The sequence below is a fragment of the Artemia sp. Qi Xiang Cuo genome, chromosome 19 (genome assembly GCF_049724085.1).
Source record: "Artemia sp. Qi Xiang Cuo chromosome 19, ASM4972408v1, whole genome shotgun sequence".
Lineage (NCBI taxonomy): Eukaryota > Metazoa > Arthropoda > Branchiopoda > Anostraca > Artemiidae > Artemia > Artemia sp. Qi Xiang Cuo.
In genome coordinates this window covers 39162607-39306785 of record NC_142812.1, presented here as the reverse complement: position 1 = coordinate 39306785, position 144179 = coordinate 39162607, and the positions used below count along the sequence as shown (strand labels likewise).

General features: G+C 36.3%; 3 protein-coding genes and 1 long non-coding RNA gene across 8 annotated transcripts in view; 1 reads left to right on the top strand and 3 right to left on the bottom strand.

Annotated features, from left to right (window-relative positions):
* Window positions 1-27911, bottom strand: part of wcd (U3 small nucleolar RNA-associated protein 18 homolog wicked) — an 81698-nt gene extending 53787 nt beyond the window's left edge. The window contains exons 1-2 of one of the 3 annotated variants that reach the window (XM_089105365.1): window positions 27783-27911; window positions 6131-6370 (exon numbers count right to left, since the gene is read on the bottom strand). In XM_089105365.1, the coding sequence (XP_088961491.1) occupies window positions 6131-6357 (227 nt within the window). In that variant the 5' untranslated portion in view covers window positions 6358-6370; window positions 27783-27911. Of the gene's footprint in view, window positions 1-6130; window positions 6371-27591; window positions 27727-27782 lie in introns of those variants that run through there. The other 2 variants (XM_089105364.1, XM_089105366.1) reach the window with 2 other exon arrangements.
* On the top strand, window positions 27721-46551 carry IntS10 (integrator complex subunit 10). Of its 3 annotated transcripts, none has more exons than XM_089105359.1 (2): window positions 27721-27754; window positions 44303-46551. In XM_089105359.1, exons 1-2 carry the CDS (start codon window positions 27750-27752, stop codon window positions 46266-46268), a joined length of 1971 nt encoding a protein of 656 aa, XP_088961485.1. In that variant the 5' UTR covers window positions 27721-27749; the 3' UTR covers window positions 46269-46551. The 3 variants fall into 3 exon arrangements, with proteins under 3 accessions (XP_088961485.1, XP_088961488.1, XP_088961486.1); XM_089105362.1 differs by lacking the exon at window positions 27721-27754 and adding an exon at window positions 28387-28552; XM_089105360.1 differs by lacking the exon at window positions 27721-27754 and adding an exon at window positions 28548-28627.
* Window positions 46552-48250: 1699 nt separating this feature from the next.
* On the bottom strand, window positions 48251-112883 carry LOC148940828 (uncharacterized). Its single transcript, XM_089105367.1, has 4 exons — window positions 112739-112883; window positions 104962-105152; window positions 50398-50520; window positions 48251-48718 (listed from the first exon to the last, which is right to left on the bottom strand). The coding sequence occupies exons 1-4, from the start codon at window positions 112881-112883 to the stop codon at window positions 48320-48322; spliced, it is 858 nt and encodes a 285-aa protein (XP_088961493.1). The 3' UTR covers window positions 48251-48319.
* Window positions 112884-134138: 21255 nt separating this feature from the next.
* LOC148940827 (uncharacterized) lies at window positions 134139-140376 on the bottom strand. Its single transcript, XR_016143381.1, has 2 exons — window positions 140290-140376; window positions 134139-134454 (listed from the first exon to the last, which is right to left on the bottom strand). It is a non-coding gene; the product is annotated as an uncharacterized LOC148940827 (long non-coding RNA).
* Between the last annotated feature and the right edge of the window lie 3803 nt (window positions 140377-144179).

Here is a 144179-nt window from a genome sequence, read left to right as displayed (position 1 = left end):
ATATCCCAGTTTTGTATTGATGTGTTTGGGGAAATGGTGGGCGTGATAGGGGGGTTAGTTGCCCTTGAATTACTTTCGACTATTAAAAGGGCACTAGCCCCTTAGATTTCCAATTGAATGAGCCCTTTTTGATGCTTTTACAACATCGCTTTCTATAAAAAGACCTTACATGCCCCCAGGACATAACTTACAACCCTTACTCTGAGGGTTATGGGGGGAGGGGTTGTCATCCTTATAAACCTAATTTCCAAAACTTTCAACTACGTTTAATAAAATGGCTATCAAAAAATTTTGATTGGATGTGTTTGGGGAAAAGGTGGCCGTGAGAGGGGGGTTAGTTGCCCTCAAATCACTTTCGACTATTAAAAAGGGCACTAGCCCTTTGAATTTCAAATCGAAAGAGCTCTTTTCCAAGTTTCTACGACAAAGATTTCAATAAAAACTTATATGCCCCCAGGGCATAACTTATAACCCTTGCCCTGAGGACTGTGGTGAGATTGTGCTGCTCATAGATATAATTTCATGAACTTTAAACTACGTGAAACCAAAATGGCTATCTAAAAATTTTGATTGGATTTGTTTGGGAAAAGGTGGGCGTGAGAGGGGGGTTAGTTGCCCTCAAAGCACTTTCGACTATTAAAAAGGGCGTGAGAGGGGGGTTAGTTCCCCCCAAATCACTTTCGACTATTAAAAAGGGCACTAGCCCTTTGAATTTCCAATCGAATGAACCATTTTCAAGTTTCTACGACAATGATTTCAATAAAAAACATATATGCCCCCAAGGCATAACTTATAACCCTTGCCCTGAAGACTGTGGGGGGAGTGTATAATTTCCTGAACTTTTAACTGCGTGGAACAAAATGGCTATCTCAAAAATTTGATTGGATATGTTTGGGGAAATGGTGGGCATGGAAGGGGTGTTAGTTCCCTTCCAATTACTTTCGACTATTAAAAATGGGACTAGCCATTTCAATTTCCAATCGAATGAGCCCTTTTTGAAGTTTCTACGACAACGCGTTCTATAAAAACCTTATATGCCCCAGGGCATAACTTACAACCCTTGCCCTGAGGGATGTGGGGGAGTTCCCTCCTCAAAAATATAATTTCTATCTGGAAATCAACTACACTGAACAAAATGGCTATCTAAAAATATTGATTGGATGTGTTTGGGAGAATGATGGGCGTGGGGGGGGCTAGTTGCCTTCCAATTACTTTCGACTGTTAAAAAGGGCACTAGCCACTCTGATTTCTAATCTAATCAGCCTTTTTTGAAGTGCTTACGACTACTTTTTCGATACTATATGTCTTCGTGTAAGGGAAAAAATAATAACAAATAATAATTTGTGCCAACATCGCTCTTATATGCCCTCAGGGCATAACTTGAAACCCTTGCCAAAAGGATTTTGAGGGAGTGTCCTCCTCAAAAACATAATTTATATCTGGAAATCAACTACACTGAACAAAATGGCTCTCATAAAATGTTGATTGGATGTGTTGGGGGGAATGCTGGGCGGGGGGGCTAGTTGCCCTCCAATCACTTTCGACTATTAAAAAGGGCACAAGCCACTCCGATTACCAATTGAATGAGCCCTTTTCGAAGTTTCTACAACAACTTCTTCGGTACGAAGTACCTTACCGTAAAGGACATTAGAAATAAATAATACAATGTGTAAACATCGTTCTTATATGCCCTCAGGGCATAACTCAAAACCCTGGCCCAAAGGGTTCTGGAGGAGCTTCCTACTCAAAAACATATTTTCTATCTAGAAATAAACTACACTGAACAAAATGGCTATCTCAAAATTTTGATTGGATGTGTTTGGGGAAATGATGGGCGTGGGGGCTTAATGTTGCTCCTTACTTTCAGTTGAAAAAACTTAATTTTATTTAATTCCTGGTCGTTTTTTAAATAATCCCAGGAAATCTGGCCCCACCTACACGGAGAAACCACTTCCCCACGGAAATATCCTCTAGACAATTCAATCCCGGTGAAAATTTACCCCGGACAATTACTCTTAACCACTCTGCGCATAAAATTGAGAAGGAAAAGAGAAAGCAATATGTATAAAAAGAACTTTGTTTAAGAATTCTAGCAAATTCCCGGAGTGTAAAATTTCCCCTGGCAAGTTCACTCCCTTGAAACTTTCCTCCCCATGGATAATTCCCCGTCTAAAAACCCCCAGCAGACAATTTGTCCCCCTCCGTCCAAAAATGTATGCATGCACCCCAATAACAAATACTATGCGTAAACAGTGGGCAAATTTTATAACTTAAAAGCCCTTTCCCCTGAGGCAGTGGGGGGTTATGTTATACCCAAAGACATAGCTATTGGCCCTTTCAACTATGATGAACAAAATGGCTATCTAAAAATTTTGATCGGTGAACTTTGGGAAAAAAAGGGCAGGGGCCTAGTTGCCCTCCAATTTTCTTGGTCACTTAAAAGGGGCACTAGAACTTTTCATTTCCGTTCGAATGAGCCCTCTCCCGATGTTCTTGGACCACTGGGTCGATACGACCATTCCTGGAAAAAAAAACAAATAAACACGCATCCGTGATCTTTCTTCTGGCAAAAAATACAAAATTCCACTTTTTTGCAAATAGGAGCTTGAAACCTAAGCAGTAGATTTCTCTGATACGCTGAATCTGATGGTGTGATTTTCATTAAGATCCCTTGACTTTTAGGGGGTGTTTCCCCCTTTTTTCGAAAATCAGGAAAATATTCTCATGCTTGTAACCTTCGATAGGTAAGACTAAACTTAATGATATTTATACATTTGAAATCAGCATAAAAAGTCAATTCTTTTGATATATCTATTGGTATCAAATTTCCGTTTTTTAGAGTTTCGGCTACTACTGAACTGGGTCGCCCCTTACTTACAGTTCGTTACCACGAACTGTTTGATTACAAATATATAAAATACATTAAGTTTAATGTTACCTTTCAAAAGCTACGAGCCTGAGAAAATTTGGATGATTTTCCAAAAAGGGAGGAACCCCCTACGCCCAAAAAAAAGACAAAAAAAAACAAAAAGTTAAGGAATCTTCATGTGGAGGTTATAAGCTCCCATCTACAAAAATTTAGAATTTTGTATTTTTTGCCAGAAGAAAGATCATTGATGCCTGTGTGTTGGTTGTTTTTTTTTTTACCAGGGGAATCGTATCGAACCAATGATCCTAGAATATCGGTAGAGGGCTCATTCAAAAGGAAATTCAAAGTTCTAGTGCCCTTTTTAAGTAACTACAAATACTGGAAGTTCCATTTCGTTCAGCATAGTTGAAAGGTCTAACAGCCATGCCCCTAGGAATGACATAACCCCCACAGCCTCTGGGAAAGGGCTGTAAGTTATGAAATTTTCCGCAAGGATTGAGCTGGCGGGGGGGCGGGGGGCTTTCCGGGGGAAAAACTTGCCGCGGAGAAATTTATCATGGGGTGACTTCCCCCGAAGGGGAGGCACACTTGAAATAAAAAACAAGTTTTTTCAACTGAAAGTATAGAGTAACATTAAAATTTGAAATGAACAGAAATCATTCGGTACATGAGAGGGAGGCGGGCTGTCCTTTCCTCAAATCTCGCTCTTTACGCTAAAGTCTTAAAGTTCTTTAATAAATACTTCTCATTCAAATTCAACGGTCCCTTGTGTTTGACCACTATTTTTTCAAGAATTGTGTCAAAAAGTCAAACTTTGGCGTAAAGAGCGAGGATTGAGGAAGGGGAAGCCCCCCTCGTATATAGAATAATTTCTGTTCGATTTAGTTTTAATGATGATCCTTACTTTTAGTTGAAAAATTTTTTTTTATATATTTAATTTCGGAAAAAAAAGTCTGCAGATCCTCGAAAATAGCATTAGACCGAAACAAAAAGTATACCATTTAAACCGCAATGGTCGATAACCCAATTCCAAAGTCTTACAGTCACTTGTCTCGAAACCCAAAGAAAACCGTATTTTAGCACAGGCAGCTCTGATGTGTCCCCAGGGGCAGATCCAGGATTTTTTTAGGGGGGGCGCAAAATAGGTTGATCAGATAAACTTGCGTTAGGAGCAAATTTAATTAAAACAAACTTGCGTTAATTAAGTAAACTACACTACTTTAGACTACGTTAGGTGGGGGGGGCCTCACCCCCCTCTACCCTCTAGATCCGCCACTGTGTGTCCCTTTTTCTCACCGGAGCCAAGAGACTACTGATGGTTGTAGAAAGTTGATTAAGGGCCCATCAAAATTTTATGTTTTTCTCTACATGTGTATAGTATTTTGAAAGCGCTAATGGCGGATTAAAATACCATAAGCCAGGAACTATTTATGGTGTCTTTACTGCTTTAAACTTTTCTTCACAGCCAATCTCTTGATTATAAATCTATGGCACTTTTCTTGCCTCTATACATGCAACAAAAGGAAGTTCAGACAGAAGACGCAAAATTATTGTCTTAATAAAAAGCAACTGATCCATATTACCTGCTAGCCTATTAACTCCAGAGGCAAAGGGGTCCAGGCAGTAATGCTGTAGCTTATAAAAAAAAATCTTTTGTCTGACACAAGCAAAAATAAATTCCAAGAATCAAAATTTAGGACAAAATATAGAAAAAAACCGCCCCAACCTTTAAGCTGAAGGAAAAAAATGAGACCTTAGGGACCTGAAGTCAATTTTAAGACCAACAGGGGCCTTCAATGAATTTTAGACACTTTGTTGAAGCCCTGGACTCACTAGCAGTGACTTTACAGATGAATAAATTGTTGGACCACTATTTCTTCAAGAATTGTGGCAAAAAGTCAAACTTTGGCGCAAATATAGATAAAACCGCCCCAACCTTTAAGCTGAAGGAAAAAAAATGAGACCTTAGGGACCTGAAGTCATCAATTTTAAGACCAACAGGGGCCTTCAATGGATTTTAGACACTTTGTTGTAGCCCTGGACTCACTAGCAGTGACTTTACAGATGAATAAATTGTAGAATAAATTGTTGGGCTGAAAAAAAATAAAGCAAGATTAGAAATCTACAAACATACAAATAACTGATAACAAATTCAAAATTTTGGGGTTGGCTTTCTTCTGGGCATTATGTTTAAATTCTCGGGTTTTCTGTCCTTTTTACTATCACCTGATACTTCTTTCAATACCTTTGGGTTCTAATATAATTAGTGAATTGATTTGACTGTTGGGTCACCCAAGTCTTTAATGGTTTTTATTTGGTTAATAAAAAATACTGTGGAAGTTGTGAAGATGTTTACAATTTTTTAACTCAGAATAAGGATCAATTTTGTTCAAAATTTTGACAGAACTCATGAGCAATTTGCTCAAAAAAATTCAAAATAACCACAAATTTATTCATACCTAGAACAAGTAAAGGACAGGGGGGGATTAAGATTTTCCAAAGAGTAAGATTTTGATTAAGAGTTTTAGGCCATTTCTAGAAGACCCTTTGATCAATGATATGGGAAGAGGAAAAGGCATCCCATACCATAAATGTGTAGATTTACCATATAGGTATGGTTAAACATAAGTTTGACCCTTGAAGGTAAATACACTCTAAGGCCCCACTGGCTACACATGACGTATGAAACAAGGAAAAGAAAGGATATAATAAATGAAAAATCAAATCAAATAGGTGAGAAAAATGAGGATTTTGTCAGCCAGTAGAAAAATATGAAAACAAAAAAAAAAGCAAATATTTCGACAAGGACCTCCGCCAAGTCATCCTCAGTGCTCAGTAAAAACAAAACAAAAAAAAATCTAACCTTTTGAAGTAAACTCTATAAGAAGAGAAAAGATACTAAAAAAAACGAGAAAGAGAAAGCGAAAGGAGGTATCTTTTCTACACGAATTAAAAATCTTTTCTTAGTCTACAAGATTCATATTTTGCTACTGGCTGACAAAATCCTCGTTTTTCTTACCTATTTTATTTTATTTTTCATCTATTATATTCTTTTTTTTTCCTTGTTTCATACCCTTGAAGGTAGGGATAAAATATTTTTCTCGAGAGGTGGGAAGTCAAGACAGCAGTTGAGTGCACTTTTTCTAAGTGTTTTTCTAATTTTCCAGAGGATATGTGCACTTTGGACTGATATTAGCTGGGAGAGGAGGGTCTATGTGCAGCATATTTAAAAACATGCATCAGCTTTGAAAAACATATTACTTAATATCTATGTCATCCTCATCAATCCAAACTGGTTTTCTCTTCAGAGGTTTCTTCTCTACTGTTTCAACAGATTCTTCTTTTTCAACTATCTCTGATTCTATTTGGTCTTCTTCATTTTGAAAATGGATTGTTCCAAATAGTTGTTGAGTGAGTTTCCTTTCTTCAGACTCAAAATTCTTTGAATTTATTCCTGATAAAATTGGAAGCTTTCTCCGATCTGCCATTTTATTCTGTTTCCTGAAATAAAATCGTAACTTAAATTTTTAATTGACAGAAATGTATTAGGTAAACAATAAAGAAAATTGAAGGCTCTTTTCGAAATCTAGGCATATTAAAAGAGGTACTGCAGGTTGGACCCAAAAAAATGAACACATTTTCACAGAGGTAAACACAAGGTTGTTTACGGCAGGCATGACGCAATAACATGGCAGCCAACTTTGGCTGAAATTTCTTACTTTATGCTTTCACGCAGACACACTTAAAGATTTACTTGTGGTTGACCAAATAAAATGTTCGAGTTAGATTACTAGCTACAATGTACTGTAATCCTATTTTACAATAAATACACTTTAGATTATATCGTGTATTGTAAACTACGTAAATCAAATTGAATTATCATTCTGTCATGATATCCTGAGCTTGGAGATTATCCTAGTTGGAAAGTAAAAGTCCCTTAAAAAACACAGAAAACCAGTGCACCTGAAATTCCACAAAAATCAAAGCATCCTAGGGAGAGCCCCCTGAAAAATATTCATAGATGCCTGTTCTGCAGGGAAGACTGAAAAGCATCACTTTGTGATGGATATGGGTCATGAATGTGTTTGACTATTTGAAAGTATCTTACTCAAAGAACAACCTTCTTGGAAAAATGAATAAATTTCATTGTCTCAAATAGTGTAAATCCACTCATAGGTTTATTACTTAACTCCATCATGTAGCAATTATCTATGCTATAATGTCAGTGATGACATAAGCAGTAGGAAGCCTTCAGACTACTCTGTCAAATACAGCTGTGCAAACTGAGAGTACAATTTGATCTGAGCTAGATTCTACCACCAGATTCAGCATGCCTTGGGCTGTTTTTCAGCCTGTTCCTACCTTGTTCCTGTTCACTGCTATACATCCAGATGTGGAAAAAATATTCCCTTTACATTACAGAAAAAATTTACAAAATATCCTGCTAGTTTCTCTCTTTCTATAACTTGCACAGGTTTTGCCCAAGTTTTGTATATGGGTGCTCGTTTTCCTTCCTTTCTCTGTTTTTAATGGCCCTTTTAACTTTTTATATGTAGCCTACATTTTATTGAGTTTTACTAGTTTTTAGTCTTTTGCCACATTATGGCCCATTTCTAGGCAATGTTTACATGGTTCTAAACAAATGAGATAGCCATTTTTTTCAGCGTAGTTGATTTCCAGATATAATTTTTGTTTTTGAGGAGGACACTCCCCCACAGCCCTCAGGGCAAGGGCTTTAAATTATGCCCTGGGGGCACACAAGAACGATGTTGGCACAATGTTAATATTTTTTTTTCCTTTAGACCAGGGCACTTTGTATTGAAGAAGTTGTCGTAGAAACTTCGAAAAGGGCTCATTCAATTGGAAATTGGAGTGGCTTGTGCCCTTTTTAATAGTTGAAAGTCATCAAAAGGCAACTAACACCCCTTCCTCGTCCACCATTTCCCAAAACACATCCAATCAAAATTTGAGATAGCCATTTATTCAGCGTAGTTGATTTCCAGATAGAAATTATGTTTTTGAGGAGGACACTCCCCCACACTCCTCAGGGCAAGGGTTGTAAGTTATACCGTGGGGGCATAAAAGGTTCTTATAGAAAGCATTGTCGTAGAAACTTCCAAAAGGGCTCATTCGATTGGAAATTGAAATGGCTAGTGCCCTTTTTAATAGTCGAAAGTGATTGGAAGGCAACTAACACCCTTCCTTGCCCACCATTTCCCCAAACACATCCAATCAAAATTTTGAGATAGCCATTTTGTTCAAGATAGTTGAAAGTTCTGGAAATTATATCTTTGAGCAGGACACTCCCCCCTCAGTCTTCAGGGCAAGGGTTATAAGTTATGCCCTTGGGGCATATAAGGTTTTTATTGAAAGCTTTGTCATACAAACTTGAAAAAGGGCTCATTCGATTGGCAATTCAAAGGGCTAGTGCCATTTTTCATAGTCAAAAGTGATTGGAGGGCAACAAAATCCCCTCTCACACTCACTATTTATCCAAACACATCCAACCAAAATTTTGAGATAGCCATTTTGTTCAATGTAGTTGTAAGTTCTGGAAATTAGGTCTTTGAGGATAACAACCCCTCCCCCTCAGAGCTCTCGGGGCAAGGGTGAAAAATTAAGCCCTGGGGGCATATAAGGTTTTTACTGAAAGCTTTGTCGTAGAAACTTGAAAAAGGGTGCATTCGATTGGAAATTCAAAGGGCTAGTGCCCTTTTTGATAGTCGAAAGTGATTGGAGGACAACTAGCCCCCCACTCACGCCCACCTTTTCCCCAAACACATCCAATAAAAATTTTTAGAATGCCATTTTGTTCAATGTAGTTAAAAGATCTTCAAGCTATGTGTTTAAGGATGACAACCCCCCGCAGCCCTTAGATAAAGGGTTGCAGGGTATACTCTCAGAGCGTATAAGGTTTTCAGACAAAGCATTGTAATAGAAACTTCAAAAAGGGCTTATTCGATTGGAAGTTGAAATGGCTAGTGCCCTTTTGAATAGTCAAAAGTAATTGAAGGGTAACTAAACCCCCCCTCTCACGCCCACCATTTCCCCAAACACATACAATCAAAATTTTGAGATAGCAATTTTTTCTATATTGTTAAAAGTTCTGGAAATTATGTCTTTGCAGATGACAATCCCCCCCCCCCAAGCCCTCAAGGCAAGGGTTGTAAGTTATGCCCTGGGGGCATATGAGATTTTTCTAGAAATATTTGTCGTAGAAGCTTTGAAAGGAGTTCATTTGATTTGAATTTGAAAGGGCTTGAGCTCTTTATAATAGTCAAAAGTGTTTGAAAAGCAACTAACCCCCCTCTCACGGCAACTATTTTCCCAAACACATCCAATCAAGATTTTGAGATATTCATTTTGTTCGACGAAGTTGAAAGTTCTGGAAATTATTTTTTTGTGGATGACAAACCTCCCCCCCTCCCCTCCACAATCCTCAGGGAAAGGGTTGTAAGTTATGCCCGGGGGGGTATATAAGGTTTTTATAGAAAGTTTTGTCGTAGAAACTTCAAAAGCGCTCATTTGATTGGAAATTGAAAGGGCCAGTGCCCTTTTTAATAGTCAAAAGTGATTGAAGGGTAACTAAGCCTCCTCTCACACCCACCATTTCCCCAAACACATCCAATCAAAATTTTGATATTTTGAGCCGTTTTGTTTAACGTAGTTAAAAATTCTGGAAATTGAGTCTTTGAGGATGACAACCCCCTCACAGCCCTCAGGGCAAGGGCTGTAAGTTAAGCCCTGGCGGCATATATGGCGTTTATAGATAGCGTTGTCATAGAAACTCAAAAAGGGCTCATTCAATTGGAAATTGAAAGCGCTAGTGCCCTTTTTAATTGTCGAAAGTGATTGGAAGGCTTGATATTTTTATAGTTAAGATTGATCTGGGTACAATGTATTATTTTTTTTTTTTTTTTTTTTTTTTTTTAATACTAGGGCAATTCGTATTGAAGGAGTTGTTGTAGGAACTTCGAAAAGGGCTCACTCGATTGAAAATAGAAAGGACTAATGCCATTTTTAATAGTCGTAAGTGATTTAAGGGCAACTAGTCCCCCTCCAACGCCTACCCTCCCATTGGCCAATTATGTTTAAGAACTAAATGTTGCCTTAAGATTAAATCAAAATGCACTGGGTCAATGCTAATTCGCAATAAGGCATCTCAGCAGTATCCCAAGAACGACTGAAAGTATTATGTTCAAACTTTCGGGACTATTTCTGCTCTTAAAATTTAACCAAATCAAAATAGCATAAGTGTAGTCAAGCTACCAAAGAAAGTAAACAGATTTTTTTTCAAATGGTATCAAGTTTTCTATTTCAGGTGGTTTAGGGGAGGTATTAAACTAAATTATACATTACTAATTATATTAAGATTTTTAAAAGGGTGTACGTTGCTAAAAACTAATAATAAGTGTTCTCCAGCATATAAAAACAAGACCAAACCACAAAATCTTAAAAAAAGAAAAAATTTAAAGAATTATTTTTTTTTCCCCTGAAAAGACTATGTCAATATAAAACGAACAGAAATTAATTAAAAAACTTTTTCCACAAAACAAGTTTTTCAAAGAAAAGTGAAGAACTCCATTAAACCAAAAATGAGCAAATAATCAAATCAAATAATCTAGCAAGCATGAAACTACCACATATCAGCATCAAAAAATAAATGAAACCTAAAACGAACAGAAATTACAATAAATAACCAAATCAAACTCAAAACGAGCAGAAACTAACATGAGTAGGGCTCAAAACCCCTATGCCTTCCCAAGGCCAGAACATAGTTTGCACTTTACTGAAAAAAATACAAATGTATGTGAATTGACAGTTTAATATACATATACTGATATTTAGTAATCAAAATCTTAATATTATTTGATTTATCAAAGTTATGAAAGTAAAAACATTTATATTTTTTCAGTAAAGTGCAAATTATGTTCTGGCCTTGGGAAGGCCATTGCTGATATTGCTGATAAGCATTGCTTATCAGCATTGCTCATTGCTGATAACTACAAGCTGTTTTGACCTGCAAATCAATGAAGTCTGCCTTTATAAAATCCAAACATGGGCTACTTGAATTCAATGTATTAAGGCAGTGTTCTTCATTTTGGAAGCAACAATCCCCTTAACCCATAGTCTAAATCATGTCTGGTCTCAATTTAAGGTCATATTCAGTACTAAAGAAAAATCCAAAAAAAAAAAGAGATCTAGGAGTACAGATAAATGAACAAATTATGTTCCACAGCAATTTACAACAAGCAATTTCAAGCCTTGGTGTTCTCAAATGCACCATGACTAGCTACTCCTATATAGTTTTCTTGAGGCTCTATTCGGCTAGTCAGAGCTATTTTGAATTTTGTGACATATTTCAATTCACCTCCCTGTATGGATGAAATTAGCCTAATTGAAGGAGTTCAAAGGTATGCCACAAATTGTTTAGCAGGCCTACACATTCTCCCATGCAATAAGAGACTGGACCTCTTGTAGCTTTTAATGCTTGTCTCCAAATTCCATTCTGGGGACATGATGCTGATTTACAAGTATACATACAGCCAAATAGCCTGGTTTTTACTAAACATTCAAGTATGCAAAGTACAAAAGGTCACTCACAAAAGTTGTAAAAATGTCCATGTTAATACACAAATGCAGAAAGTTGTCAAGAACTTGTGTATTTTCAGAGCATGTTGTCAAGAACTAGAATAGGCTTCAAGTTGAAATAGTAACTACACCTACAACTACATCTTTCAAGTCTAGACTTGACAAGTCATGGAGACATGAATAAGACTGTCCATACCATTCAACTATCCACTGATGCAGACTGAATCACATAAGTGTCCTTCTAGGAGGTCAATACTGCTTGTTATACCTACCACTCTTGCATACTCTATTCAAAGTTAGTGTTATGTGGGGGAATCAGTATTTTTACCACTGAAGAATGGTCATTATAGAATTGGTGTCAATTTGGGGGGAGGGGGTGAATTTTGAAAAAAGATCAGTCTGGATTTTAATATTTCGTTTTGTGCTGAAGAAGAGAAGAGTTGTCCTCTTGAAATATTTGCTTTGTTTGTTTATTCAGTATTCTTATTTGGCCTTAAAAACCCCATTTTTGATCGTTTCCTTTTCTTATAGTCTGGATATTTTTTTGGTATCTTTATCGAAATAAAAATTTAAACAGTTTAAATGTCCTCCTAGATCATGAAAGATCACAAAAAAACATAGGTCATGAAAAATATACTTTTGCCTATTCCCCTTAATTTCAGTGAACTCCCATCACTGCTCTATGGGCCATGCCTACCTTGCAGTTACTGTTACAAATTGGGCAAACAAATTGTTACAAAATAGCAAACCTCCTTGTTATGGTATGTCACTGGATAAAAACACAGTGACAAAAATTCACTATCATTATCATAGTTGTAGTGGTAGTAGCAGTAATAGGGTACTATTATTAGTAGTAGTAACAGCAGCAGCAGCAGTACTAAAAGCAGTAGTAGCAGGGACATTTTGCCTTTTGGTCTACTGAAAATCCCACTCTTGATGCTCCAGCAGTTTCCTTTTGATACAATAAGCCATCTCAAAAATATTGCTGGTAGGCCTGTATCAGCAATCTGTATATACATAGTATTTTTTTATTTAGTTTAAATTTCTCGTCAATGTTTCCTTTTATGTTTATTTCAATATCCTCGGCCTTAGTAGTACTTGCTACAGAAGAAGTAGTTTCAATGATACTAGTGGCAGTAGTTGTGATAGCATTAGAAGCAGTGGTAGCTGTAATAGTAGTAGCATGCAAATATTGCCTTATTGGTCCATCTCCCTTGCCATTCCTGAAAGTTCCAAATTAATATATTCAGTCATCCTGAGTTACACCCTTTTGACAACCCATATGCACATGACATGTTTTGATTTAGTTCAGCATTCCCTGAAAGACTCATCTTAATGCCCTTCATATTTTGGGAAAGTAGAAGCCAAACATGCATACCTTATCTCAATGACACATACTACATGTGAACAATGAGCAAATTGCCAAATTTACAGCCCTTGCCCTGAGGCCTTGGGTGGGGGTTGACATCCTCTAATGCATAATTACTGAAATTTTCAACGAAACTGAAAAAATAGGTGTCTTAAAATTTTATTTGGATACTTGTTTTGGGAAATGATGGGTGTGGGGGGGGGTCTTATGGCTCTCATATCACTTTGAATTTTAAGAAGGACACTATAACTTCAAATTTCAAATCCAATGAACCCCATCTGAATTTTATATGGCCACCAATTCCATTAAAAACTTATGTGCCCCAGGGTATAATTTACAGCCCTTGCTTCAGGGCTCTGTGTCAACCCTGGATGCATTGTTATATGTTCTTTGGACTATTTTGAACAAAATGGCTAACTCACAATTTAAATCAGAAAAGTTTGGTAAAAAGATGGGTAGTTGGGAAGGGGGTTAGTTGACCTTCATCACTTTTGACTTTTGAAAGGAAACTAGAACTTCCAATTTACAACGAAATGAAAGTTTATACAAGTTTATACAACTTCTAAAGTTTATACAACCATCCCTTCCATCCCCTGAGCCCCATCACAAGTTTATATAACCAGCCATTCCATAAAAACCATAGACACCCACAGGGCACAACTTACAACCCTTGCCCCCATGCTCTGACGGTTTGTACCAACCCCAAGAGCCTTGTTAAATGATCTTTGGACTATTTTGAATAAAATGGCTATCTAAAAATGTCTATTTGATACATTTTGAGAAAACATGATGTGTGTGTGTGGGGGGGGGGCTGCAACCAAATGAGCCAGCTCTCAAGTTTATACAACCATCCCTTCCATAAAAACCATAAATACCCCCAGGGCACAACTTACAACCCTTGCCCTCATGCTCTGGTGGTTTGTATCAACCCCAAAAGCCTTGTTACATGATCTTTGGACTATTTTGAGTAAAACGGCTATCTCAAAATGTCTATTTGATATATTTTGAGAAAACATGACGTGGGAGGGGCTACCCTCTGATCAGTTTGACTGTTAAAAAGAGCACTAGAACTTCTGATTACCGTACCAATCAAATGAGCCAATTCCAAAGTATATACAACCGCCCTTTCTATAAAAATCTTATATTCACCCAGGGTATAACTTACAACCTTTGCCCCCATACTCTGGCGGTTTGTATCAGCCTCAAAAGCCTTGTTACATGGTCTTTGGACTATTTTGAATAATATGGCTATCTCAAAATGTCTATTTGATACATTTTGAGAAAACATGATGTGGAGAGGGGGAGCTGCGCTCTGATCAGTTTGACTCTTAAAAAGAGCACTAGAACTTCTGATTACCAATCAAATGAGCCAATTCCAAAGTATATACAACCACCCTTTCTATAAAAATCTTATATTCCCCCAGGGTATAACTTATAACCCTTGCCCTGAGGGCTGTGTATGTGTGTGTGGGGGGGGGGTCCTACTCAAAGACATAGTTTCCAGATCCTCCACACAGACACACACACACACACCTGAACAAATTAGCTATCTCAAAATTTTGATTGAGCGTGTTTGGAGAAATGATGGGCATGGAGGGAGGGGGGCAGTTGCTCTCAAATAACTTTTGACTCTTAAAAGGGGCACTATAATTTACAATTTCAAATCAAATGAACCCCATCTGAAGTTTATACAACCACCCATTCCATAAAAACCTTATATGCCCCAAGGGCACAATTTACAACCCTTGCCCCCATTCTCTGGTGATTTGTACCAACCCCAAAAGCCTTGTTACATGATCTTCGGACTATTTTGAACAAAATGGCTATCTCAAAATGTCTATTTGATACATTTTCAGAAAACATGACATGGGGGCGCTGCCCTCTGAACAGTTTGACTCTTAAAAAGAGCACTAGAACTACTGATTACCAATCAAATGAGCCAATTCCAAAGTATATACAACCACGCTTTCTATAAAAATCTTATATTCCCCCAGGATATAACTTAGCTATCTCAAAATTTATATTGAGTGTGTTTGGGGAAATGATGGGCATGGAGGGAGGAGGGCAGTTGCTCTCAAATCACTTTGGATTCTTAAAAAAGGCACTGTAACTTCCAATTTCAAATCAAATGAGCCCCATCTGAAGTTTATATAGCCACCCATTCCACAAAAGCCTTATATGTCCCCAGGGCACAACTTACAATCCTTGCCCCAGGGCTCTAAGTGGCTGTGTCAACACTGAAGGCATTATTCTATGTTCTTTAGACTATTTTGAACAAAATGGCTATGTCACAATTCCAAACAGATGTGTTTGGTGAAAAGAGGGGTAGTTAGGGGGGATGGGCTAGGGGCCCTCCAACACTTTTGACTCTTAGTCTACAACTACTACTTCTATCAACTCACCACAGCACCAAGCCGCCTAAGGCCAAAACAGCTATGCATGCTCCTCCTCCATTCCAATCTACTCAAAGCCTCCCTTTTTATACCCTCCCAGGAACTTCCAATTTCCTTTAAATCTTTCTTTATGACATCCTCCCATCCCAGACAAGGACAACTTGCTCTCCATTTAGCCCTAAATGAGTGGCCAAAAAGGACAATCTGTCATCCTCCATCTGCACAATGTGCCCTAGACATCTCAACCTTTCTTTGCTTATAGCTCTAGAAAGCAAGATTGAACCACATTTTTTGTACAGTCTACTGTTTTAAATACAGTCAGTCACCCAGGTACCCAGAACAATCTGTAGGCAATTTCTCTGGAAAACATCTGGCAAATCTTCATCTGCTTTTCAGAGCACCCATGCTTCAGAGCCATATTTGACCACTGTCATCACTGTAGCTTCTAAGATTCTTCTTCTTTCTCTTCTATTTAACAGCAGGTGGGATTTTCAGTAAAACTATTTAGCCCTTTTCCTTTTGCTTCACTCTGTGGGCTACAGAGCTACTGGCTTGATTGCCTCATATTTATTAGATATATTCAGATATCTTTCAGCAGATCTTTCGACTCTAGGAGTTCAAATATAAGATGATAGATGTCGATTTCTATACTCTGTGTGCAGGTATAGTTGGCTAGGCTCTTGGCTGATAGTGGGATTTTGTGGTGTTTGAAGTATTTTAACAGTTTAGAAAGCAAGGTATGTTGTGCAGACGTCAGCATATTACATTCAAATAGGCAATGGTCAATTGTTTCATTATTCATATTACAATGCCTGCAAAGAGGGGACAGGGGAATTGAACCACTTGAATTAGAAAGCTTATATGAGAATGCAAGGAAATTTAGTCCATTTGTTCCAGAACGAATTCTATGATAAATTTTAGAAAGATACTTATTGGGAAAGGGGGAAATGATAGGATTAATCTTATTAAAATTAATATCTGATAGCCTCCATCGGTAAATATCTCTAATTGGGATTGGTCTCCCACTTGTCTGGTCAATATTTATATCATTTTTTTCTATTTAATAAACCTGATTATTAAAACTTATGCCAGAGTGTATATGAATGTACTGAAAGTAAGTTTTTATGACACTTGAAGCAAGATTATCACTAATACTGAGACAATGATAAGTGTCAATGTCCAACTTATATTGAGGAGCTGAGGCCAGCAACTCAAGGCTTGATAAAGACTCGGAATAGATGATAATATTATTCGAATTTTCAATCAAAGATTGGTTTTGCTTAAGGTGTTCTAATGCCATGATTATGGCATTTAACTCAGCAGACATTATAGATAAATTATTAAATAATCTCTCGCCCATTGCAATTTTCAGGTGAGGAAGGAAAACACCACTTTCAACCTTCTCATTCATTTTTGACCCATCAACAAATATTTGGAAGTGATTTTTATAGGTAATTGTATTAAGTTCTGCAAATTTTTTCTGAACAAAAGCAATGGGGGTTAAATCTTTATTCCATTTTGAAAATTCAGTATTTATTTTGGGAAATGACCAATTCCATGGAGGGGATTGGGGGAAAGTAGGTGCAATAGACTTTGCTGGTACAGGGAACTTCTTTTGAATATTGGCATACTCATCTGCAATACCTCTATACATGGCTGGATTTCTTAACCAATTATGTAATGTGTGTGAGCTATTTGATTCAATTTTTGTAAGATGTTTTATCAAGAGTAAGCTACGTCTCTCCCTTATTGTTGTTAATCCACTCTCCATAAGCAGAAACTTGGTGCTTGTGGGTTTCCTAAGACCAAATATGAGACGTATTATATCATTTTGTGTTGTTTCAATTTTTTGCATCTGGGTCTTTGCACATGCACCATAGACAATGAGCCCATAGTCAATATGGGGTCTTATATGTGATTTATAAAACTGGAGTAAGGTTTTCTCCTTACAACCCCAGGGTGTGGAAAGAAGTCTTTTTAGTATATTTGCTTTTCTATAACATATTTTTAGTGTGTTTGAAATGTGGAGGTGGAAATTAAGTTTTTGGTCAAGCATGAGACCAAGGTAATTAATATTATTATCTTCTGGAATAGTTGTTTTATTTAGAGTTAGTTTTGCATTAACATGGTTTCGCTTCCTGTGAAATTGGATTATTTTTGACTTGGTGGGTGCAATGGGTAAATCTGAATGTTGAGAGAATTTTTCAAACTGGAAAAGTGACTTTTGCAGATTTGACTGTGCTATCTGAAAGGTGTTGCCAGATGACCATAGCACCAGATCATCAGCATATTGTAGATTCGTGTGGGGTAGGTTCATGTCCCAGAGATATAGGGCAAATAGGAGGCAACTGAGGACTGCTCCCTGAGGTAGGCCTTTGGATATTGTCTTTTGGGGTGAAGAGGCTGAACCAACACAAACAATGAAACTTCGCACTTCTATGAAGGATTTAATAAAGGATACTAGCTTGGGAGGTACTCCAAGGTTTGCAAGTTTATTTAAAAGGATTTGGTGGTTCACATTGTCATATGCTCCTTCAAAATCAAGGAAAGCTGCCACTAGGATATTATTTTTTGAGAAAGATTAATTTATTGCATTTGTTAGCAAAATGAAAGCATCTGTTGAGGAGTGGTATTTCCTGAATCCAGTTTGAGTGTGTGGGATCATGTTATTTTTCTCAACAAACCAGAGGAGTCTGTGATAAATCATTTTCTCCATTATTTTCCCCATCACAGGTGTAATCATTATGGGCCTATAAGACTCAGGGTTATCTTTTGGTTTATTTTTCTTTAGGATTGGTAGGAGGGACGAACATTTCCATATATTGGGGAACCTAGAGGATGCCCAAGCGTGATTATAACAATTTAGCAGTTCTTGTTTGTATGAAGGTGTGAGATTCTTTATCCATGTAGGGTGTATATTGTCATAGCTGCTGCTAGTTTTGGACCTAATATGATGTATTGCATTATTCAATTCCTGGATTGAAAATGGATTAGTTATGTACTCGGATCCTGGGCGTGGTTGGTAACTAGGGTTCATAGGAATTGTGGACAGATTGCTTTGATTGTTTGATGTTAGCTTATTAACAAAAAGAGTTGCAAATAGGTTAGCCTTTTCAATATCATTGTCATAATGGGTATTATTATGTATAAGCTCATACAGGAGTGGGTTGGGAGAAGTCTTTTTCCCACATATGTGGCTTATGACTTTATGTATAATTGGCTCATGCATTTCTCTGGAGAGATTATTTGCAAAATTATTCCAGTATTTATATTTAGCATCTATTATAGTCCTTTTTAGATTAGATTCTGCTTGTAATTTTTTTAAATATGTAGTAGGTGTTGGTTTTTTTATGAATTCTGTCCTAGCTGCCTTTTTTATCTTCCATTTATTTAGGCACTCATTTGTCCACCATGCTTTAGGAATTTGTTTAGGGAATGTTTTCTTAGGTGTTGTCCTGGGGATAGCATGATTAGCTGTATTTATTAGTAAAGATGTCAAGGCTTTAGCATGTGTGTCAACTGTTGTGTTAGAAATGCATGAACTTTGGGTGAAACTTGTAATTTCATCATTTAGCTTATTTTGGAAAATAGACCAATTTGCTTTAGTATTGATATATTTGGAAGTATGAGAAGAAGTTTCAGCAGGTTCATTTAGGGAGCAAACTATAGCAAAGTGGTCTGTACACAGACTATCAATTTTATTTATGTAAATTTTGTTCAAAAAATTTAAAGACACAATTTGTAGGTCAATTGTGGAGAATTTGGCACTGTTGGGGTTAAAATATGTATTTAGGTTTGGAGGGGTAGCAACAGCTAATTCATTATTATTTGAAATCATATGCTCAATAAATTTACCAGCTTTATTTGCTGGTTTATTCCCCCACAAAAGGCTGTGGGCATTGAAATCACCACAAATAATGATGTTTTTTAAGATATTAGAATTATTTATATAATTTAAGAAATCCTTGGCATCTGAAGTTTGGCCATTAGGGTTATAAAAGCTTATTATGTAGGTTTTTAAATTATTCAGCCAAACACTTATACCAATTACATCAACATCATTTTCAAAATCTGGAAAATTGATGCCACAAAATTTTATATTATTATTAACTAATAAAGCTACACCACCTCCTTTTCTCTCTGAAGATCTATCCTTTCTCAGGATAGTGTATCCCAGAGACTTAATTTGTTGATTTTGGGTTAAATGAGTTTCCTGGAGGCAAGCAATATTAATGGCATTATTATTCATAAATGATATTAGTTCATTTAGCTTATTGTCTGTGAGTGATCTTACATTCCATTGGAGTATTGATAAATGTTGTGTTGTTGATTTATTCTTCATATGACTGTGTATCAATGTTCAGCTTTGTTAAAAGTAAAGCAAGATCTTTTTTTGCTTGAATGAGCATATCATCTGGGATGTAGATTTTTGCCAATTCTGCAATAATTTTTGTTTTCTGTAGTTGATGTATGTTCATGGCCTGAACTGCATTACAGTTTAGAATGAATAAGCATATATTTGGGGATTGCATTTTTGGTAGTGCATCCTGTTTGTTGGTTAAGGGATTGATTCCAGGTAGTGTTTCTGGTTTGTTTCTTCTTGGGAGGGAGGACCAGGCTGGCCTCATCTCACCGGAAAACAAGGCTTGCTGGCTTGGTGATTCCTTCTGATAGGGATTTGAGCTAGGGGGCTTAGAAGATGTTGTTTTATATGGGGTGCTTGATGCATTTGGGGCATTTGACTTTGGGGTATTGGTTGGTTTCATTACAGGCTTTATTTGGTATTGTTGGGCAGCATGTGCTTCCATTGCTGCAAAGGGGTATGGGATGGCCTTCTCTGTTGATATTTGGAGTGTTAGAGCTCTTTTCTTGTATGCAGGGCATAATGATTTATTTGTAGATTCATGTGGACCTTTGCAATTGATGCATGTAGGCTGGGTGTTTTTGCAAGTTGTCAGCTCTTTAGGATGGAAAGATTTACAATTACTACACTCTTGGAGAATTTCATTGCATTTGATTGTCATGTGTCCCAGTTTGAAACACTTCTGACACTGAATAGGCTTAGGTTTGTATTCTTTGTGTGGTTTGATTTGCCCAAATAGGAATAATTTTTCTGGGATATCAATTTTATCCTTTAGTGTGAATAAGAAGGATCTACTAGTTTTTAGGCCAGTAGAGTTAGGTTTTCCAAGTTGGGTAACATCCTCAACTGGGATTGTGTTTCCAGCCCTATCTGAGAGGCCTTCTTTTAACTCCTGAGTAGATATCTCTGGGGGAACATTATAAACTACAATTTTTGTTGGTGATTGTTTTGGGTTCCAATTAGATGCAATAATTGGGATATTCAGAAGGGATTTAAGGTTAATTATTGTATCTGCTGATTTCTGATCTTCTACAGCTATAAGCAGAGATCCATCACGGTTAATGTTAAGAGAGAACATTGATTTTAGCAATTTAAAAATTGCAACTCTTATTGCAGTGATCATTTTTATTTCAAAGGGGGTACTGGGAGTAATTTTAAGGTAAATTCGTAAGTTTTTGGAGGAAGGATCTTGGGCAGGGAGAGGGGAAATGCTTTTAATTGGGGAGATTTTTTTCCTTTTTTTAGAGCTTCTAGAGAGGACCTCTTGAAACCCATTATCATCATTTATGGTTGCATTAGGACCTACAGTTATCATTGTCCTATTCTCCGAATCGGAGCCATCATTAGAACTTTCAGATAATGTGCTTGACCAGCCAGGATGGGTATCTTTCACTATGGAATTTGATTTGGGATCTGGGGGGACGTTTTTTTTGGAGGACTTCTGAACATTGCCTATTGGAAAAAGCTTTAAACACAAATATAAAACTAAAATAAGAAGGGAAAATAGATGATATCAAACCGTCTGCACTATACTATGGGAAGGATAAACACCACAGTATAGCCCTGAGGATGACTTGAGCAGGATAGGTTTGGTACAACTACTGATTAGACGCGATAATAATCAAGAAAATATATTTCGATTTTCTTGTACGGTTGCTGTTGTTGTTGATTCTAATCTTGGTTTACAGACTTATCTTCCTATTCTTCCAAAAAAAAATTTTACTGTGAAAAAAAAAACCCAAGCCTTGGCTATTCCACTTTTAACATCTTCACTGCTCCCACTGTCTTTGGGCTACTAATAATGCTACCAAGGTAAGTACAACTGCCCACCTGATCAATCTTTTTGCTAGTCAGCATCAACTTTTCATCTTTACCTATTCCTAGCCTTAGTGACTTAGTCTTCTGAACATTAATTTTCAAGCTTATTTGAGCACCCTGAACTTGCAAAACCTCAAAAAGTCCATTCATTTTGCTCACACTTTCAACTAGGATGCTTAAATCATCAGCGTAATCTAAGTCCATGCAGCAGTGTTATTTTTGTACATAGCACTAATCATTAATGTATTTGTGTGGTATACCATACAAGGACAAGACCTTTGCTAAAAACTCTTCTATCAACAGAATCAAAATCTTGCTCATAATCTTATAAAGCTGAGGACCAAAGGTGTTTGACAACTTACGCACTTCCTTATTATTAACCTAAGAGTGAAAATTTGGTCAACATATTCTCTATCTTTTCTAAAACTGCACTGTTCTTCTCTTAAAACTTTGTCTACAGAATCTCTCAGTCTATCACATTACTAAGTAATCTGCTACCTACAGAGACCAGACTAATGCCTCAATAATTACCACACTCACTCTTACCATCTTTCTTATACAGTGGTTTAATTAGGATTTTCCTAAAATTGTTAGGTACTTCCCCTTTTTCAAAAAAATCATACTCATAATTTTCAGTAACTTATTATTAACCTCACAGCCACCATATTCAAGAAACACATTTATCACACTATCAGCACCTGGAGCCTTATTATTTTTTAATCCTTTTAGTGCTGTTGTTAATTATTCCTCACAAAACAAATCTTCCTTCATATCCAAGGTATCACAAACTTTTTCAGTTTCCTCTATATCTTTTCCTGCAACTCTATCTTGGTTTAGCAAATTCTCAAAATATTCTGCCCATCCCTCTTTAACTCTTTCCTTATCACTAATTGTGACCCTATTCCTATCTTTAATTGGGACAAGTCCAGATTAACTGCTCTTTCTCAATTTATTGATGTGCCAGTACAATATTTTACTATTATGCCATCTGCCTGCATCTTCCAGATTATTGGCAATTTTATCCATGGTCTCCACTTCACACCTCCTTACCTTAGTTCATATTTCAATGGTTTCTCCACTTTCTTTATATTCCTTTTGTTTTCACATGATCTACCACTCAGATAATTATTGTACAAGCCCCTTCTCCTCTCTATTAACTATAAAGCTTTTTGACTTTTAAAAGATAACTAGAACTTTTAATAAGGGCACTACAACTTCCAATTTCAAATTAAATGAGCCCCATCTGAAGTCTGTATGACCGCCCATTCTATAAAAACCCTATATGCCCCTGGGGTATAACTTACAAACCTTGCCCCAAGACTCTGGGGGGCTGTGTCAAAACTGAAGACATGGTTATATGGTCTTTAGACCATTATGAGCAAAATGGCTATCTCACAATTTCAATCAAATGTGTTTGGTCAAAAGAGGAGTAGTTGGGGGGGAGCTAGTTGCCCTCCATCACTTTTACTCAGAACTAAAACTTCCAATTTTTAACCAAATAAGCCTCCTCTAAAGTTTATACAACCACCCCTTCCATAAAAACCTTAAATGCCCCAGGGCACAAATTACAATCCCTGCTCCCAGGCTCTCAGGTTTGTTTCAACCCCAAAAGTCTTGTTATATGATTTTTGGACCACTTTGAATAAAATGGCTATCTCAAAATTTATCTGGGATGAATTTTGGGAAAATATAATATGTGGGGGGGGGGAATACTACCCCCCAATCACTTTGAATTATAAAAAGGGCACTAATACTTCTGATTAACAATCCAATAAGGCCCCTCCAAAGCTTATAAGACCACTCTTTCTATAAAAATGTTATATGTCACCAGGGCATAACTTAAAACCCTTGTCCTGAGGGCTGTGGGGGGGGGTCATCCTCAAAGATATAAATTCCAGAATTTCAAGTATGTTGAACAAAATGGCTGTCTCAAATTTTGACTTGATGTGTTTGGGGAAATGATGGGCATGGGAAGGGAGGGGGGGTTGGATGCCCTACAATTACTTTCAATTATTAAAAAGGGCACTATCCCCTTCAATTTCCAATTGAATGAGTCCTTTTTGAAGTTTCTACAACAACTCCTTCTATACAAAGTGCCCTGGTCTAAAAAAAAAAAAATAAATAATACTCTGTGCCAAATTAGGCAGTGCTGTCCCATAAAATATGGGACAATAAATCCTGTCCCAAGTTTGGCGCCTTGGTAGCTGCAACAATTGTGCACAGAAGACAGCCATTGCTGGCGGATGATGATGTAGTCAAGCATCTTCTTTGTTGATCCATCATTGCTATACCAGGTGTACTTGGCTATATTGGGTCTCTGAAACCATCTGTTTGTAATGGTAAGATTGTGGGCGAGACAGCAGTTCAACATTCTCTCTTTGTTGTCGTTTAGGCTATTTATTGTTACAGGTCCAACAGTGAAAGCCCACAGGCCAGACTCATTTGAAATGCTAGCATTCATATCTCCTGCAAGGACAAGGTAGTCATGGGGAGGTACTGACAAGAGCTCAGAACTTAAAAGGGTATATAAAAGGGTATATATGCATGTATTTGCATATATATATATATATATATATATATATATATATATATATATATATATATATATATATATATATATATATATATATATATATATATATACACCACAGTTTATTGGCATCAAAGATTGTGATGGTGTTGTTCTTGTACCATAATATTTTTATTTGTCTGCACATTCCTTTTTGACTTGTTCTGATCCTTGCTTACATCTAACTGCACAGTTCTTTGTCATTCACTGTCATTTTTTACTTTTTCTGATACATGCTTTAGCATATCTGCTAACCCTGCAATTCTTTGTTCTTCACTTTCATTTTTGACATGTTCTGATTCCTACTGTTGCTTGTAATTCTTGCTCCTGATTATCTTCTAACTACATATTTCTTTGTTCTCATTCTCATATATCTTCAAACCTTCTCTGTTCTTAATTTTTATTGTTATTTGTTCTGATGCTCATTGTTGCAGATCTGTAGCTGCATTTTTGTTTGTTCTTCACATTAGTTTTTAATTGTTGTGGTTCTTGCTGTCACTTATCTTTTAATTAAATATTCCTATGCTCTTCAATTTTGTTTTTGAATTATTCTAATCCTCAGTTTGGCTAATGTTCTAACTACATATTTCTTTGGTCTTTAGTTTTGTTTAAGTGCCTTGTGCCTCAGCTACTTGGATTTTTCTTGTCCCATTTGATGGTCTTGGTTTCAGTAATACCCATACATTTACACTTCTCAGGTCATTTTATTGATGTTGTCTCATTTGATGGTCCAGTTTGTTCAGTTTAAGCTTGCATTTTTGTTCCTTTTTGTACTCATTTTGTGATTATGTTAGTTTAGGTTTGTGTCTCATAGATATTATAAAACTGCTGAAATTACCTTTTGAAGTTTACATCACCAAACATAAGCACCTGAATTTACATATTTGTAAATTTTGCTCTGAAAATTCTTCTAAAATGGTTTTAAAATCTACTTTCCCTTTGTCTTCACTTTCATTCAACATAATTGCAAAACAATTTAGTCTATCCTGATTTATTGTTGATATCCAATCCTTTTTTTTTATTGGTTTTAGCCTGGAAAATGATCTCTCTCCAGAAACATTGCTTACTGGAATTGTTAAGAACATTTTAAAATTTCTAAAATTAATTGTCCATTTTGATGGCAGTGTGACAAGCACATGAATTTACATATTTGTAAATTTTATTCTGAAAATTCTTCTAAAATGGTTTTAAAATCTATTTTCCTTGTGTCTTCACTTTCATTCAACATAATTGCTAAACAATTTAGTATATCCTGATTTATTGTTGATATCAGATAGTTTTTTTTCATTGGGTTAGCCAGTGCTGTTGCACTGCCTATGATTTAGCTGTTGAAATGGTGCTTTTTTTTCTAACTTACCCTATATAATAAACAAAAAGAAGATACTAGAAATGCTTAGGCCTATTTCATTATATGTAGGATGTTTCTATTCATCAGATTAGCATGCTTCTTTCCATTGTTATTCACTTTTTAAATCATTTTAAATTATATACATTTAATTTTCTTAGGAAAGGCTAAATTTCAATAGATTGAGACTTAACAAATCCATTTGAACAGAGGATCTATGACATATCATGATACTCAATTAATGGAAAGACTGGCCATTATTAGAGCTACATCTGGGACCATCAGCAAGGGAGTGCCTTATTAGAAAAGGTTCCACTATATTTGAAAACAGCATAAAATAAGGAAATCTAATGTTATTAGTAGTAGGCTATTTGTTTAGCTTATTAGGCTATTATCAGAAGTGGGAACCTATTAAGATATATTTAGACAAACCTTTAAGTCAGGCCTGGCTTAAGCCAGGAACTTGGGGCCTAGGGATTATGAGGGTAAATTTTTGGCTCATATCATTGACTTACAAATAAAGTAAACATACCACTCAATGACTTTTTTTATGCTCATTATAAATATAATAATCATTTTTGTCAGAAATGAATTTTACCCCCACCCCTATATATACCAATTCAGGGTATAAAATTGGGTAAATTTTTACCAAATCATATTATTGACTTACAAATAAAGTGAATATACCATTTGATGCCTTTTTATGCTCTTTCCAAATATAATAATCATTTTTGTCAGAAAAGAATTTTACCCCCACCCCTATATACCAATTCATAGGGGTGGGTGTAAAATTCATTTCCAACAAAAATGAATATTATATTTGGAAAGAACATGAAAAAAGGCATCAAGTGGTATATTCATTTATTTGTAAGTCAATAATATGATTTGGTAAAAATGTGCCTATATTTGTGCATTAGAGGGGTGGGGGTAAAATTTAAACTTACCCCTCATTTGCATGAGAAATAAAATTACCCCTACCCCCCTAATGTGCAAATATATACCCTGAATTGATATATATAGGGGTGGGGGTAAAATTCATTTCTGACAAAAATGATTATTAAATTCAGAATGAGCATAAAAAAGGCACTGACTGGTATGTTTACTTTATTTGTAAGTCAATAATAGAAATGCGGTAAAATTCTACTTTAGCTACTTTTGGCTATCTTGGGAAGGGGTTAGGTTAGGAAAATGAGACTTTCAGGGATGAGTCTACAGGCTAAAGTATTTCCCGGGAAGGTATTTTGAAGTACCTACCTCTACTCCTTCTCCCTCTAGAGGGTCATGAAATTTGCCTACATGACAAGTCTATACCCATTGAAATTTTGACAAAACAACATTTTACCTTAATTTTCAGTTATCAGTTTCTTTTTCTCTGGCTTTAGCTCTGAAAATGCAATTTCAGTTATTTGAGCAGAATTTTAAGACATGTAAATAGTTTATTTCCAAAATTCAGGAAATGTATTTGCATATCTTAAAAACCTTATAAATGGGATTGAGCAAAGTTGTGAAGCTGAAAATAATTCTGTTGTACTTTGGTTAAGCAGAAGATCTATTTTGCAAAGTTTCAATTCTATAACTCACAGATTTGTAAAGGTCATCAAAGGTCAGAACCCTCTAGTGGGAGAATTAGTAGAGGTAGGTACTTCAAAATATCTTCCCAGGATATACTTTAACCTGTAGTCCCATCCCTGAAAGTTTCATTTTCTTAACCTAACCCCTTTCCAAGATAGTCAAAAGTAGCTAAAGTAGAATTTTACCTGAAATGCTATACATTTACCATTATGAACTAGGGTATGGTGATAGGTAGCATGGTAAATTTTCAGCAGTTCATATTATTGACTTGTGAATAAAGTAAACATACTACTTGATGCCCTTTTTTATGCTCTTTCCAAATATAACAATCACTTTTGTTGGAAATGAATTTTACCCCCACCCCTAGGCTATATATACCAATTCAGGGCATATAGCCTAGGCCTATTTGCACATTAGGGGGTTGGGGTAAAGTTTCTTTCTGATGCAAATGAGAGGTAAGTTTAAACTTTATCCCCAACCTCCTAATGTGCAAATAGGGGTGGGGGTAAAATTAATTTCCAACAAAAAGGATGATTCTATTCATAGGCTAAAGAGCATAAAAAAGGCATCAAGTAGGCTAGTATGTTCACTTTTTTCATAAGTGAATAATATGAACTGCCAAAAATTTACCAATAGCACATCAATAAGATAATAATAAAACAGTGGGTCCACCAGTAGAAGGTAGCCTGCATCAACCTAACCTATTTCCCTCTTCAGGAGCAGATGAAATACCAACTGAAGGCCTAACTGCTCATATACGTGCGATCCTCTACTAAATCTTGGGCTCTAATTAGAGCCACGTCACTTTGAATGCCAGACAAATATATCTGGCACAGGCCACGTCAGCACTTAAAACATCATGGGGTGAGTTCTCTATTTTATAAAAAAAAACCTTGCTTAGAATTTTTCAAATATTCGGCCATGTACTTTATAACTAAAATGACTGAAACCTAACCACTTAAAGAACTGAAGAGCTCTGAATCTGTCTTCAAACTAATGATTTTATTGAATGATTTAAAATCTTTAGAAGACCTCAGTAATCATAAAAGCAAAAATTTAAAAAGAAGAATTTTTTTAACCAATCTTTGTTTGGCTTCCCACCCCATTAGGGAAAATTTCCCCATTAGGGAAAATTTCGATAAGACGAAGAATAAGATTAATCCTATCCTTTCCCAATAACTATCTTTCTAAAATTTATCATAGAATTCGTTCTGGAACAAATGGACTAAATTTCCTTGCATTCTCATATAAGATTTCTAATTCAAGTGGCTCAATTCCCCTGTCCCCTCTTTGCAGGCACTGTAATACCTATGAATAATGAAACAATTGACCATTGCCTATTTGAATGTAATATGCTGACGTCTGCACAACATACCTTGCTTTGTAAACTGTTAAAATACTTCAAACACCACAAAATCCCACTATCAGCCAAGAGCCTAGCCAGCTATACCTGCACACAGAGTATAGAAATCGACATCTATCATCTTATATTTGAACTCCTAGAGTCGAAAGATCTGCTGAAAGATATCTGAATATAGGCCTATCTAATAAATATGAGGCAATCAAGCCAGTAGCTCTGTAGCCCACAGAGTGAAGCAAAAGGAAAAGGGCCTTATTAGGAAAAGGGCCTAAAACCACCTTATTAGATATATTAGTGATCAAGTATAACAAGTATTCTTTATATTCAAGTTTTATAGAGGTCAAAAATCTTTCTCTAGGCCTTGACAACTTTAAAAGGTAGGAGACTGGGCACAGGTAGCCTATTTGGTATGATTTTTTCTTTTCAAAGGGAAATTGTCTTGTTATTACCTTAAATCTCATCATCCGGTGAATAAGGTATTATTCTGTAAATGCTGGCTAGTGAATATGTTGAGCCAACACATCAGCTGCATCCTATTCTTAAAGCCATGGTTTGGATGACCAATCTTTGTCTAAGCTCCCTTGAAGGCCTCCACACTAGGGCTGAGACTGCGTCTTTCCTTAGGCTGTTTTGATTGAAATGTGAGCATTCTACCTGATATCCCTTGTAATTGTAACCTGTAGGAGTAGACTACCACCTTAGGGGACAGAAGTTTTATCTTACAGGATTTAGTAGCCTAGTCTGATTGAGATTAGTTTTTCCCTATTAATTTGAGTAAATTTTTACCAAGTCATATTGCTGACTTATGAATAAAATGAATGCTCTTGATGCCTATTTTAATGCTCTTTCCAAATATAATAATCATTTTTATTGGAAATGAATTTTACCCCCACCCCTATATACCAGTTCAGGGTATATATTTGCACATTAGGGGAGGGGGCAAATTTTATTTCTGATGTAAATGGGAGGTAAGTTTAAACTTTACCCCTACCCCCCTAATGTGCAAATACATACCCTGAATTGGTATTTAGGGGTGGGAGTAAAATTCATTTCTGAAAAAAATGATTATTATATTTGGAAAGAGCATAAAAAAAGTCATCAAGTGGTATATTCACATTATTTGTAAGTCAATAATATGATTTGGTAAAAAATTATTGTAATTTGTCCCTATTCAGAGTTATTTGACCTATTAAACTACTTTCTAGGATTTCACTAACTCTGGCAAATAATTATGAAAAATTAATTTTATGTTTAGCCACTTAGAGCTGATGCCTGACAAAAAAAAACATAAATAAACTAAGGGAGTTTGGGTGGAAATACATATGTAAGTTATCAGTTAGGCCTAATATAGGCCTATTGCAGGGAACTAAATTAAAAGCTTTCCTAAATTCAGTTCAGACTAGCCTAATACCCAAGCTTAATCAGAGAATAAAATTCTAGTTTAGCTGCTTTTTGTGCTTTCTTGGGAAGGGGTTAGGTTAGGAAAAATGAAACTTTCAGGGATTGACCTACAGACTTAACACTTGAAAAGGACAGAGCAAAATATAAGAAAAAAAAGAAAAGAAAACAATAGTACAAGACAAATATCAACAAAACCAATAAGATCAAATACGAATGTCAATTATAAATAAATCAAGGATATATATATATATATATATTTATTTATTTATTAATACCAAGATACGGTAAGCTTTAACAAGCTTGTCGCACAAAACAATTATAAAAAAGTCTATAACAATATCAATGACATAACAAAAACACACAGTAACTGAAAAACATTGGAAAAACAATATTACTGAAACATACAATAACATACCAAATTAACTGAAACATATCTGTTAATAATTGAAACCTACGAAAAAGTAAGCCTACAAAATAACTGTCACACTGTCACAAATCAGGTAATACAAAAGTAAAAATAATCTCAAAATCGATTGTGATAGGACCCAGTATATAAATCTGTAGAGGCTAAACTACCTTTGAAAGAATGGACTGTGGTACTTGCAACTATTTCTGATGGAAGTGAATTCCAAGTCTTCCACACTTGGCTAGTCAAAGAGTTTTGGCCTAATATTTTCTTTGAACATGGTGGGTAAATTTTGTGTTGGTGTTGATGGGTACTACTGTATTCTGTAAAAGTGAAAAAGTGAGTTGGGGTGATATTATCAATATTCCTAACAATGCGAAATGTATTTATTACGTTGGCTCTATCACGTCTGAACTGGAGAGAAGGCAACTGTAGTCTTTGCATTCTCTGGTGGTAAGGTAGATGACTCAGGTATGGTATGAGTTTGGTGGCCCTATGTTGCACTCTCTCAACCCTCTCTCTATCTCTCTTATTAAGGGGATACCATACTGATGAGCAATACTCAAGTACTGGACGTACAGTGGATACATAAAGTGTAATCAGTGAATGAAGATTAAACTTAGAAAAAGTACGCCTTAGACGTAATAATTGGTAATTAGCCTTATGGGTGATATCTGATACATGTTTATTAAATTTGAGACTTGAATCAAAACAAATCCCAAGGTCACAAACATACTCCACACTTGAAATTAATTTACCAACAACAAAGTAATGGTAATGTTGAGGGAGTCTACGCAAATAGTGCACAGCATTGCACTTGGTTTCATTAATGAACATAGAGTTTGCAGTACACCACTGGCCAAGAGCAACAAAATCCTCTTGAAGTAAAGAAATCTCATGTTCACTCATGACTGGCCTGTATATATATATATATATATATATATATATATATATATATATATATATATATATATATATATATATATCAGGCCCTGTACCTAGTCAATCCACATACAACATCAACATATTCATACATAATTATGTATATAAAAAAAAATAAGAAAAAAACAACAACAGACAAAGTTATTGCATTAGAAGTGGACCTAGCTCATGACCAGTTACTTTTCTATTATGTTTTCCAATCCAACTCAAGAGATAGCTATTTCTGGGTTTGCAATTTTGTATATTTTAACTGTAGGTGAATTTCTGTGCCAAGGTGGTAGACATAGTAAACATTTTACAAAACAGAAAAACACCAAATGGATTTTTGACTTTTCAGATTTTGTAAATATTTTCCAAAATGGGGCAATGTACAATATATAGGGGAGGGCTACTGCATTGAACAGGCTAGCTAAGAGATGATGATTGAAAAAGAACTTGCAAGTGACAGTAGAGGTATAAGATGCTGAAATTTGATGGTTAAGATGCTCAATGAGAAGAGATCTAGTGTGACATAAAGAGGACCCAATGGGGAGGCCTAAGTATACTATATGATCAGCAGGCTGAACTGTTGAGCTCCCAAGTGCTATTGAAGGGGGAGTAGGACTCTTCCAGTTGAAAAGAATTATTTCAGACTTTGCCAAATTGAACTGAAGCCCAACCTTGAGGTATTCATCTTGAAAGATAGCAAAAATTTCACTGATTTGCAGTAGTGTATGACTGAGATTGAGAATATCATCTGCATAGCACACAAACGACAGATTAGTAGATGCCAAAATTAAAGAGCAGGGGCATTGGTCTTGAGCCTCAAGGATGTAATTATTGAAGAAATTAAGGGAAGAAACCAATTTATATATATATATATATATATATATATATATATATATATATATATATATATATATACATGTATATGACTTATTTGACTTAACTTTGACTTAAAGCTCTTGCTCGGCAGCATAGAGGGAACCAGACGTGAGTGCTATCAGTTGTCTCCAGAGGGTAGAAGCGTCACTCGGGTCAATGCCCCATGTCGTGAGTCAATTGTGGATGATATCCGCTCATCTCATATGTGGTCTACCTTTGGGGTGTTTCCAGCCGTTTGCAGTTGGATTGAAGTCAAATATAACTCAGGCAAGTGTTTCAGTGGGTAGGTGAAGTAGATGGCCGTACCAACACAGCAAGCGGGACTCAAGCTGTTTGGACAGGGGTGGTAATTTAAAGCACAAGAGGATATCCATGTTCTGTACCCTGTTGAGCCACCTAACGTGTTCAATTTTGCAGAGGTGTTTTGTCTGGACAGCATCTACCTTCATGATCTGCAACTGCATTAAAGGCCAAGTCTCTGACGAGTACAACACGACACTTGCTACTGAGGCAGAGTAGATGCGAGCTTTCATGATATGGCTGATCTGGGGTTTGTGAAATATTGTTCTCAGTAAGCAGCCAAAAACGGCGTTTGCCTTTGCCACCCTTGCTGATATCTCTGCATCTAGATTTCCGTTTGAGCATACAATTGAACCAAGGTAGGTGAACTGCTTGACTATCTCAACATCTTGGCCAAATACTTCTATAGTTGTCAGGGGGCTGCATGGTGTCTTGTCCACAGGTAATATGTTGGTCTTGGTTTAATTTACATTTAAACCAAGTTTTCCTGCAACAGATGCAAGCGTTTCCAGTGCAGTTTTGATGTCAGTGAGATTTTTGCATACCAATGCAACATTGTCAGCAAAGTCGGCATCTACCAGAATTCTTCCAGCAAAATTGATGCCAAACAGATGCGCCAGCAGTGTTTTGTTGAGAACATGGTCCATGACACAGTTGAAGAGTTTGGGAGGAGCAGCGCAGCCTTGCCAAACACCATTTCTAATTTGAAAATGTGATGATAGCTGGCCATTTACAAGAACAGCACTTTCAGTCTTATTGTGTAGTTCTTTGAACAGATTGACAATTTCCTTAGGTACACCAGCAGATTGAAGGATCAACCACAGTGACTGTCTGTCGACAGTGTCAAAAGCAGATCGAAAATCGACGAAGGCAATGTATGCTTTCCTTTTATAATCTAGAGTTTTCTCTATCAGTTGTCTAATTGTATGGATTTGCTCAGTAGTGGACCTACCCAGCATGAATCCAGCTTGCTGATGGCGACAAAGGGGATGGAGGTACTTTGTTGCCTGCTTGAGGAGCAGTGTGGTGAAGAGTTTGCCGGGTACCAAGAGCAGAGTTATTCCACAATGGTTATTACATTCTGCTTTACTTCCTTTCCTCTTGTAGACTGGCACAAGTAAACCAGTCTTCCAGTCTGATGGTATTATTTCAGAGCGCCACACAGTATTAAACAGCGTTTGTAGCCAGAGGGTCATGGATGAATTGCCATTTTAAAGGAGTTCTGATGTCAGTCCACATATTCCAGGCAGTTTGTTGTTCTTCAGCTTTTGTGCTGCTGCTTTAATATCTTCTGCTGTAAATTCAGTGCCATTGGGGGCAGGTGTAGCATTCTCAGCTGCAGCAGTAATCTCATTGTCAATTTGGTCTGGTGGGTCTGAGTTCAGTAGCTTCTTGAAGTGTTGCTCCCACTGGCGAAGGCACTGTGATTTGTCGTAAATATTTTTGCCACTGGCGTTACGGAGATACGATGTAGTTTGAGTGTATTGACCTGAGAGCTCATGGAGGATCTTCTATGTGGCTCCGATGTCCTTTTTTTGGTGGCCTCTTGGAGCTCGCGTGCTTTTTTGTCAATAAAGGTTTTACGGTCTTTGTGCAGCATGATGTTACGCTCCTTATTTAATTGCCTATACGCTGTCATGTCCCCATGAAGGCGGGCTTCCCGTCTGCAATCAATAATGGCGAGGGACTTGTTGCTGATCCAGTCTTTTTTCTTACACTGTTTCATTCCAGCAACCCTAGTTGCAGCTGCAAGAGCATTCTCTTTGAAGACCATCCACACACCTTCACTATCATCGCATTGCGTAAGAACCTCAAATCTGTTGAATATTTCAACCTGATACTGCTTAGCCAAAGTGGGGTCTTGCTGGATATGGTAGGTATCAATTTTCCGAGGTTTCTGGCTGGCTTTTGTTGCTTTCAGGCAAAGCTGGATTTTGGCTGCAACAAGATGATGGTCGGTGTTCCCAAGTTCGGCACCTCGGTAGGTGCAACAATTCTGCACAGAAGACAGCCATTGCTGGCGGATGATGATGTAGTCAAGCATCTTCTTTGTTGATCCATCATTGCTATACCAGGTGTACTTGGCTATATTGGGTCTCTGAAACCATCTGTTTGCAATGGTAAGATTGTGGGCGAGACAGCAGTTCAGCATTCTCTCTCTGTTGTTGTTTAGGCTATCTATTGTTATGGATCTGACAGCAAAATCTCACAGGCCAGACTCATTTGAAATGCTAGCATTCATATCTTCTAGAAGGACGAGGTAGTCATGGGGAGGTACTGACGAGAGTTCAGAACTTAAAAGGGTATATATGCATGTATATGCATATATATATATATACACCACAGTTTGTTGGCATCAAAGATTGTGATGGTGTCGTTCTTATAACATAATATTTTTATTTGTCTGCACATTCCTTTTTGACTTGTTCTGATCCTTGCTTACATCTAACTGCACAGTTCTTTGTCATTCACTGTCATTTTTTACTTTTTCTGATACATGCTTAAGCATGTCTGCTAACCGTACAATTCTTTGTTCTTCACTTTCATTTTTGACATGTTCTGATTCCTACTGTTGCTTGTAATTCTTGCTCCTGATTATCTTCTAACTACAATGAGCTCTTTTTGAAGTTTCTACAACAACACTTTCTATAAAAAACCTTATATGCCCCCAGGGCATAACTTAAAATCCTTGCCCTGAGGATTGTGGGGGACTGTTCTCCTCAAAAACATATTTTCTATTTGGAAATCAACTACGCTGAACAAAATGGCTATCTCAAAATTTTGATTGGATGTGTTTGGGGGAATGATGGGCGTCGGGGGCGGGGCTAGTTGCCCTCAAATCCCTTTCAACTATTAAAAAGGGCACTAGCCCTTTGAATTTCCAATCGAATGAGCCTTTTTGGGTTTTTACAACAACGCCTTCTATAAAAACCTTATATGCCCCCAGGGCATAACTTAAAACCCTTGCCCTGAGGGTTGTGGGGGAGTGTCCCCCTCAAAAACACATTTTCTATCTGGAAATCAACTAGCCTACACTGAACAAAATTGCTATCTCAAAATTTTTATTGGATGTGTTTGAGGGAATGATGGGCGTGGGGGGGGCTAGGTTCCCTTCAATCACTTTAAACCATTAAAAAGGGCACTAGACCTTTGAATTTCCAACCGAATGAGCCAGTTTTGAAGCTTCTATGACTACGTCTTCTATAAAAACCTTATATGCCCCCAGGGCATAACTTAAAACCCTTGCCCTGAGGGTTGTGGGGGAGTGTCATCCTCAAAAACATATTTTCTCTCTGGAAATCATTTATGCTGAACAAAATGGCTATCTCATAATTTAGATTGGATGTGTTGGGGAAGTGATGGGTGTGGGGGGGGGGGGGGCTAGTTGCCCTCCAATCACTTTCGACTATTAAAAAGGGCACTAGCCCTTTGAATTTCCAGTCAAATGAGCCCCTTTTGAAGTTTCTACAACAACGCCTTCTATAAAAACCTTATATGCCCCCAGGGCATAACTTAAAATTCTTGCCCTGAGGGCTGTGGGGGAGTATCCTCCTCAAAAACATATTTTCTATCTGGAAATCAACTATGCTTAAAAAAAGGGCTATCTCAAAATTTTTATTGGACGTGTTTGGGGGAATGATGGGCGTGGGGGGTGCTAGTGGCCTTTCAGTAAAAACTTTATATGCCTCCAGGGCATAACTTACAACCCTTCCACTTTGGGCTGTGGGGGGAGGGGTTGTCATCCTTCTTAAAGACCTAGTTTCAGAAAAATGGCTATCTAAAAATTTTGATTGGATGTGTTTGGGGAAAAGGTGAGCGTGAGAGGGGGGTTAGTTACCCTCAAATAACTTTCGACTATTAAAAAGGGTACTAGCCCTTTGAATTTCAAATCGAATTAGCCCTTTTTCAAGTTTCTACGACTAAGATTTCAATAAAAAACCTTATATGCCCCCAGGGCATAAGTTATAATCCTTGCCCTGAGGGTTGTGGGGGAGTGTCCTCCTCAATATATATTTTCTATCTGAAAATCAACTTTGCTGAACAAAATGTCTGTCTCAAAATTTTTATTGGGTGTGTTTGGGGGAATGATGGGCGTGGGGGGGGGTTAAATGCCCTCCAATCACTTTCGACTATTAAAAAGGGCACTAGCTCTTTGAATTTCCAATCGAATGAGCTTTTTTTTGAACGTATCTACGATAACGCCTTCTTTAAAAACCTTATATGCCCCCAGGGCATGACTTAAAACCCTTGCCCTGAGGGCTCTGGGGGAATGTCCTCCTCGAAAGCATATTTTCTATCTGGAAATCAACTATGTTGAACAAAATGGCTATCTCAAAATTTTGATTGGATGTGTTTGGTGAAATGATGGACGTTGGGGGGGGGGCTAGTTGCCCTCTAATCACTTTTGACTATTAAAAAGGGCACTAGTCCTTTGAATTTACAATCAAATGAGCCTTTTTTGAAGTTTCTGCAACAACGCCTTCTATAAAAACCTTATATGCCCCCAGTTCATAACTTAAAACCCTTGCCCTGAGGGCTTTGGGGGAGTATCCTCCTCAAAAACATATTTTCTATCAGGAAATCAACTACGCTTATCAAAATGAATATCTCAAAATTTTTATTGGATGTGTTTGGGGGAATGATGGGTGTGGGGGGGCTAGTTGCCCTCCAATTACTTTCGACTATTAAAAAGCGCACTGGCCCTTTGAATTTCCTATTGAATGAGCTTTTTTTGAAGTTTCTACAACAACACTTTCTATAAAAACCTTATATGCCCCCAGGTCATAACTTAAAACCCTTGCCCTGAGGATTTTGGCAGTGTTCTCCTCAAAAACATATTTTCTATCTGGAAATCAACTATACTGAATAAAATGGCTATCTCAAAATTTTGATTGGATGTGTTTGGGGGAATGATGGGCGGGGGGGGGGGTGCTAGTTGCCCTCCAATCACTTTCGACTATTAAAAAGGGCACGAGCCCTTTGAATTTACAATCGAATGAGCCTTTTTTGGAGTTTCTACAAAAACGCCTTCTATAAAAACCTTATATGCCCCCAGGGCATAACTTAAAACCCTTGCCCTGAGGGTTGTGGGGGAGTGTCCTCCTCAAAAACACATTTTCTATCTGGAAATCAACTAGTCTACGCTGAACAAAATGGCTATATCAAAATTTTGATTGGATGTGTTTGGGGAAACTAGGGCGTGGGGGGGGAAGGGGCTAGGTGCCCTTCAATCTTTTTCGACTATTAAAAAGGGCACTAGCCCTTTGAATTTCCAATCGAATGAGCCTGTTTTGAAGTTTCTACGACAGCACCTTCTATAAAAACCTTATTCGCCCCCAGGGCGTAACTTAAAACCCTTGCCCTAAGGGTTTTTGGAGAGTGTCCTCCTCAAAAACATATTTTCTCTCTGGAAATCATTTATGCTGAACAAAATGGCTATCTCATAATTTAGATTGGATGTGTTTGGGGAAGTGATGGGTGCAAGGGGGGGGTTAGTGGCCTTTCATTTAAAACTTTATATGCCCCGGGGCATAACTTACAACCCTTGCCCTGAGGGCTGTGGGGGGAGGGGTTGTCATCCTTAAAAACCCAATTTTAAAAACTTTCAACTACGTTGGACAAAATGGCTATCTAAAAATTTTGATTGGATGTGTTTGGAGAAAAGGTGGACGAGAGAGGGGGGTTAATTACTCTCCACTCATTTTCGACTATTAAAAAGGGAAATTTCAATTTCCAAACAAATGAGCCGTTTTTGAAATTTTTACAACAACTTTCTATATAAACCTTATATTCCCCCAGTTCATAACTTACAACCCTTGCACTGAGGGCCCTGAGGGGGTTATCATCCTAAAAGACCTAATTTCCAAAACTTTCGACTACGTGTAACAAAATGGATACCTCAAAATTTTGATTGAATGTGTTTGGGGAAATGTTGGGCGTGAGAGGGGGGTTAGTTACCCTTCAATCACTTTCAACTATTAAAAGGGCACTAGCCCTTTCAATTTTCAATTGAATGAGCCCTTTTTCATGTTTTTACAGCATCGCTTTCTATGTAAACCTTACATGCTCCCAGGGCATAACTTACAACCCTTTCCCTGAGGGATTTGGGGGTGGGGGGTTTGTCATCCTTAAAGACCTAATTTCCAAAACTTTCAACTACATTGAATAAAATGGCTATCTAAAAATTTTGATTGGATGTGTTTGGGGAAAAGGTGGGCGTGAGAGGGGGGTTAGTTACCCTTCAATCACTTTTGACTATTAAAAGGGCACTAGCCCTTTCAATTTTCAATTGAAAGAGCCCTTTTTCATGTTTTTACAGCATCGCTTTCTATGTAAACCTTACATGCTCCCAGGGCATAACTTACAACCCTTGCCCTGAGGGTTGTGGGGGGGGGGGTTGTCATCCTTAAAGACCTGATTTCCAAAACTTTAAACTACGTTGAACAAAATGGCTATCTAAAAAGTCAGATTGGATGTGTTTGGGGAAAAGGTGGGCGAGAGAAGGGGATTAGTTGCCTTCAAATCACTTTCAACTATTAGAAAGGGCACTAGCCCTTTGAATTTCCAATCGAATGAGCCCTTTTTCAAGTTTCTACGACAAAGATTTCAATGAGAAACTTATATGCCCCCAGGGCATAACTTATAACCCTTGCCCTGAAGACAGTGGGAGGAGTGTTCTGCTCAAAGGTATAATTTTCTGAACTTTAAACTACGTGGAACAAAATGACTATCTCAAAATTTTGATTGGATGTTTGGGAAAATGGTAGGCGTGGAAGGGGTGTTAGTTGCCTTCCAATCACTTTCGACTATTAAAAGTGCACTAGCCATTTCAATTTCCAATCGAATGAGCCCTTTTTGAAGTTTCTACGACAACACCTTCTATAAAAACCTTATGTACCCCAGGGCATAACTTACAACCCTTGCCCTGAGGGGTGTGGGGGAGTGTCCTCCTCAAAAACATAATTTCTATCTGGAAATCAACAGTGCTGAACAAAATGGCTATCTCAAAATGTTGATTGGATGTGTTTGGGGGAAAGGTGGGCCTTAGAGGCGGGTTATTTGCCCTCAAATCACTTTGGACTATTAAAAAGGGCACTAGACCTTTGAATTTCCAATTGAATGAGCCCTTTTTCAAGTTACTACAACAAAGATTTCAATAAAAACTTATATGCTCCCAGGGTATAACTTATAACCCTTGCCCTAAAGACTGTGGGGGGAGTGTCCTGCTCAAAGGTACAATGTCCAGAATTTTAAACTGCGTAGAACAAAATGTCTAGCTCAAAATTTTGATTGGATGTGTTTGGGGAAAAGGTGGCGTGAGAGGGGGGTTAGTTGCCCTCAAATCATTTTCGACTATTAAAAAGGGTACTAGCCCTTTGAATTTCAAATCGAATTAGCCCTTTTTCAAGTTTCTACGACTAAGATTTCAATAAAAAACCTTATATGCCCCCAGGGCATAACTTATAACCCTTGCCCTGAGGGTTGTGGGGGAGTGTCCTCCTCAAAAATATATTTTCTATCTAGAAAACAACTGCCCTGAACAAACTGGTTATCTCAAAATTTTTATTGGATGTGTTTGGGGGAATGATGGGCGTGGGGGGGGGCTAGTTGCCCTCCAATCACTTTCGACTATTAAAAAGGGCACTAGCTCTTTGAATTTCCAATCGAATGAGCTTTTTTTGAACGTTTCTATGATAACGCATTCTTTAAAAACCTTATATGCCCCCAGGGCATGACTTAAAACCCTTGCCCTGAGGGCTCTGGGGGAGTGTCCTCCTCGAAAACATATTTTTTTCTGGAAATCAACTACGTCGAACAAAATGGCTATCTCAAAATTTTGATTGGATGTGTTTGGGGAAATGATGGACGTTGGGGGGGGGGTGCTAGTTGCCCTTCAATCACTTTTGTCTATTAAAAGGGCACTAGTCCTTTGAATTTCCAATCGAATGAGCCTGTTTTGAAGTTTCTTCGACAGCGCCTTCTATAAAAAACCTTATATGCCGCCAGGGCATAACTTTAAACCCTTGCCCTGAGGGTTGTGGGGGAGTGTCCTCCTCAAAAACATAATTTCTATTTGGAAATCAATTATGCTGAACAAAATGGCTATCTCAAAATTTTGATTGGATGTGTTTGGAGGGATGATGGGCGTGGGGAAGCTAGTTGCCCTCCAATCACTTTTGACTATTAAAAAGGGCACTAGCCACTCCAATTTCCAATCGAATGAGCCCTTTTTGAAATTTCTACAACAACTCCTTTGATACAAAGTGCCCGGGTATGGAGAAAAAAAACACACACATTGTGTCCACATCGTTCTTTACTTAGGCAGCACTAGCGCGCTGCCTATGATGTATTCAAAGTTCTTGATCATACCAGCATGCTTTTGTTTATATTTATATTTGGAAAGAGCATAAAAAGGACACATCGAGTTTTAATAGAACTTTGAGTTCTAGGTTATATTTCTGTCATAAATTAGTAAATTTATCAGAACATCATTTTTCAATAATACATGTTAAATAATACTGTATACAAACTGATGGTCAGTTCCATCAGTTGAAAAGGAACTGACTTCTGGAGCAGCTCCAGTTTGATTTTTATCTTCGTGTGACAATTATCAACGAACTGCTGGTAAAAGGGTATATCAACTTTATTCCATTCTACTATAGTATGCTAGTCGTATTCTTGAATTACCCATGCAAGTTTAAGAACTAAAAGACAATGGCAAAATCACTAAGCAAGTTTATGCTTGCTGCACCTCTCACAGTACTACTGTAAACAAGAACTTGCTCAAGGTTAGGCAGTGATCCCATGGGTCTTATATTTTTAAAATAAGCAGACTTAGGTACAAGAGTACTTTCATTTGGAATAAGGCTGAGAAGCAGAGCTGCATATTGACTGTCCCTTTTTGTCATGTCACAGTTAAAGCCCCCAGCAAAACTCAATCAAGGTGCAAGGCTCTAAATTTACATACAGAATTTCTTAACTCTGCATGCTAGAACAAACCTGGTTTCAACACTTTCAGTCTCTATAGTATATCTCCAGGTATATATTAACAATGACAGTATCACTCACTTTAATTGCAAGGAGATGGTCAGAATTTGCAATCAGTTCAAAGTTAAATATATCTACTTATCATTTTAGCTAGTCCATCGAAGGGGCGCCCCCGTTTTTTGGACTTTTTAGCCGATAAACAGTGGAGCACATTGATAAGAAAGTGTTCCCGTTTACGTATGATTTCTTCAGCTAGGTAAAGTTGTTCTACCATGGCGATTTTGGCACCCAGATTACTATTTAAATTCCATAAAACCTAGCATTTTCTGATATAATGTTCAACCATTCTGATCATATTGCCTTGTTGACTTCATTTTTTTTGTTTTTTTCCACTTTTACGCTGAGTCGCCGTGTGGCCAATTCTACGATAATTGTGGATTCTCAAGTATTAAAAATATTTTGAGCGCTATTTTGTGGTAATATCAAGGGTATATATCCTTGGAAAATACAGCTTGAAAGCTGTATTGAATATGTGTGTGATAGTTAGAATATTGTATATGTATAATTAATTAAAGGGAACAACAAAGTCATCTAGTTTCTAATAAATATTTAAAAACTATCTTGGTTACAGCGCCAGATGCAACTTTAATAAAGAACAAGCTCTAGTCCATAGTAACCGAAGATTTAAAGACGTACACTTGACTCTCGCCATCTCGAAATTGCGGGACTATTATTTTTTTTTCGGGTTACGTGTAGTTCGACTTACGTATAGTTCGAGCTATAGAGGTCATTCTTCATAAAACTTGACTTATAATGGTAACTAGTTATAGACAGAAGCCAAATGAAAACTTTAGTTACAAAGGTACAAAATCGCAGAATCTACTTCCTACAAGCCACTACAAAATTAAGAATAACTTTATTAGTGTATTATAGACTTGACATATCAAGACTTTACTTTCAAATGTCAAGACTTGAACTTCAAATGTCAATAATAAATTTAGTTTGCTAGGAAATAGACACCTTAACCTTAACAGAATCTGATACAAAAATGTTAAAGAAGATTAATATATATATGCAAGTTTACACGTTGCAACCTGCATACCAAGGTTTTGACTAACATAGATCCATTGGAAAAACCTCGAGACACAGAGGTAAACTGTGACTTGTGGAGGAAAAGTGAATATTAAATGACGACTTATCTACTGAATTTCGAGTTAGAGGTAATTTTCGGGTCACTTTGACTTGCAGAGGTAAAATATAACCGCAAAATTGTTTCGAGGTTGTATGGTTTTTATCTTCGACTTTGAGGTATCAAGAGTCGACAGTATCTAAAAAAATAACTGTCAAGTGAGAAAGAATCGCCATTTGAAGCTGATCGAGGAATGGAAACTGTTATGTTTATTAATCTTAGTGGTAAATATTTATTGTGAAAAATGAATTTATGGGAATGTCAAAAAGTCCAAGAAAATTGTATCAGATAGAAATGAAAATTACACCATTAAAATCACCATTGCCGAAAACCCTATTAAGCAGAATTACCGTGCGAAAGAGAAAATTACCCATGAGAAAGAGGAATGTGTCTCCATGTTTTATTTTCCTTTTTTGTCGCCGCTTGTGAAGCACTGAAACATCCTACATAGATGTTTAAGGGATCATTTAAAAGTAATTTGCTATATCTAGAGTTTTCAGTATTCAGCAAAAAATATTATTAAACAAAGATAATTTCTTAAACCACATTGGCCTGACATCACATAAAGAAAGAAAAACGAGCAAAAATGGGGTTTAAAATCCGAAATCAAATGACATAGTTTTCCAACTTATTTAATTACTGGTTCGTTTTGTTTTTTCGAGTGAATGAATTGATTCCTTTCATTTGTCAGTTGCTCGCTAGTATCCGTCGATGGCAGTTCATATTTTTTTGGATTTTGTGCAAATCGCGGATATTGGCGAATAACTCGCTTTTATGGTTGTTAGGTAGTTGGTTTTAACTCTTTTCATTTTTGGCTTTTATTGTTATATCGTTTCGTTTCGCGCTGAAGAAGAGAGGCGTTTGTCCTCTCGAAATATTCGCTTTGTTTTTTCAGTATCGTCATTTGGCCTATAAAAACCCCATTTTTGCTCGTTTTTCTTTCTTTATATTATTAAACAAAAAACAGTTTTGACAAAACTACATCTTCATATACAAGGTGATATAATGCACGTATCTTTTGATAAGAGATAACATAACGGTTATAAGTTGATTCCTTGAAAGTCTTCCCGCTCCCCAAAAATTCATCCACAGTAGACAGTTCCTCCCCCTGTGGACAATTTCCCTCCACAGATAATATCTCCTCAGAAAATCCCCTCTCCCACACACACACACGTGTAAAATTGAGAAGCCAAAGGAAAGTATGGCAAATAAAAAGATTGAAGAGAAGAAAGGGTTTTGAAGTATTCTACCTATATTCCAAAATATAAGTATAATATCTTACAGTATTTATTTTATATTTGTATTAATTTTAATTATTTTTTGTGCTTTGTGGGGGTTGAGTTATCATAGCAGAATAAGATAAAGCTTAGAGAAACTAATTGGTAAATATGAAATTAGTGGCAATTGTGGAAGGGCTGCCTTGTGATGGAAGTACTCAAAGATACAGACTGGGACTAAGAAGTACGCTTAATTGCTTCCCATGGACTTGGTCTGGCACTGACATCTGTAGTAAATGCTACCAGTTCAAATCTTGTAATCGAGAACACCTGCACTTGGTGTACGTCAAAAGAAAAAAGAGAAAAATTGTTGGAAGGAAATTGAGAGAAATAAGAACATAAAAATAAATACAACAGGATTTTCTGAACCATACATTCTACATTTATTTTGGAATATTCATGGAATTATCCAAAATTCCTTCTTTTCTTTATTCTTTTTATTTGTCTTACTTTCCCTTTGGCTGCTTAATGTGACATGTGCGGGAATTTTGTGGGGGGGGGGGATATTTTTCAGGGGAGAGAGGAATCAGCTGGACACCAGTGTAACACACATATCTTTTTAAAAATTGATTTCCTAGAATATGATCGGTCCTAAAATGACTTTAAGTCTAAACGTTGTCTTCTCATGTTACCTATCACATACAATGTTACGTTTTATATCTTTTTAAATTTTTCTCTTTCTTAGGAGAATGTTGAAAGCAGAAGATGACGAGCATTACCTAATTGAAAAGTCGAAACCTGGACTGTCAGTAAACGATGCAGAGGCTCGAGCATGGGCTTTAACAGCCAAATCTCTCATCCCTAGGAATTTTTCCCTTTTACACGAGGCATACTGGGCCGAGAAAACATCAAAGAATGCCAAAGAAAGTGCGAAAATTTTTTCAAGAATATATATGGAATTTCCAAACGAGCCACAATTCTGGAATGAAGCGAGAATTGTTTTCTGTGATCTTGATAACCATTTGAATACCTCGACTTCCAAATTTCATGCTGAATTAATTTCGCACTTGCATGCCGATGTTCAGCAGCAAGTTTTACTACAACTTATTCAAACAATTGAAAACCCAGTCACTCAGGGTAAACTAACAATAACTCTTTTTGAAAAATTCCCTCAAACGGTTAGTGGGTTGTGGCAAAAAGCTGTAGAACGACTAACTAAGTCTGAATTGAATGCACATGTATCTCCCTGTAACGCCTATAGGAAGATACTAATCCACGACTTGCTTCCTTTAATACTTAAAGTGAAAGGTGCAGAGATACCACAAACTCTGCTTTTAACACTTCTTCAAAAAGCGATCGAATTTTATGTATCTTATCTAGCAAAAAATGACTTAGTAATAAAAGACCTTGCCGAAACAGAATCAAAATTAGAGAATCCTATGCAAAAATTGACGTCGTTATTATCATTAGTTAGTGGCAAAGTTGGCTGGAAGCTTGGTACAGAAGCTTTTAACATTGAAAATAAAGCACAGTTGTGTCAGATACTTTGGTCAGTATGTAATCCTGGAACTGTCGCAACTACTGACAAGAAAGAAAATAGGTTTGTTGAACTGTATTATTATACAGTTTTTACGTTATTCAAATCATTATTTGAGTACCTTGATTTAGTTGGACCAACAAAGAAAAGAGATCTGTGGTCTGAAATGCCACAAGTGCTGCTAGTTCACAATCTTTTTGTAGTTCCGGATTTAAATTCAGCATCAAAGAGGGAAAGTCCAGGTAATCCAATATTGCTAACTACACCTAAATTGAAAAACCTCAGTAGGCGAGTTACTGAAAATTTTGCTGCAGCGATAAGTTGTTGGGAGCTATTGCACAACTTTGATGAGCTGCGCCACCAGTTTGCAGGGCTATATGAAAGCCTGCGAATTACTTCATGGCCCTGGTTTCAGACATTTATGGTAGATGTCTTATTATATCGATCGTTATACGATGAAGCAGCAGTAAGCCTGAATCATCTTCTTGCTGTAGCAACAGGAAATAATAAGATGTGCCTAAATTTGAAGCTTGCCAGTGTTCTTTACATATCAGGGAAAAAAGTTGAAGCTATAACCAATGTGCTGCAGCTTATTCTTCTTCTTCCATCAACTGATCAAATACCTTTAGATTACTTTGAACTTAGTATGACCACTGATGGCTACTCCCAGCGTGTTTTGACTTTTATGAACACAACTTCAACAGAAATTTTGAGATTTGTTGTGCATATGATATTATCTACTTATTGTGATATAGGTTTAACCAGCTGCTCAGATACAGTGCTAGGAATCTCTCTTATTCTTCTCCAGTTTGACTGGCCAAGAAATTCAGACCTTGCAGAGGTCATTGTTGATAGAATAAGAAGCAAGGGTAGTTTTAAATATCCATTATTGCCAAAATATTTTATTAATATTGATGTTCTTGAAGAGTTTATGCTTATGGCGAGTGATCATGGGGGAAATATTCTTCTTGATATCTTCCCCAGTGTCTCATCTCAAGCAAAAGTGTCCACTAGAGGTGGAAGTAAAGAATCAAAAGAGGATTTTAAACAGGCCATGTTTTCTCTCGTTGCACAATGTGGGAGGCCTTTATACAATCTATTAACATGTTTTTTACAAGATGAAAAAGAAACAATTATTCAGTCATTGATAAAGTCTGAGACATTGAAATATTGATGTTCTTGAAGAGTTTATCCTTATGTCATGTGATCATGGAGGAAATCTTCTTCTTGATATCTTCCACAGTGTCTCATTTCGAGCAAAAGTTTCCACTAGAGCTGGAAGTAAAGAATCGAAAGAGGATTTTAAACAGGCAATGTTTTCTCTTGTTGCACAACGTGGAAGGCCTTTATATAATCTGTTAACAAGTTTTTTTCAAGACGAAAAAGAAATAATTTGGTAAAATTCTACTTTAGCTACTTTTGGCTATGTTGGAAGGGGGCTAGGTTAGGAAAATGAAACTTTCAGGGATGGGTCTACAGGCTAAAGCATGTCCCGGGAAGGCATTTCGAAGTACCTAATTCCACTCCTTCTCCCTCTAGACGGTCCTGATCTTTGATGACGTTTAAAAATATGTGTGTTATAAAAGTGACACCTTGCAGAATAGATCTTCTGCTTAAATGAAGTACAAGAAAATCGTTTTCCGTTTCACAACTTTGCTCAATCCCAATTTATAAGGTTTTAAAGGTATACAAATACATTTCCCAAACTTTGAAAAAAAAAAACATTGATATGGCTTAAAAATCCACTAAAATCACAGGAATTGCATTTACAGAACCAAAACCAGAGAAAAAGAAACTGATAACTGAAAATTAAGGTAAAATGTTGTTTTGTCAAAATTTCAATAGGTAGACTTGTCATGTAGGCAAATTTCAGGGGCCTTAAGAGGGAGAAGGAGTGAAGGTAGGTACTTCAAAATACCTTCCCTGGACATACTTTAGCCTGTAGACCCTTGCCTGAAAGTTTCATTTTCCTAACCTAACCAATTTCCAAGATAGCCAAAAGTAGCTAAAGTAGAATTTCACCGTATTCTTTGTAATTTCAGATTTTCTTAAGAACATGAGCATTATCTTTTTAGCTTCTTGTGCCCAATTTGACTTGGGACTTCAGATCATTTCACCTTTAAGGAAGAAGGCAAAGAATGATAAATATCCATCCATTAAAATTCAGTGAAACTACAATGTGTAATAAGGTTGCATTTTGCGTCTAGAATCCTTTTTCAATAGAAAACAGAAAGAGATAAATTTTAAGTAAAAGAAAAGAATTAAAAAATAAAAACATACACTAATCTAAATAAACGTTTTTAATTGGAAGTAATGAAAGTGTTGCTAAAAGTTTAGAGTTTTATAGTTAGGACCTTTTTAGACACGCCTTTTTAAATGGTTGTAATAATAGCACACTAGAGTTACAACCTCCTTTCACTTTGAAAACATTCAGTGACTTGGCACATAGACAAAGTCAGACCAATGTTCAGTTTGTAAAGCATTTATGAAAAAGATGTTTATGTGAGTTATTCTCTAGCTTACCATTTCGTATATGATATACTGAGTTCATTTTACTCTCCACAGCAAGAGGTATCCTTTTTTATATTAACGTTTCAGAAGTAAACTTAATTTATCCCTTAAAATGAACAGTGCAGAAAATTCCAAAAAGAAGATGCATTTATTTCTAGTTCTAGTTTTAACATACCAATCATGGGGTGAAAAATATTCAGGATTCTTTAATACCGTATGTGTTTAAGTTTAATGGTGTGTTTACATTTCAAGTCTGACTACACAAAAAAAGAAATTCGTTTTCTGTTGGTTGTTGCCCCTGGTCACTTTTTTAAAGGACATCTGGAGGTACAGACTAAAAGTTTTTTTATGCTAAACTTAAAAACGTAAAAGATAGACTGATCATTTTTGCTTCTGAGCGGCTCATTTTCCTAATTTTGGACTGAGAATTAGCGATGCTTTGATCTCTACTAATATTGAGTAACTCCATGTTGGACGCAGGCACGTGTGCTGGGTTGGGGGGAGGGGGGATTTAGGCCCGAGCTCTCCTTTCAAAATATCAAGAGCTTACAACCTTTCCAATCTCCTATAGTTCAGATGATTCATCTGTTTCTTCTTTTTCGTGTATCTGCCTGACTAAAAATTACTATAAAATACAAAAAAATACACAGTATAAACTTTTATTTATAAAATTAAATCTAATAAATAACATAATTTAAAGCATTTGATCTATAGTCACCTAAGTTGAACTTGTCTTTCCTTTCGTAGTTCTTCCATCAAAAATTCTGGCATCATGGGTATTGGTGGCATCTCTATTTTCAATGGTTTTCTCCGCATCCTAAAGGAGCCGACAGGTAGTCCGTCAAATGTAAATTTATCATTGTCAATTACTGTTTCTTTCTCCTCACTAGTCAATGAATCTGCGTATAATGTATTGTCTTCAACTGAATCTATTTTTTGATTATCAGTATTATGATAGTGTTGTATTGTTTCTCGAATGATTTCAACTGTGTTGTTGTCATCTTTGTGGTCTAGACTTTCTGTAAAAATTTGAAATAGCTCCATTGGGTCATTGATGGTGCCGTATGTTTCAGATGAAAAGATGAATGTGTGTCCATTTATCACCATTGTAACCTAAAGAATAAGAACTGCTTATTCGTTTTGAAGACTCCTTAGGCTAAGGCTGCGTTCGAATAGACACTTATCATTAATGATAATTCATAGTTTGTTATTTTGCATTCCAAAATACCACATTATACTGAAATGTGTTTTTTCTGTATTATAAGTGCTTTGTGCCCAGACCTCCTCCCCCCCCCCCCTCCCTCACCAAAAAATGAGTTAAGCCCCTAAAAAATAATTTATGTGACACGCCCAATGAGTCCAGAGAAATTCTCTGGATTGAAAGTGTGAATTATTGTAGTTATTGATGGCAAACATGACTATTTTATTAAGGCAATGTGGTAGCTTAATAATCGCCCTATCTCGCTCATTTTAAACTTATTTAGTTTGTGTGGCCAAACTATTGAGAATTGATTTCGGTTGTTTATCCGAATAAACGACAGAAAAATAAGTTGTTTCATCCAAAATTAAAGAACGATACTAAATCTTAAAACAAACGCAAGTTACCACAAAAGAATGGTGATAATGCCACACATTCAAATCTTCCTAAAGCCTGCATTGTCATTTTTTGCTTTACTGAAAACTAAATAGATTGCTTAAGTTGAAAATTGTATTTTGACTATAGATTTTACACATATTGGAATGAAGTGAACTGAAAAGGAAGAAAGCAGTGACGAAAAAAATCAGCGTCATATTAAAATGTTCAAGCTAAATTTATTTCAAGAGATATACTGAAAAACTACGGAGATTACTGGTCGATTGATATCCATGCTTTTTGAAAGGAATGGACTTAAAGAAAGAAAACATTGATGAAAATTACGGCCATATTACACTAGTAAAACAAGGTAATATGTAACAAATATATTAATATCAAAAAAAATTTTTGGAAGTTTGAGTTATTTCTGATTGTTCATATATTTTTTATGTTACAGGCTACATAAAAAAAAAGAAGAAAACTATTCAAAATACAATTCGTTTTCAGTAAAGTTCTGTAAGGGAGATTGGAAAGAGAAGGTTTAAAAAAAATTGACTAAATCAAAACAAAGTACCATATCCATCCCCTCAAATGCAATACACCAACTACTTAAAAAGTCAGAAAAGAAAAAAGATTAACTCGGGTTATCTGTACCTTCACGCTTTAGGGAACCTTGTTATTATAACTCCATTGGAGCTTCCAGTTTTAACACGAAAATTAATTTAAGTTTTATTTTTGTTAATATTGTGAAATGACCCATGATAGATATTGCTTTTATGTTCCAAACGTAATATTTATAATTATCAAACTTATTTAATTTTTTTTTTTTTTTTTTTTTTTTTTTTTGGAAACTTAATGTTTAATTTTTTGTGAATATGAAGCAGGCATTTAAGTCAAATTTGATTATTTTTCATAACTAGTTTATGCTCCTGTAGCTAAATAGAGGATACCACATCGTCGACGTTCAAGTTCTTTTTTAATCAATAAAAATGTTTTGACAAAACTATCAAATTAATGACCCACAGTGAGAATAACTCGTGTGTGGGTTTATATACACTCAACAATAAATAAATAATACTATCTCCAGATACTGGAATAAAAAGATTGCTCTTCAACTCTCCGTATGGTAACAACAAACAAAATCCGAATAAAAATGTTGCTAAACGTTGTTAAGCTTTTTCAGTTTTTTAGAAAAATGTATCTTATCATGGCTACTCACCATATTAGAATCGTCTATTTCTTCTAGTTGAGTTGGGGCAAGGTCTAAAGGACCGTCTATCAGTGGAGGTAGATTCCATGTTCCATTTCCTTGGTCACCCCAAGTTAGTGAATTATTGTATTCCTGCAAAAGTAACCTAGATTATAAAACGACACCCATCAGTTGTCCAATAACGTAGGCTATCTTACTTGAGAAAAATGGCGGTACAGGGGTATCGTTTATATAGAAGTCTGTGCCTCCATCTTGAGACTTATCGTTGTATTTTATGTGAACATGGAGGCTCTGACAGCAAGCGAGTTTCGCTTCAGCAGCCAGTTTTCCTGTCGAATAAGCAAAAGTACTCTCTTTGTGGCGACTATTCGGTTCACATTGATGTTCCATCTGGCAAAGTTTGGTTTTAAATAAATAAAAGCTTCTTATTTGAAAGGCGAATGGGTGACTAAAAATCGGAAGAATATACTTTTGGTGGTATTCCTTAACTCGTTCTGACGATTGTGGTTACTCTGCGAAACCCTCCTTTTTTTATTTTAATTTTCAAACTTTGGAAAGGTTGGGGTAAGAAACAACTGCATAGACGTACTAGTTATAGTGCTACCTAATGGCAAAATTTATTTGCAGAGCTCTATCATCAGCTTTTTGCCAATTTCGTACGAAAAGTCAATATTTTTGTTAGAAATTTGTTCCAAACTGAAACATTTTTGGCGATTTTTTATGGTAGTAGAACTCTTAGTTTTTATTTTATTTCTATAGATTATATCTGATAAATTGTCTTATTTTTGGGTCAGTCCTTCTTGATTCAATGTGTAAAATAATGGTCGTTCTTCAGCAAAACAACTATAACAAACGTGCAAAAAAGAAAAAGAATCATGCAATACATTGCCTAATAAAATTTTTGTCTTCAGAATGGAACGATCAAAGAGAATACTTTTACTCAGCGCAAATACTTTTAGTATTCGAGGAGTCGCCCCCCAATCAAGATTTCAGAAGACATATTTTAAGAGTAAGAAGACACTGGTCCTTCTGTTCCATGCAAAGTAAAGACCCAAGTTGACTTCTTTCTTCTATTGTTTGATAACGAGATACTGGAACCACGCGTAGTTCAAAATCCTCTATGCTTCCCAAAAAGAGGCAAGAAACGAAACAGCTTTCACGGCGACTGATCTTCTAGAGACGAAATCTTTCCTAGCTACGGCTGTCATTGTGCATGAATGCAGCCTTCAAACTCCAACTTTTGATTAAACCATTCAGATTTTAGGGAAAATTATATTGCATGTCTAGTTAATTTATTTTGATTCAGTTGGGCCGTATTTATATCAACGATAATTCGCAACTCAAGAAGAGAGGAGATCCAGGGCGCAAGCTAAGACCACTTAAGAACCGTCAAATTTCAAGCAGTGCTATTGCCGTGCAACCTAACAAGCTATCAAAGAAATCATAGTGAAATTCAAGAAAGAATCATATTCAAGCAATATAATCCCAAGGAAATCTATCAAGAGAGGGTAAATAATCTGGGTATAAGCAATAACCATGAATACACCTGTGATGTCCATATTTACGCCGGACAAGAATCAAATTGAATAGAGTTTGGCTTAGAAGAAAGAGCAGTGCTCAATCTGACAAACACTTCAGAACAACAACATAGACGACCTCTTCAGTTCTTTGCGGAGTCGCTGGCGACCAGACAATTGACGTTCGACAGCAGAACTGTATCAACTCCATTTCTCAAGCTGCTTCTGATTCAGAAAGCTAATAAGATGTAAGAATTCACAATTCAGATATCTAAGAAGTGCCAGAAAACCCTCTGCCACCACTTTTCACTCGCAGCCTACTTTTTAGAATGATTTTAGCTTATCCGCTTTGTCTACACTTCCCGTTAATTCGATATATTCAAGGATGGTTTTTAAGCAGGGCACTCACAACATTTCGATCATTTTCCTTTCTACTGATCTCAACAGCGCCTTTGTGGATAGTTGACCGAAGCATTACAGGAGCTGCGATTTTTCTAAGCGGCCCTCCCCCTGAAAATTCTCCCAAACGCAAAATTGAGCAACCAAAGAGAAAGTACGAAATAGGTACCTCAAAATGTTGATCAGCGACCCACTCAAAGGTACAAGCCTGAGGAAAGTTTCCTGATTTTCAAAAAATCCTAAAGAAGCAAGATTTAGTCCCAAAGAGAACTGAGTTGCTATCAATTGAAAATTCTGAGAATGCCAATCGATTTAAAAATATTAAAAAAATATTTATATTGAGCTTCCAGCTGCAGAGGAAGTAATGCCACATGGTGGCGCAATCGTGAGTGAAAAGTCACGTAGTCCACACAAGACAATTTTTCATTAAATTATGTTTAGCGATGTGTAATTGCGCATGAGGTACTATAAAGGAGGGGCGGTGCGTCATTGTGTAGGCTGGGGGTGCCAGAAGTCCAAAAGAGCACATTTCAATGCCCAAATTGTCTAATTCTCCATGAGCCTTCAGGTAAATATAGAAAAGGGTCTAAGGGGGGATAGGAGTTAATCTATCATCTTCCTTCATTTAGACTAAGCCTGGATAAGGGCGCTGCAGGGAGATGCCTCTCTTTTTATTACACAAAACGTTTCTTATATTTACTTTAAAGCTTCATTTAACTAAACTAATTTGCCTCTTACTTCTTAAAAATTATATGAAGCGATGTGTACGTGCACATCAGCTATATGAAAGAGTGGCGAGAGGCAGGTGCCTCAAAGAGTACATTTTAATGCACAAATGTTAAAAGTTTCATTGAACCTTCATATTGATATAGAATGGTTTTGGGGAAGGATGAGGGGATAGAAATTGATATCTAATCCCTCTTGATTCCTGGGAATGTTTTTGGTCTACACCTTTATTATTCATGTTTGGCGATGGAGTAATAGTATCAATCTCATTGCTACAATTTGTTTTCTATGATATATAAATGTTGCATTCACATGTCTATCAGAACAGAGGGAAAAAAGGCGAGACAGGGCATCATGGATCTTGCCATAAAATTCTTGGGGGATGGGGGGGGTGACAAGTACTACCAGGAGCTTTGTTTTCACCAATTTTAAATGGTAATTATCCTGTTTTCCTATATAAAATGTTTAAATGTATTTAAACATGCATACAATGTATTTCAACATCAGAGAACACTATTGTGGAGGTTGTGATGGCTTCAGCCACGTAGAAGATCAAGTGTCGCAGAACTTCCATCCACACGAACAAAATACCCATCTCAGTTCACTCGAAATTCTTTAGTAAAATTATTATTCAGAACTTATTCAACAAAACTATTGTTCATCGAAATTATGACTAAATAATCAAATCTTGTCCAAAATCCAATATTTGAATTCTCAAGCAGAAAACTGAAAAAGGGCAAGCTACCAACCAATTTACAATTAGTGGTGCATACAATTTAATAGAAATAAATAATTTGTTTAATTGGCTGGTAGCCTACATCATATAGCGTGGTTAAGCCTGGGCATGATTTGAAAAACAATCGGAAATTAAATTTAAAAACTACTTTTTTTTACTGAAAGTAAAGACCAACAGAAATGATTCCGTATATGAGGTGTCCACCCCCTCCTCAAAACCTCACTCTGCATGCTAAAGTTGGACTTTTTGTCACAATTCTTTAAAAAGGACTGCTGAAACACAAGGGTAGTGAAACTGGAATAAGAAACTTTTAAAAAACTGTAATCGGTAACAACTCATCCGATAGCAACTAGTTGAAAAGCAGGCTAAAACTTCAAAGGGACACTGGAACTTTCGATTTCCAATTGAATGAGCCCCCTTCAATGATTATTCGACCACCCTTCCCATAAAAATCTTATGTCTTAAAGTACCAATGACACCTAAAATGAAAACTAATTCATTAAATTTGTAAAGTGCAAACTTACACAGCCATATATGTATTAAATTAGTGTGAAAAACCAATAATTCATTTTTTAGGGAGGAAGATAGCCTGTTTACATAATGTATTCCAATACGAAAGTGCGTGGCCAATTTCAAAAATAAAGAATATGTACTGTTAAACAGCAGAAAATGACCAAAAAATGAATAAATCAACATATAGCCTTAGAAAGTGTTGTTTTCTTGTATGTTCTGGTAAAACAGAAATCGGAACCTAGTTCAGAAAAGCTCTTTTCTTTGAAAAATACTTTTAAGGAATGCTTCTTGAAAAGAGCTTGGCTAGACTAGGCCTAGTCTTGATGTTACTAGGTTTTTGGCATTCCAGGATCTTTTAACCATGAAGCAGTGTAAAGGTAAACATTAATGATTCTAAAAGAAAGTATCAATATATAGGCTACCCTATTGGTAGTTTTGCAGACCTAATGACTTCCACTGATAGCCTACCTTATGTAGGCTAAGGTAAGACACCTAGTAGGCTGTGTGATTTGCTTTAATATTTTGATATAAATCTACCTCATAGTTACTATATAATAGTAGCATATAACTTTTATGCTTTTTTTATATTAGAAATACAAATTACTTGGGTGAGCACTGTTTGACTAGCACCTAGGCCTATTAAAGTCATTGGTTCTTTATAATCTAAGCAACAAATATTGTCATTTACTCTTATATACAAAGCACTATAAAATCAAAACAATAGGCAATATCGTGTTTCCTTTAAACATGGAGAATGATATAAAGTCTTCTGTATGACTTTTTAAACATCTAATTATTATAGAGAAACATGAATAAAGTTATACAGAATACTTTTTGGTTTTCTTATTTAATACATGATCCATTAAAATGTCATACAAAAGAAATTACATTACCCCAGTGATACATAGAGAAAACAACAAAGTCATACAGATGGCTTTTCATAGTTTGAATTGCAGTTCAGGCAACTTGGTGGTCACATATCAATCCTAAAACTTAGTCAACCTACCTGAGAATTTATGTGGCCAGGAAAATTAGGCTTAGGATGCTTCTTCATCAGCAAGTTCCATAGACATTGTCTGTTGTGAGTCAGCCCAAAAGTCTTAGTCATCTCTATTGTAATTCAAGTAGACTTTCCAAGTAGGCCTGTCCGCCTAGAGTCTAAGGCATTTTGACCAAGTTTTAGGATTAACATGACCACTAAGTCATGTGGACTTGCAGTCCTCAGTCAGAAAACCCAATCTATAAGCCAAGACAGTTACACTAAAACAGAATTAATTGAAAATTGGTGAAAAATTGACTAAAAATTTGCCTGGCCTTGTGTGCAAACAAGTGGCATAGGGTCCACCCGAATAATGTCTGAGACATGCAGCCCAGTTTATAAGCTCAGAAATTTACACTAACTCAAACTTTACTCAAAATTAGTTGATTCAAAAGTTTTGCTGCATTTCAGGTGAACAGGTCACGTGAGTTTTGCCTTCATCTGGTTTGATACACGCACATCTGAGTTTTAGGACTAACATATGAACATCAAATTGCCTGGACTCACAGGCAAACCAGCAACAATAATAATAATCGATTGAATTTTCAGAACATATATCCTATTGGCCTTCAAAAAATTAAGGGTATTTATTAGTGAAAAGGATGTCACACTGTTATACTAAAGCAATGCAGGAAAAAAAGTTACTGTTCTAATACCTGGGGAACATGCAACAAGTGAAGTTTGGTTAATGCTAGTAAAGTAAAACACAATAGGATAAAAGTATAATAGTTTAGACACTAATTTTGGATATATATTTGCACATTAGGAGGGTGGAGGTAAAGCATAGCATATAATAAATACATAACCTAAACTAACCTAGGTACCTTTTTTCCTCCTAAACCCCAAAAAGTAAAGCTTGAATATAGTTCCTGGAGTGAGAAACCCCTTGTTTATAGAGCATAAGATAGGAAATTACTGGTTAATGTTATCTGTTCTTGGCTTTTCTCAAGCTGCATTCTTGCATGTTTCCCATATATTAGAGGAGTACCCAAAAACATTTTGTGGAACAAAACAGGAATTATATTAAGAACAAAATTAGAGAGTCATAACGTCTCTGAATGACAAATGTTGATTAAATTAACCAATACTGTTAGATCATTATCTGTCATTATTATTATGTAATAAATATTTTGAATCGTATACAATATATTATTGTATTCTTTGTAATTGCCATTGTACACTGTGTATTTCAATTCAGCATTAGGTCACATAATTTTGGGGTGCCAATTATGTGAGGGGGGAGCAGTTGCCTCAGTTAGAATTTGAAAAATACCTTCATATTTCTATTTTGTTACTTTTTATTTTATCATGGCTTACTGGTTATTTTTGCCCCATTTACATTTTGAGGATTGGAATCACTGACATAATTACCAGATACAAATCATCAGCACAACTGGGTTATATTTTGTTTAGTGATGAGCCTGAATAAAAGAATCTTACTTAGTTACTTCATAATATATAAATTATTATAGTTATTGGACTTTGAAGTTGATACCACTAGCCTATGCTTTACTCCCCACCCCCCTAATATGGAAATATATAGCCTCAGTCAGCTTCAATCATTAGTCAGCTACATATGACCTATTTTTTCCTTAGCCAGTTATTTAAAGAAGCTAATTTTTGAGCATAGGGTTACTAGGTTTCTATGGGCTGTTCTGAACCTTCTAGCCCCTTCATGGCTCAAAATTAATAGTCCCTGTAAGGTGATTATTTAATTATAAAAGAGCATGAAAAATACTCATTGTTTTGAATTGTGCTGAAACGCTAAATTTTGTTGAAAACTGCAGTCTAGGCTATATACCAAAAATATGGTGGTGATTTATAATTCAGGGTATATTTTTCACCATTATGGAGGGAGGGAGGGGGGGGGTTGAGTCTTGATAAATTTAGCTATATATGGATTTGCAATGGAGTTCTGACTATACGTGTGTCTTATTTTTTAGGCCAGACCATCTTAATATTCAATTAGGCTAATCAGAAAACTTTGAATATAGCTTTGAACTTAGAAGCTTAATTTTTTTACAATGCCCTTGGCCTATCAAATTTAAAACAGTTTAATTTGGTGAATTTGATATTGATTGTTTTTTGTTTTTTTTTGCTCTTTTGGACTATTAAAGATGTATTTCATTAAAAAAAGGTACTATCAATGTACTATAAATTAAATATACTATCTCCCTATGCCCCCCCCCTCTGGATACTGTCTTGATAGGATACCGTCTGTGCTTTAAATAACAAAAATATTTAACTTATTGGCACCCCTTCTTTAAAAAAAATCGAGGTATTATGATTTAAATATTATAGCTCACTACTCCCCCCCTCTCTGGATACCACCTTGATAAAATACCATCTCTGCTTTAAATTAGAAAAGAAAATGGGGGATCCCTGCTTTCAATAAAAAAAATTTCGAGATATTATTATTTAAATGTAATACTTCCCTCCCCCCCCCTCTGGATACCACATTGATAGGCTACTGTCTCAGCTTTCATTAGAAAAATAAGTTACTTAATAATTAACTAGGTCACTATATGGTTCAAACAAACACGCAAAATAACGTTAAAAAGCTTAGTGTTCCTTGAAAAAAATTTAGTGTATGAGTAAGGGGGTACAAAGACAAAAACAAAAATTTTGAAATTAATCATATATACCTCAAATTATTAGAAAACTGAGTCATAAATTTACCGTGGCATTCAATAAGATCCAAAGAATATACTTAAAAGGGAGCACACACAAAAGGCAAATTACGCCAGTAGCCTATGAGAAGTCGCAAAATACCCAAGACAATGAACAAGTCCTAATAGGGGGCCTTGGGTCTATCAAAATATTTCAATGGTTTCCTAGGGAATTTGATATCATTTTCTTCTGTCTCCACTTTAAATGAAAAAAATAATTAACCTTTTAGCGTCCCCGCTTTCAATAAAAAAAAGAGGTATTATCATTTTAAAATGATAGCCCCCTATCCCCCCTCCTATAGGCAATAATTTACAATCTATTTTTGAATCATATTTTTTAGGTAACTTCCATTTCAATCTTTAATTCCCAAACCTTGTACATAGCTTAGTCTATAGCTAAATTTGTCACAATAGAAGGTTTTTTTTTTCAGATTCAACTTGAAAATAAAATTCTTGACTACAAACGATGTAAGAAATAGCGATTGGGAAACTGCATTTGAAATGATTTGAACTCATTTCACATAAGACGATCCTGTTTTTTGTCAACATATGAAGAACTGTGTATATTGCAATATTTGCAATTGCATCTGTCTTTTTTATGCAAAGTAACAAAAGAGACGAAAATTAATGAACAAGAGAGTAGTGAAGAATTATGGTATGCCAAGTAATATTTGGCAGGGAAAGTCACTGGTGATAAATCGCTAGGGGTGGCACCGTGATTGCATGGTTTTCGGAGATTCGGGGAAGCAAAATTTTTTTCGGGGTGACGCATAGATTTTCGGAGGAAAACCTGAAAATTCGAGAATGGTACTAGCCCTTCTTGATTTCTAATCAGGAAAATAAACCCCAAAAGAAGGAAAAGCCCCGATTTTTTGGTTGACGCACTAAGGACTTGCCGCAAAATTGATTTAAAATCGATCGAACGCCGCCGCCTCTGTGGGTAGTGGCGTGCTTGAGGTGCGCCCGCGGCGTTACGACACTTCGGCGGCGCTAGGCCTCTTGTTGGCGGCATTTGGTCGATCCGCCGGCGTGGCGTCGGGGTCTAGCTGGAGCAAGTATCCTGAAATGGTATCTTGCATACCATCTAGCGCTTCGTCATTATCAAAATATTTTCAGACACATCAGAATACTCACTTTCTGAACTTGAGGTCATAATTTTTCACAAAATGTGGTTTCACTAATATATATATAGCAATCAACAGATTTTGTAAATTTGAATTTTCACAAATGAAAAACAGTGTCGGATTCGTAGAAAATAGTTTTCGCTTATATTATTCAGCTCCGAAGTTTATCGTTGTTTTATTATTGACAACACTGTTTTGCGAATTTATTCAAACTAAAAATGCTAATAGCAGCTAAGCAAAAACTCGTAGGAAACCCGGATTTTCAGGTATGAATAGACCTAAAATAGATTAAGAGGGCTAAATGTGTTTTCATTTTGGTGTCCTTGGTACTTTAAGGCCTTATACCGCTTACAGCGGTTGTCCCGGGGGCTGGAAGGGGGATTGTCAAACCAGGAGGCAAGGTATATAACCTTTGGAATATTTTGAACAAAATGGCTATCTCAAAATTCTGATCGGATCCGTTTGGGGAAAAAGCGGTGTGAGGGCGGCTTGTTGCCCTCAATCACTCTTAAAAAGGGCACTAGAGCTTTAAAATCGCAATCGAATGAGCGCCCTCCGAAGTTTATACGACCACTCCTTCCACATATAGTGCCTCTGGGAAAAAAATAAACAAATATTAAGATAATGAACCCTTATCGCTCTTTTATGGCAACGCTATAGCATTATGAGTGACTTAAACTGGTGATTAGAATTTTCAATTTCCCTTCTAATGAACATCCTGAATTATCTAGTTAGAGATTCCCCGGGGGGACGCCAAGACCCAAGCATTACGCCAGGCTTGTCTTTCCAATGTGAGAAGTATTATAACAGCGATTTTTTTTAAGTTCGATAAGTAATATGTTGTAGTTGTAGCGGTTAACATGGATAACCACATTTCGTGTCATTCGATATCTGATTTGTTTTTCTTCTTCCTTTTTTTTAGATAAGTTTTCGCTTTAAGGCCCTGGAAAGATGTATATACATACAATTTCATGGTTTTATTCCAAGTTTTTCATATTTCGTGAGGAAAGGGTCAAATAGGTGTTCAAGTTTTTTTTTCTTCTAGAAACTTTCTGGGACGGTGACGTTGCTTGGTCATTTCTGTTTGACAAAATGTATCACCATGAATTGTACAAGATGTCCCATGATTAGCTCGTAAGGGTAGAGGCGCAGCTAATGGGGGATGTGGGTGATTCCCCCTCCAAATTTCCAAGGTGTCGACACGCAGTGCTGACGCGTTGAAATTTTGGACATCTTTGGCGTTTTAATTTAGCTTATGTTCCTGCATTTATGGACAAACTGGACGATTTTGTCGGCATATTCTTTATATCCCCCTCCAAACTCAAAAACCTAGATTCGCCCCTGCCTAAGGGTGACACCTTTTTGCAAAAAATTGCAAGCTCCAACTTGGAAACAAAGTTCCCTTATATGCCTTACATTTTGTAGAAAACTGGGTATCAAAATATAATTTTCTTTTTAAAATCTACATATTCTCTTTTAACATTTTGAAGCCATCTAAATTTGACCCAAATTTGAAATACAAAAGATCACCAATCCCAGTTTTGGAGAAAAATATTTTGTATCTCCGTCTGAAATTTGTCTACCCCTTCAGAGCCAAATTGAGGTTTCATCTTCTTCTATTTAAGTCAAATACCCAAGCTGCATTATAGTCACGCTTGTCGATAAAAAAAAACAAACGGATTTATGATTTATATGTGACTTTCCTTGACTTGAACGACACACTTGTGCACAGAAGTGGAAAACTGAAATGTCAAGAAATTGGTTTGAAAAGATTGTGGCAACATTAATTTATTCTCAACTATTGCCACCAACACTTTGTATTGTATCTTTGGCCAGATCCATCTTACAGATTGGAATTCTGCCACACGAAAGCAATGTGTAACGTGGCTAATTAGAGGAAGTATAGTACAGCATGCTTTAAGTAGATGTTATTAACATGATAAAAAAATACCGTGTCAAAAATGAAGCTTCCAGAACCTCCGTACTGCTACTACTACTTACAAATCATTGTAGTGCCTGAGGCCAACACAGCTGCGCACACTCATCCTCCACCTCAATCTATTCAAAGCTTCACTCTTTACCCCATCTCATGAGGTTTCAGTTTCCTTCAAATCATTCCTTGTGTTCTCTTTCCGCCGCATTCTAGGACGACCTGTTTTTTTTTCCACAGCTGGATAGCCACAAAGAACAATCTTTGGCAATCCTTCATTTGTAAAACATATCCTATCCACCTCAATATTTCGTTCTTATAGCCTTAGGAAGTGGGATAGAATATCATTTTTCGTGCAGCTTGTTGTTTCATATGGTCAGTCAAACGGATCCCTCGAACTATCCGTTGATACTTCCTTTCGAAAAATTTACCAAATTTTCCTCTGTCTTTCGAAGCGATCACGTTTGAGAACCATACTTGACCTCTGTCATTATCGTGGCTTCCAATATTCTAATCTTTGTTGGCAGACTTGTCTTCCTATTCTTCCAAACTTTTTTTTAACTGTGAAAAAACACCCTGGGCCTTGGCTAGTATACCTTTTATATCTTCACTACACCCACTATATTTCCTAATAACATAATAATAATACTAATTTATAAAATTTACTTGCAATAATGCTATCCAAGTACGTGGAGCAATCCACCTGATTGATCTTCTTGTTAGTCAATATCCCCTCTTCATCTTCATTGACTCCTAGTCTAGACGATCTATTCCTAGTCTCAGACCGTTACCAAACAAAATACCTGCTCAAGTTTAACGGTCACGACGAGAAGTAAAAGAAAAAAGCTTGTCCAGTTCTCTGAATGTCCCGTTTTTTGAAAAATTATTTCCTGGTTTCAGAAATTTTCATGATTTCAAGTTAATAATTTGTTTTAGTCTTGATTTTTTTTTTTCAGCTGACCTTCAGCGGTATTCGTGGTTGGTTAATAATAGCGGTTTTTATGGTTAGTTTATTCATCATACAGGATGTTTCATAAACTGATAGTTACACTAAAGGCATTTTTATTTAGTGGGAGAATTTCATGTTCAGAAAAGGGAAATATTTAGAAGGAGTCATGTATTTAATCAGAGCCGTTCCAAGCGGGGACAACCGGGTCAGCTGCTTCTGGCGCTGCAGCTGGTGATCCTCCAGTCTCACAGATTTACTCAAACCGTTATAACATGTTCGACTTTGTGCTAAAAAGTTGGACGGGTATATGGCCTAATCTGGTATTCAATTCATACTAATTAAAAATCCTTTTTTTGATCTGGCTCTAACAAGGGTGAACATGCCTACCCTTCTCTTAGAAATTTGGCTGTGGGTCCGGTGTGTACCACATGAAAGGAATTGTCACCCCCTCAATATTTTGAAAATGAAGTATCTCATAAACTAACTTTGTACAAGAAAAAACTGATGTAAAGTACATTCATCACCTCTTCAAGGAACGACTAGAGTTAAAAAAGAAATTGTACCTCTCTTGGTTCAAAAGTTTTTTTTTCTTGCCATGGGCCGACTTTCCAACTTCACTACTAAGATAGGACTAATGGGAATCTTCAATTTTTTGCAATGAGAGAACTATTAAAGTTTAGGAAGTGCATGTAGTGTGATACTGTTTCTCTACCTCAGCCCCAAACACAGGAAATAAAGTCACAAACTACAAAAATCAAACAGTTCGTGGTAACAAACTGTAAGTAAGGAGCGACCCGGCTCAATAGTAACCGAAACTCTAAAAAACGGAATTTTGATACCAATAGATGCATCAAAAGAATTATATTTTAATACTGATTTCAAATATATAAGTTTCATTAAGTTTAATCGAACCCATCAAAAGTTACGTGCCTGAGAAAATTTGGCTGATTTTCGAAAAAAGGGGGAAAGGCCCCCTAAAAGTTATAGAACCTTAATGAAAATCACACCATAATACTGAGCGTATCAGAGAACCCTACTGTAGAGATTTTAAGCTCCTATCTACAAAAATGTGGAATTTTCCATTTTTTGCCAGAAGAAAGATCACGGATGCGTATTTATTTGTTTGTTTGTTTTTTTTTTTGTTTTTTTTTTGTACCCAGGGGTGATCGTATCGACACAGTGGTCCTAGAATATTGTGGGAGGAGTCATTGGAACGGAAATTAAAAGTTCTAGTGCCCTTTTTAAGTGACCAAAAAAATGGAGGGCAACTAGGCCCCCTCCCACGCTCAAATTTTTTCCCAAAGTCACCCGATCAAAATTTCGAGATAGCAATTTTGTTAAGCATGGTCGAAAATATGATAAAAATGTCTTTTAGGATGACTTGATCCCCCAAAGTCCCCAGGGGGAGGGCTGAAAGTTATGAAATTTACTCAATGTTAACATATAGTATTGGTTATTGGGAAGTATACAGACTTTTTCAGAGGAGATTTTTTCTGGTAGGTGGGGGAAGGAGAGGGTCGGGGGCTATATGGAAGGATCTTTCCATGAAGGAAGTTTTCATGGGGGAAGGGACATTGCTATGAAGGGGGCGCCGGATTTCCCAGCATTATTAAAGAAAAAGATCAGGAATTAAATAAAAAAAAACAAGTTTTTCAACTGATCAACTGATTGTGATTAAGAGGTCATTTTTAAAGAACTGGAAAAAATTCGAACATAGTTTAAAGAGCAGGGTATTGACTAGGGGGCGAACCCTCTAATATACGTGTTAAAAATTTATGAATATAGAAGGTCGTTACGTAAGTTAATTCTAAGTTACGTATATTTATTACTAATAAAAACGTTCGTAAATAAATTTAAACAAGTTTCGAGAAAGCCATTTAACCAAATATAATACGCAAATTTTGTTTTAATTATTCATGTACGGTGAGCCAAAATCAAAACCTGCATTAATTCAAAAACGTTCAAAAATTAAATAAAAAAACAAGTTTTTTTAACTGAAAGTAAGGAACGACGTTAAAACTTAAAACGAACAGAAATTATTCCGTATATGAAGGGGGCTGTCCCCCTCCTCAACGCCTCGCTCTTTACGCTAAAGTTTGACTTTCTCACAACTCTATTTTTTTAAACAATAAAAAAACTTTAGCGTAAAGAGCAAGGCGTTGAGGAGGGGGACAGCCCCCTTCATCTACGGAATAATTTCTGTTCGTTTTAAGTTTTAACGTCGTTCCTTACTTTCAGTTAAAAAAACTTGTTTTTTTTATTTAAATCACAAGCAGAAATGGCCAGTAAAAGTAGGTAGCTGCACTGTTGAACCTGACCTACGAAAAAATGCTTCTTTTCTGGATCTGTATTTTCTTCTTTTCTTTAATTATTATTCTAGGAAAATGTTTCGGCGACGGGGCTAGGCAGTAGAACTTTTAGACTTGCACTTTAGACTAGCACTTTTAGTCTAGCTCGTGGGGTTGTACACTTTCTGTCTACCACCTCGTATCGCTTGACACAGTTCTGCCACTATTAACACACTTTTGCCGTGCGCCACCTGATGTACGTAATTTCAAAGAAGTCGATGACCCCTCGGTCTAGCTTAGATTTGAAAATATTACCAGCTTGTTCGTCTTCTTAAACAGGGCTTTCGACTTGAAAGCAAATGTAGGCCTCGAAGAAACGAAAACTCGGCTGAACAACTTCAGATAGTCTTCTTGCCACTTTCTCGTGTTAAGCAGAAGTCGCTGACACGGGGAAAGATTAGCATGAAGTATTGCTCCTGCAACACAATTTAGGTATTTGGCAGCATTTACAGAAACAGAATATGGTATAAAGGTCACCTGTTTAAAAAAAAACTGTGTTTTCATGAATAGAAGACTCATTGAAAGAACCCAAAGAGAAAGCTTTGAATGAATTTTAATCTTTTTCATCTGTTTCGTGCATCAAGATACAAATAATTTTTTACCTTGTTTTTTTTTCGTGTTTTCTTTTTTAGGAATAACCAATATTAATTCTCATTTTCACAATTATGACACCTAAAGACATGCACTTTTCTTTAGATTAATTAAAAAAGCTTTCCAAAAAAGAAGTTTTTGAAAGTAAAGGCCATTTTAAACTTAAGATCAGCAGATACAAATACCTGTTAAAATTCAAACTCAAAACGACCATAATACTACTAAAGAATAAATGAAACCCAAGACGAACAGAAATTAAATAAACGATCATACCAAAAAAAAACATACAACAAGTAATAATATAAATGAATAAATACATATTAAAGCGACTAATGCTTAAATTGAATATGCAAATCAAGCTTTAAACGAAAAAAAAAATGTTTTGCTATTGAAGTATAAGTGAAACTCAAAACGAACAGAAATTAAATAAAGAATCAATGCAAACAAACATACAATAGATACTAATGTAAACGAATAAATACATCTTAAAACGAGTGAAACTTAAAATGAATATGCAAATCAAGCTTGAAACGAAAAAAATCACTACAAACAAGAGTTTGGGTATAACCTCCTCTCACTGTAAAAGTCTAAAATCTACTGCGTTATGGCGCTTTACTGAAAACGAATTGTATTACAAATATTTTCTTTTGTACTTAATATTGAAAATAACATTAAAATTACAGTAAAATTTTAAACTGATGAGCTTTCAGCAATTAATATCATTATACATCAAATATTCAGTATAATTTATTAGTTCTTTCTAAAATTGTTCAAGACCCCTAAAATTGTCCCCTTCCTTAACTGTGAAAACCTAAAGACTACTGCGTCATTGGCGCTTCACTGAAAACGAATTATATTCCAGATATTTTCTTTTCCAGTTCTTACGGCATTGAAAATGAAAAGAAAATTACAGTGCAATAAAATTTCGAACTGATGGATCTTTAAACAAATAATATCATTATATATCAAATATTCAATTTGATTTTGTTTATACTTTCCAAGACTGCTCAAGATACATAAAGTTTTCAGTAAAGTGCCATGACGCAATAGGATTTAGACTTTTACAGTGAGAGAAAAAGGCGATACCCAAACTCTTGTTTGTAGTGATTTTTTTTTTTTTCAAGCTAAATTTGCATAATTTAAGTTTCACTCGTTTTAAGATTTATTTATTCATTTACATTAGTATCTATTGTATTTTTTTTTGAATTGATTCTTTATTTAATTTCTGTTCGTTTTGAGCTTCATTTAAGATTTAAGATTTATTTATTCATTTATATTATTACTTGTTGCATGTTTTTTTGCTTTGATTGTTTATTTAATTTCTGTCGTTTTGGATTTCATTTATTCTTTAATAGTAATTTTTGATCGTTTTGAATTTGGATTTTAACAGGCATTTGTATCTGCTGCTCTTAAGTTTAAAATGGCCTTTAATTTTCTTTGAAAAACTTCTTTTTCGGAAAGTTTTTTTTTTAATTAATTTTTGTTCATTTTTGATTGCAAAAAGTTTCAAGTTTTTCAAAATCAACTGTTCATCAAAGTATCAAAACTACGATAATATCTCGTATTATCAAAGTAACAATATCAAAGTAAAAAAATGGGTTTGTGTCCACCTCGGAGTTTTTATTAGCTGATGTTTGAACTATTCTTAACAAAACGGCTATCTAAAAACTTTTATCGGATAGGTTAGGAGAAAAAAGGAACGGGGGGGGGGGCTAATTGCCCTTCGATCTCTTCTGACTCTTTAATTGTGAACTAGAACTTTCTATTTTCGATCAAATGAGCCCTCTCTCAAGTTTATACGAGTATCCCTTCTATAAGAACCATATATGCACCCAGGGCATAACTTACAGCGCCTATCTCCGGGTCCTGGTGGGTTTTGTCGACCCCGGTGTTTTCATATCTGATGTTTGAAACTATTTTTAACAAATGGCCGCCTCAAAATTTTTATTGGATGGGTTTGGGGAAGAAAAAGGCATGGAGGGGGGGGGCTAGTTGCCCTCCGATCTCTTTTGACTCGGAGAAAATATACTAGAAATTTCAATTTCCAATAAAATGAACACTGTCTCAATTTAATAAGAGTTTGTCTATCACAAGATCTATATACGACCCCAGTGCATAGACTACAACGCCTACCACCCGGGCCCTGTGGAACTTTATCAGAACCAGAGATTTGGTTACTTTACATTTTACCTATTTTCAAAAAAATGGCTATCTCAAAAATTTTTTCGGATGTGTTTACGGAAAAAAGGGCGTGGTGTGGGGCTAGCCGCCCTCCGATCTCTTTTGACTCTTAAAAATTGAACTAGAACTTTCAATTTCCATTCAAATGAATCCTCTCTGAAGTTTATAGGAGCATCCCTTCCATAAGAACCATATATACCACCAGGGCATAACTGGCAGCACCTGCCCCCCCTGGCCCGGGGGGTTGTGTCGACACCGGAGTTTTTTTCATCTGACCTTAGAAATATTTTTGACAAAATGGCTACAAAATTTTTATCGGATGCATTTGGGAGAAAAGAGGTGTGAGGGAATTGCCCTCTGATCTCTTTTGACTCTTAAAAACTGAGCTAGAACTTCCAATTTCCAATCAAATGAGCCCTCTCTGAAGTTTATACGAACATTCCATCCATAACAGCTATGTATGCCCGCCGGGCATAACTTACAACGCCTACCCCGGGCCCTGAAGGACTCTGTCGACCCCGGAGTTTTCGTTATATGATAGTTGAACCATTTTCAAAAAATAGCTCTCTCAAAGTTCTTATCGGATGGGTTTGAAGAAAATAGGGTGTGGAGGGGGTGGGGCTAGTTGCCCTCGGATATCTTTTTACTCTTAAAAAGTGAACTAGAACTTTTAATTTCCAATCAAATGAGCCCTCTCTTTAGTATATACGAGCATCTCTTTCATAAGAGATTTTTTTTTATGTAATTTTTAAACTATCTTTTTTAAAATGGCTATATCGAAAGTTGTAGTGGATGTGTTTGGGGGAAAAAGGGCGTGGGGGGCTAGTTGCCCTTAAATCTCTGGACTAGAACTTTCAATTTCCAGTCAAATGAGCCTTCTATGATGTTTATACGAGCATCCCTTTTATAAGAACCATACTTGTCTTCAGGGCATAACTTAGAACGCCTTCCCCCGGGCACTGGGGTGTTGTTTTGACACCGGAGGTTTCCTTATCTGACCTTTGAACTATTTTTAACAAACTATCTATCTCAAAATTTTCATCAGATGGGTTTGGAAAAAGAAGGCGGGAGGGCTAGTTGCCCTCGAATTTCTTTTGACTCTTAAAAAGTGAACTAGAAATTTCAATTTCCCAATCCAATGAGCCCAAATGAAAGGGGTTTGTATCGAAACCGGAATTTTTGTTATCAGATATTTGAACTGTTTTAAAAAAATGGCTATCTCAAAGTTTTTAATGGATGGGTTTTTGGAAATAAGGACGCGGAGGGGGGGGCTACCTGCCCTCCGATCAAATGACTCTTAAAAAATGAATTAGAACTTTCAATTTCCAATCATATGAGCACTCTCTGAAGTTTATACGAGTATCCTTTCCATAAGAACCATACATACCTCCAGGGCATAACTAAAACGCCTGTCCCCGGGCCCTGGGGGTTTGTGTCGAGCCCGGAGTTTTTGTTATCAGATGTTTGAACTCCTTTTAAAAAATGGTTTATCTCAAATTTTTGACTCTTTTGAAAAAATGTTTTGACTCTTAAAAAGGGCACTATATGAAATGCCTCTGGGAAAAAAAATAATAATAAATAACAATAAAACAACGGAGTCGTATGGCCTTTACTATAAGCAACGCTACAGGGTTGCCTATAGTAGTCAACGCTAAAGCTGACCACAAAATTTAGAATTTGGCTCTAATTTTTTTTTCTATCTCTATGGTTGCAGCACTGTAAGGATTAAGTGACACAGAAAATAGGAGGGAATAAAACAAAGGAAATAGTAGCAATTGTCCTGAATTCAAAAGTGATAGCCAAAATTTTATTGCTAATTGACTGCAACTTTGTGGCCCAGAGCGTCAAAATGGATTGTAGAAGAAGTGACAAGGTGTCAAGTTTTGTCTACATGGCCCTTTTTACAAATTAAAATTTTCAAATATCCGGGACATAATATTTTTATCGCTGTGTTTTGACTTGATGTACTACTACTACTACTAACAACTCACTGCAGCACCTAGCCGCATGAGGCCAACACAGTTACGCACGCTCCTCCTCCTCCATCCCAATCTATTCAAAGCCTCCCTTTTTACACCCGCCCACGAAGTTCCCATTTCCTTTAAATCTTTCTTTATGACGTCCTCCCACCCCAGACGAGGACGACCTGCTTTCCGTTTAGCTCTAGACGGTTGGCCGAAAAGAACAATCTCCGGCAATCTGTCATCCTTCATCCACACAACGTGCCCTAGCCACCTGAATCTTTCTTTCATTATAGCCCTAGAGAGCGGTATCGAACCACATTTTTCGTATAGCCTATTGTTTGAAATACAGTCAGTCAGCCGGATACCCAGAACAATCCTTAAGTAATTTCTCTGGAAAACATCTAGAAAATCTTCATCCGCTTTTCGGAGCGCCCATGCTTCAGATCCATATTTGACCACTGTCATCACTGTAGCTTCTAATATTCTAATCTTGGTTTGCAGACTTATCTTCCTATTCTTCCAAACTTTTTTTAACTGTGATGTATTTCACTATTCATTTAAACTTTTTTTTTGACTTGATGTATTTGGCACTTTTTTCACATCTCATTTTCTCTTTGTATCTTCCTTGCGAAAAAGTTCTTTTTTAAATCTAAATTTTTAATGTAACTTTTAGAAACATTTGTTTATCATGACAGCTTCCGGGTTTTGCTGATTCACTGACCATTCTCTTGCTTTATTCATTCAAATACAAATAGCTTCAACAAGAACATTCTTATTTAATGAGCAAAGGTTACATTGTGAATATGTAGTATATCATATAATGCAACTATATTCACTAGAATAATATATAAGTGAAATGATAACTACATACTGCGAGCCTTTTTATCAGGGTAGCCTTTGGGAAAGGATCCCCAGAGGTTTGTCAGTGGTGACGAGTTTTATTATCGAGTTTAGAGTTTATAAAAGTAGTGCAGAGCTTATAAAAAAGAATTGGTCTATTATTCCTTGTAAATTACCTCAAATGCTGAAAATTAGGAAAAAAAGAAGGAAAAGCAGAACCTGTCCAAATTTTAGGAGGTTTCACGTTTTAAAACCAATACTTTGTTTTGAAATCTGAGGTTTTAGCTGACCTTCTGTAGCATTTGTGGTCAATTATTCATGCTGGTTTTCGTGGTTTGTTGATCCATTAATCACGATATTTTTGTAAACTGACTGTTACGCTTATGACTTTTTTAACAGCCGAGTTTCTCGTTCTTGAGGTTTACATCCTCTGTGTAATTTTTAGTTTGTTACTTTTCTGCTCTCCTGTGGTTGAAGTACGAAAGACTGCAATTTTGACATCATTCCGTAGCTGTGAGGTCAGTAGATCCTTCCTAAGAAAGACTACAAGTAATATCATAACTCTGGCTCAGCAAATGGGTAGATCTGAGACTAATGAATCCAATGATATAAGTATTTTGTCCATTTGCTGCAAGTTACAGGTGCAGCTGGAGGTCTGTCGCAAAATTGATTGTTTTAGAGTTAACATTTGCCTTAAAATGAAATATTTAGGAAGTCAAGAATTCGAACAAGTTTACTGCAGATATACTTAAAAACAGTGGCACCAGTTGGGGCGCACTTGCTCTCTAGATTCCTCCCCCCCGCCCGAGACCTTTTTTTGGTTTTTTCATTGAAAAATAGAGCTTTTTTATTGTTTTTTTTTTCATTGAACACGATAACAAAATTACCCCCCTTTGATCTTGAAAATACATTTTACTGAACTGAGAGATCAGCTCAATACATCTGCCAAATTACATTTTTGAAATTTGATGTACATAGTACATAGTTGATGTACAACTTACAGCTGCAGGTCTGTCGCAAAATTGATTGTTTCAGAGACAATAGCAAAATTACCTCCCTTTGATTTTGAAGATACATTTTGCACCCTCAACCTGAGTAGAAATGGGGGTACCAGCCCGATGTGGCACCCCTGCTGCCACCTATAACTTTTTTGCACCCCAAATAAGGGCATAGCCTCCCCAGGGAGAATGATTGCGTAATGGGGTCAATGACCTCTTTTTCCAAGGTCGAGTTATTTGATGTTTCTATGTGTAATAACTCCGGAACGAAGGTTGCACATGTGCATTGAATTCTAACGGGAACAATGTTATTGATCTAGAACTCGAGGGGGAAGTGAATTTCCTAGAACTTGATTGCGTAATCAAAGTGTGTCAACAACAACAACATCGACCTTGACATTCGCTGAGAGCGTGCACTTACAACAACAACAACATCGACCTTGGAACACCTGTGCTGTCGACCACAATTCACCTATCGTGAATCAATAATTCCCCTTATAAACAACAAATTAATTCCCCTTTCTTGACAGATCAATCAACCAACGACATCATCTGTCAGACTTTAAAAATTTTCGTCTAGAAACGATTCTCCAGGAATAGATCCAAGTCATTAATGTCTTTGCCTCGGAAACAACTCTTTTGATCGAACTCCAAAGGATATTAATAGCCAAAGGCCATGGAAACAATTCTCCAAGAAACATCTTAGCGATGACTTGTTTTAGCGCGGGAATCAGGTTTCTTATTAATTTGAAATACATTAGCGCAGAGATGCCAAAAACAAAAGTAACACGCTGAAATTACGTTTAGGGATTATTTGGGCGAAACTGTTTTAGACAGGTTATGGAACTATTTCGGCGAAACAGTTAGAGACATTTTAAAAGATGATTTTTGAAGAGATTTTAGAAGAGAATTTAATGGTGAAACTCTGTGGTCGTTATAATACACAAGTTTCATTTGAACAGTGTTGTGAGGTCCTCTAACCCAACCCCAAAGGGTTCCAATCCTCCTACCCCAACCCCGAAGGAAGCCCCCGGTTCTCAAAGGCCCCCCAAGCTCACAAAGGGCCACCGGCGCCCCCAAAGGCCCACCCAGACCCTCAACGGCCATCCCTGGGCCCCCCAAAGGCCCATCGAGCTCCCAAAGGACCAACGGGGTCCCAAAGGCCCTCCACCGGTCCCCAAATGTCCCCCAGGCCCCCAACTGCCCCCCGGACCCCCAAAGGCCCTCCCTGTGCCCCAAAGGCCATCCCCGGGCCACCCAAAGGTCCATCGAGCTCCCAAAGGACCAACGGGGTCCCAAAGGCCCTCCACCGGTCCCCAAATGTCCCCCAGGCCCCCAACAGCCCTCCTCAGACCCTCAAAGGCCCTCCTCTGGTCCTCAAAGGGCCCCCGGATCCCCAAAGGCCATCCCCCGGTCCCCAAAGGTCCCCCCCCGGTCCCCATACATGCACACAAAAACTTACACATGCACACGAAAACTTACATGCACACAAAAACTCATACACACACACACTAAAACTTACACACACACGTAAAAACTTACACACACAAAATCTTAGACACACAAAAAATTACACACACACACAAACAAAAAAATACACCCATACTATAAAAATTAAAATACATAAAAAAATAAATTAACAAAAAAAAAAAATACACACACACACACACACACACACAAAAAATAAAAAAATCACTCACAATATAACACACACACACACAAAAACATACACACACACACGAAAACATACTCACACACACAAACTAACACACATGCACAAAAAATTACACACACGCACAAAAACTTACACACACACACACACGAAAACTTACGCACACACACGAAAGGTTTCCTAGTATTTCCTAGGTGAATGTTGTCTGAAACCAATAGTTTGGGATGAGTAGTTTGCTATTTCAGGCTTTTATGAGCTAGGTTTCTTAGCCTTTCGTTGGTGTGTGTTGACTGAAACTTATGATTTGGGATATGTAGTTTGCTATTTTTGACTTTTCTGAGTTGGATTTCTTAGTCTTTCATAGGTGTTTGGTGTCTGAAACCTATGATTTGGGATGTGTAGTTTGCTATTTTCGACTTTTCTGAGCTGGATTTCTTAGACTTTCATAGGTCTGAGTTGTCAGAAAAATATGATTTGGGATGTCTAGATTGCTAATTAAGGCTTTTATGAGCTAAGGTTGTATCGGATTTCTTAGGTGAATGTTGTCTGAAACCAATAGTTTGGGATGAGTAGTTTGCTATTTTTGACTTTTCTGAGCTAGGTTTCTTAGTCTTTCGTTGGTGTGTGTTGACTGAAACCGATGATTTGGGATATGTAGTTTGCTATTTTTGACTTTTCTGAGGTGGATTTCTTAGTCTTTCATAGGTGTGTGTTGTATGAAACCTATGATTTGGGATGGGTGGATTGCTAATTTTGACTTTTCTGAGCTGGATTTCTTAGCCTTTCATAGGTGTGTGTTGTCTGAAACCTATAGTTTGGGATGACTCGTTTGCTATTTTTGAGTTTTCTGAGCTATGTTTCTTAGACGTTCATAGGTGAGTGTTGTCTGAAACCTATGATTTGGGATATGTAATTTGCTATTTCCGACTTTTCATAACCGGATTTCTTAGTCTTTCGTAGGTGTGTGGTGTCTGAAACCTATGATTTGGGATGTGTGGGTTGCTATTTTTTGGACTTTTCTGAGCTGGATTTCTTAGCCATTCGTATGTGTGTTGACTGAAACCTATGATTTGGGATGGTTAATTTGCTATTTTGACTTTTCTGAGCTAGATTTCTTAGCCTATCATATGTGTGTCCTTTCAGAAAATTATGATTTGAGAGGTGTAGTTTGCTTTTTGGACTTTTCAGAGCTAGGATTCTTAGTCACTCATAGGTGTTTGTTGTCTGAAACTTCGAGTTTGGGATGAGTAGTTGGCTATTTCAGACTTTTCTGAGCTAAGGTTTCTTAGTATTTCGTAGGTGAATGCTGTCTGAAACTTATGATTTGGGATATGTAAATTACTATTTCGGGCTTTTCCGAGTTGGATTTCTTAGTCTTTCATAGGTGTGTAGTGTCTGAAACCTATGATTTGGGATGTGTAGTTTGCTATTTTCGACTTTTCTAAGCTAGGTTTCTTAGCCTTTCATAGGTATGTGTTGTCAGAACATTATGATTTGGGATGTGTAGTTTGCTATTTCAGGCTTTTCTGAGCTAAGGTTTTCTAGTATTTCGTAGGTGAATGTTGTCTGAAACCAATAGTTTGGGATGAGTAGTTTGCTATTTTGGACTTTTCTGAGCTAGGTTTCTTACTCTTTCGTTGGTGTGTGTTGACTGAAACCTATGATTTGGGATATGTAGTTTTCTATTTTTGACTTTTCTGAGTTGGATTTCTTAGTATTTCATAGATGTGTGTTGTCTGAAACCTCTGATTTGGGATGGGTGGATTGCTACTTTTGACTTTTCTGAGCTGGTTTTCTTAGCCTTTCATAGGTGTTTGTTGTCTGAAACCTATAGTTTGGGATGACTAGTTTGCTATTTTTGACTTTTCTGAGCTAGGTTTCATAGCCGTTCATAGGTGAGTGTTGTCTGAAACCTATGATTTGGGATATGTAATTTGCTATTTCTGACTTTTCATAACCGGATTTCTTAGTCTTTCGTAGGTGTGTGATGTCTGAAACCTATGATTTGGGGGCGTGTGGGTTGCTATTTTTTTACTTTTCTGAGCAGGATTTCATAGCCATTCGTAGGTGTGTGTTGACTGAAACCTATGATTTGGGATGGTTAATTTGCTATTTTTGACTTTTCTGAGCTAGATTTCTTAGCCTTTCATAGGTGTGTCCTTTCAGAAAATTATGATTTGGGAGGTATAGTTTGCTTTTTGGACTTTTCAGAGCTAGGATTCTTAGTCACTCATAGGTGTTTGTTGTCTGAAACTTCGAGTTTGGGATGAGTAGTTGGCTATTTCAGACTTTTCTGAGCTAAGGTTTCTTAGTATTTCGTAGGTGAATGCTGTCTGAAACTTATGATTTGGGATATAGTATTTCGTAGGTGAATGCTGTCTGAAACTTATGATATGGGATATGTAAATTACTATTTCGGGCTTCTCTGAGTTGGATTTCTTAGTCTTTCATAGGTGTGTGATGTCTGAAACCTATGATTTGGGATGTGTAGTTTGCTATTTTCGACTTTTCTGAGCTAGGTATCTTAGCCTTTCATAGTGGTGTGTTGTCAGAAAATTATGATTTGGGATGTGTAGTTTGCTATTTCAGGCTTTTCTGAGCTAAGGTTTCCTAGTATTTCGTAGGTGAATGTTGTCTGAAACCTATAGTTTGGGAATGAGTAGTTTGCTATTTTTGACTTTTCTGAGCTAGGTTTCTTAGTCTTTGGTTGGTGTGTGTTGACTGAAACGTATGATTTGGGATATGTAGTTTGCTATTTTTGAATTTTCTCAGCTGGATTTATTAACCTTTCATAGGTGTGTGTTGACTGAAACATGTGATTGGGATGAGTGGTTTGCTATTTTTTTCTTTTATGAGCTAGATTTCTTAGACGTTCATAGGTGTGTGTTGTCTGAAAATTATGATTGGGGATGTGTAGTTTGCTATTTGAACTTTTCAGAGCTATGACTCTTAGTCCGTCATAGGCGTTTGTTGTCTGAAACTTCTAGTTTGGGATGAGTAGTTTTGCTATTTCAGGCTTTTCTGAGCTAAGGTTTCTTAGTCTTTCTTAGGTGAATGATGTCTGAAACCTATGATTTGGGATACGTAAATTACTATTTCTGGCTTTTCTGAGTGGGATTTCTTAGTCTTTCCTAGGTGTGTGTTGTCTGAAACCTATGATTTGGGATGGGTGGATTGCTAATTTTGACTTTTCTGAGCTGAATTTCTTAGACTTTCATAGGTGTTTGTTGTATTAAACATATAGTTTTTGATGTATAGTTTGCTATTTTTGACTTTTCTGAGCTAGGTTTCTTAGTCGTTCATAGGTGAGTGTTGTCTGAAACCTATGATTTGGGATATGTAAATTACTATTTCGGGCTTTTCTAAGCAAGATTTCTTAGTCTTTCGTAGGTGTGTGTAGTCTGAAACCTGGGATTTGTGAGGGATGGATTGCTAATTTTGACTTTTCTTAGCTGGATTTCATAGTCTTTCATAGGTGTTTGTAGGCTGAAACCTTTAGTTTGGGATGACTAGTTTGCTATATTTGACTTTTCTGAGCTAAATTTCTTAGCCTTTCATTGGTGTGTCCTTTCAGAAAATTATGATTTGGGATATGTAAATTACTCTTTTGGGACTTTTTGAGTTGGATTTCTTAGTCTTTCATAGCTATGTGTTGTCTGAAAACTGTGATTTGGGATGTGTGTGTTACTATTTTTTGACTTTTCCGAGCTGGATTTCTTAGCCGTTCATAGGTGAGTGCTGTCTGAAACTTATGATTTGGGATGTGTAGTTTGCTATTTCAGGCTTTTATTAGCTAGGTTTCATAGCCTTTTATAGGTGTAGGTTGTCAGAAAATTACGATTTGGGATGTGTAGTTTGCTATTTGAACTTTTCAGAGCTAGGATTCTTAGTCCATCATAGGTGTTTGTTGTCTGAAACCAATAGTTTGAGATGACTAGTTTGCTATTTCAGACTTTTCTGAGCTATATTTCTTAGCCGCTCATAGGAGTGTGTTGTCTGAAACTTATGATTTGGGATATGTAAATTACGTTTTCGGGCTTTTCTGAGTTGGACACTTCTAAATTTTACCACACACGAAAACTTACACACACACACGTCAAAACTTACACACACAAAAGCTTAGACACACAAAAACTTACACACACACACACACACAAAAACTTACACCAACACGCAAAAACTTACACACACACGCAAAAACTTACATGCACACAAAAAATTACATTTACACAAAAACTTACACACACACTAAAACTTACACACACTCACAAAAACTTACACACACACAAAAACTAACACACACACACGAAAACTAACACACACAAACACAAACACACACATACATACAAAAAACTTACACATGCACACGAAAAGTTTGTTTGTGTTTGTGTGTGTGTGTGTAAGTTTTTGTGTGTGTGTGTGTGTGTGTGTGTTTGTGTGTTTGTGTGTGTGTGTGTGTGTGTGTGTGTGTGTGTGTAAGTTTTGTGTGTGTATTTGGCGTGTGTGTGTGTGTTGTCGTGTGTGTGTGTGTTAGTTTTTTTTGTTTGTGTGTGTGTGTGTGTTTGTGTGTTATTTTGTTTGCTTGTGTGTGTGTGTTTTTTGTTGTGTTGTTGTGGTATTTTTTTTTTGTGTGTGTGTGTGTGTGTGTAAGTTTTTGTGTTTGTATTTGTTGGCGTGTTAGTTTAAGTTTTCTTGTGTGTGTGTTTGTGTGAGTTTGTGTGTGTGTGTGTGTGTGTGTGTAAGTTTTGTGTGCATGTAAGTTTTTGTGTGCATGTAAGTTTTTGTGTGTATGTGTAAGTTTGTGTGTGAGTGTGTGTGTGTGTGTGTAAGTTTTTGTGTGTGCGTAAGTTTTGGCGTGTGTGTGTAAGTTTTCGTGTGTGTGTTTGTGTTTGTGTGTGTGTGTTTTGTGGTTGTGTGTGTGTGTTTTGTGTGTGTGTGTGTGTGTAAGTTTTTGTTTGAATTTTAGTTTTTTTGAGCTTGTAATTTTTCGTGTGCGTGTGTAAGTTTTTGTGTGTGTGTGTGTGTAAGTTTTTGTGTGTGTAAGTTTTGGAGTGTGTGTGTGTAAGTTTTCGTGTGTGTGTGTGTAAGTTTTCATGTGTGTGTGTGTAAGTTTTTGTGTGTGTGTGTGTGTGTGTAAGTTTTCGTGTGTGTGTGTAAGTTTTAGTGTGTGTGTGTAAGTTTTTGTGTGTGAGTGTAAGATTTTGTGCGTGTGTGTAAGATTTTGTGTGAATGTAAGTTTTTATGTGCATGTAAGTTTTCGTGTGCATGTGTAAGTTTTTTGTGTGTTTGTGTTTGTGTGTGTGTGTTTGCGTAAGTTTTAGTGTGTGTGTGTAAGTTTTTGTGTGTGTGTGTAAGTTTTTGTGCGTGTGTGTAAGTTTTAGTGTGTGTGTCAGTTTTTGTGTACATGTAAGTTTTTGTGTTCATGTTAGTTTTTGCGTGTGGTTGTAAGTTTTTGATTTTTTGTGTAAGTTTTTGTGTGTGTGTGTGTGTAAGTTTTTGTGTGTCTAAGCTTTTGTGTGTGTAAGTTTTGACGTGTGTGTGTGTAAGTTTTCGTGTGTGGTAAAATTTAGAAGTGTCCAACTCAGAAAAGCCCGAAAACGTAATTTACATATCCCAAATCATAAGTTTCAGACAACACACTCCTATGAGCGGCTAAGAAATCTAGCTCAGAAAAGTCTGAAATAGCAAACTAGTCATCCCAAACTATTGGTTTCAGACAACAAACACCTATGATGGACTAAGAATCCTATCTCTGAAAAGTTCAAATAGCAAACTACACATCCCAAATCGTAATTTTCTGACAACATACACCTATGAAAGGCTATGAAACCTAGCTAATAAAAGCCGGAAATAGCAAATTACCCATCCCAAATCATAAGTTTCAGACAGCACTCACCTATGAACGGCTAAGAAATCCAGCTTGGAAAAGTCAAAAAATAGCAACCCACACATCCCAAATCATAGGTTTCAGACAACACATACCTATGAAAGACTAAGAAATCCAACTCAGAAAAGCCCGAAATAGTAATTTACATATCCCAAATCATAATTTTCTGAAAGGACACACCTATGAAAGGCTAAGAAATCTAGCTCAGAAAAGTCAAAAAAAGCAAACTAGTCATCCCAAACTATAGGTTTCAGACAACAAACACCTATGAAAGGCTAAGAAATCCAGCTCTGAAAAGTCAAAAGTAGCAATCCATCCATCCCAAATCATAGGTTTCAGACAACACACACCAACGAAAGACTAAGAAATCAAGCTTAGAAAAGCCCGAAATAGTAATTTACATATCCCAAATCATAGGTTTCAGACAACAGTCACCTATGAACGGCTAAGAAACCTAGCTCATAAAACTCAAAAATACAAAACTATTCATCCCAAACTATAGGTTTCAGACAACAAACACCTATTAAAGGCTAAGAAATTCAGCTCAGAAAAGTCAAAAGTAGCAATCCACCCATCCCAAATCATAGGTTTCAGACAACACACACCTATGAAAGACTAAGAAATCCCACTCAGAAAAGCCCGAAATAGTAATTTACATATCCCAAATCATAGGTTTCAGACATCATTCACCTATGAAAGACTAAGAAACCTTAGCTCAGAAAAGCCTGAAATAGCGAAACTACTCATCCCTAACTAGAAGTTTCAGACAACAAACGCCTATGACGGACTAAGAATCATAGCTCTGAAAAGTTCAAATAGCAAACTACACATCCCAAATCATAAGTTTCAGACAACACACACCTATGAACGGCTAAGAAATCTAGCTCAGAAAAGACAAAAATAGCAAACCACTCATCCCAATCATAGGTTTCAGTCAACACACACCTATGAAAGGCTAATAAATCCAGCTCAGAAAAGTCAAAAAAAGCAAACTACATATCCCAAATCATAGGTTTCAGTCAACACACACCAACGAAAGACTAAGAAAACTAGCTCAGAAAAGTCAAAAATAGCAAACTACTCATCCCAAACTATAGGTTTCAGACAACATTCACCTACGAAATACAAGTAAACTTTAGCTCAGAAAAGCCTGAAATATCAAACAACACATCCCAAATCATAAGTTTCTGACAACACATACCTATGAACGGCTAAGAAACCTAGCTCAGAAAAGACGAAAATAGCAAACTACACATCCCAAATCATAGTTTTCAGACATCACACACCTATGAAAGACTAAGAAATCCAACTCAGAAAAGCCCGAAATAGTAATTTACATATCCCATATCATAAGTTTCAGACAGCATTCACCTACGAAATACTATATCCCAAATCATAAGTTTCAGACAGCATTCACCTACGAAATACTAAGAAACCTTAGCTCAGAAAAGTCTGAAATAGCCAACTACTCATCCCAAACTCGAAGTTTCAGACAACAAACACCTATGAGTGACTAAGAATCCTAGCTCTGAAAAGTCCAAAAAGCAAACTATACCGCCCAAATCATAATTTTCTGAAAGGACATACCTATGAAAGGCTAAGAAATCTAGCTCAGAAAAGTCAAAAATAGCAAATTAACCATCCCAAATCATATGTTTCAATCAAAACACACCTACGAATGGCTATGAAATCCTGCTCAAAAAAGTCAAAAAATAGAAACCCACACACCCCCAAATCATAGGTTTCAGACATCACACACCTACGAAAGACTAAGAAATCCGGTTATGAAAAGTCAGAAATAGCAAATTACATATCCCAAATCATAGGTTTCAGACAACACTCACCTATGAACGGCTAAGAAACCTAGCTCAGAAAAGTCAAAAATATCAAACTAGTCATCCCAAACTATAGGTTTTAGACAACAAACACCTATGAAAGGCAAAGAAATCCAGCTCAGAAAAGTCAAAAGTAGCAATCCACCCATCCCAAATCATAGGTTTCAGACAACACACACCTATGAAAGACTAAGAAATCCAACTCAGAAAAGTCAAAAATAGAAAACTACATATCACAAATCATAGGTTTCAGTCAACACACACCAACGAAAGACGAAGAACCCTAGCTCAGACAAGTCATAAATAGCAAACTACTCATCACAAACTATTGGTTTCAGAAAAGATTCAACTTCTAAATACTATAAAACCTTATCTCAGAAAAGACTGAAATAGCAAACTACACATCCCAAATCATATTGTTCTGACAACACATACCTATGAAAGGCTAAGAAACCTAGCTCAGAAAAGTCGAAAATAGCAAACTACACATCCCAAATCATAGGTTTCAGACACTACACACCTATGAAAGACTAAGAAATCCAACTCAGAAAAGCCCGAAATAGTAATTTACATATCCCAAATCATAAGTTTCAGACAGCATTCACCTACGAAATACTAAGAAACCTTAGCTCAGAAAAGTCTGAAATAGCCAACTACTCATCCCAAACTCGAAGTTTCAGACAACAAACACCTATGAGTGACTAAGAATCCTAGCTCTGAAAAGTCCAAAAAGCAAACTACACCTCCCAAATCATAATTTTCTGAAAGGACACACATATGATAGGCTAAGAAATCTAGCTCAGAAAAGTCAAAAATAGCAAATTAACCATCCCAAATCATAGGTTTCAGTCAACACACACCTACGAATGGCTAAGAAATCCAGCTCAGAAAAGTAAAAAAATAGCAAGCCACACATCCCAAATCATAGGTTTCAGACACCACACACCTACGAAAGACTAAGAAATCCGGTTATGAAAAGTCGGAAATAGCAAATTATATATCCCAAATCATAGGTTTCAGACAACACTCACCTATGAACGGCTAAGAAACCTAGCTCAGAAAAGTCAAAAATAGCAAACTAGTCATCCCAAACTATAGGTTTCAGACAACAAACACCTATGAAAGGCTAAGAAATCCAGCTCAGAAAAGTCAAAAGTAGCAATCCACCCATCCCAAATCATAGGTTTCAGACAACACACACCTATGAAAGACTAAGAAATCCAGCTCAGAAAAGTCAAAAATAGCAAACTACATATCCCAAATCATCGGTTTGAGTCAACACACACCAACGAAAGACTAAGAAACCTAGCTCAGAAAAGTCAAAAATAGCAAACTACTCATCCCAAACTATTGGTTTCAGACAACATTCACCTACGAAATACTAGAAAACCTTAGCTCAGAAAAGCCTGAAATAGCAAACTATACATCCCAAATCATATTTTTCTGACAACACATACCTATGAAAGGCTAAGAAATCCAGCTCAGAAAAGTCGAAAATAGCAAACTACACATCCCAAATCATGGGTTTCAGACACCAAACACCTATGAAAGACTAAGAAATCTAACTCAGAAAAGTCAAAAATAGCAAACTACATATCCCAAATCATAAGTTTCAGTCAACACACACCAACGAAAGGCTAAGAAACCTAGCTCATAAAAGCCTGAAATAGCAAACTACTCATCCCAAACTATTGGTTTCAGACAACATTCACCTAGGAAATACTAGGAAACCTTTCGTGTGTCTGCGTAAGTTTTCGTGTGTGTGTGTGTGTAAGTTTTTGTGTGTGTGTGTGTTTGTTTTTGTGCATGTGTGTTATTTTTTGTGTGTGCTTATGTTTTAGTGTGTGTGTGTGTAAGTTTTTGTGTGTGTGTGTGTATGTTTGTGCGTGTGTGTGTGTGTTTTTGTTTGCGTGTGTTAGTTTTTGTGTGTTTAAGTTTTTGTGTGTGTGTGTGTGTAAGAATTATCGTGTTTTTGTAAGTTTTTGTGTGTGTGTGTGTGTAATATAGTTATAGTCTATTCTTGATTTATTGAATTTTAATTCTTGTTTTTTTAATGTTTCTTTTTTGTGTGTATAATTTTTTGTGTGAATGTAAGTTTTCGTGTGAATGTGTAAGTTTTTGTGTGCATGTATGGGGACCGGGGGGGACCTTGGGGACCGGGGGAGGGCCTTTGGGGATCCGGGGGCCCTTTGAGGACCAGAGGAGGGCCTTTGAGGGTCTGAGGAGGGCAGTTGGGGGCCTGGGGGACATTTGGGGACCGGTGGAGGGCCTTTGGGACCCCGTTGGTCCTTTGGGAGCTCGATGGACCCTTGGGTGGCCCGGGGATGGCCTTTGGGGCACAGGGAGGGCCTTGGGGGTCCGGGGGGCAGTTGGGGGCCTGGGGGACATTTGGGGACCGGTGGAGGGCCTTTGGGACCCCGTTGGTCCTTTGGGAGCTCGATGGGCCTTTGGGGGCCCGGGGATGGCCGTTGGGGGTCTGGGTGGGCCTTTGGGGGCGCCGGTGGCCCTTTGGGAGCTTGGGGGGCCTTTGAGGACCGGGGGCTTCCTTCGGGGTTGGGGTAGGAGGATTGGAACCCTTTGGGGTTGGGTTAGAGGACCTCACAACACTGTTCAAATGAAACTTGTGTATTATAACGACCACAGAGTTTCACCATTAAATTCTCTTCTAAAATCTCTTCAAAAATCATCTTTTAAAATGTCTCTAACTGTTTCGCCGAAATAGTTCCATAACCTGTCTAAAACAGTTTCGCCCAAGTAATCCCTAAACGTAATTTCAGCGTGTTCCTTTTGTTTTTGGCATCTCTGCGCTAATGCATTTCAAATTAATAAGAAACCTGATTCCCGCGCTAAAACAATTCATCGCTAAGATGTTTCTTGGAGAATTTTTTCCATGGCCTTTGGCTATTAATATCCTTTGGAGTTCGACCAAAAGAGTTGTTTCCGAGGCAATGACATTAATGACTTGGATCTATTCCTGGAGAATCGTTTCTAGGCGAAAATTTTTAAAGTCTGACAGATGATGTCATTGGTTGATTGATCTGTCAAGAAAGGGGAATTAATTTGTTGTTTCTAAGGGGAATTATTGATTCACGATAGGTGAATTGAGGTCGACAGCACAGGTGTTCCAAGGTCGATGTTGTTGTTGTTGTAAGTGCACGCTCTCAGCGAATGTCATGGTCGATGTTGTTGTTGTTGACACACTTTGATTACGCAATCAAGTTCTCGGAAAGTCACTTCTCCCTCGAGTCCTAGATCAATAACATTGTTCCCGTTAGAATTCAATGCGCATGTGCAACCTTCGTTCCGGAGTTATTACACATAGAAACATCAAATAAATCGACCTTGGAAAAATAGGTCATTGACCGATTTCGCAATCATTCTCCCTGGGGAGGCTATGCCCTTATTTGGAGTGCAAAATAGTTATAGGTGGCAGCAGGGGTGCCACATGGGGATGGTACCCCCATTTCTACTAACCTGGTAGTCTCGGATATAGCCCAATGAATATATATTAAAAATAAAAAAAAGACACGAAAGCAATGAAATTCTTATTTTAGAAAATGCAGCATATTGTGATCATTTTCTAAACCGAAGGAATAAGTACGCTTTTCACACTTGGTGACCTGCTTTCAATTTCCACCCCCAGTTGAATCGAGGTATTTCTGAGGTAGTTGACTACGTAATTAAGGTTAATATTGCAAATAGAAAACCAAAATCCAAACACAATTTCTTCCTTGGTTTTAAAATCCTTTAAAATCACATTTATATCCACAATTCTATGGTTCTATCCCAGGTGAAATAATCTCATTAAGTCAAAACTGCAAAACCCATTTCAGCATAGAACCTATGACGCATGACGCAATTCATATCCTGATATGAATTAAAAGAAAAACACATTATTAGGGCTACCTCAAGAAGGGAAGTGCATTGTCAGAAAAGTGAGCATGATATTTCGAAATAGCGTAAAATAAAAAAACTAATAGTACTGCTTTTATTTGTGGACATGAGCGCTCATAGGCTGAATTCCAGGTTGGGCTTACCTGGTCTAATTGACACTTTTAATGATATGTAATAGAAATCTGAAAACAAAAATATAAAAAATAAGGCAGCATCAGTCAGCCAGGAGGGCGATTTCGCCCCCGCCTGCCCCCCTTATGGGCGCCCATGTTTGTGCAGCATGTTTCCTTTAGAAGAGGCCAGCCGGTGACTAATCATAGGCAGCGCGCTAGCGCTGCCAAGTAAAGAACGATGTGAGCACAATGTGTTTTTTTCTTCTTCAGCCAGGCACTTCGTATCGAAGGAGTTGTCGTAGAAACTTCAAAAAGGGCCCATTCGATTTTAAATTGGAGTGGCTAGTGCCCTTTTTAATAGTCGAAAGTGATTGGAGGGCCACTAGCCACCCCCCCCCCCACGCCCATCATTCCCCCAAACACATCCAATCAAAATTTTGAGCTGGCCAGGTTGTTCAGCGTAGTTGATTTCCAGATAGAAAATATGATTTTGAGGAGGACACTCCCCCAAAACCCTCAGGGCAAGGGTTTTAAGTTCTACCCTGAGGGCATTTAAGAACGATGTTGTAATAATTTACTATTTTTTATTTTTTCCTTTATAGCTGGGCACTTCATATGGAAGGGGGCGTTGTAAAAACTTCAAAAGGGGCTCATTCTATTGGAAATTGAGAGTTCTAGTTCCCTTTTTAACAGTCGAAAGTGACTGGAGGGCAACTAGCCCCCCCCCCCCCCCCGAAGCCCATCATTCCCCTAAAGACATCCAATCAAAATTTTGAGATAGCTATTTTGTTCAGCGTGGTTGATTTCCAGATAGAAAATACTTTTTGAGGAGGGCACTCCCCCACAACCCTCAGGGCAAGGGTTTTAAGTTATGCCCTGGGGGCATATAAGGTTTTTATAGAAGGCGTTATCGTTGAAACTTAAAAACAGGCTCATTCGATAGGAATTTCGAAGGGCTAGTACCCTTTTTAATAGTCGAAAGTGATTGGAGGGCAACTAGCGCCCCCACGCCCTCTATTTCCCCAATCAAATCTAATAAAAATTATAAGATAGCCATTTTGTTCACAATAGCAGATTCCCTGATAAAAAATGTATTTTTGAGGAGGACACTCACCCACTACCCTCAGGGCAAGGGTTCTAGGCTAAGCCCTGGGCGCATTTAAGATGTTTATAGAAGGTGTTGTCGTAGAAACTTCAAAAAAGGCTCATTCTATTAGAAATTCAAACGGTTTGTGCCTTTTTGAATAGTCGAAAGTTATTGGAGGGCAACTAGCGCCCCGCCACACCTTTCCCCAAACGCATCCAATCAATATTTTGAGATAGCCATTTTGTTAAGCATAGGTGATTTCCAGTTAGAAAGGAAACTTTTGAGAAGGAAACTTCCCCAGAATCCTCAGAGCAAGGGTTTTAAGTTATGTCCTGAAGGTATATAAGAACGATGTTGGCACAATGTACTATTTATTATTATTTTTTTTCCTTTAGAGCTGGGCACTTCATATGGAAGGGGTCGTCGTAGAAACTTCAAAAGGGGCTTATTCGATTGGAAATTGAGTGTTCGACTTTTTTTTAATAGTCGAAAGTGATTGGAGGGCAATTAGCCCCCCCCCCCCCCAGGCCCATCATTCCCCCAAACACAGCAATTTTTAGATAGCCATTTTGTTCAGCTTAGATGATTTCTAGCGATAAAGTATCTTCTTGAGAAGGACACTCCACCACAAACTCTGATGCAAGGGTTTTAAGTTATGCCCGGGGGGCATTTTAGGTTTTTGCAGAGGGCGCTGTCGTAGAAAATTCAAAAAAGGCTCATTCGATTGGAAATTGAAAGGGCTAGTACCCTTTTTAATAGTCGAAAGTGATTTGAGGGCAACTAACCCCCCCCCCCCCACACGCCCATCATTTCCCCAAACACATCCAATCAAAATTTTGAGATAGCCATTATGTTCAGCGTAGTTGATTTTCAGACACAAAATATGTTTTTGAGGAGGACACTCCTCCACAGCCCTCAGGGCAAGGGTTTTAAGATATGCCCTGGGGGCATATAAGGTTTTGAAAGAAGGTGTTGTGGTAGAAACTTCAAAAAAAGCTCATTCGATTGGCTATTCAAAGGGCTAGTGCCCTTCCTAATAGTCGAAAGTAATTGGAGGGCAACTAGCCCCCCCACGTCCATCATTCCCTCAAACACATCCAATGAAAATTTTGAGATAGCTATTTTGTTCAGCGTAGTTGATTTCCAGATAGAAAATATATTTTCGAGGAGGACACTCCCTCAAATCCCTCAGGGTAAGGGTTTCAAGCTAGGCCCAGGAGGCATGTATGGATTTTATTAAAATCTGTGTCGCATAAACTTGAAAGATGGTTCATTTGAATTGAAATTCAAAGGGATAGTACCCTTTTTAATAGTTGAAAGTGATTTGAGGGCAACTAACCCCCCTCTCGTGCCCACCTTTTCCCTAACACGTCCAATCAAAATTTTTAGATAGCCATTTTATTTAACGTAGTTGAAAGTTTTGGAAATTAGGTCTTTAAGGATGACAACCCCTCCCCACACAGCCCTCAGGGCAAGGGTTGTAAGTTATTCCCTGGGGCATATAAAGTTTTTATTGAAAGCGTTGTCGTAGAAACTTGAAAAAGGGCTCATTCGATTTGAAATTTAAAGGGCTAGTACCCTTTTTAATAGTGGAAAGTGATTTGAGGGCAACTAACCCCCCTCTCATGCCCACCTTTTCCCCAACACATCCAATCAAAATTTTTAGATAGCCGTTTTATTCAACGTAGTTGAAAGTTTTGGAAATTAGGTCTTTAAGGATGACAACTATTCCCTCCACAGCCCTCAGGGCAAGTGTTGTAAGTTATGCCCTGTGGGAATATTAAGTTTTTATTGAAAGCGTTGTCGTAGAAACTCCAGAAGGGCTCATTCAATTGGAAATTGAAAGGGCTAGTGCCTTTTTTAATAGTTGAAAGTGATTGGATAGCGACTAACGCCCCTCTCACGCCCACCATTTTCAAAAACACGTCCAATCAAAATTTTGGGGTATCCATTTTGTTCAACGTAGTCGAACGTTCTGGAGATTAGGTCTTTTAGGATTATAACCCTCTCAGAGCCCTCAGTGCAAGGGTTGTAAGTTATGCCCTGGGGGCAAATAAGGTTTATAAAGAAAGTTGTTGCATAAATCATAGGCAGCGTGATCGCGCTGCCTAAGTAAAGAACGAGGGCGTTCGAAAACGAGACAAGCAGTGGTCAATGAGTAATGTGTAGAATACTCCTTCGCAATCCTACGTGCATGGGTTTTAAGATATACCCTGAGGTCATACAAGAACGATGTTGGCACAACGTATTATTTATTAATTTTTTTCCTTTAGAGCAGGGCACTTCGTATCGAAGAAGTTGTCGTAGAAACTTCGAAAAGTGCTCATTCAATTGAAAATTGGAGTGGCTTGGGCCCTTTTTAACGGTTGAAAGTGATTGGAAGGCAACTAACACCCCTCTCACGCCCACCATTTCCCCAAACACATCCAATCAAAATTTTGAGATAGCCATGTTGTTTAACGTAGTTGAAAGTTCTGGAAATTCGGTCTTAAAGGATGACAACCATCCTATCAGACCTTAGGGTTAGGGTTGTAATTTATGCCCTGGGGGCATAAAAGATGTTTATGGAAAACGTTTTCGTTTCTAAAAGGGCTCATTCGATTGGAAATCGAAAGGCCTAGTGCCCTTTTTAATAGTCGAAAGTGATTTGAGGGCAAGAAAAACCTTATATGCCCCCAGGGCATAACTTATAATCCTTTTTCTGAGGGTTGTGGGGGAGTTTCCTGCTCAAAAACATATTTTCTATATGGAAATCAACTACGCTGAACAAAATGGCTATCTCAAAATTTTGATTGGATGTTTTTGGGGGAATGATTGGCGTGGGGGGGCTAGTTGCCCTCCAATCACTTTCGACTATTAAAAAGGCCACTAGAACTCTCAATTCCCAATCGAATGAACCCCTTTTGAAGTTTCTACGACGACCCCTTCCATATGAAGTCCCCTGCTCTAAAGGAAAAAAAATAATACTTAGTACATTGTGCCAACATCGGTCTTATATGCCACTGGCGTATAACTTAAAATCCTTACCCTGAGGGCTGTGGGGGAGTGTTCTTCTTAAAAACATATTTTCTATCAAGAAATCATTTACGCTGAACAAAATGGCTATCTCAAAATTTTGATTGGATGTCTTTGGGGGAATAATGGGCGTGGGGGGGCTGGTTGTCCTCCAATCACTTTTGATTATTAAAAAGGGCACTAGCCACTCCAATTTCTAGTCGAATGAGCCCTTTTCGAAGTTTCTACGACAACTCCTTCGATACGAGGTGCCCGGCTGAAAAAAAAACACATTGTGCCCACATCGTTCTTTACTTAGGCAGCGCTAGCGCGCTTCCTATGATACCATCCTTAAGTGTAATATAGCACTAAAAACAACCCTTTTAATGTCACTTCTTAAGTAGAAAAGCCTGGAAGCGTAAAACAACATCATCATTGTAATAATTATGGTCTAAAACCCTTAACTGGAGGTTTGCAAGAACACCTCTAGTATGTTCCTCCTTTAAGCCCCCTTAATAAGCTACGGAATTAAGGTACAAACAATAATATACCAAATTAGATTATTAAAGGCGTGGTTCTATTAGTACAGCGTTCGGCTTCGAATTAGAGTTTCTTACATTCTATTCCTGCTTGGGTGTTTTTTTTTTTTTCAATCATGATTTTCTCCCTTCTATACGAACATTTTCAGGTAATTTCACTGTTTTTGCAAATTTGATGCACTCATTTTTTAAGCGTTTCCCAGGACGGTATTTGGTCTATCATTTTGATGCAAAAGGGAATAGAGGTCATCCAGTTCATGGTTTGCAACGCCATTCTGAGTGAATCACTAAATCTATACCCCGACGAATGGCATAATTTCGTCAAAATCCTGTTGGAGGGGGGGGCAAAGCTGGATCCACTTTTTCCAAACCAAGTGGAAATGACCGAGAAAACTGAAAAACTAGCTGTATGGAAATAAAAAAGGTAAAGATGTACTAAAGAAAACTGACCTGTTTCACTGGATGCTTGAATTATGCAGGCTTATCTTAGTTTTGACAACATTTTTGGAGAAACTAAATTTCAGCTGGGAGGTGGGGGGGGGACAAACTGGTGTCTGGAGGAAAACCGAGGTCTGGGAGGAAACTTTGCCCCCTCTGCCCCATACCAAATTACATCCCTGACTCCAACCTCTTACCACTTAGTGGTTGGAGAAGTGTAGGCATGTGGTTCTGGAACCACTGCATATTGTTGCATATTATAAGAAGGATTACTTATTGTTATACTTACTTATTTGAATTATTTACTTGACAATTCCACCATAATATTCTCTCCCTACGTAAGATTGTGCATCCAAAGAGGAAGAAAGACAAATGAAAACAGTTCTGTAGGAGAATTCAGATAATTCTTCCCAATATTTTTGAAAACTTATTTGATAATACCATTTATCGTACCTACACAAGAAATTATCTTTTTTCTAAATTTTCATTCATTTCTGAGTAATGAGTGGCTTATTATTTAGGGACATGTCAAATAAATAGAAAAGCCTAAAGGCACATTTCTGTTGAGCTAGCAAAACTTCCCGCAAGCATGTCGATATACAAACCTATCTGTTCAGTTAACCTTTTATTCGATTTTTTCAATTCCATTTTTTAAAACTAAGAATTAAAGATATATTTCTTATTTTTTAAGTTTTTTATTACGAAAAGAAAGGACACTATGTTTGATTTTTTTTTTCTACTCTAAACTTATTTTTTCCTTTAATTCTAATCAGCGGCTTCTTAGTTCCGCTCCTTAATAAGGATTGAGGTGTCTTATCTCCCCTAGATTGGAGGTGATTAGAAATTATATCAAAAATAAGTTTTCAACTGAAACTAAGGAACAGCATTAAAACTTAAAACGAACAGAAATTATTCCGTATAAATAAAAAAGGTCATAGCAGTGTTTTTTCTAAATTAAATTTTAATCAAAAACTAGCATGGATAAACAAACAAATTACTTCCGAGGGAAGTAAAGAGCGAAGTTGAAACTTAAAAAGGACAAGAATTATTACTTCACAGCCTATCTAACATATATCAATAAAACTAATACAAATAAACCAACTAATTATGTTTCCCTATGTTTCTAGGATTATAGAAAACTAGCACTTTACTGAAAACACAGAAGCCAAGGACAAAAAACAAGAAAATTGATTTAGGAGTCAAAAGTGATGTAACCTGACAACAATAAACTAATCTATAAAGCTTTTCGTAGGCTTACACAAGCTGTGACATCAGTAACTTTCAGTATACAATTGAGAATTATCTTTAAAATATAAGCATAAAAATAAATATTACTTTAATAGCCGCAAAGTCATTGAACAGCACACAGAAATAATGGGATTGATCTATCAGTTAAAATCTTGGTCTAACCAGCGTTAACCCCAATAGTAAGTAATATACAATCTTAAATTGTAAGAAATACGCTTTAGTATTACTCGAAATGAATATGAAATAAGCTATAATATGAACTCTAGAAATCCGGTTTATTGTCTATAGTCCTAATACTATCAAGATGGCCTTACTTCGAACTTGTCTACAAACTAATCATGACATGTCCTTTCCAAAACAATAACGAGAGCCAGTCATTGGACTGAGCCATTGTGCAAATTGATACCAAAATAAACGACAAAAAAAGGAAAGCAACAATTCTAAAATGTTTTATTTTTATACTGTAATATGGGTCCTTAATCGGTTTGTTGTTACTCTACCCAAACTTCTATATTATTTTGTGTTTTCAGTATTGCGCTACTTTTTATAATCCTAGAAACAAAGGTAAACATAATTATTTGGTTTTGTACTAGTTTTATTGATATATATTAGATGGGCTGTGAAGTAATAATTTTGTTCGTTTTAAGTTTCAACTTCGCTCTTTACTTCTCTCGGAAAAACTTTTTTTTAATTAATGCAATAAACCAGAACAGCCTTTTTTGATAGTGGGTTTGCTTTGTCAGAGTGAGGGGCTTATGGCTCTTATCTAAGTTCTCAAAATGTCATATTATGTATAAAATTTTGTTCTGTTAAATCTACACAATATCATGAAATTTTCAAAAATATTTTTTTCAAACTAAAGGACATTATCTTTTTTTTTTCAAAGTGCGTTTTCATACTTTCGGTTACTATGGGCTGGGGTTTGCCCTTTACTTGGTTGCTCTAGGGGCTGAGAGGGGTAACACTAAGAAGGGGGGATTATAAAAATCTGGTTATTAGTTATCGACCATGTAGATATGTATGCTACCCTTTTCATGCTTCCCAGGATTTCTACTCCAGATTTTTCACCAAAAAATATCATTTTTTGTGTGATATCAGTGGCGTCGGTGAGGGGGGAGGGAACTGTTCCCCCAATAGTTTGGAAAAAATTCCAATAATTTGGAAAAAAATATTTATTAAATAGCTTTAAAACTGTTGCTCGGTCTAAGTGTCGAATTTGCTCTTTAATTTGAGCATATAATTTTTTTTTTAATTAATCAAGGTTCGTCTTTAACATAAGGAAAATGAGAAACATAGGGGTCCATTCATTATACTTCAACATATGTTCCACATTAATATTTTAAAAAATATACTGCCTTTGAAACCTTATCATAAAGTAAAAATGTGAGCCTAGTTGATTGCAAAATTGAAAAATATTCTATGCTTCTGGTTTCGCCACATTTGCTTAGGTCAATGTTTTCCCTAATATTTAAGGTGATTTTACTTCCTAAAATCTATCAGTTCAACATTAGATTCTCTTGTTTTAAAACTCTCAAAAGTGGAAATGAATACACCCTCTACATCTGCAAATAGAACGGAACTGGAATCATTGAAGAATAGGAAGGTAGACGTACAGCGAATATAATTTCCTGAAAGAAAAAAAATCATTGAAAAAAAAATGAAGACTTTTTGCTTTTTATAAAGACATTTGTACTGCAACTAGATAGGTCAAATCAGTTGTAGTTTGGCCATAGAATTTGGCATAGGGGGATCCCCCAGGAATCATTTAATTGTTTTTTTGTTTTTTTTTCTAGTATTTAAATTTTCTTATTTGTAATTGAAATGCCTAATAAGCGCTGATAAGTCCTATTCCATACGTTTTGGATTCATATGCTAGCTCACAATTCTAGGATTGCCTCTGCGTACTTCCATGTCGGCCTCTCGCTATTTTTGTTTTTATAAATGGTTATTTTAACCAGCTCCAAAGAAAGAATTGCCATAAATGTGCTAAGAATTATGACTGAAATTAGTCGTATTTTGACACAACACCAGCGTTACCTGTGGGACGTTTATCTCTGCATCAGCATGCTTTACGAAATGTCTGCTGAGAATAGAATAAAGAGAATTTAAAAAAGATATGTATATTTTTCTCACAGTTTAGAAATTTTATGTGCACGTGTAAGCTGTATCAACCCATTCTCTTTTTCTATTGTGATCAGTTTTATCATGAAGTACTAGGAGACTGAGCTTAGCTTGTGGAGGGAATTATAGACTTGACACAATATTCAGTGTAACCTCCCATGCCCTGATTTACACAAAGAAAACTTGCGTAATTCTTGTAGAATTCGTTTTTTTAAATAAATATACAAAGGAGAAGGTAATTTTCCAACTTTAAGAATCAATTTTCCCTTCCTATTGGCATCCCTGGCAATTTTTAATTAATTTAAAGTTTCTGCCGCAGTGATGCCAAGATTTGTTCAGATTTTCTGGATATTCTTCGTCAAACAATGTCCAACTGATAAGTTAATAACTTTAACTTTTTCGAATATTTATAAATTTTAAATGTGGGGATAATGTCACTATATAATGTTACACAATCTGTATGTAATACTCTGACTTATCCTGTATTTTTACTTAGAAAGCGCTATTGCGGTGCCTATGCTTCTTTTTTCGGCTTTGTGATATCCATGCTATTGATTAACATAAATCAGAGAACTCACAAACAAATCAATTTAATAAAAAAAATGTAAATAATATTTGAATAAATCACGTATATTAAAAGTTTAGTGCAGCAAATTAAATGTTACAGAGTCAAAATCCATTCAAAATTATGAGCAAATGGACTATCAGAATAGAGCTTGGTTCAATTATGAGATTAACAATCTTGTGCTGGGCATGGGGGCTAGGGAAAGTGGAGGGGGATATATACTGCAGCATTAGTGGTGAATCTGACTGAAAAAAGCTGAGTGTATACGACATTTACCTTTACCCACCTGAATGCATGTTTACGCCGTACTACTGTCGTCCGCAGCAGCTCATTGCTGACAATTTTAGTCAAAAGCTAAGTACCAGAACTTATATTTATGACTTGTTAATGTGTATTTATTGTTTATAATGTATTGCGTAATGTTTTTAAATTCACAAGTCCCGTGTTTGTTAAATAGTTACTTTTCTTCACTACCACTTGAATAGCACCTACTTCAATACCACCCCCTCTTGCCTCCTTCCCAAAATAAAAATACTGTAGGTACGCCCCTGTTCAATATGGAACTCTACGATGGAGTTATCGAGACAAATTATCAAAGAGCCCGTAGTTATGATCAAGAGTTTTAAAATGAGTCACTAAACATCTCACTACGATGTAACAATAGCCGGCTACTTCTGCTACTCAGCCCCCGACTAATGAGAATTGCTAGGGGGTGGGAGGGGGAGTATACAACAGCGAGAATTGTAAAATTCAGGTTTAAAGTTTTTGATCATAGAAATTGTGATGGTACCCTTTTCATGCTTCCTAGCCTCTCCATTCCAGGTATGGCACCAAAAGGTGCCATTTTGGTACCAGAATGCACTTTATGATAGTTCTATTGAGATAAATTTACAAAGAGTGTATAGACATAATGAGACCATAAACAGCTTTTTATGATGCTGCAGTAGCCTGCTCTGTCTGTTGACAATTCGTGAAAAATATCAAGGGAGCAAGAGGCATGATTGTAAACCTTAGGTTTGGAGTTTTCAACCATGTAAATTATGATAGTTCCCTGTCCGTTTCTCATAGCGTTCCATTCTAGAAGTGGCACCTGAAGTGTACTTCATGGACTTTATGATGGCGTTATCGATTCTGATTTATAAAAAAAAAACTATGAGACATAAAATTAGCTTTTATTAAACAGCTCTCTATGATGGTCCAGTGCCCCACCAGTGGTGACAAAAAAGGGAACATACTAATGCTACCTGTGCAAAAAAGCCATTTTTTTGTTCTTCAAGATGGGGGCTGTAAGTTTCTTGTATGAGATTTACGACAATGGCGATTTAAATGGTGTATTTTATGCTTTGGCGCTTTACTGAAAAATGTGAAATTAGCAAAACCTGATTAGGAGCAGAATAGTTCTTAATATCCAGCTCTCAATAGTCTTTCAACGGCCATCAAACCACTCACTGAATTTCAGTGTACAATTCTCATTGTCTCAAAACCTCCAGTAAGATCAGTTTTAAGGAAAGTGCTAGTTTTTCAAAATCCTACAAATCTAGGGAAATATTACGAATCGGTTTGTTTGAATCAATATTGCAGATATATGTTGCAGAATGTGCGAAGCAATAATTTTTGTTCTTTTAAGTTTCATATTTGATCTTCACTTCCGAACGGGAAAAATAATTTTTTAGAATTTCTATTTTTCTTAGGAAGCTGAGATCTGGAAGTGATTTTTAGTGAATTCTGCTTAGGGATGGGAAATATAGCATCATAGTAGGCATAGTTTGCCCCTAAACGGTAAAATTCTTTGAAGCAGAAGATTTTTTTTCTGTTTTAGGTACATGGATAGCCCCTCAATGCTTCTTTCTGGTAGAGTCCAATGCAATCCCATTCATAATTAGTTGTATTCTTTTCTTTATCATTGCTTTTTTAAAGCTTGTTGTGAGGAAAAAAAGATCTATATTATAGACTAAAATTCCCCTATTCTGTCTACATAAACATCAATATTTGATTAATGACAATCTTCGAAGAGCAAAAAAACGAAAAAAAAGGATTTTTGGTTTAGAATAGTTACTTGGCTTCGCCAGTTAATGTTCTTCTCCTATGTTCTGTTTAAATATTCTTCTTTTTTCAATTCTTCTTGTATTTCTCTTCTAAGGGAGCTCAATCAATCTGTGTATAGCCTTCGAGGCATGTGAAGCTTCTGAGTTTCACTTTCGTATCTGATAGATGTAGTATGAAATATTGCAACAGTTGAAAAAAAATATGGAATGAGGATTCAGTGGCCTAAATTACTAAAAATATAGGGGGCGGGAGTATGTATTTTAAAATCTAGGAGGGTAATTTTATTGTGTGTTTTTCTTCAATAAAAAAAGAAGGCATTTTTCAGTCAAAATACCCAAAAAAATGTGTTTTTTTTTAATTTTACCGTGGGATGGGGAGAATATTTTTGGTGATAGATAGTATTTACAGAAATAGCAACTTTACAGAAGTAACCTACTCCTATAAAGTCTCTTTCATAATCTATCTAAATGGTCATTGAGTTAATCCAAAGAGAAAGTTTTGAATATATTTTGATCTTTTTCTTTTATTTCATGCATTAGTTTTGTTACGTTTCCTAAACCGGGGATTTAAAAACAAATTAGAACAAGTAATGGCCTTAAAATGTATGACTCTTAAATTATGATGCTAATTCTTCATATCTCAGAACTCGAACTAAAACATCATTAATTCTTGGCTTTCACTGTACTGAGTGCGTAAAAACCTTGATGTGGTTTTAATTTGTGGAACAAATTAAAATTATAGCTTCTTTCGAGAGCCCACTTCTTTCGTACTTCCGCACGACCAAGGGTAAATTTTGCAGTTCAACCACGTTTCCTTTGGAATAAAGTGCCGAGTTCCACAATCAATTGAAAGGTTTCGGGAATAATATTTTAATTAAATTTTCTGCCGTTTTTTTAAGTTAATATTGTGATGATTCTGGTGAAAAAATAACGTAAATACACCGTTTGATTTTTTGGACTCGGGCTCAATTCTAAAACCAAGATTAAGGTACAAAGTGCATAAGACTTTGAGGGCGAAACAGGTTAAATTATAAATTTTCTTTGGGGCCCCCTTTTATCCATACTTCTGCCTAAACAAGGGCAAGTTTACAATTTAGCCACATTTTCCTGGCAAGAAATTGCTGAACGATGGGATCAGTTGAGAATTGCGAGGACTATGGTGAAAAATTAACTTAAATAAGCCTCTTGTATTGTTCAACTCAAGTTTAAATCTTATTCCTAAAATTTTCCTTCGCATACCCAAGGTAAAATATTACCATAGACTTTTCCACAAATTTTCAACTTAGCCGTCATTTTCAAGAAAGTGCTTAAATTACACGAAATTTAGTTAGGAACTGCTTAGAAAATTTCAATTGATATTAGTTTGTAATTAAATTATATGTTATTGAAAGAAATAACATAAAGAAAAAATTATAATTGATGTATAATTGAAACAAAACAGGATAGAGTTACCGAAGCTACGTACAATTCAATATGGTTTTAATGGAAGCCTACTGGGATTCGCTGATGTGAAAATAGCCCGGGTTTTTGACCTTTTTCCCCGATTTTTTTTTTTTGTGCTCTGTATCTCCTATAACAGATTATCTTCTATTAAAACACCCGCTGAATAGAAGGCAAAAATCGCCCCCTCCCACCCAAAGAAGCCCCTAAAAGTTTAAAATCTGTCCCCAAGCCGTTAGTCAAAGCATAATAGACTCACGGAAACTAAGCATAAAAGTCGTCACAATTTTAGCGGTACCCACTATATTTATTCGCTTTAGACGAGCAACTGTGTATGTATGCATTTGTATTTAGGTATAACTTTTTTCTTGAAAACGGTTCCTTTTTTTGAAATTTGGCACCCTGAGATTTTCCGGCCTGAAAAAAGATCTAGATAGGTCACGAGTTTGAGAAAAGTCTTTTGGGGCCTGATTTTAGCAAAAAACTAATGTGAGTGACGTCATATTTATATACATTTATAAGTCATACCCCCCCCTCCTCCAGTGTGGTAGTATCGTTTTTATTATGGATGACGGATTTAAAATTACGCGAGATGACAAATGACCCTGAACAGCTAAAGAAAAAGGTATCCAACAAGGAACAGCAAAAAGCACATTGAATTGTAGAGGAAAACGCTGCACAGCGAAACCTGTTGTTAGAAGACAAATCAAAATTATGATGGAATGAAGGAACGTCTTATTTTAGTGTATGAAGCCTGAGTCTGTGAAGGATAAACAGGAAGGAGGAATTCAATCCACGCCAGAATTAATTAATTCAATTGAAATTGCTGATTTTTCACCCTTTAATGAGGAAGTGTTATTTTAGCGTCTGCAAAGATTTAGGGGAAGGACAAAACGTATTCACGCCTGAATTTCCTATCAACATGAAATGGAATTAAGCTATTTTGGCGTCTCTGAAGGATTAAAAGAAAGAAGAATTGAATTCATGCCAATTCTCGTCAGAATTTCTTAATTCAATTGAAATTGCTGGTTTCCCACCCTATGACTTGAAACTAAAAAATAAAACGATTATTATGATAATGCATAATTTAGATATTTCAGAGGGCATAGGCATTACAACATTCCTGGTCGTTACTGAATTATATAACAACCCAATTAAAGCAAAAATATAACGACTGGGGAAAATCTGAGAAAGAATTATTTTTATTATCTAAGACATCATGCAAAATTACAAATGATTTTGAATGCATCCAAACAGCTATAGAAAAAGGCATGGAAAAATGTCTGAGGAAATGATTTACGAAAATGAAGCGCAAGAAAAGGTCTATGGCTAGAAGACATGCGACAACAAGCATCGCAGTGAATCTTATTCGCGTAATTCGCGGTTAGAAGAAAAACGACAAGGATGATCACATGGAATCGTGAGTGAAATCTGGGGTTAGAAGAGGAGCTATAAAAAAGAATCACAATTATTCCTAGAAGAAAACACATCATAGGCAGCGCAATAGTGGTGCCTAAGTAAAGAACGATGTTGGCACAATGTATTATATTTTTTTGGGGGGAAGGGGTTGGTCTTAGAACAAGGCACTTTGTATCGAAGGAGTTGTCGTAAAAATTTCGAAAAGAGCTCATTCGATTGGAAAATGAAAGGGCTTGTGCCCTTTTCATAGGCAGCGCAATCGCGCTGCCTAAGTAAAGAATGATGTTGGCACAATGTATTATTTATTTTTGAGGGTTAGACCAGGGCATTTCGTATCGAAGGAGTTGCCGTAGAAACTTCCAAAAGGGATTCTTTGATTGAAAATAGAAAGGGCTGATGCCCTTTTTAATAGTCGAAAGTGATTGGAAGGCAACTAACACCTCTTCCACGCCCACCATTTCCCAAAACACATCAAATCAAGATTTTGTGATAGCCATTTTGTTCATCATAGTTGATTTCCAAACAGAAATTATGTTTTTTAGGACGCTCCCCCACAGCCCTCAGGACAAGGGTTGTAAGTTATGCCCTGGGGCATATAAGATTCTTATAGAAAGTGCTGTCGTAGAAACTTCAAAAAAGGCTCATTCGACTGGAAATTCAAAGGGCTAGCGCCCTTTCTGATAGTTAAAAGTGATTGGAGGCTAGCTAACCCCCCTTTCACGCCCACCATTTCCCAGGACATATCACAATAACATGCTGAGATGATTTGTTTGTTCCAAGCTGTTAAAAATTCTGAAAATTAGGTCTTTGAGGATGACAACCCCTCCCCCCAACAGCCCCCAGGGCAAGTGTTATAAGTTATGCCATGGGGGCATTTAAGGTAATGATAGAAAGCGTTGCCGTAAAAACTTCAAAAGAGGCTAATTCGATTGGAAATTGAAATGGCTAGTGCCCTTTTTAATAGTCGAAAGTGATTGGAAGGCAACTAAGGCCCCTTCCACACCCACCATTTATCCAAACACATCCAATCAAAAATTTGAGATAGCCATTTTGTTCAACGTAGTTGAAAACCCCTCTCAGAGCCCTAAGGCCTTCAGGGCGAGGGTAATAAGTTATACCCTGGGGGCATATAAGGTTTTTATTAAAAGCTTTGTCGTTAAAACTTGAAAAAGGGCGGATTCGATTGGAAATTCAAAGGGCTCGTGTCCTTTTTAATAGTCGAAAGTGATTGGAGGGCAACTAATCCCCCTCTCACGCCCCCCTTTTTCCCAAACATATACAATCACAATTTTGAGATACCCATTTTTTTTCAAAGCAGTTGCAAATTTAAAATAAAGGTGGTGAACTTGCTTTCTCTTACCACAGTATGACAGTTATTCAGACAGGTAGACAAAATGGTAAATGCCTACTCTAGAGGCATTACATAAACGGTGGCCGATGTTTACCCCCCCCCCCTGCGATTACCCCCCGGAAAATACCCCCCCCCCCCCGGAAAATACCCCACCCCCGGAAAATACCCCCACCCTGCGGAAAATACCCCCCGCGAAAAATAACCCCCCCCCCTCCCCGCGGAAAAATTTTATTTGAGTTTTATTTTTGAATTTCCTTAGGGGGAAGGAATTTTGGTATTTGTGCATTATAAACAATAAGTAGCACAACCGGGAAAATTTTTATACAAGACAGTGGAACGCAACTTTTAAATGAATATTTCGACCCTATATCCAAGGGCCGTCCTCAGCAAAACAAACTAAAAAAATAAAAAACAATATAAAAGAAACATTAAAATTCGATCATTAAAACTGAAAAAAGTTTGTTTTTTTTTCAAAACAGCCTTAATATCATTACTTCAAGGAAGTTCAACCAGGACTGGTACACCAAGCGAAGTGGAAAAAGACCAATTCATTCAAATGGAATAAAAATACTTACAAACAAGCTTTTAAAGCTAATCCCGCCTTCTTGGCAGCCAGCCTAGATGGTCTATTCGTAACAGGTTGGGTGGAATTATTTACTGGTTTTTTAATATAATTAGTTAAATCATTTTCAATTAAATTTGTGTATAGGGCATTATGCAAATATTCCCCCAAATCTCTATTTAAAGAAATATTACTGTTTATTTTGATTTTAATTTCAATTGCCTCTCGAACAACCTGTTTTATGCGTAAATCATTAATAATAAGGCAAGTTTCTTCAAAAAGTATTTTATGACTAGGGTTATCATATATGCGACTGCTTAAAGCAGAATCAAAGGAAATATTTGTACTATTAGAATTTAAAGCTTTAGTTATGTCATCTTTGTGTTGTTGTAGGCGTTTTTCTAAATTTTGATGGGTTCTACCAACATAAAAATGACCACAGTCACATGGTATTTGATAAACCCCTCTTTAGCGAGAAACGGCCCGTGGATATAGGGTCGAAATATTCATTTAAAAGTTGCGTTCCACTGTCTTCCCTGTTGAAAAAATTTCCCTGTTGTGCTACTTATTGTTTATGATGGAAAGGCAGTGTGGTCTTCGTCGCTATTTATTTGTGTATTATGCGCCACTCACTCAAGTTTACGCAGTGTAAATTCGTGAACACACCGTTTTTTTTTTTGTTAGTTTCTTCGTTACTTTAGAAATAAATTTGGGCTATAGATTTGCCCATTAGGGCGGGGGGGGGGTAAAGTATAGCGGGTCTGCATGCAAAGCGTGTTTGGTACAATTATTCTGCATATTAAATAGATAGATGAATAAGTGTATTTTAAAGCCAATTATACGGCCATGAACATAGTAAAATAACATAAATAAAAGGCATAAATAACATAAACTTTGATCAGCGATCATCATAAAACACTTAAATGAAACACTACATTAACCTAACAACAGTATTTAATTCTTGGAAACATGGTCAATTGAAAAAAAAAAACATTTAACACTTGGAAAAAACAAATACATAAAACATTACATTTACTTTATACTGGGATTTTTTTTTATTTATTTATTTTTTTTTTTAGTTAAAAAAATTCCAGATACCTCGCTATTCTTCTGTAATTTTTTAGTGGCCATTTACTTAGAAAGAACTGTTTTCTGAATTCAAACTATCCAAATACTTTATCCCCCTCCCCTTTGAGCAAATATATAGCCCAAATTATATATTTCCCATTATTCTGTCACTGTCTTTATCTTGTCTCGCGCTAAGCTGAAAAACAAATAACGAAGAAACCAGTTTTGTTCTTGAGTTTTGCACAGCATAAACTTGAGTGAGTTGCCCACAATACACAAGTACCAAAACTCTTTCCCCCTACGGAAATTTAAAAAATAAACTCAAATAAAATTATCAAATTTGGAAAGCCTTCTTTTCCACGGGGGGGATTTTTCGGGGGGTATTTACCGGGGGTATATTATTTGGACAGTTTGAAGTCAGAAAACAATTCTTTCTAGGCATATAGCCACTAAAAAATTACAGAAGAATAGCGAGGTATCTTGAAATTGTGTTAACTATAACGTAATTTGCACTTAGCTGAAAACAAATACATTTTCAATGTTTTCACTTTTTTGACTTTAACAAATAAAGAAGTATTAAGACTACAAGGAATAGATATCTGAATATGTATATCAAACTGACAATACACGGGTTTTTTTTTTTTTAAGTAAAGTGCAAATTATCCTTTCAAAGGATAGCCAAACCTTAAACTTTTGCCAGACCTTAAACTTTTGCCAAACATTAAACTTTTTGGTACCATATGTTTTAGCTTAGTTTTGATTATTGTTTGCCTATGTTTTTTTTTTTTCTTCAATTTTCCTTTTTTTTTAATTTGGCACCCGCTACTGCCAAAAATTGCAGAAGTTCGTATGAAAGTCTTTTCAATACAAATAGATTTGTCTTTTTTTTTATAAGTTTTAAAGATACTTTTGGTGTGTAAATTCCTATTTTTCCCGTTCTTTAGCACTTTTCAACGAAACTGAAAAAAATAAAAAATAAAAGGTTCAAATTTAGAAACCTTAAGGTTAATCGCCGGGGGGGGGGGGGTTAATGCCGGCCACCAGTCCATCTAGCAGAAACAGTTTTTCCTTTTTCAAGCAAGTTTGCCCTTTATAAGAGGCCAACCTCCTAGGAGGGATGAAATTTTAGTAGACTTTGCTAAAAGGACTTTTACGAATCTCCCAGGGAAACTTCCCAAACAAACAACTCAGCTGCATGTTGTAGCAGACCGTTATGATGGACTATTTAAAGACATTGAGGGTCGTGAAGTCTTTTCTTTAAAAGACAGTAGTGGTTGACATGGAAGGTGTGGAAACAGGCCTAGAAAATCCTTGTCAATTCGACCGAATATGGATCTCGACAGCTGGAACTCTATCCTGCTTGATATCCAAAGTAAAGCAAAGCTTATAGAATGCATGTTTGACCTTTGGACCGATAATGACTAGAAAGGTCATTGCCTTTCCAGTGTACCACTCAGGAAGATTTGAATAGGGAATTAGAGTGTTTCAGCTGCGTCCAGGTAACCAGGCTATAACCTGCGAAAGATTTTTCAATAAAATGATCAGCATAAACGATGAAGTGGATACCCGTGTCGCTCTTCAACAGGGTTTCTGTGCCAGGACGGGGTGCAGGGATATAATTGTGGAAGCAAATGACAGAGACATTGTGGTTATCTTGCTTCAGTCTTTAAAAACGATTGAAAAGCAAAGCCATGCCACCCCTAATGTTTTGGTTCGCTTGTGGGGCAAAGTCATTTCGATCACTGAGCTAGCAAATAGACTCCCACCGTCTCTAGTGAATCTGATTGCGTTTGCACTGTTTCACCATTTGTGATACTGTGAGCTTCATTTTCTCCACATAAAAGAAGACGATCCTTAGAGCAGCTGTGCCGGGGTTACCTCGAATATCTGCTCTTACAGAACAGATTTTGGAACAAATCGACCGAGTAGTTGAGCTTGAATAAGATATTTTGAAGCTATGTTACGAGATTTTGATCGCCTCATCACCTCAGAGGAATTTTCGTGTTTGAATGACCTCTGTGATCACTTGTTCCCTCCACAGAAAATGCTGAAGAGCCTGCTTCCAACCAACGATTTCTTCGCCTTGCATGTGAAAAGGTGCATTTATCAGTGGTACATTATGCTGCAGGCCCTTATGCCTCGCCCCTCGTACCTTTCTCCGATTGATTTTGGATGGGAGATGAAGAACAGATGCATATTTCCCATTAAATCAACCCTCACCGCTTGGCCATCCACTATTCAGTAAACTTCGCCATACTGCAAAGTGTATATCTTGTGGACAAAAACTTCCATGTGCAGATAGAGGTTGCAATATTTTGTGCTCTTGTTGTGGGAAGTGCTGCGAGACCAAGGCTGATTCAGACGAGGAATAATTGTGCGTGACTTGAAATAGAGGGATAATAGGAAAAAACAGTAATGAACTTGGGAATGTGAGTATTAAATAAATAGTGTTAATTCTGAGTTTGTTTAGTTTCTTTACCTGCGTCATTGCTGCCATTTTTTCTGAATAATCGTGTTAGTTTGTTATGAAGACATTCGATGACCTCTAGGCATTTCTATCTCGTATTTGAGCGGGGGATTGCATCTCAAACTTTGTGGAAGATGCATTTTCTTGCACGAAACACCGAAAATATAATAAAATGTCAAGTTTCGGAGTGCTTCACCCCCCGCAAGCAAGTACCGTTGGTATTTTTCGAATCAGCGTGGTCAATTTAGGGTGGGGGGGGTAAGCTAAGTCTTGTACCTACCCCATTCCGTCGTGGTATGTTTCACATTTTCAACACCCGGCGCCCGGAACAGAATGGCTTTTCTATTCAGGGACAGGTCAAATAACTCCCTAAGCCTAAAGGCACATTTCTGTTGAGCTAGCGAAATTTTCAAGACGCATGTCGATATGTAAACCTATCCGCTTAGTTAACCTCACAGTATATAAATAATATACAGTATATAAATTATATTATCTTTATACAGTGGTTAACCTTTTGTGTCGAAGCTACTCGCCTAGATATACTTTTAAGTATCTCTCGCCTAGAGATTTCTTAAGCGCTACTAAATTTAATTTGTTAAAACAAAGATTTAAAGATCTATTTCTTCTTAAAAAATAAAAAATGAAACGACACTATTTTTCCCTAGATTGGAAGTGATTAGAAACTATATAAAAAATAAGTTTTGAACTGAGACTAAGGAGCAGCATTAATAGTTAAAACGACCAGAAGTTATTCTGTGAAACAAAAAAGATCATAGCAGTGGTGCTTCTAAATTAAATTCTAATCAAAACAAGGATAGATTAATTTTAAAAAACAAATTTTTTCCGAGGGAAGTGAAAAGCGAAGTTGAAACTTAAAACGAACAAAAATTATTACTTTACAGCCTATCTAACATACATCAATAAAACTAGTGCAAATAAATCAACTGGTGATATTTCCCTATTTCTTATGATACTAAACACTGTTTTTTTCTAGCGAAAACAACAATAAATTATTGTCACAACTTCATTCATAGCAGAAACAGCCTTTTCACAGGAAATACCTATAGCTTAATTAAAAAAAATATCCAGAATATGTTGCTGTCTAAGATAAGATATTTTTCTCTCTTTTAAATCATAAATTAGTAAATAAATGATAAATAAATTCATTAATGTGGATATGATGGTGATTCTTCCCTTTTTCGTTCAAATTTTTTGTTGAAAAAATAAACTCTGAATTCCGATTGTTCACTAAAATGACTGTAAATTACCGTACCAAAATAATAATTATAGTTAAATTATTTTACCGTAAATGGAATTGGAATATGCTTGCAACAGACAAATTGTGCATATGGTGTGACCTTGTAAGCCACATCAATACAATGGCCATTGTTGTCATCATCATGGAACTCAGGATCAATGTCAGCACAAGTGTTCCCAAACACACAATATCCAAATCCTCCCCCACATGTCTCAACTCCCTGTAGAGCAAATGCGGCTGAAATTACAAGATGTCGTTTATATCGAAGTATTGTTTTTTTTTTTTTTACAGAGACTTACTATTCACACAAGAACATTTTAATCCATCTCCGTAACGCCTTCGTTTATTTGAATTACTAAAAAACAAAACAATGAAGTGAATTCAATAGCTTCATTAAGGTCAACGCACAACTCGAGCCTTAGTGTTGACTTAGCAAAGAGCAAAGTGTCTCCCATCGTATTTCTCCGGTCACTTCGTATGGAAGGGGCGGCCGTAGAAACTTGGGAGGGGACTCATTCGACTTGAAATTGAAATTTCCATTGCAATTTTTAATGGTTGGAAGTGATTGGAGGCCAACCGGTCCCCTTTCGTGTTTTTTTTCCTTGGATACCATCGTAGCCCGTCAAGATATCAGATGGAAGTTTTAAGAAAGCTATTTTTCTCAGAATAGTCGAAAATTCCAAGAAAATGCCCGGTGATGTCCTGATTTACGTAGCACGAGGGAAAAGAGACCTAAAGTATGCAAATTGTCAATTTTACATCTATGATAGTCTAAGATATCTTTATTTAAGATTATCTACAGGGTGGGGTCCGGATGGCTTCAACCCTATAGAAGATCAAAAATCGAGCAAATATTCAACCCGAATGATTGAAAACTTTCCTCCCCTTTCACCCCAAATTGTAAAATACGAAAATTAAACGTAAGAGGGGTTTCTGCCAATAAACTTGCTTGGCAATTTAAAAAGCTCTGTTTTCAATATAATCAACTTTTAAATAAGTATAATAAAAATTATCAAGATATTTTGAATGATATTTTGCCGTAGCCTGTTGGATGAATTTTTCGTCTCTTTCCGGTTTATTTTTGGAGTTTAGGGTTCGTTTCGACACATGCAGGTAAAGAATAACGTAGGATATTTGGAAACTAATTCGTAGAAATTGAGCGAAAGTGAAAAGGTTTTGGTGGATTGTTAGTGTTATGCAAATAAGGGGAGTTTACTGGCTGAAGGTTACGCTTTCAGAGTTGGGATGTGTTTAGTTTGATTTAGTGCTAGGTGAAGGTTGGTTAAGGAAGCTTGGAAAATTTTTTTTTGGATATATTTTTATATTTTTGGGGTATTTTGGTTTTTGTTCATAGGTATTCCACAGGTGTCACTACATGGGGGTATGCCATATTGTATGACATGGCGCGCTCATTTTGCCTGGGTAATGGAATTTAAGTGCCGAAACCTATATAGGCAATGAGTTTTCATCTGATGAGCCCTGATATGTGGTGATTACCTGGGGAATAACCCCCATTGTAGATTTAAGGTGCTATGGCTTGGTTTTGGGACAATGACTTCTACTTATTAATGCTGATTTTGCTTTATTTTGGACTTGATTTTCGGACTATCGGGTTGGATGTACTGTTTTGTCCTAGGTGATTGGATGGATGAGTAAGGTTTAGACCTTGTTCAAGTGCTCATTTATCTCAGTTACTAAATACATTATAACGTAAGTTTATATAGATTGCAATTATCTTCTTTCTTTTAAATGGCAAAAAGAGAACTTTTTGAATGGACTAGGCTAGTTAAGCAAGTAGAGGTTAAGCAAGTTAAGCAAGTAAGAAAAACACCACATGCAAAATTCAATCTGAAAACATCGAACTCGGGCAAGAACTCAGTTTGTGCCACGAGTTATTAAAATTCATCCGTCAGAGATTGTAAGTTTGAACATATTGTACATTTTAAAAGTTAAGGTAACATATTTTATTTTGATTAGATTTTCTTTAAATTGAACGTTGACTGGGCAGAACCTCGCTGAAATAATCTCTTTTGCTGCTGCGTTGTTTTGGCTGTTATCTTGAGTTGGTTGTGTTTCTTATATATTTGGTTTTGATTCGGCGGGTGTTTCACTTGAATTGGGCCTTTTTTATTTGCTTTGTTTTTGCTAATAAAACAGCAAAGGTTTTGTTTTCTTTTTCATTATTTATGATGTTTCCATTCATTGCTGAGTTCTGAATCATAGATGCTGATATTTTAAACATCGCCAATAATGTCAACCACCTACGCAACAATTGATGCCAGTCTATTACAGCCGAGGTTATGTAGTTATTCCTTCCAGTTAGATTAGAAAACCTTACTTTCATCCTCATCAAAAATTCTCTGTTCAGTGGAGAAAGAAGTTGAATGAAAGCAACAACAACAAAATAGGTACTTGTGCATTATATCTTACCCACGAAAGAAGTCAAGTTTGGTTAATGCTAATGAAATAAAATATGGTGAAAATATAATAGTTTAGAAACAATTTAGGCTATATATTTGTACATTAGGGGGGAGGGGGTGGTAAAGCATGGCATATATTAAATACAAAGCCTAACCTGGATACCTTTTCCCCCTAAACCCCAAAAAACAACAGTTTGAATATTGTAAATGCAATAAGAAATCACGCTTTGTGATCCATTTATCCATTGCAAATACCCGTTTGACTTGTTTCCTGTAGTATTTCCTCGTACAGTCTATAGCAGTGGGTAAGATATAATCCATAAGCACCACAAAATAAAACAGAAAAACGTTTGTTGTGATAGAAAAGTAATAGACAAGCCAAGCTTATTAGTTTTGTTAGCAAATATAATGAAAATACAGAGGCATTAAGGGACGAGTAAAAACTTTAATTTAAAAGTTCTTAATAAAAAAAAATTTTCAGTTACTATATACTTTTAATTTTCATTTTATTTATAAACAGAAAAACGACTCGGTCTAAATTCCAAGTAGTTTAATTAGCCAAAAATTAAAAAAAAATCAAAAAAAAAAAAAAATAAAAAAAAAAAAAAAAAAACGGGCTCCTTTGTCAAGTCTCATACATTATAAAAATGGCTCAGAAAGAGGAACTAAGAGGCCCGTTTCGGCTACAGAAGTTGCAACGGTTTCGTCAGAGAAATTAGCTACTGGAAAAAGTAATTCGCAGCGTGTGCATCTAAACAAATTGATTTATTTCCGTTTTGAACCCAGTTTTTACAGAATAGACCGCATTTTAATTGATCTGCTATTTAACACAGATGAATTCGGGGAAAGTTGCAGTATTGCCGGGTAAGTTTTGTAAGTTACATTTTCGGTGGATTAAAAGCAGCCAGATTTAGCTTTTGCGTGATTTGCGGTTTGTTGAGGTTCTTTGCGTTGTGTTTAATTCCAAAAGATTAAATTTTTAGATACTGAATTTTGTGATTTAAGCAATTCAGGTTTGACATAGGTTGAATTTATGTATAACCTGCAAAAATAAACCAAGTAATTAAAAGTAGTAAATAAAATAAGTCCAACCATGTTGTAAACTCTATTAATTGTTTTTATGGTTTAATATTGCTTATCAGTAATTGGGCTAATAGTCACCAAATCTTTTGGTAATTATTACAAAGGGTATTTTATATATAGGACCCAGTTGGGTTTTTTATATAGGACCCAGTATCGTTTGCTGTCTTTAATTGATTTTAAAACTGAGGCGTCTACATTCATTCATCAATGATAGCATGATACTATTTTACTGGTAAAAAGGGGCAAAAGTAACACTGATTGTGATAGAAAAGTAGTAGAAAACCTTATCAGTTTCATTAGTCAATTAAATGAAAACATATATATATATATATACAGCAAAGCGTAAACTTTAATTTGAAAGTTTTTAATTATAATTTTTACCAATTGCTATATACCTTCAAGTTTCATTTTATTTATCAAACAGTTCCTGGTAACGAACTGTAAGTAAGGAGCGACCCGGCTCAATGGTAACCGAAACTGTAGAAAACGGAATTTTGATACCAATAGATACATCAAAAGAATCATATTTTAATGCTGATTTCAAATATATAAGTTTCATCAATTTTAGTCCTACTTGTCAAAAGTTACGTGCCTGAGAAAATTTGGCTGAAGGGGGAAAGACCCCCTAAAAGCTATAGAACCTTAATGTAAATCACACCATCATATTCAGCGTATCAGAGAACCCTGCTGCAGAGGTTTCAAGCTCCTATCTACAAAAATGTGGAATTTTGCATTTTTTTGCCAGAATAAAGATCACGGATGCGTGTTTATTGTTTTTTTTTTTTTTTTTTTTTTTGTTTTTTTACACAGGGGTGAACATATTGACACAGTAGTCCTAGAATATCGTAGGAGGGCTCATTGGAATGAAAATTAAAAGTTCTAGTGCCCTTTTTAAGTGACCAAAAAAATGGGGGGGGGGCAACTAGGCCCCCTCCCACGCTCATTTTTTCCCAAAGTCACCCGATCAAAATTTTGAGATTGCCATTTTGTTCAGCATGGTCGAAAATATAATAACTATGTCTTTTAGTATGACTTAATCCCCCAAAGTCCTCGGGGGAAGGGCTGAAAGTTATGAACTTTACCCAATGTTAACATATAGTATTGGTTATTGGGAAGTATGCTGACATTTTCAGGGGGGATTTTTTCTGGTAGTGGGGTGGGGAGGGGGGGGGTTCGGGGGTTATGTGTGAGGATCTTTCCATGAAGGAAGTTTTCATGGGGGAAGGGACATTGCTATGAAGGGGGCGCCGGATTTCCCAGCATTATTTTAAAAAAAGATCAGAAATTATATATAAAAAAAAACAAGTTTTTCAACTGAAAGTAAGGACCAACATCAAAACTTAAAACGACAGAAAACATTAAGTATATGATTGGGTTCACCCCCTAGTCAATACCTCGCTCTTTAAGCCAAAGATTATTTAGTACTTTCATAAGAGCTATTTATTCTAATTAACGGCATTTTTGATTAAGGGGTCATTTTTAAAGAATTGAAACAAAATTCCAACTTTAGCTTAAAGAGCAAGGTATTGACTAGGGGGCAAAACCTCTAATATACGTATTAAAAATATATGAATATAGAAGTTTGTTACGTAAGTTAATTCGTAAGTTACGAATATTTATTACTAATAATATTACCCGTTAACAAAATTAAACAAGTTTCGGGAAAGCAATTTAACAAAATAAAAGTATAATTAATTTTCTAATTTTGTTTTAATTATTCATGTAAGGTGAGCCAAGATCAAAACCTGCATTAATTCAAAAACATTCAAAAATTAAATAAAAAAAACAAGTTTTTTTATCTGAAAGTAAGGAACGACGTTAAAACTTAAAATGAACTGAAATTATTCCATATATGAAAGGGGCTGTCCCGTCCTCAACGCCTCGCTCTTTACGCTAAGGTTTGACTTTCTCCCAACTATTTTTTTTTAAGAAATGAAAAACTTTAGCGTAAAGAGCGAGGCGGTGAGGAGGGGACAGCCCGTTTCATACACGGAATAATTTCTGTTCGTTTTAAGTTTTAACGTCGTTCCTTACTTTCAGTTAAAAAAAACTTGTTTTTTTTTATTTAATAAACGTAAAGGCGGGTCGGTCTTAGACACCAAGTAATCTGATTAGCAAAAAAAACAGGTCCATTTGTCGAGTCTTGCACACATTGTAAAAATGGTTCAGAAAGCGTAACTAAAAAACCAGTTTTAGCTGCGGAAGTTGTGACTGTTTCGCGCAAGAAATCAGTTTCTAGAAAAAGTAATGCACATCGTCTGCGGTTAAAACAGGCTGATTTATTCCATTTTTGGAGCAAGTTTTAACTGAATAGACTAAATTTTAAATGCGTTCGCTATTTAGCAAAGATGGATCTTGGAAAAGTTGCAATACTGCCCGATTAAGTTCTGCAAGTTTGGTTTTCTGTCGATTAAAGTGGAAAGGTTTAAATTTTTCATGAATTGAGATTTGCTGAGATCATTTTTGCTGTGTTTAGTTCCATTATATTTAGTGAGATACTGAATCTTGTGGTTTGAGCAACTTAGGTTTGGTGTAAGCCTAGACTGAGTTTATGTACTGCATAATAACCCTGCAATTAACTCGATATTTTTCTTTTTTAATTTAATATTCTTATCAGTAATTGGGCTACTAGTCACCAAATTATTTCGCGATTAAGCTAAAGGGTAGATTTTTTATTAAAAGACGCTGTATGGTTTTCTGGGAATAGTTAAGTTTAACACTGATACATCTGTATTCATTTATCAAGGATATTGTAATACTGGTTAACAGGTAAAAAGAGGTTTAGATTTTAAATTGAGAAGCCACAATTTTATTCAAATGCCACCAAAGGACCTATGCAGTTTTGTTTTAATCTAAATTTCAATCCTGTTTATTAGGGAGATGGTGGCAGGGTAGTATCCAGGAGTGTTACCAGGTTGGAGGTCCCCCCTCACGAAACATTTCTTAGATTCGTAAATTAGTCGAAGAAACAGAAGTAAAAAATTCCTGAAAACCAAAAAAAAATATTTCTCTGACTCCTAAATTGATCTTAAGAATGTACGTAAAAAAAAACCTTATTTGAGACTCTTTAGACAAAGTCTAAGAGAGATAAACTCCTTCTTCATTCTTTTGGTAAACGCCCCCTGATAAAAAGTTCACTTGGTACCCCCATCCCCTCCTTCTCCCCAATACCCAAGATCCTGGATACAGCCCAGAGGAGGATCGCCTAACAGTTACAAATATCTAATGTCGTCCTTCGCACGTTCTTCCCTTCCCCGTCATTAGTATCATCTGTCACTTGACTCAGACAAATCAACTTGTCCATATGTTGTGTAGGATATTTAGACTAATTAAGTAAAACAAAAAGAAACTTCTACAGTTCTGCAAGTGTTAAAGAATGAGACCGTCTCCATAACTAAATCCTCAGAGCAGAGATACCCCTCTGTTTTTAGAGAGGGGGAGGAGACGAGAAGTTTTGCATGAAATGAAAAATAAACCTTGTTTACTGGAACTCTCACCTTATATTGCACATTTTATAAACAATGTGCACCGTGTCTCCCCTGCTTCCGCCAAAATGGCTCCTGTGGAGGCAATAAATCAAGAAAAGAAAATATGAAATACATAATCTTGGTTCAGGCACGTGGAGGGGGCTAGGGGTTTTGGGTCTGCATTTGCTCTCTAAAGCTCAATATATTCTTCCAATTTGCCAATGTTTTTTTTTCAAACCTCCCCCATGGAATAACTTGTTTGTACTTGCCTAGCTCATTAGCAAATACTTTGCGGGTAAAATTGCAGTTTGGTGGTTTTTCATTAACTTGGAAAATAGTCGACTTAGATTAATAAATCTAAACAATAAAATGTGGGCCCAAGAGGGCGTTTTCAATTCTCAACTCAAACACTTCAGTTCTCAAATGGCTTTAAAGATTTTGTGCGCATGTGCCTAAGTGTGAAAAAAACGAAAACTTTTTTTCAAATCAAGTTCGCAATTTTTTCCCACAGCCAGAATATTTTCTTAGTAGAATCCTTTGAGCTCCCCAAAAAAGAAAGGATTGGAGGTTTAAGGTGGAAAACACCTGAATAGACCTTTATTTGGGTTGTTGATCTATTTCTGAAAGATTTGATCCCCCAAACAAAATTTTCCTAAGTGCATTGAGAACAAGTGTCCTGGGGGGAGGAAAGGGAGGAGTTAGACACTTGAATAAAACCGCTCTTTGAGACAAACACAGGTGTGATTTAAGTTTTTCTGGGGCTAAGGTCATATTTTGCGAGAAGTGTTTTGTATTTTGCGCATACTGGGAGCATCAGCGACCCCGATGACAGAAATAAAATATACATACTCACTTGGAGTTATTTTTGCTTTAATCTCGTTTTCAAGGTCATTAAATGACGGTAATAACTGAGAATTAACCGATTCTGATAAAGGAACAGAATAGACACAAACGAAGCTACCGATAACACACGCCAAAATAAATATTATTCGAGTCATGATTCAAACAAATACTGTAGCAGCATGAGAATTTCACCTGTATTAAAATTGTAACTTTCGCTTAAAACGCCGCCCAAAAGGTACTCGTAATCTCTGCTGGGAGACAAACTATTAACGCAATTTGATCGAAGGCTAGGCCTACATTAAATATAATGCAAATTAAGGCATTTGATTACTGGAATGTGTGCCACTTCTGAAAAGGAGAGTTTCAAAGACGTAGTATTTAAAACTTAAATACTAAGTTTTACGCTTTCATCTTTTTATTCAATTGTGATACCGTAGTGCTCAAAATGAAAGGGTGCTATCTTAGGCACGTACCAGCAAAACCTTTAGGATTTACCAAAACTACTAACATTGCATTGTACTACCAAGCAACGTGAGACCAACACAGCAGTGCATGCTCCTCCCTATCCCAGTTTGTTCAAGGCTTCACTTTTTACTCCCTCTGACGAAGTTCCGATTTTTCTAAAATACTTTCTTATGACCTCTTCTTACCCCATTCGGGAACGACCTGCCTTTCACTTGACCCCAGATGGATGGGTAAAAAGCACGATTTTCGGTGTCTATTATCCTTTATCCTTAAACATGACCTAGCTATCCTAACTCTTCTGTCATAACAGCTGCAAAAATGTGAATCCTTGACCGAAAAAATATTCCCCCAGAAAACTTGAAGTTTTATCCCTCAAAAAGAAATGTGCCAGTTCGGTTGAGGAAACGACGATGTGGTGATTCCACAATCTCTGTTGCTTCAGACAAGAGATTGCATGATGTCGATCGTTATTGTACGTACAGAAGGAACGTGGGAAGCTACCTCTTCTAATATTGATCCAAAGGTCACCCCATAATTTTCGGGTTAAGAAAAAACAGGATAAATCCAAAAGCTTGCAGTTGATGTTAACGTTGGTAAAAGTTAAGGTTGCTGCGTCAGAAAGAATATTTATCAGTTGACAGCAATTGAATGAAAATCCAATTTTTCCGACACGTTAGTTGAAGGCGCAGGCGGTCCAATACCAAATTCCTCGAGCTAATATTCTCGCAGTATAGAAAGATATATCCCCTCCCCCTCTCCAAAAAAGACATTTATTGATTTATAGGATGTAAATTTCTTCAGTTTTTAGCATTCAATCTCCTACCAGTCCCTCCCCCCCCCCAAAAAAAAAGGTCCTGCATATTTTTTGGATCACTTCTAGTTTTTACGACAAAGTGCCCACAAAAAGAAGGCTTGTTAACATTTCGTCACAAAAAAGCAATATTTGTTCTATTTTCCTTGCAAAAGAGCTAATCAGGCCTTGTCAAAATTAATATAGTGTAAGCAGATCTGTACTTAGAATTAGGAAGTTGAAATAGTCCGTTCGGAATGAAGTTCCAAATAGCGTATAACTTCAAGATGTTTTTGTTTGCATAGGCTGCAAAATGACTAAGCATTTGGTCTTTGTTGTTGTTAATATTTTGTTTGTTTAATTGCTTCCAATGTGAAGAGCAAGTAGTAAGCGTTTTTGATTACAAGAAGTAAGGACAAAGGAGCACTTGTTGGTACCACTGCAAAGGATCTAGACTCTAGAGTAAGCCTTGTTGGCAGCGTTTCCATTCTTGAACTTTCCCCCTCTTAGCAAAAAATAAGAAAATCCCAAAATTCGAAATAAAAAAAAAAATCATAAAGATCGCAACAAGGACACATCCAGGATTTTTCTTCGGGGGGGGGGGGTACAATAAAAATTGCATCAAAAATTTGTTTGCAAAAACTTCGGTGGGGGTTCAAACCCCGTACTCCCCCCCAGGACACGGCCTTGGATCCCAAATATCTTTATAGATCATGAAATCTCCAAACCTTCCACTGTGCAAACATAGTGATTGCTTATGCGATAGGGTTTGAGACAGCATAAAATTTTATAAGAAGTAATTTTTGCTTGTCATGGTGTTTATCGGTGTGGTTGAATTTGATAGCCTTCAATGATAAGAACACAATAACAATTTTCCCTTCTTTGTTTAATTTGTTCTGCATTTGTTAAATACAACACATTCATTTTTTTTATTTTGAATATTAACATCGTTATGTAAACACATGTTAGAATCAATTTAGTATTTCTTTAATTTTTCAACATCAAAAAACGAACGAATTAAACATAGCATTGCCTCTATTAAGAGCTATGTGCCTCCTGACTTTTCTCGCGACCACTTTGTAGGGAAGGGGATGGTTGTAGGGACTTCAGAGGGGTTTCATTCGATCGGAAATTGAAAGTTCTAGTGGCCTCATAAGCGTCAAAAGTCGTTGGACGGTCACTATTCTCCTCCTCAGCCCTTTTGGCTACTCCCCCCCCCCCCACAAAAGGGGATAAAATACTGCGATTGAAATTTTCTTCAAAATCATGAGTTTTTCATTCAAATACATTTGAATAAAAGGGTCATATTAATTTTTTCAAAACTGCAAAAAAGAAAAACTTGTGGGCATATAGTTTTACTTTTCTAGGAGAACTGAGGAGACACTCAGCGATACGAATTCAGGGTTTATAAAGAACCCAACATCATCTCTAGTATAATTAATTTCACCGCCATCAACGTCACTGCCGTCATCTTCATTGTCTTTGACAGCATTACCGCAAGCATCAACGACATCGCTATCATCAAGGTTATTATTCTTATTTTGTATGTGAATTGTTGTCATCTCAAGTTCGCCTCACTAAAATTTGTTTCTTTTTTCTGCGTGACAACTTCGCAAGCCAGAATTTGTGCAATTCGTTTGGCCACTTGCATAAATATAAGCATAAAGTACATTAAGTTAAACTCCACCCATTCTATTGTAAGGGGAGTAAAGATTCATAAATTTGCGTTCAATGTTCAATGGGTTTATTAACAAATAAAAAGAATAAATCACACATAATCAAAATACTCAGTCCATTCCTGGACGCCGAGAACCAAAATCTTTACAATTTAACATAATACACAGAATGGTAAATGCTCCTAATCTCAGACACAACCATACCTCTCATTTTCTAAATAACTAAAACTATTACCTTCCCGTTCCTTACCCTCTGGGGAAACCACCGCGTCATATTTAAAAATTATACATTTGTAATTTAAGTTTTACAAGGCAAACCATTGGCGGATCCAGGGGGCGAGGGCGCGCGCACCCCCCTAACATAGTCTAAAGTAGTGTAATTTACTTAATTAACGCAAGTTTGTGTTAATTAAACTTGCCCCTAACGCAAGTTTATCGGATCAACCTATTTTGCCCCTAAAAAAATCCTGGATCCGCCCCGAGACAAACGGTCTTCCTCCCCCTTCTGGATCTACCACTGACTGGAGGTAAAGAGCTATGGATTTAATTTTATCGCATGGAATTGGGGGGGGGGGGGGTAAGCAACCTGCTCGCGGTGCCCCTGCTTATACTAATCTAAGCTGACCATTTTGTTCCAATTCGTTGGTTGGTCGGTGGGCTAGTAACCCACCGCCGTAAAAACTGATTACTCAAGAAACAGCAACAGATAGCCTCGGATTGACTTCTTCTTCTTCTGTGAAGACGACTAATGCACGCCCCCGGACAGGATTCTTGAAAACGGCCGAGTGTTTTTGTATTGGATACTGGAATGTTAGAACAGTTAATCAAGAAACACAGCCAAGAAAACTCAACAGTGTTATGAGAACCCTTGATAAGCTCCGTATTGACATTGCTGGACTTTCTGAGACCAGGCTTACTGGTTTCGGGACTTTGAAAACTGAGATTTACCACATCTTGTATTCCGGACTTGAGACTAGAAAAGAAGCAGGTGTCGCAATGGCACTAAGTAATCGGGCCGGAAAATGCCTAGTGGACTAGGAACCAATTGGTGAGCGGATTCTTCGTCTCTGTTTCGCCACTTCACAGGCCAAATTGACAGTTATTGTAGTGTACGCCCCAACGAATGACGCCTGTGATCAAACCAAATACGACTTTTATAGTGTGTTATCGAATGTTGTTGCAAAAATGCATCGTCATGATATTGTGACTGTGTGTGGGGACTTTAATGCTAAAGTTGGAGGTGATGCTTCTTATGCCCCAACTATCCTCGGTAAACATGGACTGGGGGAAATTAATAACCATTGTGTGCGACTAATCGATTTTTGCGCTACTCATGAACTTATCGTCGGCGCAACATGGTTTCCACATAAACAGATTCACAAGTACACTTGGAACTCGCCTGATGGTGTAACACGAAATGAAATAGACCATATTCTTATTGCGAGGCGCAGGCGACGATGTCTAGAGGATGTTAGAACCTTCCGAGGTGCCAACAGCTATTCCGATCACCAACTTGCTGTTGCCAAGTTCAAGCTGAAACTAAAAACTGTGACAAACCGCCAGCGGCCAGTGAAAACCTTCAATTTGAGGAAATTGCAGGACCCGAATGTATTGCAAAAGTATACTACAGCTTTGTCAAACAAGTTTTCCCTTCTAAGGGACGAAGTGTCGCTTGATAGTCAGTGGGAAAAAATTGCAGAAACCGTGAAAGAGGTCGCACAAGAAGTTTTGGGCTACAACAGGAAGAAGAAAGAGCAGTGGATACCTGAAATTAGTTGGGATATTATTGATCAAAGGGCACAACTCAAAATCCTCATAGATAAGTATGACCATAGCACGACTTGTTCTAGAGAATATGTAGACAACCTGAAAGCGCAGTACAAGCGTCTCCATAAGCCAGTCAAAGCAGCAACCAGGGATGATAAGAGGATGTACCTCGAAACTATGGCCAAACAGGCTGAGGCAGCCACTAGACGGGGAGATAGACGTACTGTGTATGCCATAACGAAGCAGTTAGCGGGTATTTCAAAGGCGTCGTCGACCCAAGTTGAAAGCAAATATGGCATTTTATTAACCCAGACTGATGACATAGTCCGACGCTGGAAAGAGCATTTTAGCGAGGTACTAAATCAGATGCCTCCCACAACTACTTTAAATATCTCTGAAGAACCACTGTTCGATCTCGGAATATGTTCCGGACCTTTCATGCTTAGTGAAGTCAAGGAGGCCCTAAAGACTTTGAAAAACGGAAAGGCTGCAGGCAATGATGGCATATCACCAGAATTACTGAAGTACGGTAGAAGCGCCCTACCCGAACCCATATTTGAACTTCTTTCCCGTATTTGGGATGAAGAAAAAGTCCCTAGTGAATGGTCGAAGGCAGTAATTGTAAAACTCTTCAAAAAGGGACAAAAGACTAAGTGTGATAATTGGAGAGGTATTGCTTTACACTTGCTGGCAGCAAAGTCCTGTGCCAAATAATTCTTAACAGGATTCAAAGTAAAGTGGAGAAAGTTCTGAGAGATGAGCAGCACGAATTCCGCCAGAATAGACAGAGGGTGGCCTAACGGGGTGGTTTTCTGTTCAGTCAGGTGTGAGGCAGGGCTGCATTCTATCACCATTACTGTTTGCCATAGTGATAGATTTTGTTCTTCGTGGATGCAGTTTTAGTGGCGGTCTACAATTAAATCCACTGAGAGAACTCAATGATGGTGATTTTGCTGACGACGTTGCGCTTATTACCCGCGACCCAGAAGATATGCAACGCAACATTAATGAACTCGGTCGTATGGCAAATGCTGTCGGACTCTCCATAAATACTAACAAGACCAAATAAATGTCGAATGCAGTCATACCTGACTTAGCCGAAGGACTTTTGGTTAACAACGAGGAAATTCAGGAAGTGAGAGAGTTCAAGTATCTCGGCAGCATTCTTAAGCAAGATGCCAATTCCGAAAAAGAAATACTGTGCCGAATAACATTGGCTGGGTCTGCTTTAAGCTACCTTAGAAATGTTTGGAGAAATAATAAATATTCCCAGAAGTTAAAGCTTAAAATTTATAATAGCAATGTGTTCTCTGTCCTTACGTACGGCTGCGAAACTTGGAGCATCACTTCTCAGCTAGAACGACGACTCCAGGCATTCGACAATAATTGCCTAAGGTCTCATATATATATATATATATATATATATATATATATATATATATATATATATATATATATATATATATATATATATATACATATATATACATATATACACATATATACACATATATATATACATATATACACATATATATAAATATGTATGTATGTATGTATGTATAAATTTATTTCCCATCATAAATGTAAAATACAACACTGATGGAGTATAAAGAAAGAAAATGGAAAAAAAAAAAAAAAAAATAAAATCTTACAAAAAAAAAAAAAACCAAAACAGAGCAGAACAGACAAGAAAAAAAAAAAAAAAAAAAAAAAAAAAAAAAAATAAAAAAAGGGGCAATTATAAATCAATCAATAAATTTATTTCCCGAAATACACACATGATGTAAACTCGGAGTAAAACTTTAGACGGTAACAAATTACATAAAGGCACTAAACAAGGTATTCGTCGGATCCAGCGACTTCTCAAATCGCAGTCTCCGTTCCGCAATTGCTTTAAAAGGATCTGTGACCCCATATACAGAAACCAGGCACCGGTTTCTGGCCCAAAGAGGTATGCCAAGGAGGAACTTGGCATACCGAAAAAAACAACGTTCGTAGCGTCTTCTTATCCGAGATAGTTAATATACTCCACAAGGGTGAAAAAGCAAGCAAAAGGGGCATAGCAAATGCATTGTAAATTTTTGATAATATACTTCTTTTGTATCGAGCTTTACAGGGAACAAGCATACCATATGTCTTACGAAGCTTCGAACCAACAAATTCTAGCAAAAGCGATCGGGTATGCCTCAGATCACTCCCAATCGGAAGTCCAAGGTAACTGATACTTGGCGATAGAGGTATCGGATGACCATCTAGACAAACATTATTCGGGGAGGGCCGGTTACGCGATTTACAAATGCGACAACCTCACTCTTCTCAGCATTAAACTTCAATCCGATTTTCCTATACTCAATACATAAAATATCAAAATTTTTCCTCTATACCCGAGACAGTCGTGCTGAGATTCAATATATATATATATATATATATTATATATATATATTATATATATTATATATATATATATATATCATATATATATATATATATATATATATATATATATATATATACATATACATATATATACATATATACACATATATACACATATATATATACATATATACACATATATATAAATATATATATATATATATATATATATATATATATATATATATACTATATATATATATATATATATATATATATATATATATATATATATATATCACATATATATACATATATACACATATATATAAATATATATATATATATATATATATATATATATATATATATATATATATATATATATATATATATATATATATATATATATATATATATATATGACATTATAGAAGGTATTTTATAACAAATAATTCGATTGTTATATTTTTTTTATAGGCCGATGTCAAAAAGAGACCACCAAAAAGACCAAAAAAATAAGAATCGTTGAACTGAAAGAGATTCCACAAGCAGTGAATCCAGTAGTCAATCGGAGGGAAAATGAAGAAGAAGACAGTCAGTCACCAGGGCATGTCAATCGTTCGGTTATGGAGAGTTTATTGAGCCTGATTGAGAACATTCCGAGTCCGAGAGGAGACCCATGACACAAGAACTCCTGATAACGAACGTGGACTCTCCACAAGCTATGACCAGCTCTTCTAGCAAAACCGTAAGAAAAATTTGATTTATCCTCTCTCTCCTTCTTGTGTCTGTTTTAACACAAGCCTCTTATTATGCTTTTTTTAATAGGATTAGTACAAATTGTATCTAAAGAATATAGGGGGATGTAATAACTGTGTTATTGTATGTGCGTGATAAGCCCAACCCTCCCTCCCCACATCCCTGTAAAAAAAACTAAATCCATTCAGAGAAAGAATTGAATTCATCCTCTCTCTCTATTACTGTTGTATATATATTAACAAAAAAAACATTTAATTTATTTTATATATATATATATATATATATATATATATATATATATATATATATATATATATATATATATATATATATATATATATATATATATATATATATATATATATATATATATATATATATATATATATATATATATATATATATATATATATATATATATATATATATATATATATATATTAATCCATATTCATATGTATATATCATTTACATACGTCTCATTTGAATCCATAGTCCTAACAAGAGCATTGAAGTAACGAAAAATGGCTTACGAACACGAAAACAAGCATCAGACAGGAATGTCCGAGTCATTGCATGTTTAGTCTTTCGAGAATCGTAAGTAACCCGGTGCGCGGGAAACTAAACCCACGCAAAAATTAAGACTCTCAAAACTTAACCCAAGGGAATTCGAGTCACTTAAAATTCCACCTATGCCAAATTCAAACCAGGCAAACGCGAAATTCCATCCATGGAATTTCAGTTTTTTATGATTGTACTCAGTCACAAAAAAAAAATCCTGCTGATAAAAAAATTCAGGTCAGACCAAATCAAGTCATTTACCACACGCAGGAAGGGGGACCAGGGGCATTTGACCATCTAGATTTTAAAAAATACCTTTTTAAGATATTTCCATTGAAAACCCTTTTTTTTTTTTTATTTGGGATATTCAAAGAAACAACAAAATTACCACCTCCCCTGGATCTTGAAACATACAGTTCTCCTCTCCCTCTCCCAAATTTTCCCTGAAATGACGCCATGGGGAGGCAGTGCTTTAGGTCTAAATCCTCCGCAAAATCTTGAGATTTCCCCAGTTTCCTTTATAGTTTTTGCATGCCCACCTCCCAAACAAACTTCTATGTACATGCCTGGCTCATTCAAGACAAAGTAAGCTCAAACGCAGCAAAGCTTAGTCAATTGAAAATTTAACCCAGATAAAATTCCATGCTTACTTAGACTTACTTAGGTCCTCCTACGCCTGGGGGCGCATAAGGCAGCAACAGTGGTTCTCCACGATGACCTGTCCTGAGCCTTCAACCATAGCTCCTCCAACGAGGACCTCGCCAGCTTCGCCTCCTTCATTAGCGACCTGCCAAGGGTCATTTTCGGTCTCCCTGATTTGCGGAGACCGGGGGTGTCCAACACCATGCGTTTTCTGAATAATGAACAAGAACCAATTTGGGGTACATATTTGTACAATAGAGGAGTAAAGGTAAAGTAACCCAACTTTACCCACTCACCTAATCTGCAACTGTATAGTCCAAATTATAAAAATCCAATGCATTCTGTCACCCGTCATTTGTCTTTGTGGATATGAAACCGGCTTTCTTAGATCTTACATTCAGCGAACTTCTCGAGTGTGTACTGGATAATACAGAAGTACCCTCTACGGCACCGAAGGTCTTTTTTATTTCTTTTTTTAAAGTATCTGGATATACCTTATTTTATGCATAAATAAAATATCATAAATAAAACGTATTTTGAACAATCCTACAAAACAAATAGTTCAGAAATAACGTGAAAAACGACTTGTCAAACAACGTTGACAAAATAAGTTTAGTATGTAAAGGGTTAAGATAGGAAATAAGGTGAGTAGTTGGGTCCATATTAAATCAGGAATTAAGCAGAGTTGTGTTCTATCACCATTTATATGGTTCATTTTGATAGACCTGTGGAAAGCTTCACTTATCTGAGTCGCGTTATTAGTAAAGACGGTGGGTGCAGTGAAATTCTTAGAAGTAGAATAGCCAAGGTCTTGTGAGTTTTTCTTCACAGTTGAAAAAAAGGTCTGAAAGAATAGGAAGATAAGTCTGCGAACCAAGATTAGAATATTGGAAGCTACAGTGATAACAGTGGTCAAGTAAGGTTTTGAAGCGTTGACGTTCCAAAAAGAAAGGATGAAGTTTTGCGAGATATTTCCCTGCGAACCAAGATTAGAATATTGGAAGCTACAGTGATGACAGTGGTCAAGTAAGGTTTTGAAGCGTGGACGTTCCAAAAAAAAATGGATGAAGATTTGCGAGATATTTCCCTGCGAACCAAGATTAGAATATTGGAAGCTACAGTGATGACAGTGGTCAAGTAAGGTTTTGAAGCGTGGACGTTCCAAAAAAAAATGGATGAAGATTTGCGAGGTATTTCCCTGCGAACCAAGATTAGAATATTGGAATCTACAGTGATGACTGGTCAAGTAAGGTTTTGAAGCGTGGAAGTTAAAAAAAAAATGGATGAAGATTTGCGAAATATTTCCCTGCGAACCAAGATTAGAATATTGGAAGCTACAGTGATGACAGTGGTCAAGTAAGGTTTTGTAGCGTGGACGTTCCAAAAAAAAAAATGGATGAAGATTTGCGAGATATTTCCCTGCGAACCAAGATTAGAATATTGGAAGCTACAGTGATGACAGCGGTCAAGTAAGGTTTTCAAGAGTGGACGTTCCAAAAAAAAAATGGATGAAGATTTGCGAGATATTTCCCAGAGAAACTGCCAACGGATTGTTGGATTGTATGGTTCAATACCGCTTTCTAGAACCATAACAAAAGAAAGGTTGAGATTGCTAGGGCACCTCCTGCAGACAATGGATGTCAGATTGCAAAAGATTATCCCTGTCGGTCCACCGTCTAGAGTCAGTAAATCTTAAAACGAATAAAGCTTTAATTAAATATGTGAATGAAGATAGAAAAAAAATTCTACGCATAAAAAAGTAAGGGTACTGTTTCCTCCCCTCTCTGTAAAAATCCAAAACCTACTGCGCAATTGGCGCTTTACTGAAAATGAATTATATTACAAATATGTTTCTTACATACTTATTACAACATTGGAAATAAAAAATAAAATTACAGTAAAATAAAATTTTGAAAGTTTGTTCTTTTCAGCAGCTGATATCATTATATAACAAATATTTAGTTTTTCTTCCAAAACCGTTCATGACAAATTCACCACTTTCCATAATTGAAAAAAATGTTAAGCCTACGGTATTATTGAATATTCACTGAAAGCAAAGATATTAAAAATATTCTCTTTTCTAGTTATTACAGCATCGAAATAAAAATAAAAATTACACTATTTAAATTTTATTTATTATAAAAAAGAATTTTACTTTTTCAATTTTATTTATTTAAATACTCAAATAAAGGGCTTTACCAAAATAAATGGTTTTAAAACCGCTTTCTAGGACCATAATGAGAGAAAAGTTGAGATGGCTAGGGTACGTTCTGCAGACGAAGGATGTCAGATTGCCATAGATTGTCCTTGTCATCCAACCGTCTAGGGTCAAACGAAAAACAGATCGTCCCCGGTTGGGATAGGAGGATGTCATAAGATAATATTTAAGCGAAATGGAAACTTTCTGGGAGGGGGTAAAGAGTGATGCTTTGAATAGATTAGGACGGAGGAGAAGCGTACAGAAATGAGTAAACAAATCTTACTTACATTACAAATATTTTTCTTACGTACTTATTAGAACATTGAAAATAAAAAATAAAATTACAGTAAAATTAAATTTTGAAATGATGTGCTTTTCAGCACCTGATATCATTACATATCAAATATTTAGTTTAATCTTATTTTCTTCCCAAAACCATTCACGACAAATGTAGTTCCACTATAAGCAAGAATTTAGCTAATGTCTCCTTCCGTAATTGTAAAAATGTAGAGCCTACCGTGTCATTGACGAATTATATTACAAATATTCACTTTTTCAGTTATTACAGCATTGAAATGAAAATAAAAATTACACTATTCAAATTTTATCTATTCTAAAAAAGAGTTTTACTTTTTCAATTTTATCTATTTAAATAAAATTAAACCTTTAGCCTCCTTATAGCATATTAAATGTGTTCAGTAGCTTGTAGCAATTAGAAGTTTTTCCTTGTTCTATAAAATATTACACTCAGATCCCGACTGATATAGTGATTTTAGCCTATTTTGGCACTGCAGGCGTGGGCGGTTCTAACAGATAACAAGCGGAACATGATCCATGAAATCAGATTCCACCTGAGTTTTTAGTCTGTAAAAAAATAGATTGTGTCTATAACCGATCTGAAGTTCCTTTTCAATATTTCTAGCTCTCTCCTACTTTTTCAGAGTCAAATTTCTTCAAAGAAAATAAATCTACAAGACAACAATAACCTACTGGAAGAGCTAAAAGCAACCACAGAAAATCTTAAAACGAACTTTCAACTCAAATGTCGTGAAGTAATTCAATTAAAAAAGGAACTTGATCACTTTCAACAAGTTCCAGAGATCGCCAAAAGAAAAACTCCGGAAGAAACTTAAGTTTCTTCAATCTAGTTGAAACCCAACTTGCAACTGCTCCATCTGAAAATTCACTATTGAAGAAAGAAATTACTAAGTTAAAAATTGAAAACAATACACTTGTAAGTGAAAATGAAAGACCTGACTCAAGAAAAATTTATTTCTTGAGCGCACGCACGGAAACATCAAAACCATGGGGTTCTCTGACATGCTGAATCTGAAAGTGTGTTCTCCGACATTCTGACTCTGAAAGTGTAATTTTCATGGAGATTATTTGACCTTTTGGGGTTAATTTACACTAGGTTACGTGCGTGTGCACGTAACCTAATTTACCTAGTGTGAATTAACCCCAAAAGGTCAAATAATCTCCATGAAAATTGCATTTTCAGAGTCAGAATGTCGGAGAACACACTTTCAGGGTCAGCATGTCGGAGAACCCTAAAAGGTCAACCCTAGAACGGTAAGTTAACTCTAAAAGGTTAAAGAATCTCCTTGAAAATTACACTTTCAGATTCAGCGTGTCGGAGAACCCCATGTTTTGATGTTTCCGGGCGTGCGCACATGTAATTCAACGGTTTTATTATATAAATTCAATATAAGTTCTTAGTGTAGATTAACTCTAAAAGGTCAAATAATCTCACCGAACATTACTTTCAGATTCAGCATGTCGGAGAACACAATTTCAGGTTCAGTATGTCGGAGAACCCTAAAAGGTCAACCCTAAAAGGGTAAGTTAACTCTAAATGGTTAAAGAATCTCCTTGAAAATTACAGTTTCAGATTCAGCATGTCGGAGAACCCCATGGATTTGATGTTTCCGTGCGGGTGCGCACGTAATTCAACGGTTTTATTATATAAATTCAATATAAGTTCTTAGTGTAGATTAACTCTAAAAGGTCAAATAATCTCCATGAACATTACTTTCAGATTCAGCATGTCGGAGAACACAATTTCAGGTTCAGTATGTCGGAGAACCCTAAAAGGTCAACCCTAAAAGGGTAAGTTAACTCTAAAAGGTTAAAGAATCTCCTTGAAAATTACAGTTTCAGATTCAGCATGTCGGAGAACCTCATGGTTTTGATGTTTCCGTGCGTGCGCGCACGTAATTCAACGGTTTTATTATATAAATTCAATATAAGTTCTTAGTGTAGATTAACTCTAAAAGGTCAAATAATCTCCATGAACATTACTTTCAAATTCAGCATGTAGGAGAACACAATTTCAGGTTCAGTATGTCGGAGAAGCCTAAAAGGTCAACCCTAAAAGGTTAAAGAATCTCCTTGAAAATTACACTTTCAGATTCAGTATGTCGGAGAACTCTTTGGTTTTGATGTTTCCGTGCGTGCACGCACGTAATTCAAAGGCTTTTATTTTATAAATTCAATACAAGTTCTTTTCTTAATATTCCTCCTAAATCCGTGTTTCGAGCTGGAATACAGATCTTTTTTCATTCCCAACTTTTACCGGCTTTATGTATAAATTTCATAACTTAAAAACCTTTCCCCAGGGGTTGAAGGGGAGCATTTTATCTCTAAAGACATAGTTATTGAGCTTTTCAACTATGCTGAAGAAAAAATCCATCTCAAAATATTAATTAGACGATTTTGGAAAAAGGTGACGTGGGAGGGGGCCTAGTTGTCCTCCAATTATTTTTGTCACTTAAAACGGGCACTAGAATCTTTTATTTTCATTAGAATGAACCCTCTCTCGACGGTCTGTGCCCACTGGATCAATAGGATCACCCATGGAAAAAACAACAAGTAAACATGCATCCATGATCTTTCATTTAGCAAAAATACGAAATTCCACATTTTTGCAGATATGAGATTGAAAATGTCTTTAATGATAGACCAACGTATTCATTTTAAGAATAAAACTCTCGGATTGATATAACTGTTCCATTGAGGGGTGACTTTGAAGGTCTTATGCAAATGGGTGAAGTCCTATATGAACCTGTTCTATAGTTCTATATAGCATTTTTTAATTTAATTATCAAAAGAAATATACCGTTATTACCGTATATTATTTGGTGTTTGATGGTTTTAACTTCAGTGCATATTGAAATAAAGATATATATAAATAAAGTAATGAATATCCCAAATGAAGTCGCCGGTCCTTCAATGGCTAATGTAAGTTTAAATTTTAATTTGTATTTCCCCTTAGGGATTTTATAGCATTTTAAAACTATAGAAACAACCCCACACCGGGTTAGAAGCTCTGTAAAATTGTTCGATACCTCTTTTATTTCAATCGAATGGTACTATGAAAAATGCACATTATGACAAGAACTTTCATATATACGAAGTTACTTTGTTCACTTAGAAATAATTTGCAAAGTTTTCATGATACATTATTTTTTTTATATCCGAATGGCAGCTTTTTTTAAGACAAGATAGAATTTTTGTACAGCGCCGATAGACAGATGTCGATTTTCTAAGAATTGAAGCCGACTTGGTTTTCCGAAAATTGAATCTTTTCTGTGCCTTTCTATTTCTAAATTCGGTTTGGCTAATTCCTCATATTTCGTTTAAGTAAAATGAACTAGTTTCAAAGCCAAACTTTTTAGAAATCAAATAACTTTTAGTACCGATGCAACTTTATATTATCTCTTTGAAAACCTTGGTGAAATTTCCGTGTCTCGCATCAATTTTCGGAATAATACCGTAAATCCTGATTTCAAAACCCCACAGTACCGATTTTTCATTTGTTTTCTAAAACTCGGATAAATAGACCATGATCATCTATGTTACTCAAGAAGAAACGTAAACCTGAACATCTTTTTCACTAGATAATACTCTAAAACCGAAATAAGTGATAAATTTTCTTTGAATTTTCTCTGAATTTTCTCAAAGAATTCGTTGTTGGGAGGAGTTGATTGAATTGTCTCCTCATATGCTTCTTTTTACGGTTCCAAAAAAAATATAATTTTACTGTTTACGAGCTAAATGCATGTCTCATTTAGTTTTGATTAATTTTTAAACAAATTGAAGGAAGTATAAAGAGAAGTTATAAAAATTTAACAGTTTTGAACGAAATATCTCATTTGTTTTAAACGATGTCTCATTAGCATGAGACAGCATGTCTCATTTAGTTTTAGTTTATTTTTAAACAAATTGAAGGAAATATAAAGAGAAGTTATAAAAATTTAACAAAGTTTTGAACAAAATATCTCATTTATTTTAAAAGATGTCTTATTAGCATGAGACAACATGTCTCATTTAGTTTTAATTAATTTTTAAACAAACTGAAGGATATATGAAAATAAGTTATAAAAATTTAACAAACTTTTGTACGACATATCTCATTTATTTTAAACGATGTTAATATTGCTTCACTTTTATAATTTACAAATAGTTTTGTTCTTTTCTCTTTTTATATCTTTTCCCCTTTCTTTCCTTGCTTGACAAAAACAAGAAAGCCTCGCCGTGCTTTAAAGTTGCTGAAAAGCAGCGAAGCAAAAAAGAAGTTAGTCCATTACATTCACTGTTTTAGATATACGATTATTCCCTCTGAAATGTCGTCAGAATTCGTGGCATAAAGTGATTCCTTATAATAGTAACTTTAATGTAAAGAAAAAAAACATGAAGATATTTACGTAGCAACTGCATTTTATGAAAACTGTATTACGGTCAGTTTTCTGAATATTTTGTTATTCCCATCTTTTCCCCTCTGAAGTATCCCCAGAATTTGTGGAATAAATTTATTCTGTATAATAGTGACTTTGATGTTACTACGTAGAAACTTTATTGTTTTCTACAATTGAATTTTAAGAGTTTAGGTTTGACAGCTACCCTGTTCTGTTACAAAATTTTCAGCATAATGTCAATGGGTTAACCCTACGGACTTCTAAGTGCAATCACTGTCGCAGGAAACTTAATGTCGTAAATAGGGGTTGGGGGGCTTGGAAGGTCATTGTCCCCCTCCCTTCTTAAAAGTAATTTCTGTTTGTTTTAAGCTTCGTCACTATTTACTTTTATTTGAAAAAAGCTTCTCTTTATATAATTTATGTCCGTTTTTTAGTACAATATCCAGCGTTAAATACGGTGAGGTCTGCATTCCTTTACAGCCCACCGATCTTTACACTAAAATTTAACTTTTGCATAACAATGGTTTGAAAATGAGAATCAACCGTGAAAAAGTGAACTCCTGAAAATTATCTCAGATGAGCGGGGCGGGGGAGTGGATTGATATTCACTAAAGGAAGGTTTTGGGTCATAATTTTGATTTCTTTTTTTAAAAAAGATAGATGGGCGGAGTGTGGGTGGTAATCAGACAAACCATGGTTATGTCCGATGCCACAACTATTTCCACCTCCGTGATGGTAGGCCTATATACTCTTTAACTATGCATTGATTTTTTGGCAAAGTCTCTGAATGCTTAAGCCTATATATTTTTTTTTGGTTACTAACTGCTAATTAAGAAAATAATAAAAAAGATGCTAAAGCTTACTTTAAGCTATGAGTTTTCAGGGTTTAGAAGGATTATCAGACAATAAATTCAACAGTCAAGGGCTATGGCTTCATCAGACTTGTTTAAAGCCTTAAAACAAGAATTTTTTTTCTTGAATTTTGTTATGTTCCCTAACGCAGTATCAAACAGTTCGAGGTAATGACCTGTAAGTATGGAACGGCCCGCCTCAATAGTAACCCAAACTCTAAAAAACAGAATTTTTATACCAATAGAGACATTAAAAGAATTATATTTTTATTCTGATTTCAAATATATAAGTTTCATCAAATTTAGCCTTACCAATCAAAAGTTACGAGCCTGAAAAAATTTGCCTTATTCTCGAAAAAGGAGGAAACAACTCCTAAAAGTCATAGAACCTTAATGAAAATCATACCACCAGATTCAGCGTGTCAGAGAACCCTACAGTAGAGGTTTCAAGTTCCTATCTGCAAAAATGTGGAATTTGTATTTTTTGCAAGAAGAAAATCAAGGATGCGTTTTTATTTGTTTCTTTCCCCCAGGGGTGATCATATCGATCCAATTGTCCTAGAATATCGCAAGAGGGCTCATTTGAACTGAAATTAAAAGTTCTGGTGCCCTTTTTAACTGTACAAAAAATGGAGGGCAACTAGACCCTCTCCCACGCTCATTTTTTCCCAAAGTCACCCGATCAAAATTTTGAGTCATTTTGCTCAGCATGGTCAAAAAATATAATAACTATGTCTTTGAGGATGATTAATCCCCCACAGTACCCGAGGGAAGGGCTGCAAGTTATGAACTTTGCCCAATGTTTACATATAGTATAGGTTATTGGGAAGTATACAGACGTTTTCAGGTGGATTTTTTGTTGTAGTTGGGGGGTGGGTGGGGCGGTGGTTACGTGGGAGGATCTTTCCATGGAGGAGGTTCTTATGGGGGAAAGGACATTCCTATGAAGGGTGAACCGGATTCCCCAGCATTATTTAAAAAAAAACGATCAGAAATTAAATAAAAAAACAAACAAGTTTTTCAACTGAAAGTAAGGAGCAACATCAAAACATAAAACGAACAGAATTTATTAAATATACGATTGGATTCGTCCCCTTGTCAATACCTCGCTCTTTATGCAAATGTTTTTTTAGTACTTTCATAAGTGCTATTTATTCTAATTAACGGCTTTTCGTGATTAAGGAGTATTTCTTAAAGAATTGGAGCAAAGTTTGAACTTTAGCGTAAAGAGCAAGGTATTGATTAGGGGGTGAACCCCCCTAATATACGTAATAAAAATATACAAATATAAAAGTTCGTTACGTAAGTTAATTCGTAAGTTACGCATGTTTATTACTGATAAAAACGTTCGTAAAAAAATTAAACAATTTTCGATAAAGCCAATTAACAAAAAAAGTAAAATTAATATGCAAATTTCGTTTTAATTATTCGTGTACGGTGAGCCAAAATCAAAATCTGCATTAATTCAAAAACGTTCAAAAATTAAATATAAAAAATAAGTTTTTTAACTGAAAGTTAGGGGCGACATTAAAACTTAAAACGAACAGAAATTATTCCGTATATGAAAGGGGCTGTCCCCTCCTCAATGTCTCGCTCTTTACGCTAAAGTTTTACATTTCTGCTCATCTTTGATTTAATGTAGTAGCTCTTTACTTTTCTTTGAAAAACTTAGTTCTTGGAAAGGTTTTTTTCCTGGTTTTATCACATACATTAAATCTCATACAGGTTTCTATCAAGGACATTAAATCTCGCCCCGTATGTAAAAAATAAAAAAAACATATCTGGCTAATTGATTAATTTTAGACATAAAAGATTATGGATATAATAAAAAATATTAAGTAACCCTGTTTATTACATTTATAGAACACCCCTCAGTATATTCATGAAGACTATACCTTTCCACTGAGCTTTTTTTATCAAAGTGTTCTCGATTTTTTAGGATATATGGACCAAGTGGGAGCTCACGGTGAGGACCTTCTTTTGTGCGATACAAGCATTGACGGTACAGATGATACAATGGAAATCCACTATACATCATCAGGACTATCATATACGTCAGATGATTTAGTGAGGAGGGGACCATCAGGGAGAATGTGTGTCGAAGACGACGATCGTCTATATGTTGATATGCCCCCCTTGAGAAATATTGAAATAGTCAATGATGATGAAGATGACAGCATTCAAATAATTACATTACCTTCACCTCAAATTCAAGAAATTACCATTGAGGACGAAGTAGTTGAGGATGATGATGAGGTCATATATTTAAAAAGCATTATATATATATTGATTTGACAATTGAATAAAAATATTTAGAAGTGATTTTTTTTTTATCATAGATAAAAAACTTGGCTGTGGACTGATAGTACTCTATGGACTGATCTAATCAAACTAAACTATTCATGTACAGAAGTCTTTGCTGCTATCCTTATTCTATAAATATCTAGTATGAGAAAATAAATACAATACTAACAAATTTATTGTATAAATACAATATAAAACTCATTATGCATATCAATAATTAGATTTATCGTTAAAAGAGATATGAGAGCTCTTCCATCCAGGTTTTCGATGTTTAAAATCCATTCCATAGAATAACCTCTTATGTTGTCTCTTAAAGGTCCACTTTTTCTCTTCTCTTAGAACATATTCATGATAATATTCAGTGTTATATCTTGCACTATACACATTTTTCTTTGGGTTTTCATTGCTGTCTTTTACTCTATATTTTGAGATATCTCTATAGAGAAAGCCTTCTTTTCTCTGTCTCTTCTTTCAATCTTCCTTTTCTGACCTATCAAACCTTGTTTTATATGAGCTTACTTGCAATCGGTATAAATTTCTCTCCGTATCAAGTATGATTTTTCTTCTCATTTACTCCAGATTCTTCTCATCTATCCCTGCCTCTATGTCTAAATATGCAGTAGGTTCATGAGAATACTCAAAATCATGAAAATGACCTTTACAAATAGAACAGTCACAAAAAAGGATATTTGTAACTCAATTTGTTTATTCATGTTATCACACTGCTAACTAAAAACTTAATGAATTCTATTCACACATTAATAAAAACTAAAGCAAAAATACTTTCCTTATATTCTCTGCATTCCTGTCCCGTTAATATTTCCGAATCTCTGATTGGTTTAGAAAGAGACACGTGATCCTGTTCCCGTTAGAATCAATGATTCACCGCCGATTATGTAATCAATTTCCCAGAAATCTACTTTCCCTCGTTTCATAGTCGATTATGCAATCAATTTCTCAGAAATCTACTTTCCCTCTAGTGGATCAATACATTGTCCCGTTAAAATTCAGTGCGCATGTGCAAACTTCGTCCCGGAGTCAATACATCTAGAGGCAACAAATAAATCGACCTTGAAAATGGTTTCATTGACCCGTTAGTGGATCGAAAAATCTTGAATAAATTATATCCTGTCGGCGTTAGACTTAATTATAGATGGCAGCACGGTGTACGTCTCGGAGTCGAAAGGGCTTCCCTACTGCAATGGTCTTTAAAAGATAGGAAGAGAAGATAGAAGCCATTTCAAGATGCAAAAACGGTGATACTGCATTCTTTCCTGCTGATGAAAAAACTTGGGCTCAAATTTTCCAAAGAATTTAGTTTAAACTGCTTATCCTTGAAAACAGGGTCCTTTGAGCTATATACACTTTCTAGCTTGTACAAACTCAAATATTTACTCTTTTAAGTTACATTTTGCTTAAACGTAACCGTAAGAAGTTGAAATATGTTGAACTTCTTCCGTCAGAGCTCTAGCATTGCGTTTTGACTTACGGGTACGGTAACGTAAGGTCTTACGGAGGGTTATGAGCCTTACGGAATCCAATGTGAAGGGGAGAACGGAAAGCCAAAATTCAATGTGAAGGAACCTTAAAGCGATTGTCCGTTCTTTACAAAAAATCGAAGATTTTACTAACAGGCCTTACAAAGTTCAAGTTTCTCCGAGCCTACGGTAATGCAGAAGGTCCCTAAAGGTTCGGTGAGAAAGTGTGCGATGACGATCCGCAACAAAATCATTTGAAAGACCAAAAATATGAAAAAGTTCGGTGTAAATTTTGTAGGGGTTCAAGGAGAAATGAAACTGATTTTAAGGATTCCACAAAAATAAAACGGTTAAGGAGCACCAAATTTTCATTTTACCCCTAAAAGCAGTTTTACAAAAACCCTTTAGCACCAGTTTTTGTTCCCTCTTAAACTAAAAAGTAAACCGAAATTGGATCATTTATTGATGAATGGAACATGTCCATGTTTTTAAATTTTACACCAAATGGAAAAAAGCTGCTGAAAAAGACGGGCAAAGGACATAGAAAATATTGCCATCATTTTATATACGCAAAGAATAGTTACAACGACAATGATCGTTCTCAAAGCCAATCCTTGTAACTTTAATTTTCAGTTATTTCAAAAGAGGGAGGGGGGTATAAGTTTACGCTGTCAGGGGTTCATTGACACACATAACTTGTTTTTTAAGTTTTTAGTTACATAATACTATAAACAAAAACTTCCTCTTTCCCTTTTAATAAGCAAAAAAAAAAAAAAAAAAAAAGTAACATTCAAAGCTTGAAGCTTGTCTACTCTAAACTGAATCAAGATCATAAAAACAGATTAATAAAGCTTAAATTTAATCTACTAACAACTTCAACAAGCTACATACTCCGTGCAAAGTAACTTATATACAAACACAACAAATCACATAATTAATCAGTTTCAGTACGAAGGAAATGCACTTCATCTCACCAATTACATCACGGAGCAATTTTTACTTCCCCCTTCACGTTCACTCAAAGCAATAGCTCTAGCTAGCAGTTCATCTTCTTCTTCTTCCTGTGCAGTTCGGCTACTACCAGATTGCGCTTGTCTTGTATGGTCAGAGGCTTTGGAAAGTTCCAAGGCACGTCGTAATGCTTCTTCTTCACTCTAAAATTAAGACATGAAACGGTTCTTTAAAAAAATTCAAGTGGATTTCTAGACCGACTCCTCTTTATGTTGATATTGGAGAATGCAGGGCCATCGAGAAGGGGCGAACCCTGTTGTGAAATTTTTTTTAATGTGGATATTTACGTTACCTGTTTAAATGTTAAAATAAAGCCAAGTACAAGGTCCCAGAGACAAGTCTTGGGTCTAAACGATCCTGCTAGTAACCACAATTAACGCAAAAGGCACTGATTATAAATTACCATAAAGCACATTATCTAACATTAAAATGAATATTGTACTCTTGAATATTAGCTAATAGGGTGGGGTTTATTAGACCGTAAACTATTGCTAGATCTCGTTTTCCTTTTTCTTCCTTTTTTTTAGGGTACAGGGCAGAGCTTCTGTGTAATCTCAACACATGGCCAGACACCAAAAACAGAAAATGTGTTTGAAGGTTGTGTCTGCAAGTACAGAAATATAAGTGGTTCTAGATCCTTTTTGACCACATCCCTTTTATAAATCCAAAAGCAGTCTTCCATCTGAAAATACTGCTACATCATTGAAAACGACACTCTTGTGTCGTAAGCCCACAACATAGACATAAAATCATAGCACAATAGCCTTTTCTACAGGAACTCAATGAGCGTGTACACGCTTCGGAAGATATTTTATTTAACTAGCTATTTCTTGAGACTTCTCTTATCAACCTAATACCAGTAAATTAACGGCCGAATAAACAAAGAATTGTTTTTGTTCCGATTTCTCGAAGTTTTTTTTATCAACTAATACTACAAATGCAGTTGGAGTTTCATTTTGGTTTTAGAAATATCAGGAGCATAGGGTATATAGAGTAGCTTTACATTTATGTGTTATATGCGAAATTATCTTTTATATTGGTTCATTTACTTATCCAGGTGAATTTTCCACTATTCCCTTTCCAATATACCGTGGTTAATTAGCCCTTTTCCCTATTGATTTTAGCACCAATTTGGTACCACACGCGTTTATTATTTTTCAATAAAAAAGTGTTGCAAAAGGAAATTATTTCCACTTAAAGATACAACTTTTGTGAGCATTTTCAAAATTAACCATGAAACATTAATTAGAACTTTTTTTGGTGAAGAACAATAAAGGCGAACAAAGCTAAGGAGGATCTAAAACCGAACTGGAATACCACTAATTGAAATAGACACCCAATAAAACTCAAAAATATCGCAATTCAAAGCTTGTCCCTTAAAATTGCAATCAACGAGGTTCCGCCATCATACCATCACACTAATATTCAGTATTCACTATAATTTCACTAATATTAAGTATTCACACCATCACACTAATTACACTTAACAGCCCTTTTTCCTTTAGCAATATTATGTGACACCGACGCTGGCAGCCCTATTTAAGCTTCCGACAAGGAGGTCGTGTTCTTCTATAGCTTCAGATTTCTAAAATATTATCTAAATTAGAATAATGGGAATCCCACTTATATTTTCCCAAGAATTATCAACATAAAAGGGTCATTCATAATATTAGCTGAGAGATTCTTTGAAAATGAGAACTGGTGCATCCAAGGCTAAAACAAGATTCAATCTGAAATATAGATTCAATCTTACAGGAGTGAATTTGGTTTTTCATTAGATTATCACTGTGGGGATCATGATAGATCGTACGAAATAAAACTACCCTCTCCCGATATTGGTATGAGGAACTAATTTACCAGAACTCAGTTTCCTCTCAAACTGAATCTCAAAAGTCAATATAAATGGTTAGATAATGGGCACACGCGACGTCATTCTGAATAATTTCTGAGACCACACTGGCTAATCATGATAAAACGAAAAATATAGTTAAAAAGAGAAAAACGAGGATTATACAAGCCAGTGAAAAATGTGGACTAAAATGCAAATATTTCGGTCAAGACCTCCGCTTGACCGTCCTCAGTGCACGATAATAAAATAAAAATTACTAATACAAATCCGAGAATACTATAATAAATTTCAAACCTTAAAACAAAGCACAACTAAAATTTGACGACCCTTTCCATGTAACGGTGAAGGGGTAACTCATTTTTTTTATTAATTTTTCGCCAAGGTGTACTGACTTTTTAATATAAGAAGCTTGCGTCGACATAAGAGGACGAAAAAGTTTGGATAACCATTTTCCCAGTCTGGAAGCTGGCGAACTATAAGAGGCCACAATTGAGCGTAGAGGAACTCCATCTTTGTGAATTTTTGGGAGACCATAGAATTTAGGAGCGGAGCACCCCTTAGGATAAAACATTTTGTACATTTGTGGAGTAACGAGTCTTTCATTTTGTAAAATTCCCAGCTCTTTTCGTACTTCACGGGTGAACTTGTTGGCGGGGTCTGAATCTAGTGATTGTCGGACAATATATCCGTAACTTTTTTGTTATATGATATTTTATCAAAGATAACAATTTTATTCCCTTTATCAAAGGGAATAACAAGTTTATTCCCTTATTCCCAGACATAATGATGTCTGAGTCTTTTGTTAAATTTTTCAGAATTTGTGTGTCCTGATTTTTTGAATTAGAGGAATATGGAGTGAAGTCAAGAAGATTCTTAACAACCTCCCCTCGAAGTAAGTCTGGGTTTTCGACAATACCTCTTGAACCAAATATACCCGCCTCCACACTGGATACTATCTCTGAGAAATTTACTCATGGATGAGGCAAGCAGAATTTTGGTCCCTTAGACAAGACATAGATTTCTTCCGGTGTAAGAACTTTCGAAGATAACAGTGAGTTACCCTTTCACCGTTACATGGAAAGGGTCGTCAAATTTTAGTTGTGCTTTGTTTTAAGGTTTAAAATTTTTTATAGTATCCTTGGATTTTTATTAGTAATTTTTATTTTATTATCGTGCACTGAGGACGGTCAAGCCGAGGTCTTGACCGAAAAATTTGCATTTTAGTCCACATTTTTCACTGGCTTGTATAATCCTCGTTTTTCTGTTTTTAACTATTTTTTTTTCGTTTTGTCATTCTAAATAATTTTTGAGACGTGATATAACTACAAGCACAATTGTTCAAATGTCTTTCGCTGATCTTTTTATGCTGGATATTGGAGACACATACGTGAAGTTTTTAAAGTTGCCAGAAAATATTTAACATTTGAACGTATACGGAGAAATATACGAAATACGTGTCTGCCATCTACAACTTTCTTAGTCAAGAATATTCGCAGATGGTTATCGGAGAATACAACTAGAGCCATGGAGCCGAATGATTAGAGATTTAGAGAATCAATTTCACATTCCTGACATTAAACGAAATTTGTGATTGGTTTTAACATAATTTTCTTGAGCATCAAAAACCATTAAAGCCTATCTTTGCTGGGCTTTTTCAGAAAAAATCAAATGAAAAAATTATCGGTGTTGCGCTTTCTTTGTTTTGTAAAAAACAAATTAGTTTTTGTAATAAAATTAGTTTATTACAAATTAGTTTCTTTGTAAAAAAAAAAAAAAAAAAAAAAAAAAAAAAAAAAAAAAATTTAAAGCCAAAAGCAACATTGAAACTTAACACAAAGAGAAATTATTCCGTATATGAGGGGTGTAGATTAAGTATCTTAATCTAATAAAACGGCCCTTGTGTTTCAGGAGTCGTTCTTAAAGAATTGGGACGAAAATTCAAATTTTAGCGTAAAGAGCACCGTATTAAAAATTCACAACGTCCCCCCCCCCCCCCCGCGAAAAATGTCTATATACATCCCCAAAACAAATACTATACGTGAACAATGGGCAAACTTCACAACTTACAGCCCAGCCCTCAGGGGCTGTGGGGGGTCAAGTTATCCCCAAAGGCATAAATAATGGACTTTTCAACTATGCTGAAGAAAATAGCTATCTAAAAATTTTGATCGGACACTTTTGGGAAAAAAAGGGCAATAGAGAGGGGGCTAGGTGTCCTCCAATTTTTTGGTCACTTAAAAAGGGCACTAGAACTTTCGATTTTGGTTAAAATGAGTCCTCTCCCGATATTCTAGGACCGTTGGTACGATACGATCACCACTGAAATAAAAAAATAAAAATAAACAAGCATCCGTGACCTTAGTCCTGGTAAAAAAAAAAAAAAAAAAACAAAATCCAACATTTTTGGAGATGGGAGCTTTAAACCTTTACAGTAAGATTGTCTAATGCGCCGAATCTGATGGTTAGATTTTCATTAAGGTTCCTTGACTTTTTGGAGGTATTTCCCCCTTTTTTCGAACATCAGGTAAGTTTTATTAGGCGTGTAGAACTCGATGTGTAACGGTAAACTAAATGAATCTTATACATTTGGAACCAGCAGCAAAAATCAATACTTTTGACATGTCTATTGAAATCAAAAATTCCGTTTTTTATATTGAGCCGACTCGCTCTTTAGTTACAGTTCGTTACCACGAATTGTTTGATCTGCCTTTTAAAAATATGAAATGGAAAACCTAACATAATATTCGTGTCTTCTCATAATAAATATCATAGCTGGAAACTACAATTAGTTAGTTTTAATAATAATATATTATCAAAGTAGAAGATCCAGGGATTACAAGATACGAATCTAACATCAAATTCGCTAACACTAAATCTATTTAGAGAAAGTAGCAATGATAGATTTGGTAGAGCAAAGTTTTCCCCTTTTTTGCTGGCTCTCATTTTTCCCGTTAAAAATAGTCTGGCTTTACCAATTGAATTACTACAAGCCTATTTATTCAAAATAATTTTTTAGAATATTTGTCTACATTGCATTCCGTTTATCCTTCAGCCGTAATACAGCAATAGATACAGAAACGGAGACATGGCCAAAAATCTTGCTCACACTCAACACTTTTCCATGCTTCCTTGAAAACATATTACAGAGTCGCTAATATACTTCATTTAAAAAATTTATGTAAGTATTTCTCAAGCTAGGTTCTCATATGAGCAAAAATTAACTCACTCCAGTGGTTAGATTTCGCGTCGCTCAATGAAACAAATATCTTCATGTTGGCACAGAATAAAATGTACGGTTTACTTTCTTCCGTATCAGAGTTCGGGAATTCGTCTCTTTGACAGGAATGCCAAGTCGAGAAAATGTAGGCGGGGGGGATGATTTTTCTTCAGTTTTTTTTTAATGCGGCTAAAAAAAATTATTTGTAATATCTAGTTGGAGGGACAACTAGTTTTTTTTTTCAATGAAAAAAAAAATATTTCTAAGATCTAGGGGAAGGCAATTGCCCTCAGCCTGCCTCCGTCCCCCAGTTAGCACCCGTGCTCTTCCTGGTAATATTGTGTTTAAAATACGGAAAAGCTTCCCGCTTATACACTGGTAAAAATAGGCTACTATTTTTTTCCTTTTTTTGTCTTTTTGCTGTCTTTTTTTATAGGTATCTGAAGGAGTCAATTTTTAAAAAAAGTTCTAGGAAGAGCAACCATCAATATCATCTAGAAGGTCTGCTACATCCACTAAGTCCTAACCCCTAATGGTGATACACAGACTGATACATCAAGACGAACAGAAAAAACCTGGGAAACACTTATTAGTATGAAGAATTCCCCGGAGAAGACCCAAGATCAGCCTGAAAACTAAGATGAACGTGTAGGCAACCGCGATGTATCCTGATGTACGCCAGGGAAGTCTAGCCTCCAAAGAACGAAGAAACTCGCTCACTAAAAGCAATCAACCATCGTCCCATGAGATATATTCTACATGTCAGCCGATGGTCTCATATATCAAATACATGAATCAGAAGGTGCAGCGCCCAAAAAGACCCACTCTAGGTGATAAAAAAAAACGACGACGGAAATTCATTGGACACACGTTTCAACGACAAACCGGCACCATATCCCATGACTTTCTCACCTGCGATCTTCTTCGAACTTGGAAACGTAGTTCCAACTGCCAGAAAAAGAATCTGTAGCAGACATTTAAAAATGACCAGTATCCTTGGGGTGGCTTCCGTCGAAACAGGCACCGCTTGAGTAAATACTGTATGAGGATTTTGAAAGAGCCTGCCGCTGACCTCACTTAATACAGGAACATAAGTAGGTGAGTTTTATGGCCAGATGTAACCTCGCCCGATATCTGTATGGTCCAGCACGATGGGGGTAGGCAGGCATCTACGCATAAAATTTTCTTTTAGGGGAAATTCACCATTCCGATGGGAGGGCACGAATTCGAAATACGTAAAGAACGAGCGAATTATGCGAAAATATCGTAAAATTAATAAAATATGAAAAAACATATTAAAAAGGAGAGGGATCCCACGCAGCAGTGTGACAATCCCTCTTTAACACATACATGTCGGATCTTACCATCGAGACTTAAGGTTTTGCAAAAATTTCTGTTCTAAAATTAAGTGCTGAACTTTTTTTAGGCCGTCATAGGCTGGATAGTTTATCCCTGGATAACTGACCGCTTGGACTGGGTTGGATAACTCCTGCCCATAATATACAGTCTAATAAAGTAGTATTATAGCGCCTGTGTAATCTTCTTACGTAAGTGATGTGCCTAACCGTTGAGGTCTAACAGGGCCACTAATTGAAGGATGGAGGCCAATTGCCCCTCTAGATTTTGTAAAATACGTTTTTTTTAGTATTTTCATTGAAGAAATCAAAAAATGCCCCCTCCCCTCCCCTCAGATTTTGAAAACTACCGTTTTTGCATCTTGAAATGGCTTCTATCTTCTCTTCCTATCTTTTAAAGACCATTGCAGTAGGGAAGCCCTTTCGACTCCGAGACGTACACCGTGCTGCCATCTATAATTAAGTCTAACGCCGACAGGATATAATTTATTCAAGATTTATCGATCCACTAACGGGTCAATGACACCATTTTCAAGGTCGATTTATTTGTTGTTTCTAGATGTATTGACTCCGGGACGAAGTTTGCACATGCGCACTGAATTTTAACGGGACAATGTATTGATCCACTAGAGGGAAAGTAGATTTCTGAGAAATTGATTGCATAATCGACTAGGACACGAGGGAAAGTAGATTTCTGGGAAATTGATTACATAATCGGCGGTGAATCATTGATTCTAACGGGAACAGGATCACGTGTCTCTTTCTAAACCAATCAGGGATTCGGAAATATTAACGGGACAGGAATGCAGAGAATATAAGGAAAGGATTTTTGCTTTAGTTTTTATTAGTGTGTGAATAGAATTCATTAAGTTTATAGTTAGCAGTGTTATAACATGAGTGAACAAAGTGAGTTACAAATATCCTTTTTTTGTGGCTGTTCTATTTGTAAAGGTTATTTTCATGATTTTGAGTTTTCTCATGAACCTACTTCATGTTTAGACAGCATAGAGGCAGAGATAGAGGAGAAGAATCTGGAGGAAATGAGAAGAAAAATCATACATGATACGGAGAGAAATTTATACCGATGGCAAGTAAGCTCATATAAAACAAGGTTTGATAGGTCAGAAAAGGAAGATTGAAAGAAGAGACAGAGAAAAGAAGGCTTTCTCTATAGAGATATCTTAAAATATAGTATAAAAGACAGCGATAAAAACCCAAAGAAAAATGTGCATAGTGCAAGATATAACACTGAACATTATCAAGAATACGACCAAAGTGAAGAGAAAAAGTCGACCATTAAGAGACAACATAAGAGGTTATTTTTATGTAACGGATTTTAAAAATCGAAAACCTGGATGGAAGAGCTCTCATATCTCTTTTAACGATAAATCTAATTGTTGATATGCATAATGAGTTTTATATTGTAATTATACAATAAATTTGTTAGATATGAATTTTCTCATACTAGATATGTATAGAATAAGGATACCAGCAGAGACTTCTGTACATGAATAGTTCAGTTTGATTAGATCACTCCATTGAGTACTATCAGTCCACAGCCAAGTTTTTATAAATGATAAAAATAAAAATCATTCTTCTAAATATTTTTATTCATTTGTCAAATCGATGTATATAATGCTTTTTAAATATATGACATCATTATCATCCTCAACTGCCTCGTCCTCAATGGTAATTTCATCTATTTGAGGTGAAGGTAATCTAATTATTTGTATGCTGTCATCTTCATCATCATTGACTATTTCAATATTTCCCAAGGGGGGCATATCTACATATAGACGATCGTCGTCTTCGACACACATTCTCCCTGATGGTCCCCTCCTCACTAAATCCTCTGACGTATATGATGATCCTGATGACGTATAGTGGATTTCCATTGCATCATCTGTACCATCAATGCTTGTATCACACAAGAGAAGGTCCTCACTTTCCGTGAGCTCCCACTTGGTCCATATATCCTAAAGAGATATCCTAAACAGGGTTGCTTATTATTTTTCATTATATCCATAATCTTTTATGTCTAAAATTCATCAATTAGCCAGATATTTTTTTTTTATTTTTTACATACGGAGCGAGATTTAATGTCTATGATAGAAACCTCTATGAGATTTAATGTTTGTGGTAAAACCAGGAAAAAAACCTTTCCAAGAACTAAGTTTTTCAAAGAAAAGTAAAGAGCTGCTACATTAAATCAAAGATGAGCAGAAATGTCAAACTTTAGACATATACGTTTTTTTCAAACATATACGGAATAATTTCTTTTCGTTTTAAGTTTTAATGTCGCCCCTAACTTTCAGTTAAAAAACTTATTTTTTATATTTAATTTTTGAACGTATTTGAATTAATGCAGGTTTTGATTTTGGCTCACCGTACACGAATAATTAAAACGAAATTTGCATATTAATTTTACTTTTTTTGTTAAATGTCTTTCTCAAAAGTTGTTTTATTTGCAAACGTTTTTATTAGTAATAAATATGCGTAACTTACGAAATAACTTACGTAACGAACTTTTATATTTGTATATTTTTATTACGTATATTAGGGGGGTTCACCCCCTAATCAATACCTTGCTCTTTACGCTAAAGTTCAAACTTTGCTCCAATTCTTTAAGAATGACTCCTTAATCACGAAAAGCCGTTAATTAGAATAAATAGCACTTATGAAAGTACTAAAAAAACATTTGCATAAAGAGCGAGGTATTGACAAGGGGACGAACCCAGTCATATATTTAATAAATTCTGTTCATTTTATGTTTTGACGTTGCTCCTTACTTTCAGTTGAAAAACTTGTTTTTTTATTTAATTTCTGATCGTTTTTTTTAAATAATGCTGGGAAATCCGGTTCACCCTTCATAGGAATGTCCTTTCCCCCATAAAAACCTCCTCCATGGAAAGATCCTCCCACGTAACCACCGTCCCACCCACCCCCCCACTACAACAAAAAATCCACTCTGAAAACGTCTGTATACTTCCCAATAACCTATACTATATGTAAACATTGGGCAAAGTTCATAACTTAAAGCCCTTCCCTCGGGTACTGTGGGGGATTAATCATCCTCAAAGACATAGTTATTATATTTTTTGACCATGCTGAGCAAAATGACTCAAAATTTTGATCGGGTGACTTTGGGAAAAAATGAGCGTGGGAGAGGGTCTAGTTGCCCTCCATTTTTTGGAGGGCACCAGAACTTTTAATTTCGGTTCAAATGAGCCCTCTCGCGATATTCTAGGACAATTGGATCGATATGATCACCCCTGGGGGAAAAGCAAATAAAAACGCATCCGTGATTTTCTTCTTGCAAAAAATACAAATTCCACATTTTTGTAGATAGGAACTTGAAACCTCTATTGTAGGGTTCTCTGACACGCTGAGTCTGGTGGTATGATTTTCATTAAGGTTCTATGACTTTTAGGAGTTGTTTCCCCCTTT

What these genes read in the sequence shown, in the direction of transcription:
- LOC148940828 (XM_089105367.1), bottom strand. Translation starts at nt 112,883, where the DNA reads ATGACTCGAATAATATTTATTTTGGCGTGTGTTATCGGTAGCTTCGTT. An exon ending in TAAAGCAAAAATAACTCCAA is followed by an intron (nt 105,153 to 112,738) that starts GTGAGTATGTAT and finishes TTGTAATTTCAG; the next exon opens with CCGCATTTGCTCTACAGGGA. An exon ending in AAATAGACGATTCTAATATG is followed by an intron (nt 48,719 to 50,397) that starts GTGAGTAGCCAT and finishes CTTATTCTTTAG; the next exon opens with GTTACAATGGTGATAAATGG.